At 39.9% G+C, this 115,532-nt stretch overlaps 3 protein-coding genes, 1 non-coding gene and 1 pseudogene across 8 annotated transcripts; 2 read left to right on the plus strand and 3 right to left on the minus strand.

The window, feature by feature from the left end:
* Positions 1–8,932: 8,932 nt before the first annotated feature.
* LOC107501019 (zinc finger protein 709-like) lies at positions 8,933–32,460 on the plus strand. Its single transcript, XM_016126767.2, has 4 exons — positions 8,933–9,108; positions 28,177–28,303; positions 28,501–28,561; positions 28,947–32,460. The coding sequence occupies exons 1-4, from the start codon at positions 9,106–9,108 to the stop codon at positions 31,030–31,032; spliced, it is 2,277 nt and encodes a 758-aa protein (XP_015982253.2). The 5' UTR covers positions 8,933–9,105; the 3' UTR covers positions 31,033–32,460.
* LOC118612821 lies at positions 26,777–26,880 on the minus strand. The gene has a single exon (XR_004955078.1). It is a non-coding gene; the product is annotated as a U6 spliceosomal RNA (small nuclear RNA).
* Positions 32,461–53,449: 20,989 nt separating the features above from the next.
* LOC107501038 (zinc finger protein 14-like) lies at positions 53,450–71,304 on the minus strand. Its single transcript, XM_036234324.1, has 5 exons — positions 71,144–71,304; positions 69,491–69,703; positions 55,847–55,973; positions 55,583–55,643; positions 53,450–55,178 (listed from the first exon to the last, which is right to left on the minus strand). Exons 2-5 carry the CDS (start codon positions 69,506–69,508, stop codon positions 53,615–53,617), a joined length of 1,770 nt encoding a protein of 589 aa, XP_036090217.1. The 5' UTR covers positions 69,509–69,703; positions 71,144–71,304; the 3' UTR covers positions 53,450–53,614.
* A 10,904-nt stretch (positions 71,305–82,208) lies between these two features.
* Positions 82,209–98,771, plus strand: LOC118612497 (zinc finger protein 564-like). Of its 5 annotated transcripts, XM_036234333.1 has the most exons (3): positions 82,209–82,350; positions 85,818–86,000; positions 96,321–98,771. In XM_036234333.1, exon 3 carries the CDS (start codon positions 97,296–97,298, stop codon positions 98,280–98,282), a length of 987 nt encoding a protein of 328 aa, XP_036090226.1. In that variant the 5' UTR covers positions 82,209–82,350; positions 85,818–86,000; positions 96,321–97,295; the 3' UTR covers positions 98,283–98,771. The 5 variants fall into 5 exon arrangements, with proteins under 5 accessions (XP_036090226.1, XP_036090224.1, XP_036090223.1 ...); XM_036234331.1 differs by lacking the exon at positions 85,818–86,000 and having other exon boundaries at positions 82,209–82,658; XM_036234330.1 differs by lacking the exon at positions 85,818–86,000.
* A 732-nt stretch (positions 98,772–99,503) lies between these two features.
* Positions 99,504–99,622, minus strand: LOC118612557 (annotated as a pseudogene).
* Positions 99,623–115,532: the final 15,910 nt, after the last annotated feature.

The following is a 115,532-nucleotide window of genomic DNA, read 5'->3' on the forward strand; positions in this document are numbered from 1 at the left end:
GACTGAGGGACTGGGCTGTTTCTGAGATTTAGTTGCTGCATGTTTCCAGGTGCCCACAACTAAAACCCACACTCCTAGAGAAAGGGAACACTGGCGGCACCAAAGAGGGGGGTTTCTGAACAAGATTTAACCATTGGTAGATATAGGGAAACTGATCAGGATGTCCCGGCTCTCCCGTGACAACCTTCCAAACATTCCTCACCAAACTCTTGTCAAAAGAGCCCTCCGGAGGCCAGTTTACATCAAAAGACAGCCAGTCAACTTCACACAATGTCCTTAGTCTGCCTGGAGAAAACTTTATGCCATAGTCAGCTTCCTGACTACAAACCCTTCTTTGAAATGTCGCAGGAGACACCCCAAGGATGTCGGCTGTAAACTCGGGCCTCCCTTCATCGCTTGCGCAGAAAATACAAAACAGACTCTCAGACGAGAACGATTACTGGGGTGTATGTGGCCCCAGAGAAGTCTGCCACCTACAACCTAGGCAAGACCAAAGACAATAAACAGAACCCGACAACTGGGCACAGGTGGCAGTGTCTCTCGTCCTGGCCACGGTCTGAGAGATCTAAATGTGTTCAGTCTCTCCACAGACTCCCAGTGACTGGTCAACAGAAACAGAAACAGAAAGGTACCTTTTATTTGGAAGTCAAGGCCTAGGAGACTCCCTTCGGGACCCGGAACAAAGAGGATGTCCTGAAGGTTGAGTCCTTGATGATTGTATTGACCCGTCAAGGCATTCAAGGGCCCTGGAATGTCTCATGTTCGCCACTCTTTTGAATCCGTAACAGGGAGAGCAACCACTTCAGAGGCCGGTCTGGTCTTAGATCTCAAAGCCACTTCCTGAGATCTCACTGGGGCCTTTAAATGTTGTAGCTGCCAGCCCACAATAGGCACATAGACCACCAGAACTCAGTGAGTTATAGGAAACACACTCTTTATTCAGTCACTAGGTCTGCCAGGGGTACGCAGACCCAAAATTATGCAGCCCCCAAATGTAGAGGTACAGGATTTTTAAGCCCTAAACCCCATTCTTTATTCTGTCTGAACACAAAAGTCTATTTTTCTTCCATTTACTGTCAACCCATAGGTTGGTTGTGCAAGCAGGGGCACAGCAGCAGAAAGCTTATTGTTAGAATGTTATGTTCCCATGGGTGATAGCCTATGTTCCCATGGGCAATAGCCAAACAGTAATTTCCAGGCAGTAATTTCACAGCTAGCACAGTCCTATCTTTGGACGGAAGAGGAAATTGATCACTTCCCAGTCTTCAGTTAAGACACAGGTCAGGGTCTTCCCTCCAGGGGGAAGACATCAGGTCTTCCCAGGGTGGAAGACACAGTTCAGAGCCTTCCAAAAAGGGAGTAGGCAATGTTTTAACTTCTGGTATGTGAATGTGAGTGAATGAGCAACCTAGCCAGCTTGATTTGGGCAGGTACAAATTTGTGGCTTCACGGCTGGATACCCATAACATCCTCTAAAAGCTATGGAGTCTAAGAGGACTCATCTGCGATTCCATAGTGCAAGGCATACAGTCCAAAGCAGCATCGGACTAGTGTCCAATTGTAAGTCACAAAGCTGAGTCTGTTATGGCCAAGCGTCACCTAAGATCCTTCGGGACATGGCCAGATGAGCTCCTGAGTGGTCTCCTCATTGGCAGAGGCACCCACCCTTGTCTGTCTTTGCACCACCAACATAGGGTGGAATACACGGGGGGCGGGCAATTAATTACTGATTCAGCTTCAGAATCGTCTGTCTCCAAAGGGCCCTTTTGACGTATGGGCCCTATGTCAAATTACTTTCTGGAAATTTTAAGGTCTATCTCCCCCTCCATTATGAAGATCCCCAAGGCAATATGGGTGGAGTTTCCTCTAAGCCAACTGTCTCAAATTGTATGTTGAAAAATATTAAGAAAGGTTTCCCAGGGGATATGGAGTCAAGTTGACCTGAGGAAAACTCTGTATTCTGTGAGCTTGAGTGACCTGCCTTTGGAAATAGACTTCGGAAGAATCCCTGGACCTCCCCGCTGTTAGAGCTGTGTACTGGATAGTGACAGGAACCACTGGACATCCAGACAACTTTCCATACATAGACTCATGGTTGCAAATCGCTACTGTAGTGCTCCCTTGATTTCGGTTTTGTGCAAAGAGGCTGGGACAGAGTAAGGTACTTGGCCCGATGGACCCAGGGAGAACAAGAAAGAGACAGCAAAAATCTTCTGCCCAGGAGAATCTGAGGAAGAACCTTTCATCCCCTGCCTTAAATCCCAACATCTCTGCCGGTTCCTGCACTGCCAATTACAGAACGGCCCTCCATTATCATTGTCTTCACTCCCCAACAGCCTGAGCAGCCGCCAAGCCCAAATCCACGGCGTTTTCACTCAGCCACACAGCCAGCCCAACTGCCTGCGGCCCTCTAGATGCCTCTTCGAGAGGTTGGAGACCCTTTCGAGATTAGCGAAGAGGGCACACTCCAGCCAGGCACCCCCATCCTCTACTATCAGCCTTTCACCACAACCGACCTCCTCAACTGGAAGCAGCACACCCCGTCTTATTCAGAAAAACCCTAGGTGGTGATTGACCTGCTTGAGTCCATCTTCAAAACTCATTGCCCTACCTGTGAGGACTGTCATCAACTCCTCACAACTTCCTTCAGCACCTAAGAAGCATGCCGAATTCTGTCAGAAGCTCGAGGATGGCTCTAAGGACAAGCAATGGACAGGACACTACACCCTGCAGCATGGGCCTCGGCGGCTGTGCCTGACACCAGGACCAATTGGACTTCACCGTCCCAAATGGAAGAGTGTCTCTTGACAGGTACTGGCAGGCTATACTGCAGGGGGTGAAAGCTGGGGCTAGAAAGGTGACAAACATGTCCAAAATGGCAGAAGGACTCCAAAAGCCAGATGAGTTCTATGAGAGACTATGTGAGGCCTTCCCGGTGTATACCGCTTTTGACCCCGAAGCATGAGAAAACCAACACATCTTCAACTGGATATTCGTGACTCAATCTTACACTGATATCTTCCGCAAGCTTCAGAAATTATAGGGCTTTGCTGGGATGAACTCCACTCACCTGCTGGAGGTCACTCACAAGGTGTTTGTGAACCATGACCAGGAGGCCCAAAAGGTTAGCTGGTAAGCACATGAAACGAGAGGTGTTTCTGCGGGCTGCCGCGTTAGGAAACCCAGGCCCCCGTACAACAGACTGCTCTCCCATGGAAGGGAAAGACCAAGAGGAGGCCATCACTACACCGTGACCACTGCGCCTACTACAAAGAGACTAGCCATTGGTAAAATGAGTGCCCCTACCATGGAAGGACGTCTGAAGGGTCAAAGAAGTTCAATCAACCCTGTGAAGAAAAATACCAGCCTGAACCAGTCTTCCAAGGCATTATAGGCCTCACCAGAAAAGCATCAGAATAGAGGTGACTGGGCTCCCTGATCCTGGGCCCCCGAAGGCTACGGTCACAATAGAGGTAGGGGACCAATCAATGACCATTATGGTAGACACTGGGGCTGAACACCCTGTGGTAACCACGCCCATGGCTCCCCTCACAGACCAAACGACAACTATCGTCAGGGCCACGGGGGATCTGGCTACCCGCTTGTTCTGCAAAGCGCGCTCGCTCATGGTCGTTTAGGTGGCCACCTAGTGACTCATGCCTTGTCCCCCTTTTGGTAGAGGCTTACTAACAAAGCTTGGAGCACAGATCACCTTCGCCCCCAGGAAGCCCACCAGTCTCACCCTGGGGAGCCAACCTACTCTAATGATGGCTGTGACTGTGAATGGCGCCTCGATTCTCCGGAAAGAAAATAAACAAATCAACCAACCTGCTAGAAGATTCCCTGCTTTCTGTATAGAAAAGGGGCCCTCAGGTCTAGCCAAAAATTACACACCCATTGTGGTGGACCTGAGGCCAGGAGCCACTCCTGTCACACAAAGGCAATATCCAGTGCCGCGAGAAGCATGCTTGGGAATTCGGGAGTACATCCAGTGTTTGCATGATACTGGAATTGTAGTTGAGTGTCAGTCACCTTGGAACACTCCACTCCTACCGGTCAAGAAGCCTGGAGGGAATGAGTACTGCCCTGTCCAGGATCTCCGCGCCGGCCACTATGTAGTAGTCGCCAGTCACCCAGTGGTTGTTGTGTCCTGAACCCGTACACCTTCCTGAGTCTCGTACCTGCCCAAGAAAACTGAGTCGCCTGCCTCGATATCAAAGACGCCTTCCTCTGCCTCCAGTTATCACCGGCCAGCCTGACTTTGATTGCCATTGAGTGGAAATACTTACACACTGGGAGACAGACACAACCGACTTGGACTCGATTGCTGAAGGGCTTAAAGAACGCGCCCACCTTGTTTGGTGAAGCACTGGCCTCAGATCTTGCTGCCTTCCCCTGAGAGACTTTGAACTGCACTCTACTTTAGTAGGTAGATGACCTGTTGCTGGCTAGCCCCACCCAAGAAGACTGCTGGAAAGGTACCAGAGCCATGTTGGCCCTGCTCTCTACCATGGGATACAAGGTGTCATGGAAGAAGGCTCATATCTGCGAACAGGAATTCAGATACCTTGGGTTGATCATCTCAGAAGATCATAAGGCACTTGGACACTAAAGGAAACTGGCCATCTGTTCAATATTGTGGCAAAACACCAAGAAAGGGGGTCAGTGAATTCCTAGAGGCTGCCAGATTCTGCCAGATCTGGATACCAGGTTTCTCTGAAATTGACAAGCCATTGTACAAGGCCACAGCTGGGTCCAGTAAAGACCCCCTGGAATAATGCTCTGAAGAAGAAAAGGTCTTCAGAGAATTAAAGAGACTTTTGACCAGTACGCCAGTACTAGGATTACTGGACGTGACAAGGGATGTTAACCTCTTCGTACGTGAGAAGAATCATACTGCACTGGAGGTCCTCACACAAGCAGACAGGCCGTGACAGCACCCAATTGTATATCCGTCCAAACGGCTAGATCTGGGGGCCGCTGAATGGCCGCCATGCCTCTGGGCCTTAACTGCTGTGGTAGTCCTGGTCAGAGATGTGGACAAGCTCACACTGGGACAAAATATAAATGTAAAGGTCCCTCATGCTGTTACCGCATTAATGAATAATCGGGACACAAGTGGCTGATCAAGGCCAGGATGACTCATTATCAGGGACTGCTTTGCGTAAACCCATGTGTCCGCCTTGTGACCGTGCTTCTTTTCTGCCCACTGAAGAAGGACCTCCCAATCATGATTGTGAAGAGTTCAGGGATAAAATGTACTCGAGCAGGCCGGACCCAACTGACGTTTCTCTTCAGAACCCAGAACCGATATTGTTCACCAATGGGAGCAGCTTCATCCATGAAGGACAGCACAATGTCGGCTACATAATAACAACCACAGATGAGTTGATCAGAGCTGAGGCTCTGCAACAGGGCTGGTCAGCACAGCGGGCTGAGCTTTGAGCACTCATCCGGGTGCTGCGGCAGGCTGAAGGGAAGCGGACCAACATCTCTACCGACTCAAGGTACACCTTTGCTACTTTGCATGTACGTGCAGCCATTTATAAAGAGAGGGGACTACTATCGGCAGGAGGAAAAGAACCCAAGAACAAAGGAGAAGTCCTTCGACTGTTAGAGGCACTCTGGAAGCCTTCTCAGGTGGCATTCATTCACTGCAAAGGCCACCAGACAGAAAACGACCCTGACAGTAGGGGAAACCGACTGACAGACCAAGCACCTAAGGACGCTGCCTACCAATCAAGTGCCAGTATGGGTCCTGAGCCAGTCTCCAAGATTCTCCTATTACCAGAATTGCCTCTGTCCCTGACATACACATAGGAAGAAGAACAATGGGCCTTAAGTGAAGGGGCAGCCGAGAGAAAGGAGGGCTGGTGGGAGCTACCAGATCAAAGACTATCTTCCCACTGTGGTGTCACCTCAGCTGGTAGCACACCACCATAAGTTGCCTCACTAGGGAAGACCACTTTAGAAAGTCTGTTAGGCTGCTACTATTTTCACACCCAAGCTTCCACCCCAATGTGCCAAGATCAGTGCTAGATGTGTAACTTGTGCATGAAACGATGCTGGGCAAAGGCCCAAATCCAATCCGGGGGTGCAAACAATTGGAACTATGACCTTTGAAGACCTAGAAGTGGACTTTTGAGGTCGAGCTCTGCTGGGGACACCAATACTTGCTTGTGTTGGTTTGCATGTACTCCAGATGGGCTGAAGCTTTCCCTACACACCCTGAATGGGCAAGAGAAGCAGCTAGAGCCTTGTTGAGAAAAATCGTTCCAACATACGGCCTGCCCCTCTCTATGGGATCTGACAATGGACCTGCCTTTGTGTCTGAGATAGTCCAGACTCAGTCCAAAGCTCTGGGAATCAAATGGAAAATTTATTTGGTTTCCAAATTACTGACATGACTTAAGGTACACTGACAGGATGAGCAGGTAACCTCTCAATGCCCTACAAAGACAACATAACTCAGGCAGCCTCTCTTGAGCCTCCAATTTGGGGACCAATATCGACTCATACAAATCTTAAGTTTCAGGTACCTCTTTGTATAAAGAGAAGTCGAGACCAGAGCCAGAGCCCAAATGCAGGCTCCCTCAAAGACTGTCGTTGCAATTATACTATGGAAATAGAACCTCGAAAGACTGGGTTAGTTTTCGAGTAGCACGGGCTGCTTCATTTAAGAAACCGATGTGATTCTCATGGACGCCAACATAAAGACTACAGGATTGCTAAACAAAAATTCAGGTTACTGTCAGGAGAGGCAAATGGCTACTTAAGTATCTTTTCTTGGGAATCCTGCTCTGAATCCTCCCAAGAAGAATGCTTCCTCTTTCCAGCATGTGAAAATCTCACTGCACGGGTCTTTATTGATACTAAGATAAAGATTTTACATGGGAAAATAAAACCTCTGGAACATCTCAGGATACTTCCTATGGACCCCTCCAACACCTCGTAGGGGCAGTTCTAGCAGGGACACCTTTGACCTGGGAATCTGAAAACAGTAGAAGACTGAATGATCACCTTTTCACTATGGAGATGAGTTTTTGCCTTGGAGCCCCAGTTATATTCTTTCTTTGTGGAAACCAATTCATATCTCTGTCTCCTGGCTAAGTGGACAGGAAGCTGTGCCCTGGTTTACTTGGCCCCTGAAATAAACATCGCTCTCACCAACCGGTCTGTGTCAATCCCTCTAACACACACAAGAACTAAACAAGCGATACAATTCTTTCCCACAGGGTTAGGCACTGGCACAGCCGGCCTAGCCTCCTCCCTGTCTCATTACCAAAGCTTATCTACGGCCCTATTTGACAGTTTAGAAGACATATCCCAAAGCATTGCCACTTTACAAAGCCAATTAGATTCCTTAGCAGGAGTAGTTGTACAAACCCGGAAGGGACTTGATCTTCTAATGGCAGAAAAACAAGGGTTATGCTTGTTTTTAGAAGAAGAATGTTGTATTTATGTTAATCAATCTGATATAGTTAGATATGCGGCCAAGAGCAGATAGAGCCTCAGAAATCCGCCAACAGATAGAGCCTCAGAAATCTGCCAACAATTGAACAAGTCATGGGGGTGCTGGTTCAGAATATGGAGTTGGGGATCCTGGCTTCTCCCACTTGTAGACCCTCTCCTCATGTTCTTCATAGCTCTCTTATTTGGTCCCTGTATCCTGAACCGCTGTGGTGTGTTCAAATCTGAGACCCACGGAGCCAATCGAGATTAATTATGAGCCTTTATTAGCCAGCCGGCGACTGACTCTCCCCACTAGAGAATCAGCCCCGAGCTTTTAGAAGAGGTAGCGTATAAAGCCTAAAACCACATCAAACAAGCAAGCAGGTTTACAGAAGCAGAAAGTAGCCATTAGTATATCTTTGCACAGGACATCTCCTAGAACTACACCCTAGTTATATATTAAGCAGAAGTTGGCTGGTATCATCTGATGCGAAAATGTTGTTTCTGGGGGACTTAAATCTTATAGCAAACAGGGCCTGGTAGCCAGTTCTGTTATCCGCATCCTGGCGGTGATGTTGCTTGCTTTTTATTCTTTCTTGGGGGCTGGCGCTTGAAGATATCACTACTCCCTGTCTTGCCCTAGTGACCATTTTACTGGAAAATTTTTCACTCTTACACTGCCTTGTCAAGTATGTCTCCTCACTCCTAGGATCCACAATGTTACAAACGCTTGTGACATCCGTACCGCCCTTATACCAACTGCTAGGTCAAGGAAATCAAGAGGTTGATGCCCTATAAGAATTTAAAGTGCATCAAAAGTGGGGAATGAGGAGGAATTTTTCACTCACATGGTTAACTTTGTAAATAGTTCTTTGCTCTGCTTCTGTAGATATGCTTGCTGCATAGGCCTAAGGGTAGGGTGACCCGGAGAGTAGCTAAAGACTCATCCTCCCCTTTTGTTCGTTCTGCCCAGGTAACAGAAGTATTGCCTAAATTCCTGTCTGAAAATCTCGTGCCCTGTAACTGCCTATAACCCATAGCAACTCCGGCCCTGTAGCCCATAACAACTCTCAGGCTCTGTAACCCCTTGAGGAGAAATTAACCAATCAGCCCATGCCAACTGTAAAACTGTGCAACTGCACAGATAAGCTCTGTCAAAATAAGTTTACCCCTAAGATCGGGGCCCAGATATTCAGAGCGCTAGCTCTTCTGGGACCACTGGACTCATAAACCTGAGTACTCCAACTCTCTGAATGGTGCTTGGTTTCCAAATTACTGACATGACTTAAGGTACACTGCAACATGCTGCAACATTTCCACTACGTCTTCCAAAGAAACAGAGAGGAAACTAAAGAGTCTGCCCCAGGTCCCAAAACAGTCATGTTAAACGCACACATTATAGGCAGGGACAAATTCCTGCCCAATGGCAGAAGCTGATGTAGCTGAGCCACGCCTCCCCACCTCGGCTGTCAATTAAGCGAGTAGGGGCGAATCAAATTGCCACTCCGCCTACACGTCCGTTTTCGCTGTAGACGCGTTTAGGATCGCTAGCTGTTAACTGTCCCTGGAGGCTGTGCCATAGCTTGTGTCGCGCTGTGATCTGCGCTGGTCGTCAGAGTGGGCAGGACTCAGGGAGACCCAGGAAACTTAGACATGGTGAGTGTGCCGGGCGGGTGCCGAGATGGCGACGAGGGCCTGGTTGGAACCGGCTGAGAGGGCGTGTGATGCAACCGGCCTCCCCTGGTCAACTTCCGGATCCGTGGGCCCTAGTCCCTCAAGAGCACCGATGGGACCCCATTCTCCTTCTCGCAGTCTGAATGGTGGGCCGCAGCCCAGACCAGCGTCCTGTTGCGTCATGCGCGCCGGCGACTTCCACCTGGAACCTGACTGGGTGGCTCTGTGTCTCCTTCCCCGCATCTCCTCAGTTTGTGTGGTGACCACCGCGAGGGTCTTCAGGGCGAATCGGCCTCCGTGGTGCGTACGTGGGAGGAGTTATGGAGTGTTTGGTTCCCAGCCCCTCCTTCCTCCCCCAAACGTTTGGAGAGCGGGATCTCAAGTCTACGACCCTGACCGCCCAGCCTAGCACTTCCTGGGACTGACGATAAATAAATCCTGACATTTCCAGATTACTGCTTGCATTCCCTAAGCCAAGCTCCCCGCTCCAACTCACACAGTCGTTATTCACTCTTTTTCCTCCCGGGTGCATTTCAAACACAACCAATATTTTAATTAACTTCTTTCTCCAGAGCCATGCACTATTTTTTTTTTTTTTTTTTACGATTTACATTTGTAGATTTACATTGAGTTGCATGATATCCCCATTCCTCTCCCCAAGGCCCTCCCCTGGGCACAGATGTCCTGTAGGAAGTCCTTGGGCGGAGGCTCCTTGGGAAACTTTCCTGGGCATTCTGTCCTGTCGGCACTACCCCTCCTTGAGTTTGTCATCTTTAAAAGATACGTGATACGTTCGCTTTATTTAGGAATCGTTCAAATAATGGCATTGTGTCTTTAAAAATATCTTTAGTGGTCCAAAGCTGCTCCAATATGGGTAGAGGCCTGAGCGCTAAAGGCTCCTTTGACTTGCAAAGGGAGGAAAGCTGTTGAAAGCACCGGTCTTCCTGGGGAGCCTCCCCCTGCGGGTGTCCTGTGGGCTCACACCCAAAAGAGGGCGCATTTTATACGAAGTACAGAGCCCTGCTGGGGATTGTTGGGCGGTGATGATGATTGCTTTCCTGAGGAGCGGATCGTGCTTTCTCAGGCCTAGATATTTTTAGACATTATTGTTTTCCAATTATAGTTGACATTCAATATTATTTTATATTAGTTACAGGTGTACAGCATAGTGGTTAGACATTTATACAATTCATGAAGCGATCCCCCCATTAGTCAATTACCCACCTGGCCCTATACACAGTTATTACAATATTATAAACCATTCCTTATACTGTATTTTACATCCTCATGACTATTTTGTAACTGCCATTTTGGACTTCTAAATCCATTCACATTTTCACCAAGATCCCTCAACACCCCCCTTCCATCTAGTAATCATCAGATTGTTTGCTGTATCTATGCCTTTGTTTCTGTTTTGTTGTGGTTATTGTTGTTGTTCTTTCGATTCCGCATCTAAGTGAGGTCATATGATATTTGCCTTTCTCTGACTTATTTCAGTTAGCATGATACCATCTCTGGGTCCATCTACGTTGTTGCAAATGGTGAAGTTTCAGTTTTTGTTAATTCCATTGTATGTACATGTACCACATCTTGATCCATTTGTCTACTGATGGACACTTGGGTTGCTTCCGTATCTCGGCTGTCGTAAATAGTGCTGCAGTGAACATAGGGGTGCATATATCTTTTCTCTTTCTCTCTTTTTTCTTTTTCTTTTTTTACTTTTATTAGCATTTATTTGATGCCGAATTTACTTCCGGGCCATCAGTTTTTGTTTCTTCAGTTTCTTCTGGGATATCTTTTTCTTCTATGCAACCTCCTCTTCTGGGTTAGGAACAGTCAGTCTGCTCTTTGTCAGTAAGGATCATGACAATGTGGCAGGGAGAGCTCTGTAAGTTCTGCGCTGGCTCTTAGCAGCTTGATTCACCTGGATGTGCTCAATGACCAGAAAATCTGCATCTAAATAACGAAGCTCAGCGTTACTCTCTGATTTTATAAGCATGCGCAACAAAATTAAGCACTTTTGGGGCCACCGATCCTGTGTCCAGCCCCATTGTTTAGCCTGTGCATACTTACCTAATCCACTACTGTAACTATGGAATGGCACATGTTGCTTCTGTAAAGTGACATTCTTCAGATAATTGGTGGCTTTTCAGATAAACATACCCTTGATGAACTGGGCAGTTTCACAAGTGTTGTTAAAGTGAAGGCGAAGATTTGAATCTCTTGATTTGCATGATTTTGTGGGGTTTTCTGTTTCAAGGAAGTGTGAACAATTTTCAGAGGTCAAGTCAGGCCGCTTACGGGAAGAGGGAATATGTCTTTTTGAATTCGCATGTTGGATTTCTTTGAATAAATACCCATAAGTGGAATTGGTAGGCTGTAAGATGGTTTTGTTTTTAATTTTCTGAGAAAACTGCATACTGTTTTACATAGTGGCTGCACTAATTTACAGTCCCAACAACAGTGAACGAGGTTTCCCTTTTCTCCACATCTTCACCAACACTTGTTTTTTGATTTATTGATAATAGCCAATCTGATAGGTGTGAGGTGATGTCTAACTGTGGTTTTAATTTGCATTTCTCTGTTGATTAGTGATGTTAAGCATCTTTTCATATGTCTAATGGCCATCTGTATGTCCTTCTTGGAGAAACGTCTATTCAGATCCTCTTCTCATTTATTAATTAAATATTTTGGGGTGGTTTTTTTTTTGGCATTGAGTTGTATGAATTTTTTATAAATTTTAGATGTCAACCCTTTATCAGATGTATCATTGGCCGATATCTTCTTCCATTTGTTAGGTTGTCTTTATTTCGTTGATGGTTTTCTTCACTGTGCAAAAACGCTTTGGTTTGATATAGTCCTCTATCTGTGTATTTTTTTCTTATGTTTCCCATGCCCAAGGGAAGGGATGTATCATAAAAAATATCACTAAGGTCAATGTCCGAGTTTACTTTCTTATGCTTTTCTATGCTTTCTTCTAGGAGTTTTATAATTTTGGGTCTTGCATTTAGTCTTCAATCCATTTTGAGTCTATCCTTATATGTGGAGTAAGATGGTGGTCCAGTTTCATTTTTGGCACGTATCTGTCCAGTTTTGTACTCCTTATACAATTTATTGAATACACTGGTGTATACCATTGTCTCTTCTTGCCTCTTTTGTCATAGGTTAAATGACTGTATAGATGAGGCTTATTTCTAGGCATTCTATTCTGTTCCATTGATCTACGTGTCTGTTTTTATGCCAGTACCATGCTGTTTTGGTTACTATGTCCTTTTAGTATAGCTTCATATCAGGTAGCATGACACCTCCAACTTTTTCCTTTTTTTTTTCAAGATTACTGCGGCTCTTCAGGTTCTTTAATGGCTCCATATAAATTTTTGGATTATTTGTTGTAATTCTGTGAAAAATGCCATAGGTGTTTTTAAAAAATATTTTTATTTTTCAACTCTAGCTGAGATACAAAATTACAGTAGTTTCAGGTGTACACCATAGTGTTAGACATTTATTAACTTACAAATTGATCACTCAATAAATCTAGTACTCATCTGACACCGTACATAGTTATTATAGTATATTGACTGTATTCCTTATGTTATGCTTAACATTCCCAATTTGTGTTTCTTAATCCCTTCTCCTTTTTCACCCCCCAACTTCCCTCCCATCTAGCAAGCCTCAAAATGTTCTCTTTGTCTATGAGTTTGTTTCTGTTTTTAGACTCATGTTGGATCTGAAAATATCTAATGTGCTTTTTTGCTTTTGCTGACTTTAAAGGAATAAATCCGGGCAAACTATAAAAAGGAAAGGTTGTATTGAGTGTATTTTTTGGACTTTGTAGGAGAAAAGATAACTGGTTAATAACCTCGAAGTGGCTGTTGAAATGTGGTTGTGCACATGCTTCAAAACGCTGGATGAAAATGATTCTGCCGCAGTAGCACAAAGAAGAGGGCGAACCTTACTGTTCATGGTTTAAAGCTTAAGTGTTTACTTTTCCAAAAACATTAAAGCAATCGCTGTAACTGGTAAAAAGTTGCACTACGATTGGGTTTTTATTAATTTTCTTCATTTTGAATTGTGTGCATTGATTGCTGCATCAGTTTGATATCAGTGTTGAAAAATTACTAGTTATACTTGCTGTTAATATTTTATCTGTAGATCAGGATTAAAATGGATTTAGTCCATTTTTAAAGCTGTGTGATTTTTCTACACAGGAACAACTATTTGCAATGTGGGCTTTTGTAACGATTAAACCAATGATAACTTTTATTACTAGCATTTGAGAGTACATGGTCGTGTGGCCATGTAAAAATATATTAGTGAGTATTTGGTAAATTTCAACAGGCTTTTACTATTAGCATAATTTTGTGTTGTACAATGAAGTTACAAGTGCATCTGTTATTTTGGATAACATTTATTGGTTAACAATAAAGTGACCCAAGCTCAAAAAAATAAAATAAGGCTATACTATTTTTAAGGCAAATTAATTCATATTTGATAACTGTAAGGAAAAAGCAATTCAATTTCTGTTTTCATTGGTAAGAGAAAAATACCTCAAAGCCTATGGACATCTTTGAAATTTATAGCGTATGTTGGAGCTTAATTAAAAACTCCAGTGCATTATAATATTCTACTTAATTCTGAAAATATCCCCAGTTTGAACTATAGGAGAGGGAATAACTATCATAAAGCCCTTTGTCCTTTCAGATAGAAAGAGACTTGTTAATTTTTACGGTCTGCAGTTTTATATCTGTCAGTGATTAAAGGAATACATCTTGGAAGCAGAAAAGTTAAAATAAGGCAATTTTCAAAAGCAAAAGTTGATTGAGATTACGATTCACCATAGGAAAATATAGTACATACAAACTTTTGTTTTTCTTTTCAAAAAATAATGCATTGGAAGGTCATTTTGTTCCGCTCTTGTGCTCGGACTCCATCCACACTCCAGCAACCACTTCGATCACTTCCTGACCATCCCGTTAGTTTCTTAATATAAAAACTAGCCAGTGCCAAGAACATTTTTCTTACTTGTGTTTGTTCTTGGAAGTAGTGTAGGTTCATGTATTTAATGGTTGATTCCTGACCATGTAACCCCTACCCCTACCTTTCCCCCTAGTGCTTCTTATCTGTCAGGCTGATAAGGACCTGGAAACCGCTGCCCCCTGCCACCCTCCTCCCACCCCACCGCCCCCCGCTGGCCACTAAACTGCTGCTTGCTGTCCTGTGCTGTGTCATGGACCCACCTGGGATCACAGAGCCTGGGATCTGTATACTGAAGAGCCTATATTGACAGTTTGATAATTCGTTGTCTTGAGGGAGCAGGGTTATAGGAGTGGGACCTTCTTTACAGTGCTCCTGGGTCCATGTCTTAGGTGGAACCTCTCTGTGTGTTCAGAGTGAAGGTGTGACTTGGCTGATTTCTTCCCCACAGTAGGATGGGTCTAAGTAAGAAGAGGGATGATTAGTGAGTGAGGCGAGCCCATCAGGTGGTCACTCCTTAAAGAGCAGGTATTTCAGACACAGAGAGAAGACAGGTTAGGCAGCCCACAGCTCGTGGGCTGGGTCCTGTCTCCTGATAGCAGACGGCTCCCCAGGTTCCTTGTGTGCCTCTGCTGCTGCCGCTGCCCCTGCCTCTGCCTCAGTGCAGATCCCAGCCCTGTGGCTGTTGGGGACAACACACAACCTCACTGTGGCACAGCAAAGGGACTAGTTCAAACAGGATTTAATCCCTGGGTCCTTTAATCCTACACAGAGACCATTTCTGTGGGAGAAGCCTCTAACCCTGATAATACTGATTTGAGGCCTTCAGGGGGAAACAAAAGATAGATACCGGAGTAGAGAGGACAGCCAGTCTCCCCAGTGGCCTAAAATACAAATCAGGTGAGAAAACAAAGGAGAAATATATCTTAACAAGTCCACAATTTGATCCAGTTGGAAATCCACAATATTCTAAAAGAATTTCAAAACAAAAAAAAGATAAATGGAGACTCCTTGGCTTTTGAGCCTCTAAAACATAGGTTTTGAATGAACGTTGCCATCTCTCGAAATGCAGTAATTGACAAACCCTCACACAATAACTCAATGCTACGTTACATTGCAGTTATACCTGGGCTCTCAGTCATTGAAGTGAAGTTGCACACGATCTCAGGGGAGTTACTGGAACAATATAGAGGACAAAGTGGAGTGTTTGGCCTGAAGCATCAGAAATCTTTGCCTTTTCTCACACTCCTAGCTCCGATTATCCTAAAATAACCCATAGTGAGTAGGACAGCTCTGAACCAACAGTTCACGAATTTAAATTAAGTCTTCGCCAGCACTTCCCTACTAGCTTCACAAAAATGCAACTGCATGGTCCCTATCCCTTATTAAATTAGTTAGTATTGCCCAGTGTCAATTGGACAGGGTCCTCCAAGATTGAAAAATGTTATCAGAAACCTTTGAGGAAGAAGTGATCATCCCCAGTGCTTGTCCTTTCCAAATTTGGACTGTTCTTCACCCTGCACGGAATGAATGACACCTCACAGTGGATGACCACTACCTGGAGGCTGTGGTCCCACCCAATCAGCTCCTAGTCCCAGTCCCTACCATTATGGGAACGACCGCTCCTATCCACTCAGCAACTGGTATACATTCTGCTATCACTGGTTTGGCCAAGTCTGGTCTGTTCGGTGCCTGCGTCAACAGCCTCCTAGCTGCACCTGACCTTCATCTCTGAAGGAACATGACACACCCTTACCCGGTTCCCCTCAGGGAACCTCAGCACCACTGCCACCACACACAGTCTCTGCAGGAAAGATCGGAGCTGCGTTACCTTGCTCCAGGAGCACAGATGTTACCTGATATTCACAACATTCTTCTTTGTGGACATTCGTTTGACATTCAGGACATAACATATTTTGGAAAATGGGCCTCGCACAAAGTGGATGAGCCATTGGTAAGACATAGTAAGAGGGCCTGATGCTTTGGTTGCATTTGAAAACATTGTATAAAAAACCAAAAGATCACTTCCTTTTTTGCACCATGAAGGATTAGAAGTCCCTCTCAGCACCAACCATATTGTCTAGATCTTTTTGGTGTTTGGGAGGCAACACAGTTCAAGTTTACAAATTTCACTTGAGCCCATTTTTGCTGTCACTTGCAAATTGGCCCACCCTGAATGGGCCCCCCTACCATAGAAGGTTCTTGGCTGTTTAAATCGCCATACAGTGGGCATACCTGGTAGTGTCCTCAGAGGCACCTTTAATGTAGAGGTGTCAGTTACTACCGTCATACCTCCTGGAGTGACCCCTGATGGATGGCCTGTGGTTGTAATTTCTGTCTCTCTCTCAGTTATGTTGACTAGATGTTTATCAATTTTATTAATCTTGTCAACAACCAACTTTTTTAATTTTAATTTTATCCATTGACTTTCCTGTGATTACACTGATTTCTTTTCAAATTCTTATGACTTCTTTTACTTTGTTTTGGGTTAAATTTGCTCTCCTTTTTTTTTACAGTAAAAAAAATTATATTTAGAATGAGCCAGCTGGACTCAGTTTAAATGATCCCAATTTTGTTGGCAACATTTAAAGCATCGTAGTTGGGGGTCAGTTGAACATGTGCCTTCTCTCCATAAGGCTTGACTAGGGTATTGACAATGATCATGGTCAACGCCATAGAATTTCTTCACAGCCTGTTTGGTAGGGTGCTCATTGGCCTTGACATGCACAATGAATACAAGTGCACTGTTGTCTTTTGAAAGTGGTGATTGATACACTTGCATTAATGTCTATCACATCTTTTAATTGTTTTTTTTTAAGTTGAATTTATCGGGGCTTCAAGTGTACCTCTGAATAATGTCATATGTATATTGTACTGCATATTCACCACCCAAAGTCAAATTTCCTTCCGTCAACACATATTTGACCTTCTTTACCCTTACCGCCTTCTTCCCCTTTCCCTCTGGTAACCACTAGACTGTTGTCTGTGTCTATGAGTTTTTTGTTTGTCTTATTCTTTTGTTGCTTTCAATTTTATATCCCATAAAAGTAAAATCATATGGTTCTCAACTTTTCCTATCTGACCTATTTTGCTTAGCATGATAATCTCAAGAATCATCCATTTTGTTGCAAATAGCAGTATTTCATCTTTACTTATGGCTGAGTAGTATTCCATTGTATATATGTACCACATCCATGTTACCTAATCATCTATTGAGGGGCACTTCAGTTCCTTTCATGTCTTGACCACAGTGAATAATGCTGAGTGAACATTGGGATGCATGTGTTTTTATGCATAAATGATTTCAATGTTTTGGGGTAGATACCCAGAAGAGAGATTGCTGGGTCATATGGTAGTTCTCTCAATTTAATTTTTTGAGGAAGCTCCATATTGTTTTCAATAGTGGCTGTACCAATTACAGTTCCACCACCAGTGAATGAGGGTTCCTTTTCCCCCCACAGCCTTTCCAACACCTGTTAGGACTTGTCTTGTTGATAAGAGGCATTCTAACAGATGTGAGTGAGATGATAGCTCATTGTAGTTTTGATTTGCATTTCCCTAATAGCTAGTGAAGTTGAACATCTTTTCATGTGTCTGTTGGCATTTTATATGTTTTCTTGGCAGAAGTGTATTTTCAGTTTCTCTGCTCATTTTTTTCAACTTGATTATCTTTTTTTTTTTTTTTTTTTTTTTTTTGCTGTTGAGTTGTATGTGTTCTTTACATATTTTGGATGTTAGCCCCTTATCGGTGGAGTTGTTTACAAATATTTTGTCAAGTTGGTTGCCCCTTTGTCTTGTTAATGGTTCCATTTGCTGTGCAGAAGCTTTTTAGTTTGATATAGTCTCATCCATTTATTTTTGCTTTAACTTCTCTTTTGAAGTCAATTTCATAAAATTCTCTCTAAATCCAAGGTCTGTGAATATAGTATTTGGTTTCTTCTATGCAATGTGTTGTTTCAGGTCTTACATTTAGGTCTTTGATTCATTTTGATTTAACTTTGATGTATGGTAGTAGATAGCAGTCTAGTTTCATTCTTTTGCATGTGGCTTTCCAATTTTCCTAGCACCTTTTATTGAGTTAGGAGGTACTGCCTCTTCTTCCATTTTTGAATGTTTGGTAGAATTTACTAGTGAAGCCATCTGATCCTGGACCTTTCCTTTTTGGGAAGTTTTTGATGGTGTTTTCAATTTCCTTACTGTTGATCAGTCTATTTAGATTTTCCAGTTCTTTGTGATTCAGTATTGGAAGGTTGTATATATTTCTAAGGACTTGTCCATTTATTTTAAGTTATTGAATTTGATTTTGTTTATCTGTGTCTTTTCTCTTTTATTCTTAGTGAGTCTAGCCAGAGGTTTGTTAATTTTATTGACCATTTCAAAGTACCAGCTCTTTGTTGCATTAATTTTTTCTATTGTCTTTTTTGTTCTTTCACTTAATTTTGCTGTAAGTTTTCCTTCTTCCTGCTGACTTTGAGCTTCATTTGTTCTTTTTTTCCTATTTTTTTAAGATGTGATATCAGGTTGTTTATTTGGGATTTTTCATATTTCTTGAAATCACTTATAATGATATATGAACTTTCCTCTTAAACCTGCTTTGGCTGTATTCCTAAAGTTTTGATATGTTGCATTTTAATTCTTATTTGTTTCTATGTACCTCTTGCTCTCTCTTTTTCTTCTTAGACCCAGTCATTCTTTAGTGACACTTTGTTTAATCTCCACATATTTGTGGTTTTCCCCACTTTCTTTTTACGGTTGATCTCCAGGTTCAAAGCGTTGTGGTTGGAGAATATACTTGGTATGATTTCAGTCTTCTTGTGTTTGTTGAGGCTAGTTTTGTGTTCCAACATATGGTATATCCTTGGGAATGTTTCATGTGCAGTAGAGAAGAATGTGAAATCTGATGTTTTGGGATGAAAGGCTCTGTAAATGTCTATTTTGTCCAATTGGTCTATCCATAGTCTTCAATTGTGTATTTGGATACCCTACCATAATTATGTTTTTGTCAGTTTCTCTCTTTAGTTCTGTTAGATGTTGTCTTATATATTTTGGGGCTCTCTGAGTGGGAGCGTATTGATAAATGTTATATCTTCTTGATGTATGGTGTGTCCTTCTTTGTCTTGATACCTCTTTTTTATTAAAGTCTAATTCATCACATGTAAGTATGGCTACACTTGCTTTTCTCTGGATCCCATTTGTCTGGATTATCGTTTTCTGCCCTTTGAATCTATATTTGTCTTTGCTTCTGAATTGTGTGTTGAAGGCAGCATTTCATTTGGTTTTGTTTTTTCATGCAATCTACTACTCTGTTTTTTATTGGTGAATTCAGTCCCTTTACAATTCAGGTATCTATTGATATATGAAATTTTCCTATAGCCATTTTTTCTCGTTCCCTGGTAGCTCTATGTCTCCATTGTTTCTTTACCCTTGCATTTCTTCCTTGTTATTTTAGTTTGGTGGTACTCTATGATTTTTCCCTCTGTTTCCTCTTTTTTTACATTATGTGTCATAGTTCTGGATTTTTTGTGTACAATTACCATTAAATTTATATAAAAGGAAGTTTCATATATACAATAGTTTTCTGCATGTGTCTTATCTCCATTCCCCTTTGAAAATTCAGACCTTTACTCCTTCCCCTCTTCTGTTTTTGTTGTCTCAAATTATCCCTATTTATCCCCTGAATTTATTTCTGAGTTACAACAGCTATTGTCTTTTCTTTTTAAAAATGATTTTACCTTCTTTAACAATCATGTAATATTTCAGTGTATAATACCCTATATTGAATAAGGGTTGCCATTTCCTGCTCTGTCTGTCTTTTAGTCATTTTACTCACTCATTGTTCTATATTTCTTTGCCTTTTTGTTTCAGGTAGAATGACCCCCTTCAGTATTTCTCGTAAAGCAGGTCTTGCATTGGAAAATTCCCTATGCTTCTGTATGTCTGGAAAGACTTTTATTTCTTCTTCATATCTGAAGGAGAACTTTGCTGGATATATTATTATTCTTGGCTGGTAGTTTTTCTCTTTCAATAGTTTGACTATTTAATTCCATTCCCTCCTAGCTTTTGGAGCTTCTGCCGAAAAATCTGATGATAATCTAAGGAGTTTTTCTTCATTCGTTACCATCTTCTTTTCCCTGGCTGCCGTGAGACTTCTTTCTTTCTGATTAATTTTTGACAGTTTTAATATAAGGTGTCATGGAGAAGGCCTTTTTGGATTGAGACGAGATATTCATTTTGCTTCTTAGATTTGAGGATCCACTTCTTTTCATAGGCTTGGGAAGTTCTTGTTGGCCGTTGGTTGAATAGTCTCTCTGTTTTGTTCTCCCATCTTCTCTTTTCTGGTAGACCCATTATTCTTATATTGCTCCTACTGATGGAGTCATATAGTTCTTGTAGAGTTCTTCCTTTTTTTCCTCTCAAGTCTCTCTCTTCCATCTGTGTCATTTTCAGATTTCTATCTTCAATATCACTAACTCTTTTCTTTATCTTGTTAGCTATATTTCCTTAGCTCACTAGTTCATTTGTTATCTTTTTTTAATTAAAAAAAATTTTAATTAGTTTATTGGGGTAATATTGGTTGATACAATTACATAATTTTCAGATGTACATTATTATTTGACATTTGTATTTCTATTGTGTATTTATCACCCAAAGTCCAGTTTTCTTCAGCTTCCATATATTCGATCTCCGTTACCCACTTCACTCTCTTCCTTTCCCCCTTTACTTGACCCCTTTTAACCATCTACCAACACTCTCCACCCCCACTACTTACCCTCTGGTACCCAGTTTATAGTCCATGTCCATGAGTCTTTCTTTGTCCTGTTCATTGGTTCCTCTTAGGTTTATATCCCACATATAAGTTATATCATGTGATTTTCAACTTTCTCTGTCTGGCTTATTTGGCTTAGCATGATTATCGAGGTCCATCCATGTTGTCGCAAATGGCAGCATTCCATCTCCTCTTACAGCTGAGTAATATTCCATTGCATATATGTACCACAGCTTCTTTAGCCAATCATCTATCGTAGGACACTTCAGTTGATTCCATGCCCTGGTCACTATGAATAATGCTGCTATGAACATCATTGTGCACATATCTTTTTAGATATGGGTTTTCCGTCTTTGAGATAAATACCCAGTAGAGGGATTGCTAGATCATAGCAGATCAATTCTTAGTTGTTTGAGGAACCTCCATACTGTTTTTCATAGTGGCCGTACCAATTTGCAGTCCCACCAGTAGTGTCAGGGTTCCTTTTTCTCCGTGTCCTCTCCAACATTTTTTATTGCTTGTCCTCTTGATTATAACGATTTTAACAGGTGTGAGATGGTATCTCATGTGGTTTTGATTTGCATTTCCCTAATAGCTAGCGATGTTGAACATTTTTTCATATATTTGTTGGCCATTTGTATGTCCTCTAGGGAGAAGTGTCTGTTCATATCCCCTGTCCATTTTATGATCGATCGTTTGTTATTTTTTTGTTGTTATTGAGTTGTATGAGTTCTTTGTATAGTTTCGATATTTGGCCCTTATCGGAGGTGTTGCTTGAAAATATATTTTCTCTTTCAGATGGTTCTCTCTTTGCCTTGTTAATGATTTCTTTTGCTGAGCATAAGTATTTTAAGTTGATGAAGACCCATTAATTTATTTTAACTTTTACTTCCCTTGCCTTTGAGGTCAAATTCATAAAATCCTCTTTAAGTCCAAGGTCCTTGAGTTTTGTTCCTACATTTTCTTCTATGCATTTTATTGTTTCAGATCTCATATCTAGGTCCTTAATCCATTTTGAGTAATTTTTCTGTGTGATGATAGGCAACAGTCTATTTTCATTCTTTGCAGGTGGCTTTCCAATTTTCCCAGCACCATTTATTGAAGAGGCTTTTCTTTCTCCACTGTATGTTTTGGTTTTTTTTTTTTTTTTTGGTCAAAAATGATTTGTCCATATAAATATGGGTTTACTTCTGGACTTTCAATTCTGTTCCACTTGTCTGTGTGTTTGTTTTGCTACGAATACCATACCATTTTGCTTGCTTTTGCTTTGTAGTAAAATTTGAAGTCGGGCAGAGTGATGCTTCCAGTCTTGTTCTTTTTTCTCAGGATGGCTTTGGCAATTTGAGGTCTTTTGTGCTTCCCTACAAATCTGATGATTTTTTGTTCTATTTCTTTAAGAAATGACAATGTGATTTTCATGGGGATTGCATTATATCTGTATAATGCTTTAGGTAGTGAGGTCATTTTAACTACATTGATTCTTCCAATCCAAGAACACAGAACATCTTTCCATTGCTTTGTACCTTCTTTGATTTCTTTTAATAGGGTCTTATAGTTTTCATTATATAAGTCCTTCACGTTTCATTAAATTTATTCCCAGGTATTTTATTCTTTTTGTTGCAATTGCCAAAGGAATTATTTTTTCCCCTTTTTCTGACACTTCATTATTAGAATATAGGAACACTGGATTTTTGAACATTGATTTTGTATCCAGAGACTTTACTGTATTTGCTTATTGTTTCTAGTAGTGTTCTTGTGAAGTCTTTAGGGTTTTCTGTACAGAGAATCCCGTCATCCACAAATAGTGACGGTTTGACTTCTTCGTTTCCTATTTGGATGCGTTTTATATCTTTCTCTTGCCTGATTGCACTCACTAGGACCTCCAATGTTATATTGAATGACAGTGGTAACAGTGGACAGCCTTACCTTGTTTCCGATCTTAGAGAGAAGGTTTTTAGTTTTTCACCATTAAGTATAATGTTGGCTGAGAGTTTGTCATATATGGCCTTTATTATGTTAAGGTACCTTCCTTCTATACCGATTGTGTTAAGTGTTTTGATCGTAAATGGGTTCTGTATCTTGTCGCAGGCTTTTTCTGCATCTATTGATATGATCATAGGATCCTTATTTTTTAATTTGTTTATGTGGTGTATCACGTTAATCAATTTGCGTATGATGAACCATCCCTGTGCCTCTGAGATGAAGCCCATTTGATCGTGGCGTATAATCTTTTTAATATGTTGCTGTATTTGGTTCTCTAATATATTATTAAAGATTTTTTGCATCTGTGTTTATGAGAGATATTAGTCTGTAATTTTCTTTTTTTGTGTGTTATCTTTACCAGGTTTTGGTATCAGAGTAATATTGGCCCCATAAAAAGAGTTGGGAAGTATTGTCTCCTCTTTGATTTTTTTTTTGGAAGAGTTTGAGGAGGATAGGTATTAAATCTTTGAATGTTTGGTAGAATTCACTGGTGAAGCCATCTGGTCCTGAACTTTTACTTTTTGGGAGGTTTTTGATGATTGTTTCAATGTCTATACTGCTGATTGGTCTATTTAGATTTTAAAGTTCTTCTTGATTCAGTCTAGGAAGATCGTACTTTTCTAAGTACTGGTCCATTTCTTCTATGATATTACATTTGGTGTTATAGTCTTTTTCATATTATTCTTGCATGATTGCATGATCCTTTGTATTTCTGTAATATCAGTTGTAATTTCCATGTTTCATCTCTGATTTTGTTTATTTGTGTCCTTTCTCTTTTTTCTTTGGTCATTCTAGTCAACGGTTGGTCAATTTTATTAACCTTCTCAAAGAACCAGCTCTTTGTTGCATTTATTTTTTCTGTAGTTCTTTTGTTTTCAGTTTCATTTATTTCTGCTCTAATTTTGATGTTTTTTTTTCCTTCTGCTGACTTTAGGCTTCATTTGTTCTTCCTTTTCTAGTTTTTTAAGATGGAGCGTTAGGTTGTTTATTTGGGCTTGTTCTTGTTTTTTGGAGATAGGTCTGTAATGATATGATCTTTCCTCTTATGACACTTTTGTCATGTCCCATAGTTTCGATATGTTGTACTATGATTATCATTCGTTTCTATATATTTCTTGATTTCTTTTCATATCTTCAATTTTATGTTCTGAAGATTTTAAAGATTCTTTTTGAGCTGCCTTGTTACCATTGTTATTCAGGGTATTTGATTGACTATTTCTCCACCTCTAAATTTATGGAATGAACTCTGCTTTTAAAAATATTATATTATTATTAATAGTAATGCCTCCTTAACCCGTTCATAAGAAAAGGTTTTTCCTTCGTTTTCCAGTCAGTGGCACACAAGCCTCCTATACTGCCCAGGCCTCCTGACCTCTGCTGGGTAGCAAAAGACAAAAAAAAAAAGGCCTTTATTTCCTGGGGAGATGTATATCTCCTCTGTGATCTGGTTGTACCTGGGTCCAAGAGCTCCACCCCATGGGAGAATGTGTTGGGCTTGGAGTTTCAAGCTTGTGCGAAGCCCCTGAAGTTTTGGTGCTGTCAAATGCTAGATGCAGTGTAGTGCTACCTCAGATGTCCCAGGTACCTGTGCCAAGATCAGCCTGTATGGGTTGGTTTGAGGTGGGTTGGGAGAGGCCGCCAATGTGCCTGTGGCTCTGTTTTTTCCCAGTAATGATGACCACCGGGCCTCAGTTGCCTCCCTTCTGTATCTCCACCCTTGCCAATGGGACCAGCCTCAGTGTGTGTCTGCCACTTAAAACCTGTCTCCTCAGTTCTTGGGGCTCCAGTCTTCCCAGTCTGTAGTCCAACACTCACTGCCGCAGCTTCCTCTGGGGCCTGCTGCTAGGTCAGGGAGGTGAGCTCTGATAGGTGGGGAGAGGCAGCCACGCTCTTTGTCTCTGTTTTCTATCTGACGGTAGCGGCTGCTAGAACACAGCTGTCACACTTCTGTATTATGTTTCTTCTCTGATCACTGGGTTCTCCGGTAGTATATGCTGATCACTCAAACAGAAAGGCTCAGTGCTACATAGAGTGTGTGCTGCATTCTGTTTCCTCCTCCCTTGCTTGCCCAGTTTGCCTTCAGATGCTTTGCTGAGCAGATCTCAGAAGTGTTTATTTGTTAGACTGGAAATCTTCCATTGGATTATAGCTGTTCAACAGGGGCCTGTCATGCCACTATGCTTCTGACATCCTTAACTTCTTGTCTATGTTGGCCTTGTTATTTGTTACTTTTTGTTTTCTACCTTTTTCTGTCTGCCTTCTTTGGCTTTAATTGAGTATTTAACCTGATTGTCTTTTTCTACTGTCTTAGAATATCAATTACACATACTTTAAAAAAAGTATTTTGGTGGTTGCTCTTCAGTTTTCATTATACATTTGCATCTAAGTCACCGTCTATGTCAAGTTAGAGTACAACATTGCACTGGTTGTGCAAATACCTCATAGTGTCTCCCAGTTTTCTCCTCTCTGTCCTTGTCACCTTGTTGTTATTTATGTCAATTATTCATAAGTTTATGATTGCCAAATAAATTGTCGATAAAATTACTTGCAGCAAAGTGTCATCTGTTATATTAATTTTAAGAAATATAAAAGACTTCTTAATCTTCATGTTTTGGTAACTGCCCACCTTTATCATTTTCTTTCTTTCTGATGAATTTTTTAATGTTTTCCAGGTGGATGTACTAATGAGCAATTTCTGCAATCTTTGTCTCAGAAAGTTTTTATTTCTTCCTTTTTAAAGGATAAGTTTGCTTGACACAGTTTTAAGAGAGTGGTGTTTTTCTTTCACACTTTGAAATATTTCTCTTACTCTTCATGCTTGCATGTTTTTTGAAAAGAAGCCAAATTTAATTCTAATCTTTATTTTTTAATGACTAAGATGCTTTTTTCATCTCACTTATTTCAATATATTCTCTTTGTATTGAATTTTGTCTAGTTTATATGTGACATACTTGGTCCTGCACTTTAGTTTATCATATTGAGTGTTCTCTGAGCTTCCTGGGTCTGTAGTGTGCTGTCTGTCATTAAATTTAGGAAAATCTCAGTACGGTTACTTCACCACTTTCATCTGTTCTTTTGTCTTTTCCTTCATACAGTCTTGTAATGTGCTTTTAAACCTTTTGTATAAAGCGTGTTATCCTACGGCTCATGGGTATTGTGTTGTGTCTTTTTTGTCTTTGCATGAGACTGCCGAAGTAGAATTGAATATCTGGAGTATGGTTCAGAATGCCCAGTTTGTTTTCTCTTTCTGAGTTATGGACACACTGGGTTATCCCGTAATCTAAATACTCCCATGTGCCTAAGAAAATAAATTTATTTCTTTGCTTTTTTTATAGGGAGGTAGGGAATGACAGCTTCTAAGTTACTCAAATGCCAGACCAGAAACCAGAAGTCTATGACTCCATTTTTTTTTTTAGCACTGACTGCTGACAGTTTTAGAGCTTCATCTCTCCTCCTTTGCCTTGTGCCCCACATCAGTACAAGATGAAAAGCAAGCCTTAGTATTCCTTCCTTTGTGATAGCAGAGATTAAAATCCATGAAAGCTCCCATCTTTGCGGACGAATACTCACCTTAGTCCACTCCCTAACCGCAATACAAAACAAGTCTCTGTACATTTTCTTGTTCTCTATTTCATGCCTTTTTGAGAGTCCTACCGTACTTTCCCTGGAGACTCAATTATGGTAGCAATAAACCCTTTCATACCCTATTGGTCATGTTTGGTGACTTCTGCTGAGGAATTCTTACACTCTGGGGTTGAGCGATCATGCTCCTTACTCCTTGGGGGAGCTTGGCAATGACAGAAAAGGAAGGCCAGCCTCTAGAGTGGCTGGTCAGGAAACACTTCTTCCTGATTAGACACTAGACATTTAAATATTCTTTTGGAAGAAAGCACTGCTGGCACCTTTGCCTATTTTTGCTTTTCTATTCTATTCATAAAATATCAAACGAATTTGCATGTTATACTTGAGAGGTCATGCTAATCTTCTGTGTATTGTTCCTAGTTTAGTATATGTGCTGCCGAAGCTAGCACACATTTACATAGGTTATAATCAAAAGCAAATTCACCATCAACCATTGTGGATGTGAATTGAACTCTCATGTGATCTGCATGCAGCTATTAACCTGTTCCTCAGTGTCAGCAGGGCTAAGGATCGACTATTATGTTAGTGTGCTCTTTTTTGCAAAACCATATTATTATCTTGCATGTGTGCCTGCGTGTGCCAAAAATAGACTAGAAGCAGCCCTGAGGCACCTGAGAATAAGGTGCTTACATTTATAGGGTTTCTCTCCAGTGTAAGTTGTCATGCCTTCTTCCTAATATCTGACCTCTAAGTTCAAAATAACTGTCTAGACCATAAAATCCTACAGAGAAAGAAAGGAAGAACTGTGTTTGTGATAAATATTACACAAGGTAATGGCATGCTTCCCAATAAGAATATTTTCATTTAGCCAGTTGCATCTCATGACAGACATAGCTTGGAGATATTGCAGGTGTGATTTCAGACCATGGCAATAAAATGAATATTAATAAAGTAGGTCACATGAATATTTTGAAGTCCAGTGTATATTAAAAGTATGTTTGTACTTTACTGTAGTCTATTAAGTGTGAAATAGCAGTATGTCTAAACAACCTATATACATACCTTAATTAAAATACTTTAATCCTACAAAATGCTGACCATCACCCAAGCCTCTTAGTAAGTCATAAGGTTTTTTTCTGGTGGATGTTCTTGTCTTGATGTTGATGAAAATGCATAAAGTTAAGAAAAATAGTAAATAGTATGCCCGTACTTTTAATGGTCTAGACAACTATAAGATGATTTGGCCAGCTAGGGTTTATTAAAAGTTGGATTTCCACAGGCCTTCTGGACTCGCATGTTTGGTAATGGAGTTAGAATAAAAGCTTCCAGTTCTTCATTACGTTTTTATTAAAACCACATGCAGAAGTGACCCACCGCTTCACGAAATGCTGTAAATGGTGGGGAATAAGGAAGGAGAAGAAAGAATTCTTCTATAAGAAATTGATGGTCTTAAAATGATAATGTTTTTTCATATTTATAGCATTTCTGTCTTCTCCCAACAGGACCCTGCCATAGGGAAAAATAAGATGTAGTATTATCACAGTAAAAATGTATTAATACTTTGTGATGCTGTTAAAATAATGAGGAAGTAAGTGTGGACTGAGAGCAAGTTTTGATGATTAAGTTATAAAATACATGTTTGGTGATGACAGAATCATAGGTAAATTTCTGTACATATAGCATAGGTGTGAAGTGCTATCAGTCTTACTACAACTTTTACTGTACACATATTTGGAATGTTATAGGACTCAGTGGCTTTTGAGGATGTGGCTGTGAACTTCAGCCCAGAGGAGTGGGCTTTACTGAACCCTTCGCAGAGGAAACTCTACAGAGATGTGATGCGGGAAACCTTTAAGAACCTGGCCTCAGTAGGTATGCGTGACTTCATCTTCACTTTGTTAATTAGAGATGATGTTTGTTGCTTATCAGCATCGTTCTAAGATGTGGAATGTAGAAATGCAGGGCATTGATAAATAAATGGGATGGACACAGCTCGCCACAGAACTAAAATCTAATAATTATCCCATAATTTCTAATACTTTGGATTTTTTTGTGGGTTCTACTTTTAGGAAAAAAAATGGAAGATTATGACATTGAAGATCAGTACAAAAACCAGGGGAGAAAACTAAGGTGAGTCACAAACACAATATTAAGGCAGTGTTATGTGTGGGTGTCCTGCTATGCTACAAAATTCTAAAAAGAAGCAAACAAAAGAATCTCTTCAAATTTATGATTTCTTATAAATTTTTTTACCAAATTACTTTAGATGGTTTGTGTTTGCAAAGTAGTTCACTATGAAATGGTATTAATAAACCCTATATGTGAATATAACAGTTTTGATAATTGCAAGGGTGAAATTTCTCTTGTGGAAAATTCAGTATCTTTAATTCAGCCAATTTAGGTAGCAGAAAACCTGTACTTTTGCTATAAATCATAAAAATGTAGTTCAAATATTCTGCAAAATGCTAAAATATTAATGAGAAATCATGAACAATGTCCATCTTAATTTTCACAGAAGTCATATAGAAGAGAGAATCCGTGAAAGTGAAGTGAGTGGTCAGTGTGAGGAAAACCTCAGCCTCTTTTCAAATCTCAGTCTGAAGAAGAAAACTTTGTCAAGAGTAAAACCATGGGAATATAGTGTGCATAGAGAAGTCTTCATACAGCATTCATGTTGCAATAGCCACATCAGGTGTCACACTGGACACCATCCCTATGAGTATCAGAAAGATGGAGAGAAGTCATGTAAATGTAAGGCAAGTGTGAGAGCTCTCAGTTATCTCCAGATTTTTGAAAAACATAAACAAAATCACCATGGAGTACAGAAACCCTATGAATGTAAGCTGTGTACTAAAGCATTCAGTTGTCTCAGTCGTCTTCGAAGACATGAAAGAACTCACACTGGAGAGAAACCCTATGAATGTAAAGAATGTGGTAAATTCTACAGAGATCGCTCTTACTTACAAACACACAAAAAAATCCATACTGAAGAGAAGCCTTATAAATGTAAGCAATGTACTAAAGCATTCAGTTTTCTCCGTTATCTTCAAAGACATGAAAGAATACACACTGGATGGAAACCCTATGAATGTAAACAGTGTGGTAAAGCCTTCAGAGAGTCCCGTTGCTTAACAACACATGAGAGAACTCACACTGGACAGAAACCCTATGAATGTAAGCAGTGTACTAAAGCATTCATTTGTCCCAGTTCCCTTTCCAAACATGAAAGAAAGCACATTGAACAGAAGAAACTTTATAATTGTAAGGAATGTGGAAAAGCCTACAGAGATTACTTTAAATTACAAACACACAAAAGAATCCATACTGAAGAAAAACCCTATAAATGTAAGCAATGTACTAAAGTATTCAGTTGTCTCCGTTATCTTCAAAGACATGAAAGGATACACACTGGAGAAAAACCATATGAATGTAAGCAATGTGGTAAAGCCTTTAGAGAGTCCCATTTATTAAAAACACATGAGAGAACTCACACGGGAGAGAAACCCTACAAATGTAAGCAGTGTACTAAAGCATTCAGTTGTCCCAGTTCTCTTCGCAAACATATGAGAATGCACACTGGAGAGAAACTCTATAACTGTAAGGAATGTGGAAAAGCCTACATAGATAACTGTAAATTACAGAAACACGAAAGAACTTACACTGGAGAGAAACCCTATAAATGTAAGCAATGTACTAAAGCATTCAGTCTTCTCTGTAACCTTCAAAGACATGAGAAAATACACACTGGATGGAAACCCTATGAATGTAAACAGTGTGGTAAAGCCTTCAGAGAGTCCCATTTCTTAAAAACACATGAGAGAACTCATACTGGAGAGAAACCCTACGAATGTGAGCAGTGTAATAAAGCATTCAGTTTTCCAAGTTCTCTTCTCAAACATAAAAGAGTCCACACAGACATGAAACCCTATGCATGTAAGCAATGTGGTAAAGCCTTCAGAGAGTCCCATTACTTAAAAACACATGAGAGAACTCACACGGGAGAGAAACCCTACGGATGTAAGCAGTGTACTAAAGCATTCATTTGTCCAAGTTCTCTTAGTAAACATAAAAGAATGCACAGTGAACAGAAACTCTATAAATGTAAGGAATGTGGAAAAACCTACAGAGATTACTGTAAATTACAAACACATGAGAGAATTCACACTGGAGAGAAACCCTATAAATGCACACAATGTAGTAAAGCATTCACTTTTCCTAGTTCTCTTCGCAAACATTTGAGAATGCACACTGAACAGAAACTCTATAAATGTAAGGAATGTGGAAAAGCCTACATAGATTACTGTCAATTACAAACGCACAGAAGAACTCATACTGGAGAGAAACCTTATAAATGTAGGGAATGTACTAAAGCATTCAGTTGTCTCCGTTATCTTAAAAGACATGAGAGAATACACACTGAAGGGAAACCCTATGAATGTAAACAGTGTGGTAAAGCCTTCAGAGAGTCTCGTTTCTTAAAAAAACACGAAAGAAGTCACACTGGAGAGAAACCCTACGAATGTAAGCAGTGTACTAAAGTATACCGTTATCACAGTTCTCTACAGAAACATAAAATAAATCACACTGGAGAGATACCCTAAGAATGTGAAAAATATAGTAAAGCATTCAGGTGTTTTAGCTATCTTCCAAAACATATAAAACAGACTGCAAAGACGTTCTGTTTATGTAAGAAAGGTGGTAAAGCCTGCAGGGATTACATTTCCTTACAAACACTCCAAAGAATTCATGCTGCTCAGAAACACTGTGAACGTAAAGCCTATGGATTTAACAGTTTTTGCTAACACATAAATACAGGAGAGACTCTGTGAGTGGAGCAATGTGGTTAAAGCTTTCAGTTCTCATCTAAGTTTCCAAATACATAAAAGAAATCTCAATGGAGAAAAACTGTGAGTGTACAAAATGCAGTAATGCATTATTATTCCAGTTATCTCAGACTACATGAGAGAACACTGGAGAGAACCAGATGAATATAAACATTGGTAAAGCCATTATTTGTCACAAACCATTTGAAAGCAGGAGAGTGCACACTGTAGACACATCATTTGAATGTTCGCAATGTGAGGAAAGCTTTAATCATCCTAGCTTTTTCTGAAGGTATGAAAATATTCACTGGATAAAACCCAAATGTAAACAGTGTGGGAAAAATTTCCATTGATTCACATCCTTACAAGAGAAAACTTACCAAATAAAATATAAGTTTCATGAGAAAACTTGGTGGAAATTAAGCCACGTATAATGTTCCAGAAAACTTTTCACAAGAGATATTATTAAATTTCTAAATGTGTTTTATCCAGCTTCTTTATAAAAGTGCATCTCTGGGATGTATATTTTTACTAATTTATGAACTGATTATTGAGGTGAGATAACTTTGAGTCATCTTTCAACTATTATACATAAGATTAATAGGTATTGCATTTTCCTTAAATCAGTTAATATTTTCCCTTTCTCATTTGAAATCTGTTGGATCCATGAATAAATTGAAGCATATTTGTAATATGCAATTAGGTTCAATTTTTATAATACTGTATTTATTACATTTTAAGGCTCCATTTAAAAAGAACACTTTGGTATTTGGGTTTTCCTACTGGCCTAATGACAGTTCCTGGATATGCCTAGTTCCCTGTATACATCCTAACTTTCTTACTGATAAAGTTTTTTAGGGGGAGGTGTGGCAAGTATAAGAGCATTGTTTATTTTCCATATCAATTTATTTGGAATAAGTCATTATGTAAATGACGACATGTGAAATAGTAGGGAGGCGGGATGTGTATATATCTTTGCTGTCAGGGTAGGAGTCTCAGTGAATGATAGTGTCGGTGTTGATAATTTGAATTTTTACCATGCAATATAGTTAAACACTGTTTCATGAACTGCTTGCCTGTAGAAGTAAATAGAGCACAGCATTCTTGTGATTAACAGGAAAGATTCCCATAAAGATAAAGATACCTATGGTTAATCTTCATTTTTGCAATTGCTAAACATTTTGTATAAAGAACATGTGGTCATGAGTTTGAGTATTATTTTGGTGGGTTTTTTATTATTATTATTATCATTTAGAAACTGCTAAAGTGTGATTTGATATTCACATGCGAATGACTTAAAACCTAAATCTCCTGTGTGATACCTTTAAGAAGGAAATGACATACAAACTTTGCCAAAACATTTTAGTAATGAGATTAAATATGGGTAAATACAGAAATTGACACATGAAGTTAGCGTGGGTAACAAGCTTTTGATTTTCTACTTACTGTTACACAACAAAATTTATCACAGAAGACAAAAATCCATTAAACAGAATCAACAGGGAATTGTCAGGGCACTTTCTCATAAAACACAAGGTGCTGAATATGATTATCACTCCACCTGAGAAAAGTTTTCAATCTAAGTGAATATCATTTTTTCCATTTGAGAATATTTTACAGAATTTTAGATGGCCAGATAAATACATGAAAAAAAGTAGATACAAAAATGATACAAACTAATAATTTATATTTTAAAACCCCAAGGGGTATTAGTGGAGATGGGATAGTTCAAACAATAGCATTAAAAAAAAAAATTGTGCACAAGCTGAAGATTACAAAGAACTTGTAGTCTCTGTACTTTTTATTTTTTTACATCTATATGTTATATGTTTGAAATCAACAGGAATATAAACTAAGCCTGCCCACTACTTGAGTGAAAAGAGTTCAGTATTGTACAGTTTTCTGCCTCTTAATTTAAAAAAGTGGCAGCAATCCCTGCATTATTAGGTCTGCACCATTCTAGAGTTTTTTGTTTATTCTCTGAGTAGGGCGATATCCATGCAAGTTTACTGTGATTGTGCAGTGAACACATCACAAAGCCATTGCTGCTTAGAGCACCATCGAAGGTATAATTGAGGTGAGCTGTAGAGAGTATCATTTTGAGAAATATCCTCAAGTGTAAGAGAATATATGAGAAATTTTCAGTCTTTTTGTTGCAGAAGTGGCTGGAAGTATGGTGTTAATCCACAAAGCCCCACAGCTTATTTTGCTTTTAGAGGTTTCATTTCTATGTGCCTTGACTTTCGGCACATGAAGAAGAGTGAGAAAAACAGTAGTTATGAGTTATTACAAAGCAAAGGAATTTAGTCTTTTTTATAATGTTAACTTTCATATTGGAGAAGTTTCTTTCAGTTGGGAACCATGATAATGTTTTTTTGAGGTGATAGCATGTCCTTTATGGCAGTATCATACATCTGTGGAAACTCATAGGTATGCCTAAGATATATATATATATATATATATATATATATATATATGTAAATATACATATCTATAATTTACAATGTATGTATAAGTAAATGTGTATGTCTAAGAAACAACAGAATTGCTTTCATATGCCAGGAAAACATCAAACTCTTGAACTTTGATTTTTAATGTTCAACTATTTCTTTTGTACCACAGAGGGACCATCCTTGGGAAGTATTCAGGGCTGGAGAAGCATGAAACAGACCACAGCTGGTCTCTCCTGCCACTGTCTTAATTGAGATAATAGCTTCTAGGGTTGCACCTGCCCTCATCTCATACATACAACTAGGAGTGAAGTGAGTGGGCTCCCAAAGTTTTTGAGTTTAAAACACATTCGTTGGACGGATCTCCAAATATCCTGTGGCTCTGAAACATACAAGTATATTTGAAGTGTATTCTGATGGACACACATTTATGTGTGTCAGCGTTATTTTTTTCCATTGCCATCTATAGAATCATTTCTACGTCTTTGGTTCCAACTTCAAGCCCACTCTGTACCTGCTTACTTGGAAACATCTTTAGAAATTTATATGTATCCTACTCTAGAAAATGTCTTTAAGGCAACACCAGGGTCCTTTGTCTGAAGAGGGTGACAGAAACAGATGTAGAAACTATGTCATGGGCACATTTCCTTCAGCCACAGCAATTCCAGCTGTAGCATATTTATCAGCTCTGCTTGTTCATACAACACTTAATGATTGACTTTGAATGGAGAAAACGAATAGCTCAAGAATTTGTCAAGATAACAGTCACTTTATTGTTGTCTTCCCCACACCCCCTTTTATTCATCCAAAACTTCCTAAACCACCCATGGTGGACATAATTGTCCATGGCATTTTTCTATTAGAAACTATGTAGCTGGATATACACCCAGTTAGAGCCTCTACTGTCAACTGACAGAGCCTCTGTGGGTGATCCTCCAAAACCAGCTTCTCAATTTGACCTTAGGTCATGCGTGCAGGACCCCACAGGCTTTCCCCCAGAGTCTTACCCTGGAACATGCAAAGAGCCCAAAGCGGTGCCTCTGGCATATTCCATACACAGCAGGGAGTGTGTTCTGTTCTGTGATTCAATCCATTTTGAAAGAGGTCATCTTTCTAGACACACGGTTTACTTTGGGAATCACTTGGGAGCATGCAAATGACCAGGAGACTTATACTTTTATGGACAAGTGTGCCACACCCACACCTGATGGAGGCCACTGCTGAGATGCTGCATTTTGGCCCTAGAGTGAACATGCCATCACTGATCGAGGATTGGATCCAAATATCAGATCGATCAGTCATACTCGGGGTGATCATGCTAGCACTAGAGAGTTTCCTGGCCAAGAATTAAACTCATCCATACATTTTTTACCATTCTTTTGCTAGGAAAATGATCTAGCTGTCTCACACTAACAGCAACAACTCTTTGTCCAAGGTCATGCCCTTTGGAAAAGACATTTGGATATATTTTTTCCTCACAACAGCCAAGTACAAATCAAGGTCGCTCCTCAGTGCAAATATTAAATCTCAATCTTGGGAGGCTCATTACATTGCTCAGAGCAATAAAGTGACTCGAATATCTGGGACACATACTGACACTTCAGACCTGATGTCACTAACCTTACCCCTATGTTCTCAAATAATGCAAAAATATTTAGAACCTAAAGGTTTAGGCAAGATTCAAAAGAATTTCATCCTCTGGCATGGGTAACTTAGTGACTGACGAATGTACCTGATGTGAAAAGAATGTGCCACTGATAATGTAAATGATGAACACAGTGGACTTTGTAGGGCATTTCTTTCCCTTTGCTGGGCTCTTTGCTATGATCAGATTATGAAAGAAACTCACATAAACAAATTATTCTATCACATAGGACCCTCCTGAAGTTACAAAGCAGCGATTCACCGAGATACTAAAATATCATCAGCTCATTTCTGACAATACATTTGTGTTTGGGGCTTTTGAAAAAGGTATTCAATAGAACTTGTTCTAAACTGATGCTTTTTGCTTAGGACCCTTGAGATACACATTATTTTCTCCTTGGTCTTCTGCCCCTACCCACTCATTAAGCCGAGACTTTCTAGAGATGCATCATGCTGGAATATCCTTTACCCTAGAGGGAGAAATAGTGTTAGAGCTTGATGGTAAGTGTCAGATTGGCTGATTAGGTGGATTAAGTGGCCTTTCAACATATTTTATTTGTTCTATTTATTACAGTACAGTAGCTAGGTCTAAGAGCACTGACGAATTGTCTTTGTTGGATCAACAGATAACTTAATGGGCAAACTCTTCGACTGATATTGGCAAAATCCACAGTGCACCCCCAGTTTAGGTTCAAATGGATCTTTCAGAACCTCTTCCTAGAATTAATTAATGTCCTATCATTAAAGAGGCCCTTTAAGGTACAAAGCCCATAATAAAAGACGATGTAACTCGGGGCTACATTATCACTTAACACTAGTCCCTGTAACACTCCTGTTTTACCTGTCAGAATGTTACAAGAATGAGGGTAGAGGCTTGTCCAGGACCTTTGAGCAATAAAGCATATTGTTACCCCTCGACACTCTGCTGTCCCTGTCCCTTGTACACTGCTAGCCTCCATCCCAACTGAAGTAAATTCTCTCTGGTAATTGATTTACGTAGTATATTCTTAAGTGTCCCAGTTGTTGAAGCTAGCTAATACTGTTTTCCCTTCACTTGGCAAGGAAAACAATTTACCTGAACAGAAATGCGTTAGGATTTTACTGAAAGCCTTTTTTATTCCTCACAAATTATTAAGGACTCATTGGGACAATATAATTTTTTTTTCAAAGGCTCCATATTACTGCATGGATGATTTACTCCTTTGTTCTTCTTAGGTCTCCCCACAGGAAGATAGCATCCACCTATTAGAACACTGGTCCTTAAAAGGACATCCAGTCTCTAAAGAAACATCACAGTTTGTCCAAACTCAGATTCGCTCTTTGGGACCTGTGATATCAGAACAAGGACCACACCTGGATTTAGGCAGGTTTCACAGTGTCCTATGTTTCCCAAGGATCCAAACTAAGTGTTAGTTGTGAGATTTTCTTGGGCTAGTTGGCTATTGCTGAAATTGGACCCCAAATCTCTTATGGCAAAACCTCTCTGTCTTACTAAAGAATCACAGTCCTGACCAAATTTTACGGGAAGAGTAGAACACAGAGCTGTTAACGCCTTAAAAGAGAGTCTGATAACGCCACCTCCTCTTTGGCCTCCCGATTACTAGGTCCTCCTTTTCCTTGTGCATGAAAAGGAGGGGGATGCCTTGGGGTACTCACCAATATCATGGGGGTCACCTTAAACCCCTAGGAATCTATAGCCAGCAACTGTACCCTGAAGTCATGGATGCCCCGCTTTGTCCTAGAGCCACTGCTGCTACTGCCTTCTTGGTTAAGGCCACATAGGAAATTGTTCCAAGTCCTCTGTAATCATCATTGTATCACACGATAGCTCTCCTGAATTCTCACACATCCACCATCTTTCCATTAGTCACCTTATTTCCTATGAAATTCTTATTAATTGCTTCCCATATAACTCTTGAACATTGTAATAACCTTAATCCTGCTACTCTTCTCCCCTCTGAGACCAACAAATTACCTCATGACTGCTTGACACTGTCGGATCACCACAAGACTCCCCATAACCATCTGCAGGAGACTGCTTTGAGTGAAAAAGACTTCTCATGGTTAATAGATGGTTCATATTTTTTAAATGTGCTGGTTATATGATTGTATCCCTCTTTTGAAGTCATCAAGGCAGCATTTTAGCCTTTGGCTCCTGTGGCACAGCAGGTTGAATTCTATGCCCTAAGGCTTACATTTTAGCAAAAGATAAAACTCAGCATTTATACTGACAGTAGATAGGCCTTTGGAGTAGCTCATGACTTTAGGATGTTATGGAAGCAGTTTGGTTTCCTTACCTCCAATGGAGACAATATTTAAAATGGTCCATGTTTTCAGGAATTATTGGATACTATACTTTTACCTGATGCTTTATCTGTTATTAAGATTCCAGGACATTCTAAACCTGACTTCCTGGAAGTGAAAGGAAATCACCTTTCTGACATTTCTGCTAAGGATGCAGCCCTTTGAGGCATCAGCAGCTGTCAAACCTGTCATGGTCTGAAGGGATATTTCCCACGATGATAATTTAGAAAACTGGCCAGAGGTCAACAACCAGCTTTGGGGGGTGGGGGGGGGGAAGCAAGATTGGAAATCCAACAATTGCTGGTTGATAAGAGAAAGCTCTGGTTCAGATGAAATAACAACATAGTCCCACCAGAAACTCTAAAACTTCCACTCCTGACTATTGTAATTGCATTAAACCATTGGTCCACTGAGAAAAATCACAGCATTCATGAATCAGTATTGGGGGGGGGGCAGATATTAACGAGGCCGCTTGGTCAGTACAAAAGGCTAACGGCCAGGGCTTATGAATGATCACTAGCCAAATCGCTCTGAGTTCAGCCCACTAGCTGCTGTGATTTGTTCCCACTTCAAGGCATCTTATGTCAGGAATCAGTGGGAAATTCCCTCACTCTCTGTAGATCCCAGGGGCTGCTACAGGAACAGGGGTGGGAGTTTGTGGAGGATCTACATATTCTACAGGACCTAATAGCACTTACATTTCTAGAGGTGTTGAACTGGTAGACAGGGTGCTTTTTTGCAGAAGTGTGAGCCATGGCAGAAGTGGGTGGATGGAAAATATTGTCAACCTATCCCTTGATAGAAAGGAAAGTCTTACCATGATACACTGTTCTGAGAGGAACAGTACTGGAATAGTGCTGTGTACACTGCTAGGAGCTGTTCTATGGGGGGTATATTGGGTTTCTCCCCCTCCAAATCTGGGACTAAGATTCTAGGGGTACTCTCTTCTTCTGTTATCTCTGCCACAGTGCCCAACTTAGAGCTTCACAGACGCATCTAAATTGAATAGTAGCCCTGTGTAGGAGATACCCAGAGCTTTAATCTGCTTTGCTAGTATTTTCCCTTCTTAACAGCTCTTGCCGTTATGACCTCCCGGTCCCACATATGCTCTCCCTTTACCACCCCATATGAAGGACAAAAGCACTTTGTCAGGTGTGGGATAATAGTCCTCTATAACCCTCAAATCCCCATAAAGACTTGCACATCTTTCACATTCTTAAGGGTTGGATTGACTTGTACCCTATCAATTACAGCTTCTGAAACAATGTGTGATGTGTGTCTTACCTACCCATATGACTTCTAGAAACTTTATAGCAATAACTGGGTCTTGAATTTTCTGCAGGGTCACCACCCATCCTCTTTCTTGCAGACGTTCCAGCAGAGGCTTCAAAGTGTCCTACAGCAGAGGGATGTCTTCACGAGTTAATATTATATGATCATGTAATGAGCCCATTTTATTGATGCAGAAAAGGAGAATAAAGGGAGACCTCAATCTACCATCCAATGACATACTGTGGGACTGCACAGGTGACCCTGGGGAAGCACATGAAAGGTCCATTGTCACCCCTCCCCTACATGAAGGCAAATTGATTTTAGTTATCAGAAACTTGTACTTGTCAGAGTCCATGAATCCCCTTGAAGATGAAACACTTTTGCAAGAACACTTTGGAAAAGCATCAGAGTAAAACGATAACTAATTTCTCTTTGTACTCAAAAGGTCAAACAGCATGGGACACACTGTTTTACTGTCAGTTACAGCAACATCCTCCCTCTTGCTTTCCTCACTTTCCCAGTGATTCTGCCTCATCATTCTAATTAGGCTTTCTTACAATTGCTCAAACCTCAATTTGCGGCAGTCTATGCCCTCCTAGTTTTGCAAAATGGCATGCTAAGTTCTCCAACTTATTAATCTGTTCTCCCACCTCCTCTATCCTCTTTCCACCTTGAAGTAGCAGAGATGTGAACAACCACACATACTTCTCTAAACTCAGCTCTCTTTCTAACTTTCTAGCTCAAGCTTCAGCCCCTAGTTGGAATCGGTGGCCAGCTGACCTGCCCACAGCAGAGGCCAGCCCACTACAGCAGCAATTCATTTCTCTTCTCTGCTGCAGTGCAAGTGTATTACACCAGCTGGCTTTTAGGGAGTGTCCCTGTACTCACACAGTGGTCCACAAGCATTTAACAAACAGTGCACCTCTTCCCACAAAGAAGTTGATGGATAACTTGGGATTTCCTTTGCAGGTGCCTCTTTTCTAAGATGCATTTCTTTGGTCTACTGTCTGGCTCAACAATTATTGGTTTGCAAACTGGCCCTGTGTGCAGAGGGCAAGGAGAGACCAAAGAAAGAGGCAGACCACTACATATTGGTAGGTGGCAGTCTAATAAGCAAGAGAACTTATGAGACTTATCTTGGGCAAGACAAGTATATCTCAGCAACCACTCATTCAAATCTTATAAGTTTATACAAAGGCCATAACTAGGTTTAGTCACATATAGCATCTAGAAGTTCTCAATACCACATTACTATCTCAAGGCTGTGTCCTTGGGGCAGCTTCTAAAGAAGAAAGACAAGCATGTTCCAAAGACAAGGAAGAGGATGAGGGCCTCTGATGGTCTGGGTCCAGCTTTGGGGTCAACTAGCAGTCACATCCTTTCAATAACCTCCTCAAATCAGTGCCAACAGGGTTAGAGGCCTCCATAACAACTGGTTGCTTTATAGAGTTTAAGGAACTGGGGCATAAGCTGGGTTTAAACTAATCCTTTTGCTGTGCCACAATGAGGTCAAAGATGTTGTTCTGAATAACTCAGAGGGTCAGGATCTGTGTTGCATTAGACACAGGGGCAGCAGCAGCAGAGTTACTTAGCGATCCTGAGAGGTCCTCTGGAATCTTACCACCTACTGGCTGCCTTTCCCTGTGCCTTCACTTTCTCTTTGAAATAACTGTTCTTTAAGGAGTGACCATCTGATGGGTTCACCTCATTCACAAGGTATAACCATTCTCTTACTCTCCAAGACTCCCCGCTAATGTTTAGACAAAACCAGCCTGCCAGCTCAGAGTCTTCTGCATAGAGACCCCAGTCTCAATGGGTCAACAGTGCAGCATGGCAGGGCCCACAGGAGGGCTCCCCAGCAAGCAGCAGCTTCCAGTGCAGAGGCCTCCAGGTCTTCATCAGTCTGACAGATAAGAAGCACTAGAGGGAAAGCCAGGAGTGAGGCTTAAATTTTCAACAGTCAAATATCAAATATGTGGACCCCCAACTATGCTTACAAGAATAAACATGGGTAAGAAAAATATGCATTTGCAGTAGCTTATTTTTATATAAAGAAACACTAACAGGATTATCTAGAAGTAATCAAAACTGCTTATTTTAGAGTGGCTGGAGTAAGCACAGGAGCTATTTTAGCCATTGATTCAAGCAATCACTGCTGAGCTAAAACTGCTTTATCTGTGGCATTGGCCAACTCTCTTCATGTTAGAGAGAGATTTCTGATAATTTTTCATTGACACTCTGATCCTTAGAAAGAAAACTCTTCCTGTGGAGGAAAACCCAGAATCATGCACACCACCTGGAAGTTCTTGTTTAAGGTGGTTATAGAGGTTTGATGGAAGGGAACAATGGGAGGCTTGTGTTTTGTACTGAAGAGAGAAGGTGACAATGAGTACAGCAAGAGCACACTCTTTTTGTCCTCCAGCCGTCAAGGCTATGAGTTACCCAAGCACTAAAGTCATTACCAAAACCTCCACATATAAAGATGTAGCCAGGAAGTGTGCAGAAGACTCTTACATAAGTGACAGTATTTATGGACCCATTCATTAGTATAGAGGTGTTAACATCATTCAACCAAGGTTCAGGTGTAACATTATTATGTATCTAAAGGCTGCCTAAATATATGGGTATGTCAGCAAGCTTAAGAATGGCTCGAATTCACACAGGTAGTCCCACAGAGTTTCTTATATAGATATTAGAGAGATATCATTTTCCCATTGCAGGGCTGGGTTAAGTTGAAGCAAGGAATGAGGTTAGGTCAGTTTAGTACCCTAACTTTATAAAATGGACTTGCAGACAATTTAAACATCGAATTCAAAAATTGAAATTCCAGTAAAATTATTTATAGGGTGAACTAAGGTGCCATTACGTTCTTGGACTGATTGAAGCTTCTATTGTCAGATAGAACAAACAGGTTTCTCCCTTTCATGGTAGATTGGGAAATGCTGGTGAGGGCATTCATTGCTCTTCCAAGAAAGAGAGAGGAAATTAAAATAAGAAGCAACAGTACGAAAATGGTATATAGGCTTGGTCTGGTCATTTTGGGAAAACTGTCTCCATCAGATGCCATCTGTTTCAACTCCTGGAGATCTTTAATTTCAGGTCACTAGATGGTGTGCAGGTCAAGTCAGGGTTTTGTGTCTTTTTAGGTGTGACGCATGAATCCAAGAGTCTAGTCCCTGGAGTTTGGCAGTGCAAGGGTTAGTCGATAGTACTTAGTAGGGGCTCCTCCAGTGAGGCTGGGAGGAGTTTTTTTGTAGGTGTCTTTTCCAATAAACAAAATCTCCAGGTAGCAGAGTGTGGTGTTCAAAGTTTTTGTTTCCTGGAGTGTGCTGGGAAACAACTGCTCTACTAAAGCATCATTATTTTCAATAAAAGTGATTAGGCCTTTACAATATCAAGGTATGCACCTGAAAGGTATGTTCCAGGCAAGCTGTCCACCACCAATGTGGAATTAGGTACTGCAGGGAGGGGCAGTGTCTCCCTATGTCTAAGATATCAAAACATCTTAAGATACTGAAAATAAAACACATGATTAAAACAATCGGAAGACAAGGATTTGTTTGCTCACATCAGTTCAATTTAACATGGTGAGGGAGGTTTTATTTGGGCAATTAGGCACCAAATAAAATACAATCATTCCAGATTTTAAGGACATACACACAGACACCTAGACATATGAAATCACACAGACTGTCACTGGACATATATCTACACACAACCAGACACACAGACGCATAAACCCGCAGAGACAATGGCCCAGACACATGCACAGCGAAGGCCCTCCACACTCCTCTCCCACTTTCTCTCCCTCTTAGGCTAAGCACCATCTGAAACACTGCCTATCTTACTTGTATCTCCTGTATCTCCTCTCATACAGTGACAGCTTCGAGGAGACAGTGATATTTGTTATTCACTACAGCGCCTACCAGAAAGCCTGTTACACAACAAGGTGGGATGTGCCACCGAACTCAGAGAGGGGGTTTAGGGACAGCTGGGCTCCTGAGGGACTCCTAGAGCTAGAAGACAAGGCATCTCCTTTAGACATTATTGAGACTATTGTGAAGTATGCTTCTTGGTCTAGAGCTGATGTTTATGTGACACTAGGGATTATGTCCCAGGGACCTGTTTCTCATGACCTGGTCTCTGGGTTCTGTCACTGCTTCACTTCATAGTCATTGACAGAAAAAATATTCAGAGTGGGACACATGTGGCATTTAAACATGTTTCTCAGAGAGTAGGCAGAGTGTTGTCTTGGAAAAGGCTCCAACACCTGCTCTGGGGAGACGTGATGCCGCTGCCCAAGGAGGAGGTTAGGGTACACCAAGGCTGCCTGTCTGGGGAGACCAGTTAGATACACTGCGGTGTTTCAGACCACAGCATTCCCAGATATGGTGTCATCTCAGAGGTGAGCACTGGGAGCATTGTCACTCTCGTTAGTTGTGTGATGAGGCCAGGTGAAGCCCTAGAGGGTGTTTCCCAATGTCAACCTCGGTACCAGGAAAGTCCTGTTGTGACCCGTGTCCTTCTTTGCCAGACCTTTCAGTTCTAAGGACCCCGAGGTGGTGGAAGGAAATGCTGCGTATGTAGCAGTGGAAGGTCAGGAGAGCTAAACGTTCTCCCAGCATGTGAAAACATTTTCATTGTTTTTGATGAATTGTTTTTAGTACACACACATACTGTTTTAAGAGTAGTGAGTTTTCACAAATGTATAGTTGTACCTCCAAGATAGAAAACACTCCATCAGCCCAAGGAGTATGCTCATGTTGCCCCTTTATACTGAACACACAATGATATTTTAGGGTCCTATCCTTTTGCCTTTTCCATAATGTCATATAAGTGGAATGCCATGATTCCTTATCAGGCTTGTTTGGAGACTGATGATGCATTTGTAAAAATGCATAATTATACAAATCTTACAATGTTCTTCTAGGTTTAAAACTTCTAACATTGCACTGGAGAGACACGCATTATACTTTCAAAACCGAGAGATTCCACTATTATGAGCTATGTGAATTTGGGTAAGACTCTGTGTTTAACTTTCTTCATTTGCATGATGGGAATAGTGACATAAACAGAAACTCAGAATGAGATATCAATAATTATAATAAATCACATAATCTCTACAGTGCTAAGAAAACATAAATTAGCCACAAAAATGGGGACTAAGTTTGCATTTCCTTTGCCGTTTAATGAAACAAACGTTGTCACCTTTTACCCTGTCTTCCATGACATCTCCTGAAGTGTGAACGCATAGCAATGGCCCCTGGAAGAAGCTAAAATGGGCTTTAAGGATCTTGTGCATCCTTGGAACAAAAACTGTTCGGTTACTCCTCTTATAAAAAGGCATAGAAAATTCGCCAGTTTGGGGATGTCATATACCTCCTCTGCCACAGTATTAGGATATTACTCAAAATGATACTCTCTGTCTGCAGCTCATTTCAATTATTCCTTGTATTATTGTTCTCTAAACATCCATAGTTTTTGTTGTTGTTGTTGTTGTTGTTGTTGTTGTTGTTGTTGTTCTTGTTATTTTAAACAGGAAATCACATTGGTCTTGTGCAGATATCACTCTACTCATAAAAGACCTGTGATGAGTTACAACTGTATAGATAACCAGCGCCCTTCCTTAATCGAGGAGGATCTCAAAGGTTTCATGTGCGTCAGTTGAAAAGCGACAAAATGATAATTAGAATCAAATTGTAATTTCAAAATCTTTCAACTGATGTTAAAAAGAAACATAAATACCACAAATACTGATGGCCCAAAGCAATGGGAAGACTCACATTCTACATACCCATGTCCATCCTCATAATCGCATAGCATATGCTCTAAAACTTATAACCATGGCTACACAGCAGAGATGTTATCTTTGTGAGAACAATTGCTGTTAATCCCAGAATGCAAGAATTTCAGTACTGCTGTCATCTATACATCCATACCCAGCCAGACCCTCAAAGTGTCTAAGATGTATTAGATGGTGGGAAAAAATGATCAATAATGACACCTCTGTGTGTGTGTGTATGCGCGCGCACACACACGCGTGTAAATATTAACACAGCAATAAAGAATGGAATCTTGCCATTTGCGACAACATGGATGAATCCAGAGAGTATTATGCTAAGTGAAATAAGTCAGGCAGAGAAAGACAAAATCCATATGGTTTCACTTGTATGTGGAATCTAAAAGAAGCAAACACCACCAAACAAACAAACAAAAAACCCACAAAAAGACTCATAGAAACAGAGATCAAAGAGAAGGTTACCAGAAGGGAGGGAGTGGGAGGGTGGGTGAAAAGGGGAAGGGGAATGCAGTCAATAATACTATGATAAGTTTACACGGTGACAGATTATTACTAGAATTGGTAGGGTGATCACATTGTAAGGTATAAAAATGTGGAATCACTATACTGTATACCTGAAACTACTATAACCAATATAAAATTGTATACCAACTATACTTACAAGATTTTTTTAAATGACATTTGTATTCACCGAGGCCCCTACCTTCCACAAAGATGAACAGTCCACCCCCAAAGCTTCCCTATTAGCTCATTTGTCATCGTTTCCTTTCCTTCAATGCCTTTATTTTTGACTTAGAAACCAAAGACTTCTCATTTAACCATCTCTCTTTTCCCACATAAACATAAGCACCGAGAGTGTTAGAACTTTTTCCCCCCATGCCTGTATATCCAGAGTGCCTTGAATATTTGTGCTAAGTTGTGTAAGTTTCAGCCTACACATCCTGGCATATGAGGGATGTTGAAAAGTTATCATCTGTTTTCAGCAAGAAAGCTTTCATTGGAAGAGGGATCCTGACTTTGTCCCTTGGTAGGTGTGTGTCCTCTGATAATTCACCTAAATTTATAAGCCTCAGTTAACTCACATAGGAGAGAATAAGTCTTATATACCTTGCTAAGGAGTACATGAATAGAAATATATATTTATATTTTAAGTGAGATACTTTGTGGTGAAGTGTCCATTCCAGTACACTGTTGCAAATATTTCAGTATTTTAATAATAATAAAAGCAAAAGCTGACACAGAAGACTGTGAGCTGGCCCAGCACTCCCTGCTAAGCCTAGATATATCCTGTTGAAGAGAAAAATGTCACACACATCATCATCAAAGCTACTTTGTTATCATGATGGATCAAGACAAAATCAAAGGCAGTTGTGTCTGTATAAATGATCAAAGAGAACAGGTTTCCGGAGGATAACCAAATAACCCAAATTCCCCACTTCTCTCTAATATGATTGTCCTTCTTATAAATTAGGTTTAGCATTATGCCATTCTTTCTCTCTGCTAGATATGAACTATAACAATTACTGAAGATAGAATTAACTTCATTTCCTCTTAGTATCCAATACAGAATAATGTCTTCCTTCCTTGAATAGCAATCAGGTCATCTAACAAAAGCCAAATCCAATAAGAAGCCCTTTTGAGTGTGCTTTTACTGTTATTCTCACAGTCATTTATAGTTTGTGGTTGTTCTTATTACAGTAGTTCTTCTCTTATTTGTGGTTTTGCATTTCATGGATCTAGGTATCTGAAATCAACTGTGATCCAAAAATATTAAATAAAAAATTCCAGAAATAAACAATCCATAAATTTTAAATTTCTTACCATTCCAAGTCACATGCTGTCTCGCATCATCCCACTCTGTCCCACTTTTGTCCATTGTATCGACACTGTATTTGCTACCTGCCTGTTAATTTATTCATAGCCATCTCTGTTATGAGATCAGCTGTTATGCTATTCCAGTGCTTGTGTTTAAGTAACACTTTTTTTTTAACTTGAGAATAACCCCAAAACATGAGTAGTGATGCTGGCAATTTGGATATGCCAAAGAGAAGCTGTCATGTGCTTCACCTAAGTGAAAAGGTGGAAGTTTTTGACATTAAGAAAACAAATATCATATGCTGAGGTTGCTAAGACCTATGGTAAATCAAATTTTTATCCATGAAATTGTGAAGAAGAAAAAATAAATTTGTGCCAGTTTTGCTATTACACCTCAAACTGCAAAAGTTGTGGTTACAGTGCATGATGAGTGCTTAGTTAAGATGGAAAAGGCTTTAAAAATGTGGGCGGAAGACGTGAACAGAAAATGTGTTTCATTTGACCATGATGATGAAAGCATTAAACATGTACAAAGACTTCAAGGGATCCTTTGAAATAAGGGGCACAAAACCATTTACTACAAGTACAGGATGGTTATGCAGTTTCAGAAATAGAATTGGACTGAAAAATACAAAAATTACTGGAGAGGCTGCATCTGCTGATAGAGAAGGTGCTGCCACAATTCTGGTAAAGTTGAAGTTAAGGAGAAGAGATATCAACCAAAGCAAGTCATCAATTGCAATGAAACTGGGCTCTCTGGAAGAAAATGCCCAAGAGAACCTACATTCATAAAAGCGCAAAGGAGGCACCAGGGCGTAAAACATGGAAGGACAAATTAACGCTGGTACTACGTGGAAATGCTGCAGGACATACAATAAAGCTAAAGTACAGTGTAAAAAGCAGAGAACCTCCCCCAAATAAAAATTATCTGCCTGTGTTCTGGCAACATAGTAAGAACGCAGGGGTGACACCTGTCCTGTTTATGGAATGGTTCCACCAATGCTTCATTCCAGAAGTGTAAAAATACTTGGAAGATTAAAAAGAAATGGTTAAAAAAATTCTTGGAAGAGGAAGTGTTGAAATTTAAAGTCCTAATAAAAACAGACAATGCGCCTGGCCAATCTGATTGCTAGGAAAATGAAAACTTTGAAGGTGCATTTTTACATTCAAATACAATTCACTGCTTCAGCCCCTTGACCAGGGTGTCATTTGGTTTGTCAAGGCCACATGTACTCACCTGGTATTTGATCGCATTTGGTCATCAATTCACGCATACCATAATCTGGACATAATGCACAACTGGAAATAAAATTCACTATTGCTGATGCAACGACATTTCTAAAAGCTTCAATGTATGAGTTAAGCCCAGAAAATGTAAATGATGCCTGTAAGAACTTATGAAGTGAAATCATGAATGACTTTAAAGGCTTCTTGGGGATCGATGAAGTCAGAAAAATTATTTATGCAGCAAGACAAGTTAGTGGAGTATGTGCTAATGTGCTTCACGAAGATGTGCAAGATCATGTTGAAGGCCCTTGAGAAGGGTCAACAAATGAGGAACTGGAAGAACTTGTTGGGTCATCTACAGATGAAGAGGAGGAGAAACTGAAGTAAAATCAGAGATGTGGACATTCCTGATATTTGCCAGTGTTTTGAATTGTGCAGACATTAAAAGACAATTTAACAGAATATGATCGTCACATAAAACACAGCATTAAAGCCACCTGTATGATCACCAGAGGATTACAACCTCTGCAGCAACACTTTGATGAGTGAGAGAAACCAACTTCTGAGTACAATGTTCTTCCAAAAGATATTGGCAAAAAAACTCTTCAACTATCGAGGATCCTTGACCATCAACTACTTCTGCTTCTGACATCCAACCATTGAGTTGTCATGGCTCGATGATTCAGGATCACCTGAAGTACGCGGTCCTCCTTCTTACATGTTGTCAGGTCTGTAGTAGCCTAATGCAATGTCACAATGCCTACATTATTCAACTCACTTCATCTCATTATGTAGGCATTTAATCATCTCACATCATCATAAGAGTGACTACAGTATAGTAATATATTGTGAGAGACCACATTCACATAACTTGTATTACAGTATGTTGCTATAATTGTTCTATTTTATAGTTGTTACTGTCTTACTATGCCTAATTTACGAATAAACTCATCAAAGGTATGTATATACAGAAAAAAAAGCATTATGTATCTTTCAGCATTATCCAGTTTCAGGTACCCATTGGGAGTCTTGGAACATCTTCCCAGCAGATAAGCGGGGACTGCTGTACTAAAATTCATACACCCTTCTGACTGCAGATGTACTCTAGTGGTCTTTGGCAGGAGAGAATTGAAAAGTACATGATTTAAATTTTTTGTAGGAGGAATGAATAAGCAACTAGCCTCGTGACAAAAATTATAAGTATAAAAAATTGCCTGAGGAAAAAAATACTTGAGTTCGTATGCACATAATATTGACTCGGAATATATAAAGGTTAAATGGAGAAAATTATACATCGATCAATAAATCCATAATTTCAATGAGATGTTTTAATGTCTACTTTCAGGAAATGAAAAAGACAAGAACATTTCTCAGTATACAAGTGTTTGTTAAAGTTAATCAATGTTTCTAAGAAAAAAACTACAGAAGCATTTATTAGAGAAAAAAATGCACAAACTTTCAATCGTGTTCAATCAAAGGTAATTGAAAGTACATTGTGCGATTATGCTCAGCCACGAGTAACAGGAAACACACAGAATCTGCTTGATAGTAGATTCTCACATGGAAGGACCAAGTCAGAGCCGTCACCGCCCAGTGCAGCAGAGGAACAAACTACAGTGTGGTTCTTTGGGACGGCACCACTGTAGCTGTTGTGGTGGAATTAGGAACACATAGTTGCTAGTGGTATTAATAGAACTGGATGTTTACTATAGAAATTAGACCTTAAACAAACATGATCTAGAGAAGCATGGAGTTAGTGCTTCAGAGAACATCCTCAATGATGACAGTCTACATTTGTCATCTGGTGGACACATGAGGGCTTACAGGAGAATCCAAACTGTGCTGGACCTTTGATGCTGAACTTGGAGACAACTGTAGAAGCCTACAGCTCAAATCAAATGGAAGTCAAGCAGTTACTGGTGGTTTCAAGGATATTCTTGATTGTTGGGGCAAAGAATAAAGAAAATGGTCTGGAGGCAAGTGTTTGCAAAGAAGTATACATCTGTCTCATCTATACAGGTGGCTTCAAAACCTGTCTAATCTTATTTGACTTCTGGATTTCAAGTTTCATGTAAGTTAGGTGTTGATTTTTCACATGAAACCACAAAGGCAACAGATCCTAGAAACTGTAGTTCACATTACTCACATTGATATAACAGCCAAGAAGAGTCGTCTCCAATTCTGGATTTTATTGTCCTATCATGGGTCTCTCTCTCTTTTTTAAATATTAATTACATTTTATTTGCATATTTTTGTGGTATATATAACATAAAATTTACCACTTAAAAAATTGTAATAACTATGTATAGTGCCAGCTGGTACTAGACTAACCAAGGGGATCACTTTGTAAATTATACAAAGGTCCAACTGCTATGCTGTATACCTGAAACTACTATAAAATAATATTCGATGTCAACTTTAATTGAAAAATTAAAATGAAAAAGTTTGCCACTTTAACCATTTAAAATTTTTTTTTGATTTGACTGTATTTATTTTTCAATATGATTTTTTTTTTGTTTAGTTTCAAGTATACAGTACATTGGTTAGACATCTATATAGTTCACAAAATGATCCCCCCAATTGCACTCTCCCTTCCCTGACCTCCACCGAGCCAGAATAGTAATGCAAACTGCATCCTCTATGCCGTGCTCCCCATCCCCATGACCATCCAGCAGCTACTAATTTGTACTTCTTTAACCCTTCACCCCATTCTCTCAGCCCCACAAACTCCCCTCCCCTCTGTCCATCACCAAATTGTCCACTATATGTGTGAGTCTGTTTTGATTAGTTTGTTCTTCTTATATCTTAGATTCCGCATATAAGTGAAATCACATAGTGTTTATCTTTCTCTGTCTGACTTAAATACCTTCTAGGTCCATCAAAGCGATATGTTTTTCCATCGCCTTCCTTTTCTTATGTAGAGGTCTTGTTTTCTTATCCTTTCAGCCACTCTATCTTTTGGTTGGAGCACTTAATTCTTTTCCATTTAAGGTACTTATTGATAGGAATGTAGTTGTTACCATTCTTTATTCCTGTTTTCGATACATGTTTTTTCTTCTTAAAGGAGTCCACCCAACATTTCCCGTAACATGGGCTTGGTGCTGATAAATTCCTTTAGCTTACTTTTGTCTGGGAAGCTCTTTATCTATCCTTAAACTCTAAATGATAGCTTTGCTAGGTAAAGTTGTACATCTTGGTTGTAAATCCTGGGTCTTCATCCTGTTGACTATTTTGTGCCAAACCCTTCTGTCCTGCATAGTTTCTTTAGAGAAATCAGTTGCCAGTCTTATGAGTTTTCCGTTATAAGTAACTATCTGTTTTTCTTTTGCTGCTTTTAATAATCTTTCTTTGTACTTAACTTTTGGCATTTTATTTATGATGTGTCTTGGTGTTGGGCCTCTTTGGATCCCTGATTTTTGGAATTCTCTGCGCTTCATGGGGTCTTATGTCCATTCCCTTCACCAGGGTTAGGGAAGTTTTCCATCATTATTTCTTCAAACAGCTGTTCAACATCTTGGTTTTCTTCAGTTACGCCGATCGGACGAATATTTGGAGCCTAAGTAGTGTCCCATATGCTCCTTAAATTATTTTTATAGTCTTGGCATCTTTTTTCTTGCCGTTCTGATTGAGTGTCTTTGGCTTTCCTGTCCTCTAGATAGAGCATTTGATCCTCTTCTTTAATCACTTTGTTTATTCCTTTATTTATTCCATTTAATATATTTCTCATCTCAGATAATGTGTTTTTCATTTATGACTGGTTCCCTTTTATAATTTCCATTACCATTTTTATGTTTTTTATCTCTTCATTGATGTTCTCACTGAATTTATCTACACTTCCCAAAAGTCCATTGAGCATCTTTATAACCAGTGTTTTGAACTCTGCATCTGTTAGGTTACTTGACTCCATTATATCTCAGTCTCTGTTCTGTTTTCTCATATGGTTTCTGCTTCTTTGTTTTTCCATGTTGGCTGCCTTTCCATGTCTGTTTCTATGTACTAAGCAAAGCTTCTAAGTCTGCTGGTCTATTAGTGTGGATTTGTGAAATAGGTGTCCAGTGGCACAGTCTTGAGAGGGGTTCAGCTGCAGGCCAAACTTAGCCCAAGCCTCTATGCCTCCAGGACTACCTGTTAAGATTCAGCCAGCAATCCACAGATGCTGTGCTTATAGTTGCCTCAAAAGGCCACGCCAGAAACCAAGGCAGCTGCCTCCAGTGTGAGTCTCAGCAGGGAGAACCTGACTCGCTGAGGATACACCTGGCTGTGGCTTGGGTGGGGCCTGAGTGGGGGTTGGCAAGGTTACAGGGAATCCTCTGGGTGCAGTGACCTCTGCTATCTAGTCTGATGTCCTCACAGCAATGGCGGCACTCTGTCTATGCACTATTTGGGGGAGGGCTCAACAGGGAACAATGGATATTGCTGACACTTCTGTACAGAGCAAATCTCGCCCCGGCTCTCACTCCGACAATGTCTCCCTGTTAGTCCCTGGTGCCCCCTGTGAGCAGCCAAATCTGCACTGGTGCTCAGAGCAAGCATGTCTCACCAAGAAAATCTGTTCGTGGATGCGGCCCCTTTAAGAGGCGTCTGCCGCTGCTGCAGCCTCTGTATTACTCAGCTACTCGGGGCCTGGCAGCTCCATGTCCTCGCCCTGTTCTACCTTCTGTCAATGAAGGGTGCTTTCCTTGGATTTCTCCCTAGTTATATAGTTCGTTCCTGTAGATCCCAGGTGATTTTTCCTTGCTGCTGCTCCTCGTTTCCATCTTAACTTTGATTTGGTCGCCAGTGGGATGAACAAAGCCTCTATCATTCATGCCATTTTTTTTTTCTTCTCACAGGTCTCTCTTCTTAATGCGAACTCCATAGCTCAAATCCCAACCAGAAAGAATGATAAAGAGTAAGGGACTATAGATTAAAATACTAATTCACATGAAACTACATTCTATGATGAACTCTGTATCCTTACAAATTTATGCCAAATATTTATTGGCAGGGAAAACAAACTAAGGCTCTTTCAGGACAATGAAATGGTAGTTTCCTGTTAAGAAAGGTGGAATATATATATAAATTTATATATATAATTGGTAAAACATATCCAGTACTTGTCACAGGAGGCCAGTAGGGAAAAAAACCAACGAATACCAAAAGTGTCATTTTTCAATGGTCCTTTCCTTGTAGATCAATTATAAAATTATATGAAAAACCTACTTGCACATTAGAAACATACTTCCATTCACACGTGGATCTAACAAACTTCAAAATAGAAATACAAAACTTTTACTGACTAAACGGGAAAAAAAGCTTATTAAATTTAGTAACTGTTTCTTAAACAGTACCTACAGAATTGTCACTTCAAAATTTCCTTGTGAAAGTAAGTAGAACTCCATACTACAGAGAACCACTTAAAGAATAAGCCAGTAATAAAGACCATATATGAATAACATTTATGACATTTCTTTCATGTTCTGACATTTCTAGAATACCCTACTTGGTTAATTGTCACTGGCTACTCATATTACTTATACTGATATATTTCTGATGCAGTTTTCACACTACTTTGAAAATATGTTAAAATTAAAAAATGTCTCATTTTTCAGTTATATAATTTCTATCCAGTGTGCATTATCACATAGTTTTGTAGGGCTTTGAGACCAGTGAAGATTTTTTCTATATTGTTTACATTCAAAAGAACTTTATCCACTTTTATTTATTTATTTTTTGGGGGGTGACTTCCCAAGGAAACCAGACAGCTCAAGGCTTTTCCACATTCTTTACATATACGGTGTCTCTCCAGTGTCCATCCTTACATGTCCACAAAAGGTTCTCCACATTCCTTATATTCACAGACTTTCCCTTAGGTATGAGTTCTTTCATGATTTCGTAAGGAACTGGGACGACTGAAGGCTTTACTACAATTTTTACACTGATAGGGTTTCTCTCCAGTGTGAGTTCTTTCATGTGTTCGTAATGAACTAGGACAATCAAAGGCTTTCCCACATTCCTTACATTTACAAGGTCCATCTCCAGTGTGTTTTATCATATGTCTTTGAACATTAGAGAGAGAAATGAAGGCTTTCCCACATTCCTTACATTCATAGGGTTTCTCTCCACTATGAGCTTTTTCATGTTTTTGAATGGAACTGAGATAAGTGAAGGCTTTCCCACATTGCTTACATTCATAGGGTTTCTCCCCAGTATGACTTCTTTCATGTTTTTGAAGGGAACAGGGAAAACTGAAGGCTTTACCACATTCCTTACATTCATGAGGTTTTTTTCTAGTATGAGTTCTTTCATGATTTTGAAGGGACCTCGGAGTACTGAAGGCTTTACCACATTCTTTACATTCATATGGTTTTTCTCCACTATGTGTGCTTTCATGGTATTGGAAATAATTGGGACAATCGAAGACCTTCCCACACTCCTTACATTTATAAGGCCCATCTCCAGTGTGCTTTATCATGTGTCTTCGAAAGTTGGTAAGAGAACTCAAGGCTTTCCCACATTCCTTACATTCATAGGGTTTCTCTCCAGTATGATTTCTTTCATGTTTTCGAAAGTAACTTGGACAACTGAAGGCTTTCCCACATTCTTTACATTCATACGGTTTCTCTCCAGTATGACTTCGTTCATGTTTTCTAAAGTAACTTGGACAGCTGAAGGCTTTACCACATTTTTTACATTCATAGGGCTTTTCTCCACTGTGTCTCCTTTCGTGACTTCGAAAGGACCTGGGACAACTGAAGGCTTTACCACACTGCTTACATTCATATGGTTTCTCTCCAGTATGAATTCTTTTATGTTTTCGAAAGTAACTTGGACAACTGAAGGCTTTGCCACATTTTTTACATTCATAGGGCTTTTCTCCGCTATGTATCCTTTCATGACTTCGAAAGGATGTGGGACAGCTAAAGGCTTTACCACATTGCTTACATTCATAAGGTTTCTCTCCAGTATGAATTCTTTCATGTTTTCTAAAGTAATTGGGACAACTGAAAGCTTTACCACATTGTTTACATTCATATGGTTTCTCTCCTGTGTGAGCTATTTCATGAATTCGACAGTAGCTGAGACAACTAAAAGCTTTACCACAATGCTTACATGTGTACGGTTTCACTCCAGTATGAATCCTTTCATGCCTTCGAATGGATTGCCGATACTTGAAGGCCTTCCCACATTCCTTACATTTATATGGCTTTTCTTCATATTCCTGATACTCATATGGTTTGGCTGTAGTGTGAGATCTCATATGCCTATTAAAGGATGAAAGATGCATGAAGACTTGTCCACACAAACTGCATTCACATAGTCTTATTCCAGTAGGAGTTTTCTTTTTCTGATTATGATTTGGAATCTGGCTGAAGGTTTCTCCACACTGACTACTTCCTTTACGTTTATCCAATCTCTCCATTGTGTGACTGCTGTAAAAAGTGAAACGCATATTACTAATGTCTTATTTGTTAATGATTTCATATTAATAGTTATTATAATGACACTTTTTACCATAATCAAGGAAAGTAAGTTTTCAGTGCTTTCTGACTGAAAGTGAATATGCTAAATGCTCTGCAAGAGGGCTCCGTCATAGCTATTATCAAAACACTGTATTCATAAATGGAGTTTCAAATACTGTTTCCAAATGCACTATTTTTGAAACACTAAATATCTAAGTCATATTTGAGAAAAAAAATTTTGATGAAAATATTCCAAGACTAAATAAATTTGAAACTTTGCTGACTTGTTTTTATTTGCTGCTTTAAAATTTTTATGACATAGTATGAGGACAATGTTATCCCGGTAGGACACTGCTTTCTCATGTGAGACTCACCTTAAATTTGTCCCAGGCATTTCATAGTGAGCTTCCATTTCATGGTCTTTGGTTATTTCTCCTAAAATGCAGACCAAAAAAATCATTATAAACTATAAAACTTTATAGAAAAATTGTTGCCCAATGAGCTGTGACCATGCCTGGTTTATCTACCAGTGCATTCCCTCCCTTTCCACATTTCACTCCCTAGAACTCCACTGATGAGCAAGCAATGCTGGTTTTCTAATTAACTAAGCAAGTAAGTTAGGATGTTTTCATTCTTACCTATTAAAGCCAAGTTCCTGAAGGTTTCCCGCATCACATCTCTGTAGAGTTTCTTCTGTGAAGAATTCAGTAAAGCCCACTCCTCCAGGGTGAACTTCACACTCACATCCTCAAAGGCCACTAAGTCCTAAAACATTCCAAATATGTATAAATAAGAATGGGTGAGATGAACAGCACTAGGAATCTCTACTCAGTTCATAAGAAGTTCACATATGACTTAATTGTCAGAACTATTCATTACGGTTCTCTCCACACTCCCTTCATCATAAATTAAACAGCATCATTAACACATGGAATTTATTGCTATGTTGTTGCAATCACATGAGTATTCATTGCTGTCTAATGTCAGGATACAGAGTGCCTTGGAGAAATGAGAGAAATGCTATACAAATGAACAAATATTTCCATTTTAAGCACATCAATTCATTGTGAGAAAAACTCATCTCCTTTATTACCCACCATATCATGCATCACTCCATGAAGCACAGCATTATATCTGTATGAGCTTTTAATGAAAACACAGTAAAGAACTAGAAGTTTTTTCTTCTATTCTCATCACCAAACATGAGAGGCCAGTAGGCCTGTGATATCCAACTTGTAAAAAGATCCAATTTTCCACACCGTCCTGAAGCACTCCAGGCCACTAGAAGTAGTCAGATCCAGTTGGCTGAATGACAAATATTCTTGTGGAGCAGTATAAATTGTAATGGGTTTGTAAAACATTTGTCACAAAATCAGTTTTGCCTTCTTTTCTGTCTGATTTCTTGAAGGTAGAAAATTATTTGGAAAATACAACTCAGACATGAGGAAGGCATGAAACTTAGATGTCCCTCAAATCCCTATACTCATGAACCTCAGGGTTGCTTCCTACCAATTTTAGGATGTATAGGCACATACACTGAGATCATAAAATCAGAGGAATTCTTCCCGGTAGAATCCTAACACTGTAACCTGGGCCTTGATGACCTTGAGGAACAGGTTAAGACATGGAATTTGCAAGGGAGTTCACGGAAGTCCACAATGGATTGATAATTAATTTATATGATTAGAAAATACATAAAGAGTTCAACAGTGCTTTCCTCAAAAACAAAACAAATGAACAAAAAAACACCATAAAACTCCCTTTCTCAAATTTCAGCAGCAAGTGATATCCAGTCAGCCACTCTAGAGGCTCTCCTTCCGACTTCTTTCAATTTCAGGTTCCCATGTGGGCACAGCAACATGACTGCCCATTCTAATAGGAACTCCAAATGGCACAATCCCACCTAAATGCTGGTCCCTGAAAGAGATAAATAACCCAGTAACATGCATATGCAGGGAACAGGTTTCCACCCATTTGATAGAGCAACAGCAAAATAAGAACACCTCTCTTGTTGTGGGCCCAAGGAATAAAATGAGCTGCCTGGCTCAGCCCTAATTACTCTTTCTACAGCAGATCTATAACACTGGCTCATAACAAAGTCCTACTACCTAGTGTGCAGAAGAGAGTGAAAATGAGCAAGCCCAAGATTACATATCTTTACAAACACTGGGTAACAAAGTTTATCCTTTGCTGGTGTAAATAAACTGGCATTTCAAGAATGAGCCAACACCATTAAAGATAAGTGCCTCAGTGTTCCTCAGGTGTTTATGTAAACAATATTGTATATAGTAAACTCCTATTTTCCTTTTGAGAGTCTGTAATTTACATGTTCATCAGATGGTACTGATATGATTAGCCTCCAGAAAACACTCTGGGCATTGAGTCTTGACTGAGTATTACTGGAAGACAGCAATTCACACATGAACTCATAACTTCTTGTTTGAAGAACTGAGCCCATCCTGTGTGATTATATTAAGAGACAACATTTGAAAGCTTGCCCCTGGTTTCCTCCAGACTAAATTTAATTTAGTAGCAAACAACACTAATAAAGAATATTTAATGATCCTCATGGGAAAATTGAAATTTATTTCTTGAGTCATATCAAATAGAATGAAAAGATGGAAAATGTTCTTAGAAATAATTCAGTAGTCACCCAGATGTCACCTGTCCCAAGTTATATTGTTTTAAATTCCGTAAAGTCACCCAAACATACTCTTTAGTAGTCAACAAAAACTACTTCTCCAAACCTAGTAAGTAGGAAGAACGTCCTTAAGTGGACAGTCTTCCAAAGCACAAAGTGGTGGCCTACCTAACAAACATCAACAGTTTTTAAGCTACAGTATTCCAGACAGTACACCATTACCAGAGAGAGTGAACAAGAAAACCAAAAAAAAAAAAAAAAAAAAAAAAAAAAAAAGACCGTGCCTTTATTGGCCAGCAATTTAATATAAGAAGGGCATTGTAGAGCAATGGCAAACATCAAGAACTCTCGAATATGTGGAGCAAGGACAAACTTGGATCTAATTGAAAAAATGCTCTGTATTCCTCTCTATTCCATGGCTAATAGCCAATTCATTGCAATATGAAAAGTGAAACTAGGGCACTTTTTAGAAGTCATGTATTGATATAAGCATAGGGAAAATTTCTCATATGACAAAAACAGTAGGTCATAAAACCAAAGACTAACAAATATATTAAATATATTAAATATATCAAATACATTTAAATATATATCAAATGTGTCAAATGTATTAAAATTAAGGTAATTAAAAGAAACAACAAAGTAAGAAAAATGTCAGCCATATATTCACTATAAAAGGTGTAGTTTGCAGTGTAAAAATGAATAGATGCACAATTTAAAAATGGAAAAAGAAGCAAAACATTTAATAGAAGATAAAAAAATGTACAGAAATGTCCATCATCTTGGCAATGAATAGAATAAAATGTTCATTAGCTACCATTTCACAATGATTAGAATAAAAATTAGTCAATTTAATAATCCCAAGTATTGAACTGTGTTGAACCATTGGGAACAAATCAATAAATTATGCTCAAATGGAGGGTAAAGTGATACACTCCACCGCTATTGCCCATAAATTTGAACTGGATCACTATAGTCCAGCAATTTTTCAATGATGTCCACAGAATTTCATGTGTATGTGAACTTGGAGACTCATAAAAAGTAGCAGGTACTATTTCCATAGATCTGGAGGATTTGTCAATAGATAAAATAAAGCAAAGTGTGTTCCAAAATATGAACACGTTATATATCTATAGCAGTCTATTTTAAGCTGCTAGACATTTAAGTTTGAATATATTTTTACCCCTGCATGTTTATGCTATTGATGTCATGTTTTAGATCTTTCTTTGTTTTATATCTCCTCACTACTTATAGTTTGAATTGAGTTTAATAATTTTTCCTTCTGATCTTTGTAGCAACTTTTTAAATGTCTGATTTGCTATATTTATTAAATATTTTGCTTTATCTGTAACTTTTTGTCCTTTCTTATATTTTCTTATTTCTGGTTATGGTCTTTCATTTTCTGCTTAAAGAAGACTTTTTCACATTTTTTTATAAAGCTGGTTTAATGGTGATGAGCTCCTTCAGTGTTGGCTTGTCTGATAAATACTACTTCTCCTTTAATTCTGAATGATAACCTTGCTGTGTAAGTTTCTCTAAGTCATAGCTTCCTTTCTTTCAGTATTTTAAAAATGTCCTGCCACTTCTGATTTTTAAAGTTGTAGCTGAGAAATCAGCTGCCTTATAGAGTTGTTGTTTTCCTCTTGTTTCCTTCAAGATTGTGTCTTTAACTTTTTCCATTTTAATTACAATCTGTCTAGGTAAAAGTCTCTTTGAGTTCATCTTATTTGGAACTCTCTGTGCTTCTAGGACCTGGGTGTTTGTTTCCTTTCCCATGTTAGGAAAGTTTTCATCTATTGTTTCTTTAAATAAAGCTTCTGTTCCTTTCTCCTTTTATTTTCCTTCTGGGATCCCTACAATGCAAATGTTTGAATGCTTGACATTATCCCAGAGGTCCCTTAAACTAACCTCATTTTTTAAAAATTCTTTTTTCTTTTTGCGCTTCTGACTGGTTGATTTCCACTAGTGTGGAACAAAATAAGAAGTATCATGGTCCTTGATATCAAAGTGTACTACAAAGCCACAAAAATCAAAACAGTCTGGTACTTGCATAAGAATGGACAAATATAGAGACCAATAAAATAGGACAGCGCCCAAATTAATTCTTGCTTATATGGTCAATTAATCTATAACAAAGGAGGCGAGGATATACAATGGGGGTAAAAACAAGTTTCTTCAATAAGTATTGTTGGCAAAACTCGACAGATACATAGGAAAAAAGTAAAATTGGACCACTTTCTTACACCTAAATAAATATGAACTCAAAATGGACTAAATACTTAAGTGTAAGACCTGAAACCATGAAACTCCCGGGAGAAAACATAAGCAGTAAACTCTTTGACATCACTCTTAGTAACAGCTTTTTTAGATATGTCTCCTCAGGCAAAGGCAATAAAATAAAAAATAAATAAATGGAATTACATCAAATTAAAAAGCGTTTGCACAGCAAAGGAAACCATCAACAAAATGAGAAAGCCTACTCAATGGGAAAAGATAGTCACCAATGATACATCTAATAAAGAAGGGATTAATCTCCAAACTATATAAGAACTCATACAACTTAACACCAGAAAACCCCCCAAACAACCAAGTTAAAAAATGGACAGAAGACCGAAATAGCTATTTCTCCAAGAAGGACATACAGATAGCAAAGAGACATGAAAATATGCTCAACATCACTAATCATCAGGGAAATATAAATTAAAACCACAATGAGATATCACTGCACACCTGTCAGAACAGTTATCATCAATAAATCAACAAGAAACAAATTTTGGTAAGAATGTAAAGAAAAGGAAACTCTCATGCAGCGTTGGTAGGATTGCAAACTGGTGCAGCCACCATGGAAACCAGTATAGAGGTTCCTCAAAAAATTAAAACTAGAACTACCAGATGACCCAACAATCCCACTTCTGGGTATTTATTTGAAGAAATAAAAAACACTAATTTGAGAAGATATATGTACCTCCTATGTTCATTGCAGTATTGCTAGTAATAGCTAAGATATGAAAGCAACCTAGATGTCTGTCCATCAATATATGAATGGATAAAGACAATGTCACATATATAATATATAATATATAATGGAATGTTATTCAGTAATATAAAAGAATAAAATCTTGCTATTTGTGACAACAGGAATGAACCTAGAAAGATTATGCTAAGTGAAATACGTCAGATAGAAAATGACAAATACCGTATGAATTCATTTATATGTGGAATCTAAAAAAAAAAATGCAAAAGAATAAACAAAATAGGAACAGACCCATAAGATATAAAGAACAAGCTGGAGGTTGCCATAGGGGAATGAGTCGGGGATGAGAATTTTAAAATGCCAAGATGGCTGAGTTAACTAAGGTCTTTATCGGTCTCTCTAGATTGTCATTGCAAAAGGCTACTTTCTGGTCCCCTTCCTATAATCTCGCTCCCTGCAAAAGTGTCTATCTTTCCTTCAAGGGGTGGATTTTCTAAAATCAAAATACAATCATTTTACTTCCCTAGTTGAAGCCTTTCCATGACTACTCAGTGTCTTGGGACAGACTACTATCTGGTCAGTATACTAGTCAAGGCCTTTGAGGCTCTGGCTCCTGCCTGAAAAATGTGTGTGTGTGTGTGTGTGTGTGTGTTATATTTTGTATTAAAATACATAATATATCCTATATATCATATCATGCATCATATTATGTAATATATTTTGAGAGAAAGACAGAGAGAGTCTACATTGAAAGGACTACTTGTTTTCTAGCAACATGAGGAAGAAGGTAAAATGTGTCCCCTCTCGCCACTCCTAGTCAACATAGTACTGGAATTCTTTATTTATTTTTATTTTTGTACTGGAATTCTTTGCTAATGGCATTAAATAAGAAAAGAAAATAAAAGGTATACAGATTGAGAAGCAAGAAATAAAACTCTTTGTGGCATATGACAAAATTATCTAAGGAGAAACTCTCAAAGAATCCACAATAGCAAAAGAAACCCCTGGAACTAATAAGAGAGTAGAAGAAGGTTAACGGATAAAAGATTAATATACAAAAGGCAATTGTTTTCTATAGATCTCCACACGTGCGCGCGCGCGCGCACGCACACACACACACACACACACACAAACTGAACTGATCTTTGACAAATGACCAAAGGCAATTCAATGGGTAAACGGTATTTACAACAACTAGTAAAGGACATTCATTAGTCAAAATGAAAAAAAGAAAAAAGAAAAAGTATAAATGAATTTTACATTTTTTCATAAATGAACTCTAAATGGATCATAGATTTACTATAAAATGCAAATAAAATGTAAAACTACGAAACCTGTAGAAGACGGCACTGAAGAAAATCTAAGTGACCTTGAGTTTGGTTATTAATTTTTAGATACGACAACAAAAGCAAGATCCAAGATAGAAAAAAAATCTAACTATAATAAAATGGAAAACTTCTGCTCAGTAAAACAGTATTAAGAGAATGAAAACACAAGCCATAGACTGGCAGAAAAGCTTTGTAAATCACTTACATGATAAAAAAAACTGGCATCCAAAACATACAAAGAACTCTTAAAACTCAACAAAAAGAGGGCAAACAACCCAATTAAAAATGGGCAAAGATCTGAACACACACTTCACCAATGATATACAGAAGGCAAATAACCTCATGAAAAGATGCTCAAAATCATATATTAGCAAATTGCAAATAAAAAAATGAGATATCAGAAAACACTTAATACAATGGCTTAAATTAAAAACACTGAGGATTCAGAAACCATAATGGCGTAAATAATAGAGACTCTGTTCATCCTTGTTGACCAAATCAAAGTTGTGACGGAAACGAGGAGCAGCAACAAGGAAAAATCACCTGGGATCTACAGGAACAAGCCATACAACTAGGGAGAAATCCAAGAAAGCACCCTGCAATGGCAGAAGGTAGAATGGGGTGAGGACGCAGGGCGACCCAGTCTTGAAAGGCTAAGACAGAGGCTGCAGCAGCGGGAGCGGCCGACACCTCTTAAAGGGATCACATCCACACTTGGATTTTTGCAGTGAAGGACCTTCTTGCTCTGAGCATCAGTGCCAATTTGGCTGCACACAGGGGGCACCAGGGACTAACAGGGAGACATTGTCGGAGGGCCGAGGCGAGATTCACTCTGTACAAAAGTGCCGGCAGTATCCATTGTTCCTTGTTGAGTCCTCCCCCAATAGTGTGCATGGACACAGTGGCGCCATTGCTGTGAGGTCATCAGACTGATAACATGGGTCACTCAGCCCAGAGGATTCCCTGAAACCTCACCTCCCCCAACTCGCAGTCCTACCCAAGCCACATCCAGGTGTGTCCTTACTTAGTTAGGTGCTCTCTGCTGAGGAGCAGCAAGACTCACACTGGAGGCAGCTGCCTTGGTTTCTGGCATGGCCTTTTGAGGCAACTATAAGCACAGCATCTGTGGATTGCTGGCTGAATCTTAACAGGTAGCCCTGGAGGCATAGAGGCTTGGGCTAAGTTTGGCCTGCAGCTGAACCCCTCTCAAGACTGTGCCACTGGACACCTATTTCACAAATCCACACTAATAGACCAGCAGACTTAGAAGCTTTGCTTAGTACATAGAAACAGACATGGAAAGGCAGCCAACATGGAAAAACAAAGAAGCAGAAACCATATGAGAAAACAGAACAGAGACTGAGATATAATGGAGTCAAGTAACCTAACAGATGCAGAGTTCAAAACACTGGTTATAAAGATGCTCAATGGACTTTTGGGAAGTGTAGATAAATTCAGTGAGAACGTCAATGAAGAGATAAAAAACATAAAAATGGTAATGGAAATTATAAAAGGGAACCAGTCAGAAATGAAAAACACATTATCTGAGATGAGAAATATATTAAATGGAATAAATAGAGGAATAAACAAAGTGATTAAAGAAGAGGATCAAATGCTCTATCTAGAGGACAGGAAAGCCAAAGACACTCAATCAGAACGGCAAGAAAAAAGATGCCAAGACTATAAAAATAATTTAAGGAGCATATGGGACACTACTTAGGCTCCAAATATTCGTCCGATCGGCGTAACTGAAGAAAACCAAGATGTTGAACAGCTGTTTGAAGAAATAATGATGGAAAACTTCCCTAACCTGGTGAAGGGAATGGACATAAGACCCCATGAAGCTCAGAGAATTCCAAAAATCAGGGATCCAAAGAGGCCCAACACCAGGACACATCATAATTAAAATGCCAAAAGTTAAGTACAAAGAAAGATTATTAAAAGCAGCAAAAGAAAAACAGATAGTTACTTATAAGGGAAAACTCATAAGACTGGCAACTGATTTCTCTAAAGAAACTATGCAGGACAGAAGGGTTTGGCACAAAATAGTCAACAGGATGAAGACCCAGGATTTACAACCAAGATGTACAACTTTACCTAGCAAAGCTATCATTTAGAGTTTAAGGATAGATAAAGAGCTTCCCAGACAAAAGTAAGCTCAAGGAATTTATCAGCACCAAGCCCATGTTACGGGAAATGTTGGGTGGACTCCTTTAAGAAGAAAAAACATGTATCGAAAACAGGAATAAAGAATGGTAACAACTACATTCCTATCAAAAAGTACCTTAAATGGAAAAGAATTAAGTGCTCCAACCAAAAGACAGAGTGGCTGAAAGGATAAGAAAACAAGACCTCTACATAAGAAAAGGAAGGCGATGGAAAAACATATCGCTTTGATGGACCTAGAAGGTATTTAAGTCAGACAGAGAAAGATAAACACTATGTGATTTCACTTATATGCGGAATCTAAGATATAAGAAGAACAAACTAATCAAAACAGACTCACACATATAGTGGACAATTTGGTGATGGACAGAGGGGAGGGGAGTTTGCGGGGCTGAGAGAATGGGGTGAAGGGTTAAAGAAGTACAAATTAGTAGCTGCTAGATGGACATGGGGATTGGAAGTACGGCATAGCGAATGTAATTAGAATGAATGCATTGGCTAGGTGGAGGGTCAGGGGAGGGAGCAATTGGGGGATGGACCGTTTTATGAATTTATATAGATGTCTAACTAACGTATGATATACTTGATACTAATTTTAAAAATACATTAAAATTATATCACTGAGAACACCAAACAATGGTAAAGATGGAGAGTGACAGGAACCCTCATTCGGTGCTGGTGGGAATGCAAAATGGAAGAAAGACAGTTTCTTAAAACTAAGCCTACTCTTAACACAAACTGCAACAATCATGCTTCCTTGAATTTGCCTGAATGAGTTGTAAATGTATGTTCACACACAAAAAAAAACCCTACACACAAATGCTTATAGAAGCTTTATGCATAATTGCTGAGAATTAGACATAACCAAGATATCTTTTAATAGGCAAATGTATAAACAATCACTGTTACATCTATAGGATGAAATATTCTTTAGTGATGAAAAGCCAATGATATGATGAAGCCAAAAAGATATGGAAAAACCTTAAATTCACTTTGCTACATAGAAAAAGTCAACATGACAAGCCTACACACTGCATGATTCCAAACATATAAGATAATGGAAAAGAGAGAAGTACAAGACAGTAAAATAGCTTAGTTTCCCAGACATGGGAGTGGGAGGGAGGGATGAATGAATAGTTGAAGCACAGGAGATTTCTAGGACAGTGAAAGTATCCTACGGTAGCCCCAATAATCCATGGTTTTCCTTTCCATGGTTTCAGTTACTCATGGTTAGCTGCAATCCAGGAATATTAAATGGAAAATTCTAGAAATAAACAGTTCATAAGTTTTAAATTGTATGCCTTTCTCAGTAGTGTGATGAAATCTCTGGCTGTCCCACTCCATCCCAACCTGGACACGAATCATCGTTTTGTCCAGCATCTCCATGATATATACACTCTCTGCCTGTTAGTCATCAGTGGTCAACTCTTATCAGATTGACTGTCGTGGTATCATAGTGCTTGTGTTCAAGTAAGCATTGTTTTACTTAATAATGGCCCCAAAGCACAAGAGCAGTGATGCCAGCAATCCATGTATGCAAAAGAAAAGGCGGAAAGTACTTCCTTTAGGTTAAAGTTCTTTAAAAAGTTTTTATGCTGAGATTGCTAAGATCTACACTAAGAATGAATCTTCTGCGAAATTTTGAAGAACAATGAAGAAATCCATCCTAGTTTTGCTATCACATCTCGAACTGCAAAAGTTACAGCCCCCATGTATGGTAAGTACTGAGTTATGATGGAAAAGCCATTAGATTTGTGAGCAGAAAACATGGACAAAAAACATGGTCCGATTTATGACATACTGCACCAGGTCTGTATGTATGTGTATATATATATATATATATATATATATATATATATATATATATATATATGAAAAAACATACTGTATAGGGTTTGGTACCATCAAAGTTTCAGACATCCGATGGGAGTCTTGGAATGTATCTCCTGTAGATAAGGGGAAACTAATACATATGATATACAAATGGTGGAGACATGTCATTTTACATTGGCTGAAGACCAGAGGTTCTATGACACAGCCTTAATCTCAACTACGGACTTTCGTGAATCAAAGTTTTCTCATCAAATCTATCAAATGTACCACAGGATTATGAGATACAAAATATATCTGTGTGGAGGCAGAGGGATCATACAGGAAGTCTCTGTACTTTCCAACCAAGTTTTCTGTAAATATAACTGCTCTTAAAAAAGAAGTCTACTAGGAAAAAAGATGAAGACACACACATTAACATCCATCCTGATGATTAACCGATGACAGAAAGAGACCACCTTTCATTCAATTAATTTGAGCTTATTTCAGTAAGCCATTATGGTTCTATGCGGTCTGCACCCCAAGATATGAAAAAGAAGAGCAACTTCTACTGAATGAGAGCCCAACCCTGTATGTCCTGAGAAGTCCAATGAGTCCCTTTCCTTTTATCAGTAGTGTCCAGAACTCCCACGTGCAGGAGTGTCCTGGAGAGGCCTTGCTTTGCGGCCTTAATATATGTAGAGACAAGTATTACTTCAAGAGAAAAGCAGTTAGTAACCTACAGTCTTATGGGAACACACATAAGACTGGCAGCTGATTTCTCAAAAGAAAGGATGCAGGACAGAAGGGCTTGGCACAAAATATTTGATGTAATGAAGACCCAGGATCTATAACCAAGAAGACTTTATCCAACAGAGCTATCATTTAGAGTTGAAGGACAGATAAAGAGCTTCCCAGACAAAAATAAGAAATTTATCATTACTAAGCTAGTATTACAGGAAATGTTGGAGGGACTTCTTTAAGAAGAAAAAACATGTATCAAAAACAGGAATAAAGAATGGTAATAACTACATTTCTATCAACAAATACCTCAAATGGAAAAGAATTAAGTGCTCCAACCAAAAGAAAGAGTGGCTGAATGGATAAGAAAACAAGACCCCCACATATGCTGCCTACAAGAGACTCACTTCAGATTAAAAGACACACACAGACTACAGGAAGGGGATGGAAAAAGATATTGCCTTGACAGACCTAGAGGATAGTGCCCTGAATGAAATGGGTTGGATGGAGAAAGACAAATATCACATGATTTCACATACATGTGGAAACTAAAGAACCAAATCAACAACAACAAAAACAGAAATAATCTCATAGATACAGAGAATATTTAGAAGGATACTAAATGGGAGGGAGTTTGGGGGTGACAGAAAAAAAAACAAAGGTACAGATGGATAGTTGCAGAATAGACATGGAGATGTAGAGTGTAGCATGGGGAAGATGGTTAATATCTGAGGGGTGCTAGATTTAGTAGCGTGATCGCTTAGTGAGTTATGTGGATCTCTGATCACTATGCTATACAACTGAAACTGGTATATTATTGTATGTCAAATATAATTGAAAAAAAAATTCATTGAATTGTACAATGTAAATATAAGCAACTGACCATCTATTATATTTCAATAAAGATGGAAAAATATAAAAAAGCAGCAACTCTGCCTGAGCTCCATCACATACAAATATAGTGATGTTGTAGGTCAAGTCTATGAACTCCCACTGCTTTTAAGTCAGGTGACCCCACAGGACTCCTCAGGGAGCCTAGAGGCCTGGGAAAGGGGTGACCTCCTTCAGCACCTTGGCATCTTGTAAGAGCCTGAGGAGAGGGAAAGCTCCCCCCCCCCCCCCCCCCCCCCCCTCCGCAGGTAGGCCATCCCAGAGGGCCCAGGTTTGGCCCCATCATGTCTCAAGGGGGTCTCAGGAGCTTGTGGTGAGCCATCAGAGTGCTGATTCCAGGTCCCAAGGCTTAATGGACTGCTGGATAGGCGATGAGCACTACCTACTTTTAGTAGAGGTATCTGCAGCTTTGATGACATATAGTGTGGGGCCTAGTGCAGGTTTTTATATCAGAAGTCTATGGACAACTTAGGGCCATCATGGGTCACTCCAGGAGGCATCAGGTTAGTGAGGCCTCTGTGGTGAAGGAGTGTCCGAGGGCACTAAGAGGAGTGCCAATTGTATAGCAATTTTAAGAATCTCCAGCCTTTTATGGTAGGGGTGCCTATTAGGTGGCAAACTTGTAAAGTAACAGCATACTTGGGCTCAAGTAGAATTTGTAAAGAAGGAATATATTCCCTCCAGAACACTAAAAGAATCTAGGAAATGTTGTGGGTACTGAGAGGGACAAGAGCTATTTCTTCATGGTGTCAGGGAAGGAGACCAGCTTAAGTAATTTCTACAAATTTAACAAAGTTGTCAGTGCGTCACATTATACGCATGGCAATGTCCCATCCACTTCTTGTGAGCTCCTTTTTTCAATATTTATATGTCCTGAATGTCCTAAGAGGAGATGACATTAATGTAATGTCCTACCTGTGTTCTTGGACAAACCAGGATGCAGTTCAGGTCTTGCTTACAAGGGTTGTATGGGTTGACAAAGCTGTCAAAGACCCATGAGGATAACCCAGTAAAGGTGTATCACGTACCTTCAGAGGTGGAGGCCAAATGCTGCCTAGAAGCTCAGTTGGAATAGGCACTGAACAGAATAGAAACGCTAATTGGAGGCTCGAGAAATGATCCAAACTGTGTACTTGGTGGTGGCTGGAGTAACAACAGGGCTGGAGGGTCCAGGATATGTTGCTAGTGAGTTTTCTTAAATTAGACTTTCCTATCTTACAGGTTGCTTTAAAATAAACAGAGAAATTTATGTATATTTTACTATTTAACAGTTTAATTTTAATTTTTTTTGCATGGGAAACCCTAAGATTTAATCCCTTTCAGCACTAATAGTTACAAAGTGTAAACCATACAAAATGAAAAATTTCAAATCTCTTGCTAACTAAAAGGACATGTAGTGTCATAGTTCATCCTTCCCTTATATTTCACACCAGAGTATTTTCAGGAATGAGTAGTGTATTATAATGCATTGGGGGTTTGCTTTTAGCCCCTTAAATGTAGTCAGATTTAAAAAATATATGTAAGCTTTCAATAATTTGTCTCACATCAATTATAATAGGAATTCAATTGCTTTAGCCTTTTTAAAAGTCCTTTAAGGTCAAGCACATATAAAAACCAACATGAAAGAGAAATGTACCTGAGAACTTAAATATATTCATCTCACATCTTTAGGTTCTCTTGTCTAAACAGAACAAAAATTCTATTTGGCTTCACCATTTCCTTGCTTCCTCACCTTGTATCTGTCAGTCATCTTACACTTTCAGAGCCCAGGTGCTCAGGGACCTGGAGGCAAAGGGCTGCACTGCATAGTCGATAAAGAAGCCGAAGGAAAGAATCAGCTCAGATGAGCAGCCTGCTTCCTACAGAACAGAAGGAAAGCTGCTTGCAGAAGGTTCCACATTCCAGACTCTTCTGTTGAGACAGAACCCCTGGAATGGGTCAGTTCCTGGAGGAAGGGAGGGACATCTGAGTCACCCCAGCAATGAACTGTAAGACCCAACACCCTCCTCTCCCCAGGGAAAATGGAAATGCTTCCACTCTCAGGCTTCATCTCACAGTGAGGAAATGCTCAGCTGGATTCAGTGTAAGGTTCTGACCCAAACGAACTTCCCACTCACAAACCCTAAGCCAGGTCAGAGAACTGACTTTCACTGACTTTCTCCCTGTGCACAAATTACACTCTGAGCACATCTACACTGGATGCACAACTCAAACAAAACACCTAAAACAGCAAGGCCTAAGGAAACCACAATCATAACCTCAGAAAGGCAGCATCGTCCTCCCCCGTGTGCAAGTGCACCTCCGCTTTCCAGGGCTGCAGTTTCTCCCAGTGTAAAGGCTTCTTCCATGGTGAGTGTGAGCAGGTAGGACACCTGCAGGGGGAGGCTCCCCAGGGAGAACCACTAGGCCTGCAAGTGCTTAGAGACCCTGCCCTTGGGCCTCTGCCCCCATTGGAGTAGCTTTGGACAATAACAGATATTTTAAAAGACACAAACCCACTGTTTGAACAATCCATAAAGTTAACGTATCTTTTAAAGGTGGCAAACTCAGGGAAAGGCAGTGCTGACAGGACAGAACACCGAGGAAAGTTTCAAGGAGCCTCTGCCCAAAGGACTTCCCACAAGACCGTGAGCCCAGGGGAGGTCCTGGGAGGCTACAAGGATTTCACACAACGTAGTTCCAGGTGATTATTCGCTATTTTTCTCATGTAAAATATCCACAAGCAAAAAATAAACTCCATTAAAAGAACCATCTATTGACTATGAAAAAATGATAAAACGGTTAGAACATGGGTCTGTTTGAAATGCACCCCGTTGGACAAATAGTTTATTATGATGCTTGAGTCAAGGAGGGGAAGTTGGTCATTGGGAATATGGGGAGGGATTTGGAAATTTAGGCATTTATCTCCAGTCCTAGGAAAACGGTTGGGGCAGAGCAGGGTGCAGTAAGGGTCGTGGAGTTCAGACTGAGCTTCCCAAACGTTTAGGAAACTCAAGAGAAAACGGGCGTTCCCTGTGGAGAAAGGAGGGACTAGGACCCCACAGACCACAGCTCTTCCCACGCACAAACCCCAGAGAACAAGTCACGACTGTTCCCCTGATGACCCTCCCCGTGGTCGCCGCACAATCTGGGAAGACGCGGGGCTGAGTGCGCATATCTGCCCAGAGAGACTCCGAGATCGAGGCCGAAATAGCCGCGCGCAGCGGCGGGACAGCACGCCTGGGGTCCCGGCTGCCGGCCCCGCGCCCACACTGCGTGCCGGAGGGGACTGAGGTCAGAAGGCGGCTCCGCGGACTCCGGATTTGACCTTAGGAGGCCAGGTCCCGCTACAGCCGGTGCCAACCAGCCCCTCATCCAGTCTCCACACCCAGCCCCGCACACTCACCATTTCTAGGTTCCCGAGGTCCCCCGACGACCTCCCCACGATTTCCGGTAACGGTACAGGTCACAACGCAACAGACCTTGAGGCAGAGCCAACTGCGGCCTTTAAGGACTGGCGACCCGCGATCTCAAGGATGGCCGGAGCGAGCAGGACGTCCGGGCCGGTCGAGGACCATCGCCCCACCCACCTTCCCCGGGGCCGCCCCTGATTGGTCAGTTCGAAAGGCCCTGCTCTTTCGCGCCTGAGTGACAGCCGACCAGAGTTTTGCAGGCTGGGGCAAAGGCCAGCTGGAACTGACGCTGTGGTGGACGTTTAGATTGAAATATAAGGCAGCGAGGCCATTCGTGGAAACGTGACTCTTTTTTACAGGTGTAGACACTTAAAAGTCACCCCGCCTTATGTAATAATTAGCCTGGCTCCATTTCGATCTTTTACTCTTGACAGCTTTTGAGTGTTCCATCCATCGCTTCCCCACTCCCATTCATTTCGTACTTAAAAAAAAAATCCAGTGGCCTCCCAAGCACTCTGCTCTGGTGGGAAAGTGGAACCCCGCAGCCACAGCCTGGGCTCAGGGACTCTTCTCAGTCTAATCACATGGGGTGACATATGTTCATTACATTCTCAGGTGTACATTTTACATTGGAAAGAAATTTATTTGAGATCATTTTTTAAATGTGTCCTTAGAGAACTTTGAAATGTAAAGGGCTGTGGTATCCCTGAGGTAATTCAATTCCTATTTGGACTGATATCACTATTTTAATTTTACCATTTTTGTTTTGGGTGTCATATCGAATGATTCTTTGCCAAATCCAAGGTCATATTTTCCCCTATTTCTTTGCCAAATCCAAGGTCATATTTTCCCCTATAGTTTTACTTCAGACTTAGGTCTTTGATCTATTTTGGTAAATTATTGTATGTGGTGTAATGTAAGAATCTAACTTAATTGTTTTTGAAAAGAATATTCTTTCCTCATTCTTGGCATCTTTTTTAAAAAACCAGATGACCATGATGAATGAGTTTATATCTGGAATCTCAACCTAATCCATTGATCTTTATGTCTGTTTTTGTGTCATTGTCATACCACCTTGATTACCATTGCTGAATTGTAAAATTTGAAATCAGGAAATATTATTCTTACTATTTGTTTTACTCTTTCAAGCTTGGTTTTGATATTGTGATTGCCCTGCAATTCCATATAAATTTATGAAACAGCTTGACGATTTCTGTAAAGAAGTCAGCTGAGATCCAGGGATCTCAGGGACCATGCTGAAAATCTAGATCATTTGGGGTATTATTGCCATCTCAACAGTGTTCAGTCTTCTGATCTATGAACATGGACTATTTTATCTATTATTTAGATCTTTATATAATTTTTTTAGGGTTCAATCTTTTTTTCTTGCCTATATTGGTTAGGGAAAAACAAAGATCAAGGAAAAAGGATTGCATCATCACAGGGTCTTTACTTATTTTAATTAAAGATTAGAAATATCCAAATATCCAAATACCCACCCAACCACATCCCAGTGCAAATCAAAATTTTGGTTACAAAAAAGATTTAATGGTTATTCCTAGAAATTAATTTCAAAGGAAATGTGGCTGGGAGAAAGTTTTTCTCCACATACTCTCAAAATTCTTGCAGTATAACTGACATCCTCAAGCATGTATGTGCATTTATTAATGGCCATCCAATTGAAATGATACGTGGTTTGCAAATTTAAATACATAAATGTTGTCATTTTTCTGCATCATTATGTGATTATTATAATTATGCACTATTTTTACAACTCCCTTGCTTTTTTTCTTTTTACCATTTGACTCCCTTTACCCATTTCTCCTACCCCCTCATTCCCTGACTCTGGCAACCACCAGTTTATTCTCTGTATCTATAAGCTTTGTTTGTGTTTGTTTGTATTTTTAATGTTTCCAAACATAAGAGTGATTATATGGTAGCTGTCTTCCTCTGTCTGACGTATTCCACTTAGTTCAATGCCCTCAAGGTCCATCCATGTTTTCACAAATGGCAAAATTTCATTCTTTTATATGGCTGAATAATAGTCCAATGTATATGTATATATAGTGTATGTATATACACACACATATACATGCACACATACACCACAATTTCTTTATCCACTCATCCATCTTAGGTTGTTTTCATATCTTGGCTATAGTAAATAATGCTGCAGTGAACATGGGAGCACATATATTTTTTTCAAGTTACTGTTTTCATTTTCTTCAAATAAATACCCAGAAGTGGAACTGCTGGATCCTATCCAAGCACTATTTTTAATTTTCAAAGGAAATTGCATACTTTTTTCCATAGTGGCTGCACAATTTACATTCCCACCAACAGTGCACAAGGGTTCCCTTTCTCCACATTCTCACCAATACTTGTTATTTCATACTTGTAGATCTTTATTAAAATTTTTAATGATATTTTGCAGTTTTCAGAGTATTTATTTTTTACTTTTATTAAATTTATTCCTATTTTATTCCTTTCGATTCTACTGCAAATAGATTATTTTGTTAATTTCATTATCAGATTGTTCATTGCAGTATATAGAAATAGTTTGTTTTTATGTACTGATCTTGTATCATACAAATTTGCCATACTTGATTGTCAGTTCTAATAGAGTCTTTTAGTGGATTCCTTATCTCAATACCAGATAAGTCATATTAAGGTGAAGATGGTTTTACCTCTTCTTATCCAATCTGGATGCATTTTATTTCATTTTTTGGCAAAATTGTTCTAAAATCTCCAGTACATTGTTAAACAGAAATGTAAAGAGCCAGCATCTTTGTTTTCTTCCTCATTTTTGGGAGAAAACATCTAGCTTTTCACCATTAAATATAATATTAGCTGTGGGTATCCCATATGTGCTTATTATCAGGTTCAGGAAATTTTCTTTGCATATTGGCATGCTGAGTATTTCTATCATAAAAGAAAGTTGGACTTTGTCAAGTACTTCCTCTGAGTCTCTTGAGATGGTCGTGATATTTTTCCTTTTTATTCTATTAATGTAATGCATTATATTAGTTGACTTTGAAATGTTAACCTACCCCTATATACTTGGAATAAATTCCATTTGGTCATGGTATATAATTCTTTTAAGATGTTGTTGGATTAGGTACTAGTTTTGTAATGACTGAAAAATGACTGCTAGAAATTTATTACTTGCAGGAAAATTACTGCTTGCTATATCCATGGGAACATGTCTATGTCCATGGGAATACAGGCGGTCACCCATAGAAACATAACATTCTAACAATAAGCTTTCTGCTTCTGTACCCCCCGCTTATGCACCTGACCTATGAGTTGACAGGTAATGAATAGAAGAAAGATAGACCTTTGTGTTTAGACAGAATGAAAAATGGGATTTGGGGCTTAAAAACCCTGTACCTCTACATTTGGGGGCTGCTTAAATTGGGGTCTGTGTACCCCTGGCGGACCCAGCCGGCTGAATAAAGAGTGTTTCCTATAACTCACTCACTGAGTTCTGGTGGTCTGTGTGTCTTTCCAGGGCTGGCGGCTACAACATTCAGAGGCCCTAGCGAGATCTTAGGGAGTGGCGCTGGGATCTAACACCGGACTGGCCTCCAAAGTGGTTGCTGTCTCTGTTATGGATTCAAAGGGGTGGCCAACCTGAGATGTTCCAGGGCCCTTGAAAGCCATGAGGGGGTTAATGCAATCATCAAGGATGCAACTTTTAGGACATGGTCTTTGTTCCTGGTCGCAATGGGAATCTGGAATCTCCGAGGCCTCGGCGTCTGGATAAAAGGTACCTTTCTGGTTTTGTTGACCGGTCATTGGGGGTCCGTGGAGAGACTGATGCAGTCATATCTCCCGGACCATGGCCAGGCCGCCGGACGCCACCTCCTGTGCCCTGTAGTTGGGTTCTGTTTATTGTCTCTGGTCCTGTCTAGATTGCAGGTGGCGAACTTCTCTAGGTTCACCTACACCTCAGTGATTGTTCTTGTCTGAGTGTCTGTTTTGTGTTTTCTGTTTTGTGTTTTCTGCGCAAGGATGGGAGGAAGCCTGAGTTCACAGAAGACACCCTTGGGGTGTCTCCTGCGACATTAAAAGAAGGGTTCGTCTAGGGAGCTATTACATAAAGTTTTCTCCAGGCAGACTAAGAAAATTGTGTGAAGTTGAGTGTCTGTCTTTCGATGTAAACTGGCTGCTGGCGGGCTCTTTTGACAAGGGTTTGGTGAAGAATGTTTAGAAGGTTGTCATAGGAAACCAGGGACATCCTGATCAGTTTCCCTACATTGATCAATGGTTAAACCTTGTTCAGAGCCCTCTCCTTGGCTCCTCTGGTGTTCCCTTTCTCTAGGGGCACGGGTTTTAGTTGCAGGCACCCCGAAACATGCAGCAACTAAATCTCCAAGACAGCCCAGTTCCTCAGTCCTCTAATATCCACCAGAAGACAGTGACCTTCCCCCACTCTATAATCCAGGACAACAGAGGCCAAATAGCACCACCTCACCTCCTCGGATGGCCAGCAGGTAACCCCTATGGGCCTCCTTCTCCTGCTCCAGGTGGGGCATCAGCTAATACCACCACCCCGGCAATCCTCCCCTTGGGAGAAGCACCACCCCAGGGGCATCACCCAGACAAGTCCTTTATGGTTTATAAGCCTTTCTCGACTAGTGACCTGTACAACTGGAAGGCACAGAATTCGTATTTCTCTGAGAAACCCTAGGCATTAATAGGACTCTTAGAAAGTGTCTTACAGACTCACTGCCCCACCTGGGATGATTGCCAACAACTTTTAATTACCTCCTTGACCCCTCAGAAGAACGCAGACCGGACGCATTCAGACTGAAACACAAAAGATACCTGTGAGAGAGAAGAGAGTTGAGGAAGCAGGGGAACAGATTGAGGAGGAATTTACCTCCACCCGCCCAGACTAGGGACACAATTTCAGGCAGGGAGAATGGCATTAGATCAGTACCACCAGATTCTAATTGGGAGAATTAGGATGGCTGTTCACCAGCCAACTAACCTTGCTAAGGTAACTGAAGTTATACAGGGAGGGACCTCAAGAATCCCCTGGAGCATCTCTTGAATGAGGCATACTGGGTATACACCCCCATTAATCCTGAGGCCTCTGAGAACCAGCAGGAAATTAATATAGCCTTTGCTACTCAGGCAGCCCCTAATATCCGAAAAATTAAAAGGTTTTGCAAGGATGAAACTTTCCCAAGTTGTTGAGATAGCCAAGAAGGTGTTCAACAACAGGGAGGCACCAGATGACCCCAAACGTATGGCTAAAATCCAAAACTACTGTCAACAACCCAGTCAATCTGTTGCCAGACTCAGACCCCAAGACCCCCATTCATGACTGCACAGATTTCGCAGATGCTGTGTATTCCTTGCGGCCAGACCTCAAAGACTCCCCTCTGCCTGAGACTGATGAAGTTCTGTTCACGGATGGGAGCAGGTTCAGGCAAGGAGGAAGGAGGTGTGCTGGGGCAGGGTTCATAACTCTAACTGGCACTATCTGGTCACAAGCTCTTCCTCATAGGACTTCTGCTCAAAAGGCAGAACTCATCGCCTTCACTGAGGCAATAAGATGGAGAAAAGATAAGGCAGTTACAATATACACTGACAGCCGATACGCCTTTGCCACTGCACATGTACACGGCGCCATCTACAAGGAAAGAGGGCTTCTAACTTCAGCTGGGAATGACATTAAGAACAAGGAGGAGATCTTAGCCTTACTTGAAGCCATATAGATGCCTAAGGCTCTGGCTATTGTTCTTTGTAAAAGGCATCAAAAAGGGAATAGTCCTGAGGCTGAGGGAAACCTATGAGCTGTTGCAGAGGCAAGAACAGCGGCCACAAGGCCAGTGGGGCCCCCACCACATCTACTGACTGTTGTCCCTTACCCAGAACTGCCTCTGTTTCAAGATAAGGGAGCCACTAGGAACCAACAGGGTTGGTGGACGACCCCAGATGGAAAAATTGGGCTCTCATGGGCCCTTGGAAAGACTCTCCTCCACCAAGTACACCAGACCACACACCTCGGGCAGACTAAGGTGCTCCAGAAGGGAAAAGAACCACAGCGGAGATTGCCTCACAATGCCCGGCTTATGCCCAAGTTAATCCAAAGAAGGGGAAGATAGAAGAACCTAGGCATAGAGAAAGGGGAACTTACGGGGGGACCACTGGGAAGTCAATTTCACTGAGGTAACCCTGACAAAGGGGGGAGCTACAAATATTCACTTGATTTTATAGACACCTTTTCAGGATGGGTAGAGGCCTTCCCTACCAAGAAAGAGACTGCCTTAGTCGTTACTAAAAAACTACTACAAGAAATTCTCCCTTGATTTGGTCTCCCCAGAACTTTAGGGTCGGATGACAGGCCAGCCTTCGTAGCAAAGGTATCACAGCAATTGGCTAGCTATCTAAATTTGCGATGGAAACTCCACTGTGCCTCCTGTTCCCAAAGTTCGGGCCAAGTAGAGCAAATGAATCAGACCCTCAAGGAGACATTAGTCAAGTTAGGATTAGAAACTGGTGGGACCTGGGTTGAATTTCTCCCTTTGCTCTTCTCCAAGCCAGATGTACTCTGTATGTTAATAGATTTGCCCCATTTGAAATTTTCTTTGAAAAACTCCCACCTTTAATATCTAGAATAGAAGATGAGAAAAAGGCAGAAGTGCATAACCTTGTCTTACTTGAGTCTTTACAGGCCTTTCAAAGTGTACAGAAAGAGATTTGGTCCCGGGTTCGTGCTGCCCACTTAGCCCCGGGGGGATGGACTTCCCCATCAGTTTCAGCCTGGGGACTCTGTGTGAATCCAGAAGTTCACTTCCAAGAGACTAGAACCCAAATGGAAAGGACACTTCACTGTCTACCTGATGACGCCCACTGTGGTTAAAGTAGACGGCATCCCATCATGGATTCATCACTCCCATGTGAATGCAGCACGAGAGTGGACAGCTCAGGAAGACGGGCCCTTAAGACTAAGACTCAAGCATACCTAAGTATTACCCTCTGTTTCTTCCTTTTTTTACTCTTTAGCCCAGGCATTCGACTAGCCACAACCAGAACCAGAAGAAACATTAATAACTTTGCTAACGACAATACACAAGGTCTTAAATAAGACCACCCCAGACATAAGACAAGATTGCTGGTTGTGCCTAAACCCAAACTCCCTTATTATGTCAGGGTAGGAACTCCCCTAAACCTAACTGAGCTCAGCAGCCTAGAATTTTGGGTCAATTCACTAACAGAAATAGTCCTTCAGAATAAAAGAGGTTTAAATTTATTATTCTTAAAACAAGATAGATTATGTATGACTCTAGGTGAAACCTGTTGCTTCTATACCAATAACTCTAGAGTAATTAGAAAAAGCTTACTACTAGTACAGAGAAATTTAGATGCCAGAGAAAGACAGAAACTGGAATTAAATAACTAGTTTCATAAGATGTTCAATTGGTCACCATGGCTAACAACCCTTTTATCTGCTGTAGCTAACCTTTAATCCTCCTCCTCTTCTTGTTAACTTTTGGCCCACATTTCCTTAATTTCTTGTTTGCATATATAAGGAAGAGGATTAATTCTATTAGACTTTAGTATTACAGAATAGAGGCTATGAGCGAATTCTGCATAAAGAATCAAAGAATTGATTTCTGCTAAGGCCAGTGGGGAATGTAATGGCTGAAAAATGACTGCTAGAAATTTATTACTAGCAGGAAAATTACTGCTTGCTATGTCCATGGGAATATGGCTATGTCCACGGGAACATAGGCTGTCTGTCACCCATAGGAACATAACATTTTAAGAATAAGCTTTCTGCTTCTGTACCCCCCGCTTATGCACCTGACCTATGAGTTGACAGGTATGAATAGAAGAAAGATAGACCTTTGTGTTTAGACACAATGAAGAATGGGATTTGGGGCTTAAAAACCCTGTACCTCTACATTTTGGGGCTGCTTAATTTGGGTTCTGTGTACCCCTGGTGGACCCAGCCGGTTGAATAAAGAGTGTTTTTTTTTTATAACTTACTCACTGAGTTCTGGTGGTTCGTGTGTCTTTTGGGGGCTGGCAGCTACCACAGTATAAGTTGAAGTTTTTTTTAAAAATCTATATTAACAGAGGAAGCAAGTCTTCAGTTTATTTTTGAACTGATAAATCTGAGCTTCCCGACTGGCCACCTATGTAGTCAGACAAGTAAGTCATTTAGCTCCCCTAAGCCTGTTTCCTTTTTTCCCAAATGTGACCATACTACTGCTTCCATGTTTAGGAGCCTGAGAAGATGAAAAGTAATGAGCCAATCTACCCAGGGTGCTGAGTGCCTTACACTTAGTGAGCCTTCCTAAAGTGCCTGGATCATTAGTGTTGGCATTCCTGTTTCTATTCGCATTGTCATTATCATCATAAAGACTTAAAAGCACAACTTCTCTCAATGGAATCTACAACATTCTACACTTCAGATGAATCATCGTTCCCTGAAAAGTAAAAGTAAGGTTGAATCGGGCCTGTAAAATGACTGAGAACTAATGCTTTTAATAAAGTTCTGTGGTGATTATTTTGATTTCTTCTATGGGTGCTTATTTTCCCATACTTTCAAATCTTTATAATAAATGCTCTGATTATTAGTGTGGGGAGCCATGGTTACAGGTAATTCAGAGCCTTACAAACTGGCTCGGTTATTGCTTAACCTGTTTCTGCTCCTAAGGCATTGTCTTGCCTGCACCTGGAGGGTGCTTACAAGTTGCTGAGGTATGTGGTGAGAACGGCCAGTTCCCGGACACAGAGGATTGATGACTATTGGGGTAATTGATAGATTCTGTCATGGGACAATTACTTTTGGGAGTTTCAGTGATTTTTCAGTAGTTTCTATGTACAAGTTAAAGATTTACTTTCACTAAGGTAACGCATACTTTTCATTGTTAAACTGCACGTACTCAAACTGCATATATTGGTGATGGGAAATAAACTCGGGGCTTCAGCATCACTGAAGACCGGCTGCATCAGCAGTCATGAGAGTGTCTCTTTATTCATTCCCACTCCCCCCTTCAGGTACTGATCGACTTATGGCGGCTGCCCCGTCATAATAAGACAAAGGAATTTGGTTGATTCTCTCTCCCTCCCACTGCTACCTCAAACACCATGTCAATATTGCAGTCAGACCACAAGGAAGACATATTTTTAAAGTACAAACATGTATCTGTTCTGCCATTTAAAGGTACTTCATGCTTTTGATCACAAAAAGGATCAACTGCTCCCCTAATTTTACTCAGTGTCAAGAGTAGCTTCTTGATCCCTAGGTAACTCATTCCATTAGGGCCCTATTCCGAGGTCATGGGAAAAATCTCTCTCCACGTCTACAAAGGACTCACTGCACTCCTTCGGCGGAGCTCTCTGGCTGAGATCACTGTCTTGTAGGATGAGTCTTGAGTTCTCATGGCTTCCCACGGTGTAGGTGGGTCCACCAACACAGTATATCCTGCTCCTTGTGTTTGCCACGATGGGGATCACAGGAACCACCTCCTCTTCCCAAACACGCCTCACGATATCATGTCCACTATGCCAACCACAGCGACTAAAGGACCTTAGAGAATACCATGCTATGACCTCAGCACGGGGGCACACTGTCCCTATTGTTACCTGTGAGAAGCAGAACAATTCATGGCCAACAGTGCACAAAGCACATGAGCATTTCTGCCCAGATGGGGCCAGCGCTGGAACTGTACAATTCCTACACGTGCAAACAGTGGGCTGGGGAAGGATAGGGATGAAATGTAATTTCCTCGGCACCAGGTTTCTGAAGATCAACAGCGTGAGAAAAGGGACCAGACTTCAGCATCTTCCCCAGGGAATGCACATTCTTCGTATGAGGGGTCCTTTATTTGAGGTGGAGATGGGGAATTGGGAGATAAAAGGAAACAAAAAACCAGAGGGATTCTCGACTTGAGGAAATCAGTGATTTCCAGGAAAACTGCTTCCAGACTCTTGTTTTCCAGATAGTTCTTAAAGGGAAGATGAAAAACAGATCATGAAATGGAACTATCTTCTCCATCTCTCAGTTCTCCAAGCTGAATATCCACAGAGCTTTTCTTCCTCAGTTGTACCATGACCTGGGGTGCTACAGCCAGTGTTTTGCCTGTAAGACAAGCACCGGCTGAACCCTGAGCCCTCCTTTTCTCTCTCCATTGAGATGGCTTCTGGTTCTTCAGCTCTGCCCCTCAGTCCCCGTGTGTCAGATGGCCTCCTTGGGCATGGTGGAGTTATTGTTGCTGTTTGGGTGGAGTTGGGTGGGGCTGTTCGTCTCAGATGATATTAAAGGTGAGTATTTCCTGAGGGGGGAGGAGGAAATGGTCGGACCAACTCATTATCTGTGCGTACTATATGGAGAGGACGCCTGTCGCCGAGGGAGTCCACCCTTGTCAGAATGAATGTTATGTTTAGCATCACAGACTCGCCAATCAGGGGGAGTGTTATTTAGATGAATAATAATCTGATTTTCTAAGAAGTTTCCTTGCCGCTGGATTTAATAGCGCGACCACAAGTACGGGCTGGCTCATGCCCACCGAGTGTTGTAACCATTGGTAAGAAAATAGAACCACCTGCTTATATTCATGGCATACGATTTTTTTAAGTCAGAAACTTTTTCTAAGGTTAAGCTTTCTAAACACCACGAGGTCATTTTCAATTTCGGAAATGATGGCTTGTCTTTGGCCCCAAAGCTCTTTTTCAGAATCTGACTCAGGATGCCCACCTAACGCATCCCTGGAATCTGTGCCTGTGCTGCTGTTTGGTAAAACCGCGTCAGACTCCTGTTGTCAACAAAGATCAAAATGAAGCCACATTAGTTATCGCATATGGTGAGGGGACTTTGCAGTGTCTGCGTTTGTCAGGAAGGATCACGGTTCCACCGTGGACTCGCAGCACTACGTTTCAATGCAAATGTCCCCGGAGAGAACATTTCTGGCTGGTCTGGGCTCGGACACTTAGGCGTCAGCAACTCCAGCGGGAGCAGGCGAGGTCCTGAGAACTGTGTGTCGGACCAGGAGCTGGGGGCGGGGGGCGTCATCGGCAGCGGCGCTGACGTCCGGCTCGCTCCCGCAGCGCTGGCATTGCGGTTTCCCCGCCCTTAAAGCCCGTGGTTGCTCTGTCCCTGTCCTTCGGGCTTTTTCCTTTACGGTCTGGAGGAGTCGTAGGCAGGAGTCAGGGAGACCCTAGAAACGGAGAAATGGTGAGTGTGCGGGACGGGTGCGGGGACGGCGAGGAGGAGGTGTAGAACCAGCTGTGGCGAGACCCGGCCTCCCTGCGGTCCAGTCCGGAATCTGCGGACCCGAGTCCTTTCCGGGCGCTGCTCAGACCCCAGTCCTCTCCGGCCCGCGGCGTGGGGGCTGCGCCAGCACCCGGAAATCCTGTCCCGTCCCCGCGCGCAGCGACTTCGGCCTCGCAGCCCCGCGTCTCCCCGGATGGTGTGGTGACAACGGGGAGAGTCATCGGGGGGACGGCCGTTACTCAGTCGCCGGGGTTCGTGCGCGGGACAAGGTGTGTTCTATGGGGTCTCCGTCCGTCTTTCGTCCCAAGAGGGACCCGGTTTCTTCAGAGTGTTCATGTTTGTGGGGTAGGGTCTCGGAACCGCCATGCTGTCCCCCAGGCCTGACTCTTCCTAGGGGCGGTGACAGACGACGGCATTTCCAATCTCTAGCCCGAATTCCCAGACGCCATCTTCCCCTGAGTCACAGCATCACTATCGACTATTTGTATGTGCTGCAGTTCGAACTATTAAACAAAATTCAGCTGAGTAAATTTGAAGATAATTAGCTTTATTTCACGATTCACAAAATGGGGCAGCATCGCATCTAGTCAATAGAAAGGTGCTGGGAGGAGCTCTACACAATGGAAGACTTTTACCGGCAGAAAAGGAGCCGCACTATCGGGTTATTGGCAGAATGAAAACCCGAATTGTTTCAGGCGAGGTCACCTTTCCTTTAGAAGAAGGAAACATGAATCTTATCGGGCAGCTTAGTGTTGATCCGGAAGTCTAGACAGTTTAAAATTTCATTCCTGGGGGAGGATGAAACTGCAGCTAATAACCATGCACCCCTTGACCTCTGGAGTCCGCGGAGTGCCTTCTAAGAAGTGCGTCCTGAGGCGATTTTGTTGTTTTGAATTCGCTTACACAAACCCAAATGGTCTAGCCCACTACACTCCTGGGCTATGTTACAGCCTATTGATCCTAGGCTACAAACCTGTACAGCATGGTACTGTACTGAATACTGTAGGCAGTTGTAACAATAGTGGTATTTATGAATCTAAACAAAAAAGATACAGTAAAAATATGATATACAAGAAAAATGTGGTGCTCTTTTTAGGAAACTTACCATGAATGGAGGAGCATGCAGGACTGGAAGTTGCTCTGGATGAGTCAGTGAGTGTGAAGGCCAACGACATGGCTGTGCATCACTGTGCCTCACTGTCCGCTATTGTGGACTTCATAAAGGCTGTGCACTTAGGCTGCACAAGATCATATTAAGCACAGGAAGCTGTGATAAACACAAGATGTATGAGGCTGCTGCCTGCATAACATGGCACACTGCTTTACAGCAAACTTTTTTTAATAAGTAGAAAGAGTACACTTTAAAATAATGATAAAAAGTGTAGTATAGCAAATACATAAACCAGTAACATAATCATTTATTATCATCAGATATTATCTCTGTACATAGTTATATGTGTTATAGTTTTATAGGACAGGCAGCATAGTAGGTTTGTTTACACCAGTATCTCTACAAACAACGTGAGTAATGTGTTGCCCTATGATGTTATAATGGCTATGATGTCACTAAGTGATATGAATTTTCCAGATCAATTAAAATCTTATGGGACCATTTCCCTATATGTGGTCTGTTATTGACCAAAACGTTGTTATGTGGCACATGACTGTATTAAGTTTTGGGTTTGGTGATACAACTTAGTACGAGTGAATCCATCTGGGGCCTATTGTCTCCTTTTAATAAAAGAGACCCAATATTTTGTTTATCATATTCCCACAGTCAATGGGTGGCTGTTTTTAAAAGGTTTATTTTGTGTGTGTGAATATTTTAACGAGACAACAGCAGCTAATAACCACCTAGAGAAGTTGTATGAAATCCTCATTCCCCTCCCCCAGGACCTCCCCTGGGCAGAGACACCCTGCAGGAAGTCCTTTGGGCAGAGGCTCCTCCTTAAAACTTTCCTGGGCGTTCTCACCACAGTTCCAGATCAGCACTGCCTCTCCTTGAGTACATCAACTTTAGACATTTATTCACTTTATTTGTGTCTCAGTTTTTCAATGAATAAAAATTTATTTAATCATTTCAACCTGAAACAAAATATTTTCAAAGATGCAAGAAAGAGGTGAACTTCAGAAAAAAAAAACTCCAGTATTACATTGCAAGTATTAAATTTTTCTTTCCCATTTTTCTTCCCAACGTGGGTAGTAATATTCTGAGGTCTGTTCTTTTATTTCGGGTGAGTTCGAATGGATTCCCAGGGCTTACACTTGCAGACCAGAAGTGTTCAAGCATGATTAATAATTTATAAAATAATATCTTGTTGTGGAAACAATAATTAACTTTTTTTTTGGAATGCAATAGACACTTGTGGGTTTTCTTGCTGAGCTAGCAAAGTGCCTTGCACACCCGAAACAGTGTGTTTTGTTAATCAATGTCACCATAAAAATAAATAAATAAATTCTTTTTTTTTAAAGAAAACATTATGATAAATGAAATAAACCAGACACAAAAAGACAAATACTGCATGGTTCTAATTATATGAAATACCTAGAATAGGAAAATTCATAGAAACAGAAAGTAGATTAGGGACTGAGGGCAAGGGGGAATGAGGAGCTACTGCTTAGTGGGTACTGATTTTCTGTTTGGTGTAATGAAAAAGCTTCAGAAATAGATACCGGGGATGATTGCATGATATTTGAATATAATTAATGCCACTAAATTGTATGCCTAAAAATGATTAAAATGGTAAATTTTATGTTGCCTACATTTTTACAATAATTTCTTTAAAAAACGCACACACAAAATATCGGTGGTGGTCCCAAGCAACTCCACTGGGGATTAGAGACCTAAGGCCAGTGACAGTGACTTTAAGCCAAGACCCTCTTAAGCCTTTAAAATTAAGTTCTTGGAGGCCCAGTGGTTCTCCCTGGGGAGTCTCCCCCTGCAGGTGTCCTACCTGCCACCTACTCATGCCTTTACACTGAGAGAAGCTGCAGCCCTGGAAAGCTGGGGTGCATGTGAATGTGGAAGGAGGTTGACGTCCTTTCTGAGGTAGTAACGGTAATTCTTTTGGTTCTGCTTCTAAATACAGGTTTGAGTTTTCTTCACAGTGTAAGTGCACTCAGAGTGTAGTTTGTGCACTTTGAGAAAGTCTGTGAAAGCCAGGAGTCTGTGTCCTGGGTTACGTGGTTTGTGAATTGGGTGTTCACTTAGATCAGAACCTTACACTGAGCATTTCCAGCTGAGCATTTATTTCCTCATTGTGAGATGAAGCCAGAAAGAGGGAGCATTTCCATTATTCCCTGGGGAGAGGAGGGGGTTGGGCTCCCAGAGTTCATTCCTGGGCCGCCTCAGGTGCCCCTTCTGGGAGATGAGGCCCCTTCACTCCTTCCCGAGGAACTGACCCATTCTAGGGGTTCTGTCTCAACAGGAGAGTCTGGAATGTGGAACCTTCCTTCTGCAAGCGGCTTTCCTTCTGTTCTGTGGGAAGCGAGCTGCTCATCTGAGCTGATTCTTTCCTTGGGCTCCTTTATCAACTAAACAGTGCAGCCCTTTGCCTCCAGGTCCCTGAGCACCTGGGCTCTGACAGTGTAAGATGACTGACAGATATGAGGTGAGAAGGCAAGAAAATTGTAGAAGCAAATGGAATTTTTATTCCTATTAGGCAAGAGATACTGAATATGTGAAATGAAGGCAGTTAAGTTTTCTAGCACATTTTTCACTTTTACATCACTGTATTTGCATGTCTTTAGAAAATATTGATGTTTAATAAGCTAATGTAATCTATTTTAATTGATGTGGGGACAGCTATTAAAAGCTTATGTAACTCTGAAAATCCGGTACACTTTAGGAGCTAAACTCAAACCCCTAATGTGTTACAATATGCTGCTTAGTCCTGAAAATGTCCCCAGTGTGACACAGAGGAAGGACAAACTAGGACTTTGCATGTCCTTTTAGTTAGCAAGAGATGTGAATATTTTAATTTTGTATGGCTTACAGTTCTATAACTGTTAGTTAGTATTTAAAGGAATTAAATCCTAGAATGGTTTCCTAAGTATAAAAATTCAAAATAAAGAATGTAAATTTCTGTATTTACTTTAAATAATTTTATATGATAGGAAAGTCTAACAAGAAGACTCACTGCCCAAATTACCTGGTCCCTCCAGCACTGTTACTCCAGCCGCTTCCCAAATACATGTTTTGATTACTTCTTGAGCCTCCTGTTAGTGTTTTATGTAAAAATGAGCAGTTTTGCATGCATATTTTTCTTACCTACATTCATTCTTGTAGTGAGCAATTGAGACTCTGCATTTTCGATGTTTGACTGCTGACAGCCTAAGCCTCACTCCTCTCTTGTCCCTGTTGTCCCACACTTGGACAGCCTGATGAGAAAGCCTAGCGGTTTCTCCTCTAGAGCAGGCAGGAGATTCAAACCATAAAAAGCCCTGCCTTTGTACAGAACTCCCATCCAGGACCCATATCGTAGGCTCCACCAAACCATACCAGGCTCCATTTTTTTGCTCTCAGAAGCCATGTCACAGCTACTTGAGAGACCCACCCTGCCTTCCCTTGAGACCTATAGTATGTGATTCATAAGACTTTTCCAACCCTCTGTATGTTGGGTGGGAAGGGGGGGTGGCACACCAACATCACTCTCTGCATCTCTGCAGGTAACCATAAAACTTTACTCTTGCTGCCATGAGCCTCACATTCCTACATGACCACCCCTGTGGGTCTGTCTTCTCTTGCTCTGATCTGCTCATCTGCTCTGCTACCTAGTGGTGGCCACACTGTGGGCTGCTGGGTGTTGGGGAGCTGTAGCTGTGAGCTGTGCCGCCCCATGTGGCAGCGTTGACCCTGCTGAACCCCAGTTCTGTGTGCAGCCGGCCAGAGTGTGCAGTTTTGAATTACTAGGCATTTGGGAGCAGGCGTGAGGGGCAGGGCCCTCCTACAGGTGGTCCTGGGTGGATGTCTTTGCTGGGTATACTCTGTGTGTTAGAGGGAAGCTATGACAGAGGCCGGGTTGGTCCATACATAGCCTGGGGGTAGAAGAGAGGGACTACATCCTGTGCAAGAGGTGGGCCCATCAGATGGTGCTCCTGAAACAGCCGTCAGTTAAAATAGAGAAGAGATGGGGAAGGGCAGCCAGCAGGTGGCAGGCTGATCTACAGTCCTAACACCAGAGGGCTCCCCAGTGCCCTGCTGCTGCGGCCCCTCCTTTATTGCAGCAAAGACCCTGACCCTTAGGGTTACAGAGGCCAACACCCATGGCCTCACTGTGGGACAGCCAAAGGATTCGTTCAAACCTGATTTAAGTCCAGGGTTCTTGAACCCTGTAAAGCAACCGGTTGTTATGTGGAGGCTCCTAACCCTGATGGCACTGATTAGAAGTTATCTGGAGGGAAAATATATAAATACCAGGGTAAACAGGACACCTTCTTCCCAGAAGTATATCCAGTGACCAAAAACACGAAACAGGGGACAGGGGGCGGGGGGAATGAAACAAAGCTGTACAATTTGAGCCAATTGGAAATTCAAACTATATTTTAAAATTTCTGCAACAAAACAGGTACACTGCTAGGCTTTGGGGTCTCTACAACGTAGGTTCTGAATTATTTTTGCCCTCTGCTGTAACGCGCTAATTCAGAAACCTTTAAGCAGTGAATCAATACTGGCTCTGAAACTAGTTATATTTGGGATCCCACTAAATATAAGCAAGATCCTGCTGATAGTCTTAGGTGGTGCTACTGAATGTAATATAGAAAACAGGACAAATGTTTCTCCTTAACCTTCAGAACTCTGGTCTTGCCTAAATTCTCCATGGTCGCAACACCTGTAGTCCTAAAATATTCCACATTGAGCAAAGATGCTCTCAGCCAATGATTAATGAATTAAAATTAAAGGAAGTATTTTCCACTCACAGATTGGCTTCATAAAATTGGATCCAATGAGCCTCACCTCCCAGATAAATTAGTTAGTGTGGCCAATGTAAATTACATAGGGCCTTGAAGGACTGAAAAGTGTGTATATAAACCCTAGTTAGTGAATGGTAGATTCTCCTCAGTGCTCCTCCTTTGACCAGCCTGTTCTTAATCCAGAATAGAAAGAATGGGTTACAGTGGATTACCACAACTCTGAGGCTGTGATAGCACCAAACAGACCTATTTCCACTCCCCGAAATTATGTAAATTACCGATATTTACCAGTTGCTGAGTGGTTGGAATTACCGATTCCAACCACTCAGCAACTGGTAAATATCCTGCTGTCCAAGATTTGGCTAAGTCTGTTCTGTTCAGTGCCTATTTCAACAGCCTCTAGGCTGGACTTGGCCTTTACCTCTGAAGATAACGTGATACGTCTTTACTGGGTTATCCTCATGGGTCTTCAGCAGTTTTGCTATCCTACACAACCATTGCAGGCAAGACCCGAACCACATCCTGGTTTGTCCAAAAACACAGGTAGAATATTAGGTCATCACATTAAATACATCCTCCTCTGAGGACATCAAGGATATAGAAATATTGAAAAAAGGAGCTTGCCTAAGTGGATGGATGCATATGACATGAGGCTCTGTCAACTTTGTTAAGTTTTTGGAAATTATTTGATAATATGAGACTCATTCCATCCCTGACATGAAGAAATATAGCACACACATAATCTACTAGGTATTTTTGTTGTTCTAAAGGTAATTTTCCTTGTTTACAAAGTAAGCTTTTTTTTGTTTGTTTTTTGTTTTTACCATTTATGCTGTTATTTGCAAATCAGCCCACTTTGAATGGTCACCCCTACATAAAGGCTGGAAACTCTCTTCAACTTCCCATATAGCTGGCACTTTTGTTAGTGACCTCATATTGTCCTTCACCATAGAGGCTTCAGTAACCTCTCATGCCTCCTGGAGTGACCCATGATGGCCTTAAATTGTCCGTAGGCTTCTGATATATGAACCCGCACTAGGTCCCACATTATTTGTCATCAGAGTTGCAATTATCTGATTGCCTATCCAGCAATTTATTATGCCTTGGGACCCAGGAACAGCACCCTGTTGGCTTATCACATCTCTCGAAGCATGATGAAACCAAACCTGGGCCCCCTCGGATGGTTTTTTTCTTTCCTCAGTTGCTCGTGAGATGCCATGGAGCTGGATAAGGTTCCCCAGTGGCCAGACCCCTAGGATCCTTGGGGAGCTCTTTAGGATTCCTTGAGTGAAAAGTGATGGAAGTTCATGGACTTCGAGGGCGACTGCCTCCTTCGTACATGGTGGAGCTCAGGCTTAGTTGCTGCTTTTCATGTCTTAATTGGAATGTCTTTGAAAATGGAACAGACCGAAAAGTCATCATAACTGACCAGTTATCACATCAAGAAGTTATCTTAGCACCAACCCACAGTTGACATTACCTTCACATTTACTACTTTTGGATTATTCAAGAATTCTTGGAACCTTTTGCATCAGTTACCCTCAATATAAATCAAAGTAACACATTTCTCTACATATATTCTGAGCATGTTTTGAAATGGCTGCTTTTTGATATTTCTTTCCAATTTCAGAGTTAGTGATTCACCCCATGACCTCAATTCTCTGATAGATTTGTTGCTTTTAAGTTTCTTGGCTTCTTTACTTCTGAGGACTGGAAACTGGCTTCTAAGTTCCTCACACAACACACCGGAGACAGAGTATCTGACTCCTTTTCTGATGTTTACTGCTGATGGCTTTAAGCCTTCATTCCTCCATCCCCCACCTATGCCCCACATCTGTACCTGGTGATAAGAAAGCCTGGGTGCTCCTTCCTTTGGTTCTGGCAAGTGGTTGAATCCACAAGAGTCCCTGCCCCTTGCTGAACATTCACTCCAGCTACCCCCAGGCTCAGTAAAACCCCAGGCTGGGCTCCTTTCCCTGCCATCTCCAGGCGTGTCCAGACATGCTTGAGAGGACCACCCTGCCCTCTGCAGACACTCCATTATTGAAGTCCTAAAGCCTTTCATACCGTGTGTGTGTGTGTGTGTGGTCATTAGTGTGGACCGCTAAACCAGATCTTGGTGGAGGTCCACTTGCCTGTGAAGGTGACCATAACACTTATAGGACAGTTAACATGGTCCATATTGTGCAATACTCTGCATTTTTTCCTGGCTTTATTGAAATATAATAGACAATTAGTTGCTTGTATTTACATTGTACAACTCAGTGAGTTTTTTTTTCAGTTATAGTTGGCATACAATAATATACCAGTTTTAGTCGTATAGCACAGTGATTAGAGATCCATGTAATGATCACCCCACTAAATCTAGCACCATTGTTCCCCCTTACATATTTATTATATTATTAACCATCTTCTCTATGCTACATTCAACACCTCCATGTCTATTTTGCAACCATCCATTTGTACCACTTAATCCCTTTGCCTTTATTTGTCATTACCCCAACCCCCTCCCATTTAGTAGCCCTCTAAATATTCTCTGTATCTATGAGTTTATTTCAGCATTTGTTGTTGTTCTTTATTTTGCTCTTTAGAGTCCACATGTATGTGAAATCATGCGATATTTCTCTTTCTCTATCTGACCCATTTCATTCAGCGCACTGTCCTCTAGGTCCATCAAGGCAATATCTTTTTCCATCCCCTTCCTTGTAGTCTGTATGTGTCTTTTAATCCGAAGCGAGTCTCTTGTAGGTAGCATATGTGGGGGTTTTGTTTTCTTATCCATTCAGCCACTCTATCTTTCGGTTGAAGCACTTAATTCCTTTCCATTTGAGGTACTTGTTGATAGGAATGTAGTTATTACCATTCTTTTTATTTTATTAATACCATTCATTATTCCTGTTTTTGATACATGATTTTTCTTCGCAAAGAAGTCTCTCCAACTTATTTTGTCTGGGAAGCTCTTTTTCTGTCCCTCGACTCTAAATGATAGTTCTGCTGGATAAAGTGTTCTTGGTTGTAGATCCTGGGTTTTCATCACGTCAAATATTTTGTGCCAAGCCCTTCTGTTCTGCATGCTTTCTTTTGAGAAATCAGCTGCCGGTCTTTTGGGTGCTCCTGTGTAGATTACTAACTGCTTTCCTCTTTCTGCTTTTAAGATTCTCTCTTTGTATTTAATCTTTGGCATTTTAATTATGATGCGTATTGGTGTGGGCCTCTTTAGGTTCCTGGTTTTGGGGACTCTCTGAGCTTCCTGGGGTTTTATGTCTATTTCCTTCACAAGGTGAGGGACGTTTTCCATCATCATCTCTTCAAATAGCTCTCCAACGTCTCGTTTTTATTCTGGTACCCCATGATATGAATATTTTTACCTTTAATAGTGTCCTATAGGCTCCTTAAATTATTATTATAGTCTTGGCTTCCTTTTTCTTGCCATTCTGATTGTGTGTCTTTGGCTTCCCCATCCTCTATATAGGTCCTTCACTCCTTTTATTCCATTTAATATGCTTTTTATCTCAGATAATGTGTTCTTCATTTCTGACTGGTTCCCTTTTATAATTTCCATTTCTGTTTTTATGTTTTTTATCTCTTTGTTGAAGTTCTCACTGAATTCATCTACACTGCCCTTAAGTTCATCGAGCATCTTTATAACCAGTGTTTTGAACTCCGCATCTGTTAGATTGCTTGACTCTATTATTTCTGGATCTCTGTTCTGTTCACTCATATGGTTTCTGCTTCTTTGTCTTTCTATTTTGGCTGCTTTTCCGTGTCTGTTTCTATATACTGAGCAAAGCTCCTGAGTCTCCCAGTCTTAACTAGTGCGGCTCTGTATGGTAGATGTCCAGTGGCACAGTCCTGAGAGTGATTCAGCTGCAGGCCAAATTTAGCCCCAGCCTGTGCCCCTCCCGGGCCACCTTTTAAGATTCAGCAAGCAATCCACAGATGCTGTGCTTATAGTTGCCTCAAAGGGCCACGCCAGTAACTTAGGCCAGCTGCTTCCAGTGTGAGTCTAGGCGCTGCTCAGCAAGGGGCACCTGACTATGTGAAGACACACCTGGATGTGGCTTGGGTGGGGCCACAATTTGGGAGAGGCGGGATTTCAGGGAATCCTCTGGGCAGAGTGACCTCTGTTATCCAGTTTGATGACATCCCAGCTATGGAGGTGCTATGTTTAGAGGGCTCAACAGAGGAACAATGGATACCGTTGGCACTTCTGAACAGAGCGAGTCTCGCCTTGGCCCTCTGACAACTCAGAGTTCCCCTGTAAGTCCCCGGTGCCCTGTGTGCACAGCCAACCCTGGCACTGGTGCTCAGAACCAGCAGGTCCATCACTGTGAGAGTCCACTTGTGAACGCAGCCCCTTTAAGAGGCGTCTGCTGCTGCTGCAGCCTCTGTTCCACTCAGCCACTTGGGACAGATTAGCCTCACTTTCTCGCCCTGTCCTATCTCCTCCCATTGCAGGGTAATTTCTTATTTCTCTTACTACTAGTAGAGCTTGTTCATCTAGATCCCAGGCTATTTTCCTTGCTGTTTGCTCCTTGTTTCTGTCACAGCTTTGATTTGGTCACAAGAAGATGAACAGAGCCACTATCATCTATGCCACTTTTTTTCTCCCTATTCTCTTTGCATTATTTTTATATCGTTCTATGGATAAATCCTTCAGAGTTTAAAAAAATCAGTTATGCATTCATTCTGCACTTTATGCATTTTTTAAAAAAATTGAGGTAGCATTGGTTAATAACGTTACATAAGTTTCAGGTGTACAACATTTTAATTCAATATCTTTTTACACCAGATCTTTTTAATCTTAGTCGATGCCACCCTTGTATGAGTCTCCAAGTGCAAACATACAATAAATTCTGTGGACAATGTTAAAAAAATTTTCTCTTGACCACTCCATTTGCGCCTGATTTATTGATTTATTCACTGTTGTCTTCAACACTTGGGATTATTTTTGGGGGAGAGGGAGAGAAATATTAAATTGATTCATTTTTTGTTCTAATCACTGTGAAATGGAATCTACTGGACTGTTTATTTCTTATTCCCTCAACTTTTCACATATAATCTTTCATCTTCTGTTGAATGTTTTGCTTTTTCCCTTTTTAATTATGTGTCTGTTCATTTTTACTCTGAAGACTCACCCTTTTATATTGCATGTATTGCAGATATTTTTCTTCCCCCTTTTTATTTTTAAAGTACCTTAAATTTAGTATATTTAAATTTATCAGTCTCAAGCTTGATCGCTTACTTTTTTTTTTAAGACTATTTTTTTTTTTCAGTTAGAGTTGACATTCAGTATTACTTTATATTACTTTCAGGTGTATAGCATAATGTTTAGACATTTATGTATTTTACAAAGTGGTCCCCCGATTAGTCTCCTATCCACCGGGAACTATACATAGTTACTACAATATTATTGACTATATTCCCTGTGCTGTACTTCACATTCCCAGGAATATTTTGTAACTGCCAATTTGTACTTCTTAATCCCTTCACCTTTTTCACCTCAGCCTCCCACCCTCTGCCCTCACCCCACAATCTGGCAACCATCAGTTTGTTCTCTATCTTATGAGCCTGTTTGTTTTGTTTGTTTGTTTATTCTGTTCTTTAGATTCCAGCTTACTCTTTTCTTACATTTACTTATTCTTGTGTTAATAATCACTTATTCATGACTTCTAAAAATGGCCTAATTTTACCTTTGACATTTAAATCTACAACAAATCGGCTATCGTCCATGGAATAGAGGTAATATAATGCATTTTTCCAGTTAGGTAACAATTTGTTCCTGCTCTGCATATTAAAATGTTCATATTTGCCACTGCTCTATAATGCCTGCTGTGTCCATGACCAACTTTCCATATTAAATTCTGGCCCGTGAAAGACTTTCTTTCTCTTGGTTTGTTTTTCTCTCTGCTGATACTGTACCAATAGCTTAAAAATCTATGATGTATGTTAAATAGGCTGTCACTTTGTTCTTTAGATGACTTTGTCCACCTTTGGACATTTGTTCTTCTTATCAGGTTTGGAGGAATAGTGTTTGTTGACTCAGAGTCTGGGAGATTTATGAGATTTTGTAGAGATATTATTTGGGAGAGGTGACATCTAGGTGACACTGAATTCTTGCTAAGAACACACACCATCCTTTCACTTATTTCATTCAATTTTGACATTACCCAATATGAAATTTTTTTTTCATAAAAATCATTAAGTAGCCTGTGTTCTTGTTTAGTATTGAATTAAATTTGGCCTGGAGGAAACCAAGAGCAAGCTTCCAGATATTGTGTCTCAGTGTAACTGCATGGGATGAGCTTCATTCTCCAAGTAAGAAGTTGCAAGTACATGTGTGAATTATTGCTTACCAGGGAAATTCAGCAGAGACTCAGTCCCCGGGGTGTTTTGGGGAACTGATCACATAGACACGATCTGCCAAACATGTAACAAAATTATAGCCTCTAAAAAGAAAAACAGGAATTTACTTTATGCCGTATTGTTTGCACAAATCCTTCAGGCGCACTGAGGCACTTCTACATGTTAAGTTTGTGGCAGGGGTGTCACTCCACAAATCCCAGTTCCTAGATACCGGCAAAATGAACTCTGTGAGCAAGCTTTTCTAAGGATAAACAATCTCAGGCCTGCTTATGCTCACTCGCTTTTACATGCTAGGAAGTGGGACTTCATTATGAACGAAGCACTACAGATGCTTTACAGGAAAAGATTAATTAGGGCTAAACCAAGCAGCTTATTTTACTCCCTTACTGTCTAGAACAAGAGAGATGTTCCTTTTTTGTTGTTGCTTTACTTAAGGTCAATTTTTTGCATCAGAATTGGTGAGTTGGAACCTTTTCTCTGTTCCCTACACATAGACATCATTGGGTTATCTTCCTCTTTCTGGGACCAGCATTTAGGAGAATTATGCTGCTGAGGGAGTCCTATGTCTGGGATGGGCTGTCATGCTGCTGTACTTCACATGGGAGCTCAGAAATGAGAGAAGTTGGGAGGAGAGCCATTAGAGTAGCATCACTTGCTACCAAAATTTGAAAAAGAGGACATTTTAGTTTTCAGAGAAAAGCACTGTTGAACTCTATATGTTTTGTAATTGTTTGCAAATTCAACATTAAAATATTGTGAATTTCAATGAAGGCCTTCACAAATGCTAATCTTAAGCTGTTCCTCAGTCATTGAGACCCAGGTCACAATGTTATAATTCTGCCAGAAAGACTTTTTGTGTGATTTAATCATTTTAGTATATGTGTCTATATGTCCTAAAATTAGTATGAAGGTACTCTGAGGGTCATGTGTATAGGAATTTTGTAGAGATCTAAGTTGTCATACCTGAGCTCTAACTCTGATAACTTCCTAGCTCCATGAAATGAGACAGAAAAAGGAAGATCAAACTGAGTCTGTGATAAAAATTATATAAACAAATTATAATTCCTGCTCTTCCACAAGAGTATTTGCAGTCGGCCAGCTGGATCTGACTACTTCTAATGGCCCAGAGTACTTCAGGACAATATAGTCAGCTACATGTTGTTACAAGTTGAATTTCCACAGACCTTCTGGCCTCTCATGTTTGGTGATGAGAGGAGACGAAAAAAGTTCCATGTCTTCACTTTGTTCTTATTCATTAAAACTCTGTGCAGATATGATGTGCTTCATGGAGTGCTGCATCATATAGTGGTATTAAAAGAGACAAGAGTTTTCTCACAGGGAATTGATGTGCTTAATATAGAAATATTTCTTTCATCTGCATAGAATATCTCTAAGGTGCTCTGTACTCCAACATTAAAGCGCAATGAAGACTTGATCACAATAAAAATTAGCAATAAATTCCGTGTGTTAATGATGTCATTACATTCATGAGGAAGTGACTGGTCAATAAGTAATAGTCTGATGACCAAGTCATAGAATAAATGTTGGGAACCTCAGAGTCACGTGTGAATTTATGAATTAACTTTGGATCACCATACTCAAGTGCTGTCTGTCTCACCCATCCTCTTGTATACAAATGTGAGTTGTTTTAGGACTCAGTGGCTTTAGACGATGTTAATGTGAAGTTTACCCTGGAGGAGTGGGCTTTTCTGGATAGGACCCAGAAGAAACTCTACAGAGATGTGATGCAGGAAACCTTCAGGAACCTGGCATCAATAGGTAGGGATGACAACATTCTTAACTTACTTATTTAGTCAATCAGTAAACTAGTGTTGCTTGTTTATCAATGCTGTTTCAAGCAAGAAGTGAAATGTAGAAAGGGAATACACTGATAATTAAATCAGGCTTGATCACAGCTCATTGCGGACCCAAAATCTAATGATTTTCTATACTTTTTATCATTTATAATGCTTTTTTTTTCTAGCATGTATTTTAGAAGAAAAATGGGAAGACCATGACAATGACGATCAGCACAAAAATCATGGGACAAATCTTAGGTGAGTCACACTCACATGAAAAAGCAATGCCCCACAAGAGAATCTTAATATGTCATTGAATTTTAAAAACAGGCAAACGAAACCTATCAGTCCAGCTTCAAATTTATTGATTCCTAGAATATATTCGTCAAAATGTTTTTCTCAAATGTGACCTAGATGTTTAGTATATGAAAAATAATACACTTGGAAACAGTATAACAGAAACACTATTCATGAATATTACTGTTTTCATAATAGCTATGATCTAGCTCTCTTGCAGAGCTTTTAGTATATTCACTTTTGAACAATTAGAATGTGCACGAACCCTACGCTTGCCTTAAAAATGGTAAAAATGTCAGTCATACATTAATATAAAATCATTAATAAACAAAGTATTAATGTTATGCTTCTGATTTTTACAGCAGTCACACAGTAGAGACACTGGGTAAAAGTAAAGAAGGTAGTCAGTGTAGAGAAACCTCCAGCCAGATTCCAAATCATAACCAGAAGAAGAAAGCTCCTGGAATAAAACTGCATAAATCTAGGTTGTGTGGACAAGTCTTCCTGCATCATTCATTCTTTAATAGCCCCATGAGATCTCACACTGGACCCAAACAATACGAGTATCAGGAATATGAAGAGAAGTTTTATAAATGTAAGGAATGTGGGAAAGCTTTCAAGTATTGCCAATATGTTCGAATACATGAAAGGAAACACAGTGGAGAAAAGCCCTATGAATGTCCAACATGTGGTAAAGTCTTTCATTATATAAGTAACTTATGTAGACATGAGAGAAAGCATAATGGAGGTGTAGCCTATGAATGTGAGGAATGTGGCAAAGCTTTCAGTTCTTCCTGGTCCCTCGGAAAACATAAAAGTATTCATATTGGAAAGAAGTCTCATGAATGTACAAAATGTGGTAAAGTGTTCAGTTGTTTAAGTCACTTATGTAGACATGCAAGAACTCACACTAGAGAGAAACACTATGAGTATAAGAAATGTGGGAAAGCCTTGAGTTCTCTCAGCAGATTTCAAAGACACATGATCAAGCACACTAGAGATGGACCTTATAAATGTAAGGTGTGTGGGAAAGATTTCAGGTGTCCCAAAAACTTTCGAAATCATGAATTGCTACACAGTAGAAAAAAGCCCTATGAATGTAAGGAATGTGGTAAAGCTTTCAGTTCTCCCAGATATCTTGGAAAACATAAAAAAACTCACAATAGAAAGAAGCCTCATGAATGTAAGAAATGCGGTAAAGCTTTCCATGATATCTTTTCCCTTCAAAATCATAAGAGAACTCATACTGGGGAGAAACCCTATGAATGTAAGCACTGTGGGAAATCCTTCAGTTGTTCCAATTACTTCCGAATTCATAAAAAAACTCATGGTGTAGAGAAACCATATCAATGTAAGCAATGTGGCAAAGCTTTTAGTTGTCCCAGATACTCTAGAATGCATGAAAGAACACATAATGGAGAAAAACCCTATAAATGTATAAAATGTGGTAAAGCCTTCAGTTTCTCAAGTAGTTGTCGTAAACATGAGAGAAATCATTTTGAAGATAAATCCTGTTAATGTAAGGAATGTAGGAAAGCCTTCATTTATCTCTCAGGTGTTTGATTACACATGATAATCCATATTGGAGATGGACCCTAAAAATGTAAAGAACGTTAGAAAGCATTCATTTCTCCCAGTTTATTATGAAGAAAGGAAGAACTCACCCTGAAGAGAAACCCTGTCAATTTAAAAATTGTAGAAAAGCCTTTAGTCATCCCAGTCCTTTACAAAATCATGGAAGAACTCATCATACATAAGAGAAACTTTATGAATATAAGGGATATGGGAGAGCCTTTGTGGACAAGTAAGGCTGCACACTGGAGATGTACCATATTAATGTAAAGAACGTGGGAAAAGACTAGCTGTCTCATTTCCTTGGAAAGCCATGAAAAAAACTCGAAGTGGGGAGAATTCTATTGAATGTAAATGATATGGTAACACTTTCATTTTGCCTCACATCCCTACAAAACCATGTGAGAATTTACACTGGATAGATACCATATAACTGAAAATGAAGATAAACTTTAAAATTTTAACATACTTTTAAAGCAGCTTGAAAACTGCACTGGAAGGAAATCTATTAATGTAAGTAATACATAGAAGCCTGGTGCAAATTAACTTACATACTCCTCAAAATCCACAATATGAAAGAAATGTTACAAAAGTATACACATATGGTCATTACCACTCACTTATTCTTAAAGTGCTTCTCTGTAGTATGGAGTTCTACTTTTGCAAGTAAACAGTGAGGTGATATAATTCTGTATGTATTCTTTAAGCAATAGTTTCTAAGTTTAATAAGTAATTTTTCCCCTTTTAGTCAGTTAATAAACATTTTGTGTTTCTGTTTTGCAGTCTGTTTTATTATAATATGCAAGTAGGTTTAATTTTGCTGTAATTTTGTAATTGTTCTGTGAGGAAAGGAACATTGAAAAATGTACTTTGGTATTTGTTGATTTTTTTTTCCTACTGGCCTCCTGTGGCAAGTATTAAATGTGCCTTACCCATTATACATATTTAATCTTTCGTCACAGAAAACTTCCTTTTCATTACCCTGAAGAGCCTTCTTCTAGTTTCTTGTCAAGAAGTATTTGCCTTATATATATATACAAAGAATTTTGTTTATTGAGAGCAAGAAGATGCAAACAATATAAAAATCAAAAGCTTACCTGGCTTTAATTGGCTTGTCTTTCTCTTGTCAAATAAGGGTGGGATTTTATTTTTACATTTTTTTTTAAATGCCTACAGCACCTGGTATTCCTAATTGGTCTCCCATCCAAGTACTAACCAGGCCTGACCTTGCTTAGCTTCTGAGATCAGACAAGATCGGGCATATTCAAGGTGGCATGACCATAGACTATTTTTACATTTTTTAAGGGTCCCAATATGTTCATGAAATCCTTATACAGAGAGAAGCTATGGGGCAGAGATTGCTTAAGCAACCCATTGGGAGAATTCTTATCAGTGCAAAAGGAATTGCTCTGATTCTTTCTCTTCTGCTTCATGGGTACTACAAAATAGTCATTGCATGTGATGATGAGCCCAGCAGTTAATGAAGAGAAGCTGTGAAAACATGGCCAGAGGGCCTTCTTGATTTTCTAAAGTCCAGGAAACTCCTTTTTCATGAGTACTCTCAGGTCCTCCTTCACTAAATAGCCTTTATCCTCAGCAAATTTGTGAAATGTGAACATTATGGTTTCCATGTCATGTTCGATTTGAGAACATTTTGATGAGGTCTTTGCTGGAGGTGTGGCAAAGTGGCTCATTTGGCTGGGACATGTGGCCAGTGACTATTTGCCATATATTTGTAAGTATGCAAAGTTCATCATATAGTCTCATGTGAATTATTTTCATCTATTGTCCTTTGCTTGTTGTCATTGCTTCTGGCTGGGATTTGGACTATGAAGTTTGCATTAAGAAGAGAATATCTATGGTAGGACAATAAAATCTAGAGTCAGAGATGACCCTTCTTGACTGTTATATCAACGTGAGTAATGCTGTGAACTACATTTTCTATACAATTGATTGCCTTTATGGTTCCATGTTAGAAATCACCAAACCATGATTTACAAGAAACTCAGAACAAAGAAGTGATAGGAGATTAGGCAGGTTTTGGAGCTACCTGTATAGGAGAGACAGACAGAAGCATAGAGCCTTCATGTATACTTGCTACCAGTTTGTTTTACTCAGGCTTTGCCTTGCCAGTCAAGAATATCCTCAAAACCACGACCGCCTGCTTGACCGTGTGGTTCAAGGTGTGGGCGTTACAGTTGTTCAGAATTCAACATCAAGGATCCAGTGCAGTGTGGATTCTCCTGCAAGCCCACACATGTCCACTGGGCAACAAATGGAGCCTGTTATGGTTGAGAATGTTCCATGAAGCACGACTTCCTTCTTCCTCAGATTGTGTTCATCTAGGGTCTGATTTGTATACTAAAGGCCTTGTTCTGTTAGCACTGCCGGCGACCTTGTGTTCTCTGATTCCACTATGACAGCTACAGTGGTGCCATCCAAAAGAATCACGTAGAAGTCTGTTCCCCTGCTGCACTGGGGAGGCTCCAACCCAGTCTGTCCATTTGACAATTGCACCTTCCTCATATCAGGCCACTTCTGGGTGTTTCTTGTTACTCAGAGCTGGGCATAATCCCTTGATGATTTCAGTTATCTTTGGTGTATGTGATTAAAATTATGTGCAACTTACTCTAATAAATGCTTCTGTACTTTTTAAAGAAATATTATATTAGCTGTTTTCTAAGCACTCTTATGCTAAGAATTATCATTGTGTTTTTCACTTCCTGGAGAATATTTAAATATCCCATTGTAATTATGGATTTTCAGATCTATTTGTAATTCTCTCCGTTTAATCATTATACATCCTGTCACTATTATTTATTATGTGTGTATAAATTCAGGTATTTTTTCCTCAGGTAAATTTTACTTTTTATTCTTTTTATAACTTTTGGCATAAAACTATTTTCTTATTCATTCATAATATTAAAAACTTCAATCATGTTTTTTTCAGTCCCTTCTGGCCAAAGACCAACAAAATCACATCTACAGTCAAAGAAAGTTGCAATGAAACAAATTCTAGTAATAAGAATGACCACAAACCATAAATGACTCTGGGGTATAACAGGAACAGTGCACTCAAAAGGACTTTTTATACTTTTGGCTTGTGATAATTTGATTGCTTTTCAAGGAAGCAAGACAATTTTTGCATTGGATGATATGAGGAAATGAATTTAATTCTGTCTTGGTTAATCTTAATCATTTTTATTTAGAAGGAAGAAAGAATAACTTGAATTATAAGACTTCAGAAAATCAAAAAGGCCCTCTGGCTATGTTCCCACAGCTTCTCTTCACTAAATTATAAGAAGCACAAATCATACTAGTGAGAAAAGGGGAATTTTTGTTATTTTATTCTTTGGAAACCTGTTCTCTTTTATCACTTCTACAGACACAAATGCTTTTGCTTTTGTTTTGATCCATTATGGTCATGGAGTAGCTTTGTCTGATGACAGACGTATATGACATTTTTTCTCAACAGGCTATGTCTAGGCCTTTCAGGGAGTGCAAGGCCAGCACCTAGTTGTCTGGAACAGTTTTGCCTTTCCTGTTCTCTAAATACTGAAATAATTTCTGTAATGTATTGGATGCTTTTCCAAAAAGTACCTCAGTTTAAAAAAATATATGTATATATATACATACATATTTATATTTATATATTTAATTTCATTATACACACACACACACACATATTTCTAATCACGTACTTCCTAGCAAGGCGTATGAGCCCTGTTTTGTCCTCACCATTACTCCCATAATGCAAATTAAGAAACTTAAGTAGTTTTACCCAAATTCACATAGCTCATAATAGTGGAATCCCTCAGTTGTAAAGGCATAATCTGTGCCTCTCTACAGTGCAATGTCAGAAATGTTAAACTCAGAAGAAAATTGTAAGGTTTGTATAATTATGCACTATTACAAATGTGATATCAAAGTTTCCAAAAAGAATTAATGAGAAAACATGATATTCCACTCATATGACAGTCTGGAAAAGGCAAAGGTGTAGGAACCTCAAACAGATCTGTAGTTAAAGGTACGGGGGTCCAGTATAAGTGGAAACCACGAGAACGTTCCCTTAAGCTGACGGAGTGTTTCCCATCTAGGAGGTATAACTATGCATTTGTGAAAACCCATTACTCTCTAAAGAGTATGCGTATATACTAAAAACAATTCATTGAAAACAACAAAAATGTTTTCACATGCTGGGAGAATGTTTAGCTCTCCTGACCTTCGAATGCTACATAACGCAGCACTTCGTTCCACACCTCAGGGTCCTTAGAACTGTAAGGTCTGGCAAAGGACACAGGTCACAATGGGACATGGAAAGGCAGCCAACATGGAAAAACAAAGAAGCAGAAACCATATGAGAAAACAGAACAGAGATTCAGATATAATGGAGTCAACTAACCTAACAGATGCAGAGTTCAAAACACTGGTTATAAAGATGCTCGATGGACTTTTGGGAAGTGTAGATAAATTCAGTGAGAACGTCAATGAAGAGATAAAAAACATAAAAATGGTAATGGAAATTATAAAAGGGAACCAGTCAGAAGTGAAAAACACATTATCTGAGATGAGAAATATATTAAATGGAATAAATAAAGGAATAAACAAAGTGATTAAAGAAGAGGATCAAATGCTCTATCTAGAGGACAGGAAAGCCAAAGACACTCAATCAGAATGGCAAGAAAAAAGATGCCAAGACTATAAAAATAATTTAAGGAGCATATGGGACACTACTTAGGCTCCAAATATTCGTCTGATCGGCGTAACTGAAGAAAGTCAAGATGCTGAACAGCTGTTTGAAGAAATAATGATGGAAAACTTCCCTAACCTGGTGAAGGGAATGGACATAAGACCCCATGAAGCTCAGAGAATTCCAAAAATCAGGGATCCAAAGAGGCCCAACACCAGGACACATCATAATTAAAATGCCAAAAGTTAAGTACAAAGAAAGATTATTAAAAGCAGCAAAAGAAAAACAGATAGTTACTTATAAGGGAAAACTCATAAGACTGGCAACTGATTTCTCTAAAGAAACTATGCAGGACAGAGGGTTTGGCACAAAATAGTCAACAGGATGAAGACCCAGGATTTACAACCAAGATGTACAACTTTACCTAGCAAAGCTATCATTTAGAGTTTAAGGATAGATAAAGAGCTTCCCAGACAAAAGTAAGCTCAAGGAATTTATCAGCACCAAGCCCATGTTACGGGAAATGTTGGGTGGACTCCTTTAAGAAGAAAAAACATGTATCAAAAACAGCAATAAAGAATGGTAACAACTACATTCCTATCAATAAGTACCTTAAATGGAAAAGAATTAAGTGCTCCAACCAAAAGATAGAGTGGCTGAAAGGATAAGAAAACAAGACCTCTACATAAGAAAAGGAAGGCGATGGAAAAACATATTCCTTTGATGGACCTAGAAGGTATTTAAGTCAGACAGAGAAAGATAAACACTATGTGATTTCACTTATATGCGGAATCTAAGATATAAGAAGAACAAACTAATCAAAACAGACTCACACATATAGTGGACAATTTGGTGATGGACAGAGGGGAGGGGAGTTTGCGGGGCTGAGAGAATGGGGTGAAGGGTTAAAGAAGTACAAATTAGTAGCTGCTGGATGGTCATGGGGATGGGGAGCATGGCATAGAGGATGCAGTTTGCATTAATATTCTGGCTCGGTGGAGGTCAGGGAAGGGAGAGTGCAATTGGGGAGATCATTTTGTGAACTATATAGATGTCTAACCAATGTACTGTATACTTGAAACTAAACAAAAAAAAATCATGTTGAAAAATAAATACAGTCAAATAAAAAAAAATTTTAAATGGTTAAAGTGGCAAACTTTTTCATTTTAATTTTTCAATTAAAGTTGACATCGAATATTATTTTATAGTAGTTTCAGGTATATAGCATAGCAGTTGGACCTTTGTATAATTTACAAAGTGATCCCCTTGATTAGTCTAGTACCAGCTGGCACTATACATAGTTATTACAATTTTTTAAGTGGTAAATTTTATGTTATATATACCACAAAAATATGCAAATAAAATGTAATTAATATTTAAAAAAGAGAGAGAGACCTGTGATAGGACAATAAAATCCAGAATTCGAGACGACTCTTCTTGGCTGTTATATCAATGTGAGTAATGTGAACTACAGTTTCTAGGATCTGTTGCCTTTGTGGTTTCATGTGAGAAATCAACACCTAACTTACATGAAACTTGAAATGCAGAAGTAAAATAAGATTAGACAGGTTTTGAAGCCACCTGTATAGATAAGACAGATGTATACTTCTTTGCAAACACTTGCCTCCAGACCATTTTCTTTATACTTTGCCCCAACAATCAAGAATATCCTTAAAACCACCAGTAACGGCTTGACTTCCATTTGATTTGAGCTGTAGGCTTCTACAGTTGTCTCCAAAGTTCAGCATCAAAGGTCCAGCACAGTTTGGATTCTCCTGTAAGCCCTCATGTGTCCACCAGATGACAAATGTAGACTGTCATCATTGAGGATGTTCTCTGAAGCACTAACTCCATGCTTCTCTAGATCATCTTTGTTTAAGGTCTAATTTCTATAGTAAACTTCCAGTTCTATTAATACCACTAGCGACTATGTGTTCCTAATTCCACCACGACAGCTACAGTGGTGCCGTCCCAAAGAACCACACTGTAGTTTGTTCCTCTGCTGCACTGGGCGGTGACGGCTCTGACTCGGTCCTTCCATGTGAGAATCTGCTATCAAGCAGATTCTGTGTGTTTCCTGTTACTCGTAGCTGAGCATAATCGCACAATGTACTTTCAATTACCTTTGATTGAACACGATTGAAAGTTTGTGCATTTTTTTCTCTAATAAATGCTTCTGTAGTTTTTTTCTTAGAAACATTGATTAACTTTAACAAACACTTGTATACTGAGAAATGTTCTTGTCTTTTTCATTTCCTGAAAGTAGACATTAAAACATCTCATTGAAATTATGGATTTATTGATCGATGTATAATTTTCTCCATTTAACCTTTATATATTCCGAGTCAATATTATGTGTATACGAACTCAAGTATTTTTTTCCTCAGGCAATTTTTTATACTTATAATTTTTGTCACGAGGCTAGTTGCTTATTCATTCCTCCTACAAAAAATTTAAATCATGTACTTTTCAATTCTCTCCTGCCAAAGACCACTAGAGTACATCTGCAGTCAGACGCGTGTGTGAATTTTAGTACAGCAGTCCCCGCTTATCTGCTGGGAAGATGTTCCAAGACTCCCAATGGGTACCTGAAACTGGATAATGCTGAAAGATACATAATGCTTTTTTTTCTGTATATACATACCTTTGATGAGTTTATTCATAAATTAGGCATAGTAAGACAGTAACAACTATAAAATAGAACAATTATAGCAACATACTGTAATACAAGTTATGTGAATGTGATCTCTCACAATATATTATTGTCGCTCTTATGATGATGTGATGATTAAATGCCTCCATAATGAGATGAAGTGAGTTGAATAATGTAGGCATTGTGACATTGCATTAGGCTACTACAGACCTGACAACATGTAAGAAGGAGGGTCGCCTACTTAGGTGATCCTGAATCATCGAGCCATGACAACTCAATGGTCCGATGTCAGAAGCAAAAGTAGTTGATGGTCAAGGATCCTCGATAGTTGAAGAGTTTTTTTTGCCAATATCTTTTGGAAGAACATTGTACTCAGAAGTTGGTTTCTCTAACTCATCAAAGTGTTGCTGCAGAGGTTGTAATCCTCTGGTGATCATACAGGTGGCTTTAATGCTGTGTTTTATGTGACGATCATATTCTGTTAAATTGTCTTTTAATGTCTGCACAATTCAAAACACTGGCAAATATCAGGAATGTCCACATCTCTGATTTTACTTCAGTTTCTCTTCCTCTTCATCTGTAGATGACTCAACAAGTTCTTCCAGTTCCTCATTTGTTGACCCTTCTCAAGGGCCTTCAACATGATCTTGCACATCTTCGTGAAGCACATTAGCACATACTCCACTAACTTGTCTTGCTGCATAAATAATTTTTCTGACTTCATCAATCCCCAAGAAGCCTTTAAAGTCATTCATGATTTCACTTCATAAGTTCTTCCAGGCACCATTTACATTTTCTGGGCTTAACTCATACATTGAAGCTTTTAGAAATGTCGTTGCATCAGCAATAGTGAATTTTATTTCCAGTCGTGCATTATGTCCAGATTATGGTATGCGTGAATTGATGACCAAATGCGATCAAATACCAGGTGAGTACATGTGGCCTTGACAAACCAAATGACACCCTGGTCAAGGGGCTGAAGCAGTGAATTGTATTTGAATGTAAAAATGCACCTTCAAAGTTTTCATTTTCCTAGCAATCAGATTGGCCAGGTGCATCGTCTGTTTTTATTAGGACTTTAAATTTCAACACTTCCTCTTCCAAGAATTTTTTTTAACCATTTCTTTTTAATCTTCCTAGTATTTTTACATTTCTGGAATGAAGCATTGGTGGAACCATTCCATAAACAGGACAGCTGTCACCCCTGCGTTCTTACTATGTTGCCAGAACACAGGCAGATAATTTTTATTTGGGGGAGGTTCTCTGCTTTTTACACTGTACTTTAGCTTTATTGTATGTCCTGCAGCATTTCCACGTAGTACCAGCGTTAATTTGTCCTTCCATGTTTTACGCCCTGGTGCCTCCTTTGCGCTTTTATGAATGTAGGTTCTCTTGGGCATTTTCTTCCAGAGAGCCCAGTTTCATTGCAATTGATGACTTGCTTTGGTTGATATCTCTTCTCCTTAACTTCAACTTTACCAGAATTGTGGCAGCACCTTCTCTATCAGCAGATGCAGCCTCTCCAGTAATTTTTATATTTTTCCAGTCCAATTCTATTTGTGAAACTGGATAACCATCCTGTACTTGTAGTAAATGGCTTTGTGTCCGTCCCTTATTTCAAAGTATCCCTTGAAGTCTTTGTACATGTTTAATGCTTTCATCATCATGGTCAAATGAAACACATTTTCTGTTCACGTCTCCCGCCCACATTTTTAAAGCCTTTTCCATCTTAACTAAGCACTCATCATGCACTGTAACCACAACTTTTGCAGTTTGAGGTGTAATAGCAAAACTGGCACAAATTTATTTTTTCTTCTTCACAATTTCATGGATAAAAATTTGATTTACCATAGGTCTTAGCAACCTCAGCATATGATATTTGTTTTCTTAATGTCAAGAACTTCCACCTTTTCACTTAGGTGAAGCACATGACAGCTTCTCTTTGGCATATCCAAATTGCCAGCATCACTACTCATGTTTTGGGGTTATTATCAAGTTAAAAAAAAAAGTGTTACGTAAACACAAGCACTGGAATAGCATTACAGCTGATCTCATAACTGAGATGGCAATGAATAATTAACAGGCAGGTAGCAAATACAGTGTTGATACAATGGACAAAAGTGGGACAGAGTGGGATGATGCGAGATAGCATGTGACTTGGAATGGTAAGAAATTTAAAATTTATGGATTGTTTATTTCTTGAACTTTTTATTTAATATTTTTAGACCACAGTTGATTTCAGATACCTACATCCATGAAAAGCAAAACCACAAATAAGAGAAGAACTACTGTAGTAAGAACAACCACAAACTATAAATGACTGTGAGAATAACAGTAAAAGCACACTCAAAAGGGCTTCTTATTGGATTTGGCTTTTGTTAGATGACCCGATTGCTATTCAAGGAAGGAAGACATTATTCTGTATTGGATACTAAGAGGAAATGAAGTTAATTCTATCTTCGGTAATTGTTATAGTTCATATCTAGCAGAGAGAAAGAATGGCATAATGCTAAACCTAATTTATAAGAAGGACAAGTCATATTAGAGAGAAGTAGGGAATTTGGGTTATTTGGTTATCCTTTGGAAACCTGTTCTCTTTGATCATTTATACAGAGACAACTGCCTTTGATTTTGTCTTGATCCATCATGATAACAAAGTAGCTTTGATGATGATGTGTGTGACATTTTTCTCTTCAACAGGATATATCTAGGCTTAGCAGGGAGTGCTGGGCCAGCTCACAGTCTTCTGTGTCAGCTTTTGCTTTTATTATTATTAAAATACTGAAATATTTGCAACAGTGTACTGGAATGGACACTTCTCCACAAAGTATCTCACTTAAAATATAAATATATATTTCTATTCATGTACTCCTTAGCAAGGTATATAAGACTTATTATCTCCTATATGAGTTAACTGAGGCTTATGAATTTAGGTAAATTATCAGAGGATACACAGCTACCAAGGGACAAAGTCAGGATCCCTCTTCCAATGAAAGCTTTCTTGCTGAAAACAAGATGATAACATTTCAACATCCCTCATATGCCAGGAAGTGTAGGCTGAAACTTATGCAACTTAGCACAAATATTCAAGGCACTCTGGATATACAGGCATGGAGAAAACAAGTTCTAACACTCTCGGTGCTTATGTTTATGTGGGAAAAGAGAGATGGTTAAATGAGAAGTCTTTGGTTTCTAAGTCAAAAATAAAGCCATTGAAGGAAAGAAACGATGACAGATGAGCTAATAGGGAAGCTTTGGGGGTGGACTGTTCATCTTTGTGGAAGGTAGGGGCCTCGGTGAATACAAATGTCATTTAAAAAAATCTTGTAAGTATAGTTGGTATACAATTTTATATTGGTTATAGTAGTTTCAGGTATACAGTATAGTGATTCCACATTTTTATACCTTACAATGTGATCACCCTACCAATTCTAGTAATAATCTGTCACCGTGTAAACTTATCACAGTATTATTGACTGCATCCCCCTTCCCCTTTTCACCCATCCTCCCACTCCCTCCCTTCTGGTAACCTTCTCTTTGATCTCTGTTTCTATGAGTCTTTTTGTGGGTTTTTTGTTTGTTTGTTTGGTGGTGTTTGCTTCTTTTAGATTCCATATACAAGTGAAACCATATGGATTTTGTCTTTCTCTGCCTGACTTATTTCACTTAGCATAATACTCTCTGGATTCATCCATGTTGTCGCAAATGGCAAGATTCCATTCTTTATTGCTGTGTTAATATTCACACGCGCGTGCGCGTGCTCGCGTACACACACACACACACACACACAGAGGTGTCATTATTGATCATTTTTTCCCACCATCTAATACATCTTAGACACTTTGAGGGTCTGGCTGGGTATGGATGTAAAGATGACAGCAGTACTGAAATTCCGGCATTCTGGGATTAGCAGCAATTGTTCTCACAAAGATAACATCTTTGCTGTGTAGCCATGGTTATAAGTTTTAGAGCATATGCTATGCGATTATGAGGATGGACATGGGTATGTAGAATGTGAGTCTTCCCATTGCTTGGGCCATCAGTATTTGTGGTATTTATGTTTCTGTTTAACATCAGTTGAAAGATTTTGAAATTACAATTTGATTCTAATGATCATTTTGCCGCTTTTCAACTGACGCACATGAAACCTTTGAGATCCTCCTCGATTAAGGAAGGGCGCTGGTTATTTATACAGTTGTAACTCATCACAGGTCTTTTATGAGTAGAGTGATATCTGCACAAGACCAACGTGATTTCCTGTTCAAAATAACAAGAACAACAACAACAACAACAACAACAACAACTATGGATGTTTAGAGAACAATAATACAAGGAATAATTGAAATGAGCTGCAGACAGAGAGTATCATTTTGAGTAATATCCTAATACTGTGGCAGAGGAGGTATATGACATCCTCAAACTGGCGAATTTTCTATGCCTTTTTATAAGAGGAGTAACCGAACAATTTTTGTTCCAAGGATGCACAAGATCCTTAAAGCCCATTTTAGCTTTTTCCAGGGGCCATTGCTATGCGTTCACACTTCAGGAGATGTCATGGAAGACAGGGTGAAAGGTGACAGCGTTTGTTTCATTAAACGGCAAAGGAAATGCAAACTTAGTCCCCATTTTTGTGGCTAATTTATGTTTTCTTAGCACAGTAGAGATTATGTGATTTACATAATTACTGATATCTCATTCTGAGTTTGTTTATGTCACTATTCCCATCATGCAAATGAAGAAAGTTAAACACAGAGTCTTACCCAAATTCACATAGCTCATAATAGTGGAATCTCTCAGTTTTGAAAGTATAATGCGTGTCTCTCCAGTGCAATATTAGAAGTTTTAAACCTAGAAGAACATTGTAAGATTTGTATAATTATGCATTTTTACAAATGCGTCATCAGTCTCCAAACAAGCCTGATAAGGAATCATGGCATTCCACTTACATGACATTATGGAAAAGGCAAAAGGATAGGACCCTAAAATATCATTGTGTGTTCAGTATAAAGGGGCAACATGAGAGTACTCCTTGAGCTGATGGAGTGTTTCCTATCTTGGAGGTACAACTATACATTTGTGAAAACTCACTACTCTTAAAACAGTATGTGTGTGTACTAAAAACAATTCATCAAAAACAATGAAAATGTTTTCACATGCTGGGAGAACGTTTAGCTCTCCTGACCTTCCACTGCTACATACGCAGCATTTCCTTCCACCACCTCGGGGTCCTTAGAACTGAAAGGTCTGGCAAAGAAGGACACGGGTCACAACAGGACTTTCCTGGTACCAAGTTTGACATTAGGAAACACCCTCTAGGGCTTCACCTGGCCTCATTCACACATTTGGTGAGAATGGCAGTGCTCCCAGTGCTCACCTCTGGGAATGCCATGGTCTGAAACACCGCAGTGCATCTAACAGGTCTCCTCCCCAGGTGGGCAGCCTGGGTGTACCCTAACCTACTCCTTGGGCAGCAGAATCATGTCTCCCCAGAGCAGGTCTTGGGGCAGTTTCCAGGCCAATTCTATGCCTGCTCTCTGCGAAACACGTTTAAATGCCACACGTGCCCCACTCTGGAAATTTTCTCTGTCCATGACTACAAAGTGAAGCAGCGATAAAACCCAGAGCCCAGGTCATGAGAAACAGGTCCCTGGGACATTATCTCCAATGTCACATAAATATCAGCTCTGCACCAAGAAGCACATTTCACAATAGTCTCAATAGTGTCTAAAGAAGACACCCTGTCGCGTAGTTCTAGGAGTCCCTTCAGGAGCCCAGTTGTCCCTCCCTGAGTTAAGCGGCACATCCCAGCCTGTAGTTTCAGCAGCTCATGTGCTGACCGCACCTGCTCCCTCACTCAGAGCTGCCTCCAGAGTGAGTGTGGAGGCGGCCCATCAACGCCAGTGTCTACTCTTTGCCGGGACAGGACTCAATTTGCACAGTTCCATACCCATGGCCTGCAAAACAAATGGCGATCTCAGCCAGGCCCTCAGCATCCCAGGCTACCCCTCACCTCAAATGGCTCCCAGGATGCAATGCGGCACCACACCAAAGGAAGTGGCAGGAAATGCCAGGGATTTCAACCTTCCCTGAAGTGCAGAGGCACAGGAGTTGGTGCCCCGCCTCGACCCATTTTGGAGCAAAGCTATATTGGGCTATAGAAATGACTAAACAGTAAAACAAAATAGTATATTATTGGTTTAAGTTATTAGTAGATGTAATCTGCATGACCATACCAGAAAAATGACAAAAAAGCAGAGCTTTATAGCAGTAACATTTCTATGTATCACTGGAATTAAGCTAGTGTCTATCTGAAACTCATTCTTATAAATTAAGAAGTATGTGTTAAACAGTAGAGCAACAACTTAAAAAATCTTCAGAAGTATAGTGAAGTTATTTAAAATTAAAATGCTACATTAGAAAATATTCACTGAGAGGGGGGGAAATGGCATAAATGATAGTCTCTGGCAACCAAACCAAAGTTGTGGCAAACAGGAGCAGACAGCAAGGAAAATTGCCTGGAATCTAAATGAACGAGCCATACAACGTGAGAGAGAACTAAGAAATCACTCTGCAATGGTAGAAGGTAGGATGGGGTGAGGACACAAGGCTGCCCAGTACCGAGTGACAGAGTGGGACAGAGGCCATAGCAGCAGCAGCAGCTGCAGGTACCTCGGAAAGGGGCTGTGTCCGTGAGCAGACGTTAGTAGTAATGGACCTGCTTGCTCAGCACTAGTGCCAGTTCAACTGCACAGGTGGCGACAGGGACTTACAGAGGGACACTTAGTTGTCAGAGTGAAGGCCAGGGCAAGACTCATTCTGTCCAGAAGTGCAGGTGATATCCATTGTTCCTCTGTTGAACCCACCTCCCACAGTACGGAAGCAGCACCACCACAGCCTAGTCATCATCAAACTGGATAACAGAGGTCACTCTGCCCAGAAATCCCGCCTCCCCCAAATTGTGGCCCCACCCAAGCCACATCCAGGTGTGTCTTCACATAGTCAGGTGCCCCTTGCTGAGCAGCGCCTAGACTCACACTGGAGGCAGCTGGCCTAAGTTTCTGGCGTGGCCCTTTGAGGCAACTATAAGCACAGCATCTGTGGATTGCTTGCTGAATCTTAAAAGGTGGCCCGGGAGGGGCACAGGCTGGGGCTAAATTTGGCCTGCAGCTGAACCGCTCTCAGGACTGTGCCACTGGACATCTACCATACAGAGCCGCACTAGTTAAGACTGGGAGACTCAGGAGCTTTGCTTAGTACATAGAAACAGACACGGAAAAGCAGCCAAAATAGAAAGACAAAGAAGCAGAAACCATATGAGTGAACAGAACAGAGATCCAGAAATAATGGAGTCAAGCAATCTAACAGATGCGGAGTTCAAAACACTGGTTATAAGATGCTCGATGAACTTAAGGGAAGTGTAGATGAATTCAGTGAGAACTTCAACAAAGAGATAAAAAACATAAAAACGGAAATGGAAATTATAAAAGGGAGCCAGTCAGAAATGAAAACATGTTATCTGAGATAAAAAGCATATTAAATGGAATAAAAGGAGTGAAGGACCTATATAGAGGATGGGGAAGCCAAAGACACACAATCAGAATGGCAAGAAAAAGGAAGCCAAGACTATAATAATAATTTAAGGAGCCTATAGGACACTATTAAAGGTAAAAATATTCATATCATGGGGTACCAGAATAAAAACGAGACGTTGGAGAGCTATTTGAAGAGATGATGATGGAAAACGTCCCTCACCTTGTGAAGGAAATAGACATAAAACCTCAGGAAGCTCAGAGAGTCCCCAAAACCAGGAACCTAAAGAGGCCCACACCAATACACATCATAATTAAAATGCCAAAGATAAATACAAAGAGAGAATCTTAAAAGCAGAAAGAGGAAAGCAGTTAGTAATCTACACAGGAGCACCCAAAAGACCGGCAGCTGATTTCTCAAAAGAAAGCATGCAGAACAGAAGGGCTTGGCACAAAATATTTGACGTGATGAAAACCCAGGATCTACAACCAAGAACACTTTATCCAGCAGAGCTATCATTTAGAGTCAAGGGACAGAAAAAGAGCTTCCCAGACAAAATAAGTTGGAGACTTCTTTAAGAAGAAAAATCATGTATCAAAAACAGGAATAATGAATGGTATTAATAAAATAAAAAGAATGGTAATAACTACATTCCTATCAACAAGTACCTCAAATGGAAAGGAATTAAGTGCTTCAACCGAAAGATAGAGTGGCTGAATGGATAAGAAAACAAAACCCCCACATATGCTACCTACAAGAGACTCGCTTCGGATTAAAAGACACATACAGACTACAAGGAAGGGGATGGAAAAAGATATTGCCTTGATGGACCTAGAGGACAGTGCGCTGAATGAAATGGGTCAGATAGAGAAAGAGAAATATCGCATGATTTCACATACATGTGGACTCTAAAGAGCAAAATAAAGAACAACAACAAATGCTGAAATAAACTCATAGATACAGAGAATATTTAGAGGGCTACTAAATGGGAGGAGGATTAGGGGGAACAAAAAAAGGCAAAGGAATTAAGAGGTACAAATAGATATTTGCAGAATAGGCATGGAGATGTAGAGTAGTGTGGGGAAGATGGTTAATAATATTGTAATAAATATGTAAGGGGGAATAGGGGTACTAGATTTAGTGGGATGATTACTTGGCGAGTTATGCAGATCTCTGATCATTATGCTATATAACTCAAACTGGTATATAATTGTATGCTAACTATAATTTTAAAAAACTCATTGAATTGTACAATGTAAATTGTCTTATATTTCAATAAAGGGAAAAAATGTGGGCAAAAAGTATTTAGTAAAGTATTGGGCAGTTAATTAATAAAACTGTTATGCTATTTGGAAAAAAATATTCACTTAATGCAAAAGAAAGCTATAAGAAGGACTAGAGAATTTAAAAACAACATGAGAACAGTAGAAAACAAAAGTAAAATGGCAGGTGTACTTGGGACTATATCACTAATCTTAAATGTGAATGGATTACATAAATCAAACAAGAAAAAGCTATTGTAACCCCAAATTTTTTTTTAAAAAACCATAATCTAAATATATGGTATGTATAGGAAACAATTTTGATTCAAAGTTTGAAATAGATTTACAGTAAATACATGAAAAAAGTTATATCTGTAAATAGCACCCATGTGGAACCTGTAGAGATTATACAAATATCAGGCAAAATAGACTTGAAAATAAAAATATTACTAGAGATAATGAGGGACATTATGACAAAGGATCAAAATTTATGGTCTGTATCTAAAACAATAAAAATAATCAGAGTCATTAGACCTTATAGTAACAAAGAAAAATCTCACATCAATAACCTAACTTTTCACCTTGTGACATGAAAAAATGATGCAATCAACCTCAGAAAACAGCCAGATATTTTACCAGTAAATTTAGTTTATTGGGAATAGCAGAGAATTGCAACTCGGGACACACAATTTATGGTGAACTAGACGCAAGTCCACAAAGACAAAGGGGCAGTTGGCTTTTATCAAGATTTAGGAGGAAATTGGAGAGAGTTGTTTCAAATTAGAATTCACTGGAAAAGAGCAAGGAGTTCGATGTTGTGGCAGTTTTTCATTGGTTGCAAGCAGTGGTAGTGTACTGTTGGTGGAGCAGGGAGGAATATTCCTTAATTTTTGTAAAAGCAGGAGATGAAATTCTTGAGTGAAAAATGTCTTCCCTTGTCAAAATAATTATCTTTTTTCTTCGTGTTGGTTCTGTAGAATGCAGTAAGTGATACATACATGAGAGCTCCCCCCTCAGGCCTTCATAAAGAGAATAAAAGTTTCCTTTATTTATTTACACAG

This window comes from Rousettus aegyptiacus, unplaced genomic scaffold, assembly GCF_014176215.1.
Source record: "Rousettus aegyptiacus isolate mRouAeg1 unplaced genomic scaffold, mRouAeg1.p scaffold_m13_p_16, whole genome shotgun sequence".
Taxonomy (NCBI): domain Eukaryota; kingdom Metazoa; phylum Chordata; class Mammalia; order Chiroptera; family Pteropodidae; genus Rousettus; species Rousettus aegyptiacus.

What these genes read in the sequence shown, in the direction of transcription:
- LOC107501038 (XM_036234324.1), bottom strand. An exon ending in CAGGAACTTGGCTTTAATAG is followed by an intron (nt 55,644 to 55,846) that starts GTAAGAATGAAA and finishes TCTGCATTTTAG; the next exon opens with GAGAAATAACCAAAGACCAT. An exon ending in ATGCCTGGGACAAATTTAAG is followed by an intron (nt 55,179 to 55,582) that starts GTGAGTCTCACA and finishes CACTTTTTACAG; the next exon opens with CAGTCACACAATGGAGAGAT.
- LOC118612497 (XM_036234331.1), top strand. Translation starts at nt 97,296, where the DNA reads ATGAGATCTCACACTGGACCCAAACAATACGAGTATCAGGAATATGAA.
- LOC107501019 (XM_016126767.2), top strand. An exon ending in TAAGAACCTGGCCTCAGTAG is followed by an intron (nt 28,304 to 28,500) that starts GTATGCGTGACT and finishes TTCTACTTTTAG; the next exon opens with GAAAAAAAATGGAAGATTAT. An exon ending in AACCAGGGGAGAAAACTAAG is followed by an intron (nt 28,562 to 28,946) that starts GTGAGTCACAAA and finishes TAATTTTCACAG; the next exon opens with AAGTCATATAGAAGAGAGAA.